Here is a 144,179-nt window from a genome sequence, read left to right on the forward strand (position 1 = left end):
CTTCTTGTTCCTAATGAATTCTTGGATTGTTTTCTCAAGGTCTGTGAAGTTTGCTGCTGGAATTTCAATTGGGATTGCATTGAATCTATATAGCAGTTTTGGAAGTATGGCCCTTTTCACTGTGTTGGTTTTTCCTACCCAGAAGCAAGGGATGTCTTTCCTTTTTTTTTTTTTTGGTACTGGGGATTGAACTCAGGACCTTGCACTTGTGAGGCAGCCGCTGGAACTACTGAGCTAAATCCCTGGCCCATGTCTTTCCATTTTCTGGTATCATCTTCGATTTCTTTTTTCAGAGTGCTATAGTTTTCAGAGTAGAGGTCTTTGATTTCTTTTGTTAGGCTGATTCCTAGGTATTTCAATTCTACCTCACCCCAGAAAGAATGGCTACTATTGAAGGACCCTAGTTAACAAAACAGACTCCATATTGCTGCTAGACGACCCACCTGCCTGCCCTTTAGATGAACTTAGAAGGAGGAAGCTTAGAAACCTCCTCCCCTTAGAAAGTCTCTTAGAAACAACAGTTAATCAACTATTGTTTTACAAATGTTCTAACGGCAGGATATTCCGCTTCTGTACCTTTTGCTTGCTTTGCTAGTTCTATCCCATAGAGGGCCCTAGAAAGTGTTGGCCTCAAAGGTGTATAAAACATGTTTGTCTCCCCTCAGTTGGGGCTCGAGTCCGATGCTCTGCTCGGGTCCCGGCCGGTAATAAACTCCTGTGTGGATTTAATATCGGTCTCTGGTTGGTTCTTTCTCGCTGGGTGTAAAACTATAATGAAATCCACCAATAACAAATGCTGGTGGGGGTGTGGGGAGAAAGGAACCCTTCTCCATTGTTGGTGGGAGTGCAGACTGGTGGAAACACTGTGGAAATCAGTATGGAGATACCTCAAAGAACTAGGGTTGGAAGTCCCACTTGACCTGCTATTCCCCTGCTGAGTATCTTCCCAAAAGAAATAAAATAATCATATCACAGTGATATATATGCACCCAGGTTCATAGCAGCACAGTTTGTAATAGCTAAAACTTGGAAACAGCCCAACTGCCCATCAATTGGAAACTGGATAAAGAAAATGTGGGGGTTATTTTTGTAAAATGGAGTGTTTCTCAGCCACAAAGAATGAGAAATTAGAGACATTTATAGCTAAATGGATGCACATTGAAGAGATACTCTTAAGTGAAATAAATAGGACACACTTGTGTAAATAATAGTTTCTCTGGTGTGAGAAAAAGTGTAAATAAGGATCAAAATGTATAATCAATAATGTGAAATAGGAAGAAAGGGGGCAAAGGGAAAGGGGAAGTGGGAGGGGTAGGGGAAAGGAAAGAAGGGAATGAGAAAATGAAAAAATGGAAACAAAGTCTTTGTAAATAGGGAGGGATGGAGGGGTTGAAGGGAGGGCAGGGGAATGGGGTAAAAAATACGAACCAAGACAGATTATGTAAAGGTACAAATTTCCAGTGATGAATGTCATTATATTGTATACCTAAAATGCACCAATAAAATTAATTTTTTTTAAAAGTGAACTGATTTTAAATTAAACAGAAAATTTCTTTGTAGAAATTTGGTCCTGAGGTCTTACGATCTTGAGGACCATAAAAGTCAGACATAATAACAACATCAAACTTAAGCCCTAGGTCCTGACACAGTCATTTGTAAAGGGCTTCTCTGAAGTGGCTTTTTTTTTTTTTTTTTTGGTACTGGGGATGAACTCAGGACCTTGTGCTTACAAGGTAGGTGCAGCATCACTGAGCTACATCCCCGGCCCTGTAGTGGCTTTAATCAATAAAGAGCAACATTTCCTTACCCGGGTTTGGTGGTACACATCAATAACTCTAGGAGGCTGGGACAGGAGAATCACAAGTTCAAGCCCAGCCTGGGCAACTTAGTGACTTAGCAAGACACTGTCTTCAAATAAAACAGAGATAGGGATGTAGCTCAGTGTGAAGGTCCTGGGTTCAATCCTCACTGCTGGAGAGAGAAGGGCAAAGAATGAACGAATTCCTTCAGAAGACATAACGAGACAAAAAAAGTTCAGCCTTCCTGACATTATAGAGCCTAATTCTACAATTGGAGAAAGGATAGAGAGTCCATGAGAAGCCAACTTTTAGGCAATCGGAGCACCGTCCCTCCAGAGATTCTGGAAAGAGACAACAGGATATCTAGACAGGAAGTAAAGGTTTAACTTTCACTGCTCACTTAGAGACAAGCTGAGATGAATTATGGAATAGGAAGGCTGTTTTCAGGGTCTTGAAACTTATGTTTCCTTCTTTCTAACAAAACAAAATAGTGAGATGCTTGGGTGTGACGCTGAGTGCTGAATTTCGAGATGGAACAATTACCTCTGCCACTTCTTAACCATATATCATCATCCATGAAGTTTCCTGATTTCCTCACTATGTTACTTATGAAGTTACAATCCAAGAAAGGATATAAAACTCACTTTTTCTGACCTTTAACCAGCGATATCCTAGACCAGTGATGGCAAACCTTTTAGAGACAAGTACCCAAACTGCAACCCCAAACCCACTTATTTATCACAAAGTGCCAAGACTACAACTAAACCTGAATATTGAGGTTTTAGTTTAGAAAAAACAACTGTTTTCCAATGCTTAGGTGCGGGGGCGACTGCATGCCCACTGCAGCACATGTGCCACAGGTTCACCACCACTGTCCTAGACTCTGAAGTCCAAGCGATCCAATCTACTCTTGCACTCGTTATTGAGTATGAAACAATGCTTGTGTGTATGACTGAAACAGATATGTTTTTCAACTGAGCTAGGCAGCCACTACATAGCAATGCAAGAAAATGTGAAAAGCAAACCATATGCTCCATAATAGAATTTTCAAAATTCAGACCTCACAGAAGATATACAATGGATCCTGGACTTACGAACTCAATTCATTCACGAGGACTGGTTGTAACTCAAGTTGGTCAACTGAAGAAAGACTCAAGCTCCTCTACACAGCCTTCAAAGTCTCTCTCCTGTACACAGGCAGATCTCAGTGTCCTTACAGAGACACTGGCCCAGGATTTCCCAATTAACCCCACACAGGAAAGGATGTTGTAATGTTCCTTCCAGAACTCTTTAAGGGTTAAATCTGTATCTGAGACTATCTAGAAGCACAAGCAGCCAGCATTCGAGTCATAACTCAAGACTTTGTTCATGAGTTAAAACTAAAATTCCAATTATAACCCAAGTCGTTTGTATGTCGGGCCAATCATAACTCGAGGGTCCACTTTATTTAGGGTGCAGTGCGCAGGGCTGAGCTCCAAGTCAGAAAGCAGTCCCTTTCGTCTCCAGAGGCCTCTCCATCTCAGCTAGCTACCAATTCTCCTCCTTTAGTTGTCAGCAAAGTTTAAGGTTTTCCACCCTTGTTATTCACATAAACATAGTCAAAGACTTGAATAGATCACTCATGATATCTAAAGGTCTATTATACCTCAAAAGAAGGAATCTCTATAAAATTTTAGAAAGATTACAAAGTCTTGGGATCTTGGAAGGTGGACCCTGGGATGAGTATGTGGGGTGTGTCTGTGTTTTCATCATCCCTCTCATATTATGCCTTGTGGGTAACGACATGACTTTACTAGTCATAAGACGGCCCTTGAGGAGTTGGTTTAGTTGGAGAATCTTCAAAGCAATGAAGATCTTCACTAGGCAGCTATTTATTTTTCCTTGTGCTCATATCAAGTTTTCCTAGATTATGAATTGTTCCCACAAAGCCTAACACAGTGCTGTACCTATATTTACGTAATTAATTAAAATTCATCATCTTGTGCTTGACCATAAGGTTTTCAACCAATTCAGCAAAGCAATTTTTCTTCTCACTAATGACTGGAAGCATGAGGCATTCTGGATGAAACTCTCAGCTTCTACAGAGCTCCCCCAGGTTTTCTGAAAGGGTCATTTTCCAAAATAGTAGTTGCCTTAGTCACTTTCTCGTCACTGTAACACAACACCCAACACCCACAACTTAAAGAAGAGAGGTTCATTTGGGCTCATGTTTTCAGAGGTCTCAGTCCATGCATGGTCAGCAAGCTCTTAAGGTAGAAATGGCATGGAGGAAGAGCCTGGCAGGGAAAGGCTGCTCACATTACGGCGGCCAGGAAGAAGCAAGCAAGGCGAGCGACCAGGGAGGGTAATATCACCTTGCCATTCACGTCTCAGTGACCCACCTGCAACCAGGCCCCACCTCCTCACAGCAAGTCAGCTATGAACGCCTCATCAGGAGATGAATCTGCTGATCAATATGGTATGCTCACGATCTAGTCACCTTCCAACCACATGATTCTTTTGGGGGGACACCCCAGGTCTAAACCATAACAGTAGTATTAGTAGTAGCTCAAGCACTGCCTTGACTGCCCTGGGATTCTGGTCCCCTAGAATGTGAAGCCATCCTCAATGCCCAAAGACAGTGGTTACACCACATGGATTCAGTGAGACTTTGGACTTACAAGGAGCTGCACGTAAATCCCCACTGTCATATATGTTATATGACCTTGGTCAAGTTATCTACCTTTGCTTAAATATCAGTTCTTTTATCTATAAAATAGAAGTAAAATTTACTCATTTTTAGGTCCACACTAAGCTTTTCCTTGCTTACCAGACACAATGTTCATGTTATTAGAATGTGCTAGAGCCATTATGGACTACATCTCAATGAAGCATGTATCCAGGAACTTAGAAAAGAAAGCAACATTAGACCAATGTAGGAAATTCAGCAATTACAACCTCCAAAGAGCAACTCTTACAAAGGGACATATACAAGTGGAAACGATGGTCAGGAATTCATGCTTTAATTCTCTCTAGGCTCAGCTCTGAACTGTTTGGCTCAGAAAACTACAAACTTCAAATGGCCTCAAGTTAATGTCAACTAGAAAAAGTGGTGCTCGTGCTAGGACCAAAACTTGACAGTACATCTGGTCAGGAAGGACAATTTATCTCTACACAGAAGAGACAGCCACCTGGCTCTCCAAGGCAAACCCAAACAGGCCTAGACATGTTTCCTTGACCTAGGCTTGGAAATGGGAATCATGGCTTGAAGGATTCCAGTCTCTCAGTCTTTGTATGCACTGTAGCTGCCAAAGGTACACTTTCCAGAGTCAAGTTGGATGATCCCACAAGAGAGACAAGAAGCCCAGACCCTCATCCAACTCCAAATTGGTGTTCCTCAGATGGAGGTGTCATCTTGAGATCACAGTAGTGGTGGGGATCAGTACTAGCTGCTTTTGTGGCCAACTTTCTTCCCTGGACAGAAGAGAGCCAAAGGGATTATATGTGTGCTGGAAGGCAGAACAACCACCCTCTCAGTTATGTAATTACATTGCCAAACGCTTTGTACTTTAAGAATCTGATCACATGGGGTAGGGAATGTAGCTCTTGTAGCATGCAGGAGGCCCTGCACTTCAAAATAATCCCCAGAACTGCAAAAAAATATATATTTTTTAATTCCCAAATCTCATCTTCCTTCCCACTATCTTCACCTTAAATAATAAAGCAATCTAAAGAACTGCCCAAGCTTCTGATATCACATCCTAAGAGTTTCTGAGCCCAAACTAGAAAGAATAAAAGCTGTGCACTATTGCAGTCATTTCTGAACTGCCTGTGTTTATCTGAGTAGGGTAATGTTTATGCAGATTTGCTTGCAACCTATCAGAAATGCTGGGGTGCGCTAAGCTCAGGGTTCCCCAGCAGGAGCACAAACCCACTCCATGCACAGTAACCTCATGGGCCACTTCACATCACTCTGGGACTTGGAAGAGCAAACAGAATTGTGCAGACATGAAGCTTAGGCTGCATCTTGTGCCACGATCAATAAAGTCCTCTGTCTCTGATTCAGGAATCTCAGGTCTCCTGACAGCTATGGCAGGCTAACAAGTTAACCTGCAAGTAGAGCACACTCTCAAACCCTTTGCAGTTCTTGACACGCTGCCTTCTCATTTATCATTTCTTCTGGAAAACATGAAGATGACTGAACAAAAATCTGGAATATTGTCAGTTTCAGAAAATACAAACTCCAGGGCCAGGGATTTAGCTCAGTGGTTTTGCCGCCTGCTGCGCAAGTGCAAGGACCCAAGTTCAATCCCCGGTACCAAAAAAAAAAACAAAATACAAACTCCAAAACGATTGTGTAGATAGACTAAGAAAGCAAGCATGGGGGACCAGGGATTTAGCTCAGTGGTTCTGCTGCCTGCCTTGCAAGCACAAGGTCCCAAGTTCGATCTCCAGTACCAAAAAAACAAACAAAAAAAGCAAGCATGGAAATTGAGGGAAACAGAGTGGTAAGTAGTGTATATTGGGGTTCACTGCCCAGATTCTTACTTCAACACTAAGGCAGGCATTCTCCAAGCTGCCACGTATCAGGGTGCTGTAACTTACAGCCGCATCACAACCCAGAAACTGTCCTCAGTAGAGGGAATCTTCCTCACCCAGAGTGATGTCCCCTCCCAGGGGACATTTGGGGGTGGAAGGCTAAAACCTAAGCTTATTCCTCAAGTCAGCCCAGCCCAGACTCAGGTTCTCAATGGCATCAAGCAGGTCCCTATGAACTATTTGAACTCCTTCTGCTCTATCCTGTTTCCTTCACTTTAGTGAAGGTGATATTTATAAGACCATCATCCAGTAAACCTGACGCATGGACATCTGAGTCTCAGAGGCTGTTCTCAGGAACCTAACCTGAGATGGGAGAGGTATCTGCTTCTACGCATCTGTCGGATTCTCACAACTTTCCTCCTCACTTCACTCTCACATTTGCTCAAATTTCAGACTAACCCACTCATAATCAAACACTGTTAAAATTTTTTAATCAAGTTCATCAGAGGATGTACAAATAGTTACTTAAGATCAGGGTGTTGAAAGGTTTCTTGGGTGGAGATGGAACTCCACAGGATATGAAACTCCCAGCAGATCAAGTAAAGATTTTCTGTGAGATTTTCTTTCCTGAACTCTGTACAGTTTCCAAAAAAGTGGTCTGTTCCTAAGAGAACAAAAGAAAACCTGCTGGTGCGTCTGCAAACAAGGAAGAAAGCTATTAAGCAACAATCTGAACAGCATAGCCAGAATAAACAGCCACTGTAGTTAGGACTTTGGTTGATTTTTGTTTTCTAGTTATTAAAGAGTATTTGGGGGGGTAATGCAGAGTTTCTTTTCCTAAAAGATCTGAATGCTGAGAATCTGACTGATTAACCTAAAATCATCAATTACAAGAGTATTTTTTAAAACTCCAAAACATAGGTTTTTGGCTGGATGTGGTGGCACATGCCTGTGTGCCTATAATCCCAGCACTCAGGAGGCTGAGGCAGGACAATCACTGTGAGTTCAAGGCCAGCCTGGGCTACATAGTGAGCTCAAGGACAGCCTGAACTGCAAAGCGAGACCCTGTCTCAAAAAAAAAAAAAAAAAAAAAAGTCTTTTAAAACTTCAGAGTATTCTTGAAACTCCCAGAAACTCTATTCAAGGGCATTCTGCAATGAGTATAAAAAACAGGTCTTTGTCAATGTTCATTTACTGAAGAATTTTGCTTTATTAAATCAGGAATTGAGTTTCTATCTTTTTACTAACAGCTAACAGAGCCAGGGAATCAAAAGGCACTAGGGTAATTACTTTCCCTAAAAATCAAAAGTAAAAGCACCCAGTCTTCAACCTCAGAGCAAGAAAATCTGCTTATTATCAAAGGCAAAGGTTCACCCAAAGGTAAACCAGAGTCAACTGCCAGAATTTTTAGGCAATAGAAAGAACAAATGCATAAGTTGCTGACTTTGTTACAGTGTAGTGTTTATAGACCATTTAATGCAGTGTTTCCTTGCCAATTAAAAGCATAGGATTTACCTTTCAGTTTTACTATCTTTGCCTGACTCATACTAGTAATATGAGCCAAAGGGATTAAGCAAACGGCTGGATACATACATCTGCAAAACTATCTCTACTGGAAACTACCTTCAGGGTGAAAGGAAATGATATAGGGCCCTGAAATAGGGATTGGTTGGATTTCCTTTAGATATAATTGGTACAACTAGAAATGGATTCGGATTTATAATGCCAAAATCTGATTATCTGGCCATTGTAGAGATTCTATGAGCTACCTAATAGTCTTTAATAAAGCTTGCTGTTATAACTAGCAAAAGAGGACTCAAACACAACAGTAAGCCACAAGTAACTGATGGCAAAGATTCTGGAGTCAATAAGCCCAAAGAGAAACTGGAATCTCTGGCGGGTTTTAAAACTCAGTTGCCATTACGAGATTGGTAGTCCGTTGTACACAGGGCAAATGTTACTTGAATGACCACCTGTAGGAACATGAAACGAAGCACCTGCTCTTGACAAGACCGAGTTTCCTCTGGCTCTAAACAGGAAAGCTTCAAGGGAGAAAATGCCAAGTTCAATATTCAAATTCTTGGCACACGGCACAATCACAGAATAAAGCGTTACTATGACTAGCCATTAAAAGGTCTCCTACATCTTGCAGTTGCTCTGCCATGATCACAGAAGGGCAGGCACAGAACATGATCCGGTTTTGCTCAACTGGAATGTGGGCTGACTTCACAGCTCTGTTAAGCACAAGTTCGGACACTGATTGAGAAAAAGGGGAGAGTCGATTGGTACCACCGAACACTTAAAAACAGCAGGCCTCCCTTACCGATGAAATAGTTCCCTCTTCCATTAGTTTGCTCCTGACCTCATACAAGAGCCTCCCTCCTGCAACCTCCTATGTTCTGGGAATGGAGCCCAGGGCTCTGGGCAAGTTAGGCAAGTGCTACCAGCCCCACGCAAAAGCCCTTCTGTGAGTGCTGCACCTGAGGTAGGTGCTTCTCAAGCAGCCCCCCCACTCCTGTTTCTATGTCTAGCAGAGACGTAGTGTCCTTTGATGTACATTGCAAAGTCAAACCACAGGATGTACACGAGATTACAAGGACTAACTTATATTACCAGAAACTTGGAGAATAACTGCAAAAATGGATTTTGAGGATACTAGATTAGAGGGGAACATAGTTTTAGGCTGACTAAACTTACAAAATGAAAGCACATATCGAAAATTCTGGATCCAATATTCCAGTTCTAGGTAACCCGGGTTGCTTCCAAATGATTTTGCTCTTGTTTAACTGACTCAGATCTGGACTCTGATGGCTATGCTGACTGAGGGTGAGATTCCAGATGGTGTCACGTGGTGGGAAATACGCAATGATCTAAGAAGAAAGAATAACAGACCCCAATTAGCACAGACAACTTATTTATCAGTCCCCAACTGCGCCTCCCAAAGTCTAAGATGTTCACCAAGGCAATGAAAAAGACATAAACGCTGAGGAAAGTACCCGTTTCCAGGAAAAACACCACCATGGTTGAACTCTGTGGGTCAACACAAGGTGGAAAAAGCTACCCTTGCAAATGGGTTCCATTATTTCAATAAAGATGATGGGGCCCTTGGAACGTGGTGGCCAGTGTAAGTAAGCCAATTAAATTATTAAATGTTGGGGGGCCAGGGATTTAGCTCAATGGTGCCACAACTTCTGGGGATTTAGCTCAGTGTTTCCGCCGCCTGCCTCGCAAGCAAAAGGTCCCCAGTTCGATCCCTGGTACCAAAAAATAAAAAATAAAAAATAAACAAGGTCCTAAGTTTGATCCCCAGTATGGGAAAATAAATAAATTATTAAAGATAAAGTTTTAAATTCTATCAAAAACAATCATATAAAGAATATGTAAAACAGAAAACTGCCAGCCAGGGTGTACATGCCTGTAATCCCAGCACTTAGAAGGCTGAGGCAGGAGGATCGCTGCAAGTTTGAGGCCAGCCTGGGCTACACAGTGAGACCTTGTCTCAAAAAACCAAAAATAAATAAATAAAAAGAAAGAAAAGAAAGCTGTTTCTTGCAAGTATTTTTTAAAAATAAACCTCTTGACAAACTGGATAGTGGGGAGCAAAAATATACAACCTTATGATTTAAAAACTGGTGACAGGGCAGGGGATCTAGCTCAGTGGTGCTGCCACCTGCCTCACAAGTGCAAGGTCCCAAGTTTGATCCCCGGTATCAAAAAATTAAAAAGTGGGGCCAGGAATTTAGCCCAGTGGTTCCGTCGCCTGCCTCACAAACGCAAGGACCCAAGTTCAATCCCCGGTACCAAAAAAAAAAAAAGTAAAAAATAAATAAAAACTGGTGACAGGGCCAGGGATGTAGCTCAGTGGTTCCGCCACCTGCCTTGCAAGCCGAAGGTCCCGAGTTCTATCCCCAGTACCAAAAAAAAAACTGGTGATAAGCAATGATGGTGGTGGTGGTAGTGGTGATGATGATGATGATTTGCAGGACTGGAGATTAAAAACAGAGCCTTTGTACTGAGCTACATCCCCCGCCCTCACCCCTTTCTTTTTGACAGGGTCTGGCTAACTGCCCTGGCTAGGCTAGAACTTGAAATCCTCCTGTCTCAGCCTCCCAGAGTGCTGGGATTATAGGAATACACCACTACACCAGGTTGAAATTTATTTTTAATTGTTGGTAAATCATTGATGTTTAAAGTAAAAAGTATCCATGTAAATCTATGGAAACTAGACTTGCTCTGTGTGTCTCCTCCTGTCCTGAGGTGAAGCCCCACTCTGGAAACACCATCTCCTGACTCTTCCCCATCATGCCAGAGTCGCAGGAGCTCAGGCGCCCACTGCCTGACCAGACCCATGTAGCTCGGATTGCTCCTTCTATTTCTGGACTCCAAGGATGACTCGAACAATTGGTGTTGCTCAGGCGTGGGATCTGGCTCCGAACACATGTCCCAGGAGCCTGGTGATGCAACCGGAAGTGCAGGGCATGAACTTCCAGAGGGGCAAACACTGACCAGTGGGACAAATGTGAGTCCATCTCCTTCCTCCCTCCAGCACTATTTTCTGTAGGTGCAGCCTATCCAGTGATGTCCCGTCTCAATGAGCGTCACGCTCTGCCAGGCTTGGTGGAGCATGCCTATGATCCCAGCACTCTGGGAGGCTGAGGCAGGAGGATCAAGAGGTCCAGGCCAGCTTGTGTGATCTACTGAGTGAGTGAATGAGTGAGTGACAGCCTGTCTCAAAAAATGAGGGGGCTGGATGCTCAGTGCAAATCCCCTGGGTTCAATTTCTAGTACTACAAAAAATAAAATAAAATAGCATCACACTCCACACTTCCTGAGACAGTGGCCAGCCTGATACTGTGCCAACTGGCATTTGTCTTCCATCCTCCCAGTCTCCTTCCCATCTCCCTCTCTCTGCTGTGTCAGTCAGCTTTTCACCACTGTGACAGGATACCTCAGAGCAAAGGTCTGCTCTGGCTCAGGGTTTCTGCTCCTGGTACCTTGGCTCCACTGTTCTAGGCCTGAGGTGAGGCAGAAACACAACTGGAGGTGCAGCAAAGGAAAGCTGCTCACTTCTTGGCCACCAGGAAGCACAGAGAGATGGAAAGGGCCAGTGAGGAAGGGGTGGGGACAAAATATACCCCGCAAGCTGGGCATGCAAGGTAATTCCAGCCTGTGGGAGGCTGAGACAGGACGACTGCTGTGAGTTCAAGGCCAGCCTGAACTACACTGTGAGACCCTGTGTCAAGAATAGACAGACAGACAGACAGATAGATAGATAGATAGATAGATAGATAGATAGACAGATAGACAGATAGATATCCTGCGAAGCCACACCCCCAGTGACCTGCTTCATCTAATTAGGTCCCATATTCTAATGCATCCACTGAGCTAGGAACTCAAGGATGGATTAATCCACTTGATGAAGTCAGAGCCCTCGTGATCCAATCACTTCCCAAAAGCCCATCAGCTCTGCACACTGCAGCACTGGGGACCAAGCCCCCAGCTCATGATCCTTGGGCAACATATTACATCCAAACCATAAGACTCAGCCTCCCCGACTTTCACCTCCCAATGGAGCATCACCACGCATCACAGTCACTTCCCTCGTCCCTGTGTCACCATAGCCAGCACACACAAATTAAAGAATGAGAGGTTCCTTTCGGCTCACAGCTTTAGAAGTTTCAGTTTATGGCTGGCTGGCTCAAAAAAATCAGCTCACCGCATGGTGTCCAGGAAGCAGAGAAAGAAGGGAGGAGCCAAAAGGAAAATGTCCCTTCCAGGTCACATCCTGAGTAACCAGACCCCCTCTCCTAACAGCAAGTCAGCCCCATAACCCAGTCACCTTCCAAACACGTGAGGTTTGGGGGCTGTTTTAGATGCAAATCATCACACCACTCAGGCCTCTTTTTCCAAGGAACCCAAGCTAAGAGAGTAATGAATTTGAAAATTCAGAGAAAATGACTGGTTTCCTACCAAAATAAGAGCAACTATACTTAACCAAATAGGAGGTAGAAAACCTGAACATATTAATAATTACAGAAGATGCTAGAAATCAAAGTCCATGCAGGTAAGTTTAGATGGCTGACCCACTGATTTAACTGCTGTGTGGTGGTGTTGATTGCATGGGCATGGGAACAGCAGAATCTCCACAGAACAAAAACCCAACAATCTATCATGACCTGTCAGGTGAAAATATTCACCAACCACTGACGCTGTGTTTTGCCCCTTATTCTCAGTGTAACAAATCATTACAGACACAGGCTCTGGAAAGAGATGGACACAAATCCCCATCCTTTCTCCTGAGTACTCGGGAAAGCTTAACTCTTCTGACTTAAGTTTTCCTCATCATAAAATGAGAGAAACAGTACCTACCTTGTAGGATTACTGTGCTAATTAAAAGTGATAATTCTTGTAAGATGCTTAGCACAGTGGCTAGCAGATACTAAGTGTTGTGTTCAAGGTATGTTGGCTGTTTTTACCTGCCCCAAACATGATCATTTCATATACTTCTACAGACAGGTTTCCGAATTAATTTTTAATTCTATTTAGTTAACCCATTTTAAATGGGAGGTTTTTTTGTACATTTTGAAGAGCTGTATGATAAGAAACACCCAGTTGATTTCTTGAAAAAGCTAGGGCTCCATGACCATCTTTAGCCATGAATTAAAAGCAATGAATGCTGACAAGAGAAGGGATCACTGTGCTACTCAGCTTTCTGTTGCTGTGACAAAATACCTGACATAAACAAAGGAATAAAAGCTTATCTTGGCTCACGGTTTCAGAGGTTTCGGTCCATGGTCTGCAGTCTCCATTGCATTGGGCCTGTAGTGAGGCAGAAATATAACAGCAAAAAGACATGGTGGAGGAAAGCTGATCATTTCATGGAAACCAGGAAAGAGAGAGAAAAAGCCAGAGAAAGAGGCCAGGTATCATGCATCATCACCAAGCTTGTGCCCCATGATCCACACCTTTCAATCAGGCCCACCTCCTGCTTCCATCACCTCCCAATAATGCCATCAATTGCTCTCATGAATGGATTAATTCACTGATGAGGTTGGAGCTCTCCTGATCTGTCTCTGGAGACACCCCACAGACACACTCAGAAATGTGCTTTACTAATTTCCTGGGCATTTCTCAATCCAATCAAAGTGACAGCCAAGATTAACCATCACAATCACCACAGTGAGCCCATGACATATACACATTCAACAGCTATTAAATGTTGAAATGTTTAGTCCTTAGAAAGATACTCTGCTTAGTGTTTTAAATTAATTAAATTTCTAATAGTTACAACTACCCTGAAAAGTAGGCATGGCCAGCAACTGTTAGGTGTACCATGGCAACATAGTACTGAGATGCCACCCCAACTTTCGGATCCACCACTGTGATGAGTCCACAGCCATCAATGTTGAGGTGAGGCTCACCACCAGGCAGAAAGATTACAACCTCCTGCAGGTTCAGATGAACATTAGCATCTTAGCAATAAACTATTTTTTCATTATGGTATGTACATTATTAAGCAAATGCTATTGCAGAACTAATACACTAAGTTATATGACTCAATTAATATCAATACTTAACTTTATTGCAGTGGTCTGGAACTGAACCAGCAATACGTCCAAGGTATGCCTATCTACCCAAAGGAAATGAAATCAATGTGCTCAAGAGATTCCCACACTGCCATGTTTATCTTGGCATTATTCATAATGGTCAAGTTTTGGAATCAACTTAAGTGTCCAGCACTGGATGATTCGGGTGAAGAAAATGTGGGATATATAGCCACCCTCTGTACCTGTGCAGTCTGCATCTGTAGATTAAATCTGCCTCAAATGGAAAATACAGTGAACCCTCGAGTTACAATCAGCCTGACATACAAACAACTTGGGTTAGGGCCAGGGGTTTGGCTCATTGCTTCTGCAGCCTGCCTTGTAAGCACAGGGTCCTGAGTTCGATCCCCAGTACCAAAAATAAAAATAAAAAAACAAACAACTTGGGTTATAACCAGAATTTTAGTTTTAACTTATGACCAAAGTCTTGAGTTATGACCCAAATCCCGGTTGCTTGTGCTTCCAGATGGTCTCAGATACAGATTTAACCCTTAAAGAGTTCTAGAAGGAACATTACAATGTCCTTTCCTGGGTGGGGTTAACTGAGAAATCCTGGGCCAGTGTCTCTCTAAAGACATTGAGATCTGCCTGTGTAGAGGAGAGAAACTTTGAAGGCTAAGGACCCTGAGCCTTCATTGACCAACTTGAGTTACAGCCAGCCTGTAAACAAACTGAATTCATAAGGCAAGGATCCACTGTTATTATTACAATGGGTGCTCATGGGTAAGAGAGAACAGAAGTAGAATGTGGAAAGAAAAAAATACAAACAGGAAAGAAAGGTAAGGAGTAACAGGTAAGTTTCAACCATGTTAAGCGCCTCAACTGAAATAGATGTGACTTTTCTTGACGATTATACCCAGCTGAAAAGATTATCTAAAGAAAACGGCTGCCATCCTCACCTCTTCTCTCATCCTTTTTACTTTTCATATACATTTGTTCAGATTATTAAACTTCTTAAACGTGTCTAACTTCTCAGATTTTACTCTTTCAAATAACTAGCATTTATACTAGAATCAGAAAAAATATTGTTTTTGACAAAATTTGATGACTGCTTACCTTTATGGATGTTTTCTCCCAAGGCCTCCATTTGTTTTTACTTGCACCATGTGCTAACTGACTTTGCTACATTTTCCATGATTCTGAGCCATCTGAGCCATCTCCTGGCTTTAGTCCTTTGAAGGAAAGAAAACGCTGAGTCCCCACCCAGGAGCACTTCTTGCCATCACTTTTCATGTCAGGAATGATTAGGAAGGACACACATCCAGGTGTCTGTCAGGCAGTGGATGGAGAGCACCAGATCAGCCCCGGAATACTGGCTCTGTCCTCGATGGGACCTTACTGACTAGGTGACTTCAGGCAGACCACTCAAACTCTCTGAGCTTCATTTTCTTATCAAAAAATGGAGGGAAGGCCAGAGATTTAGCTCAGTGGCATCGCACCCACCTTCCAAGAGCAAGGTCCTGAGTTCGATCCCTGGTACTGAAAAAAAAAAAAAGCAGGGGGTGGGGGATGGCAAAAATCACAAATCTGTGGTAAGGAACAAATAAAACAATGAGGCTTCATGTCCTCCTGGATATTCTTTCCTGTTGATTGCAGATATTAAAAATATTCCTGAGAGGGGCTGGGGATTTAGCTCAGTGGTAAGGTCCTGAGTTCGATCCCAGGTCCCCCCCCACAAAAAAACCCCTAAAAATCCTTAGCCTCAAAAAGTATGGTGAAGGGATTTAGAAACAATAAATATTTATTTCTCACAGTTCCAGAGGCCAGGAAGTCCAAGATCACGTTGCCAGAAGATTCCATGTGTGCTAAGGTTCACTTCCTGATTCACTGACTACATCTCACTGTGCCTTCATATGGCTGAAGGTACAGGAGCTCTTTAGGGTCTCATTTATAAAGTCATTGATTTCATTCACGAGACTGCCTTCATGACTTAGTCTCCACTCAAAGCCCTACCCCTAACACCATCATAATGAAGGTCAAATTTCAACATATGAATACTGGGGTCCCCTAAACATTTAGTCTGTAGCAGTTCACCCCCAGGCCCCAAAATCCATGTTCTTCTGACACACAGCATATATTTATTATATCCCAACAGCCCCAAAGTCTTAACTAATTCCAGCTTCAGCTCTAAAGTTTAAAAGCTTCTGCTGGGCATAAAGCTCAGTAGTAGCATGCTTGTCTGGTACTCACAAGGTCCTGGGTTTAAATTCCCCTGGACCAAAAATAAAATGGAACAAATAAACTCGGTGTTCTTAAAATCCAAAGTCTCATCTAAATATCCTCTAAAATTGGATATGGTGAGACTCAGGGTATGATTCATCCTGAGGCACATTCCTCTTCACCTATGAATCTGTCAACCCATATAAATTATGTGTTTACAACCATGGGAAAGACATAAGATAGACACTCCCGTTCTAAAAAGAAGAAATCAGAGAGAAGAAAGAAAATAGGAGTGCCAAGTCCCAGGTAAATGCAAAACCCAACCCAACCTGGTAAATGATGTTAAACCTTAAGGCTCAGGGTTAATCTTCAGTCGAGACTGTGACCTCCAGTCCCCCTCGGTCAGAGATCCTATCTTTTGGACATACTGAATGAATCCTGCCTTCATCGCTGCCCCTGCACACTTTCCAGGCAGGCTCTGGGCCCAGAGCTCCAGGAAGCTCCACCCCGCAGCACATCTCCGCCCCTGCCCCGCAGCTCTTGGGGCTGGGGTGCCAAGCCCATGCCATTACTGGGAGGCCCATCCTTTGAAGTCTCGGTAGGGGCAGCCTTATCCCCACAGCTCTGCTGGAAACACCCCATGCCACACCAGGACCTACAGGAGCTTCCCTTGGGATGCCAAAGAGTCCAGAGCTTAAGTGTGAGGAGACAGCAGACACCAGCAGCCCCTACTCTGAACCATTCTTCCCCCTGGTCCCCTCCTACCATGCATTTTGTGCCTACAGTGAGTGGTAAAGACAACACTGAAGATCTCTGCATTGCCATCCATGGTCTTTCTTCTGTGGTCTCAGTGAAAAGCTCCTAGCTTCTGTTGAGATGGCTGCCCATTTGGCCATACCCTAGTGTTCTCTCCCGAACAGGATTTCTTATTCCTTTCAATACAATAGTTTGAAATTTTTTATGTCTTTAAGTTCTGTATCCTTGTTGATTAACAATTCTATCTTTAAGTTATTTCTCTCTTTTTGCAAAAGGATGCCACTTCTTCAGCACTCGCTTAGAAATTTCTTCAGCCAATATACAAGCCAGTATCTTCAGCCAATAACTTGTGAACTTGTTTGAAAGTTCTACCTACCTACCAAAAAATACTAGGTCATGAACGCAAATTCAGCCAAATTCTGTGCCACTTTATAAGAAACATCACCTTTCCTCTACTCTCCCTTAATACAGCCTCTTTTCTGAGATCTCATCAGAATGGCCCTTACTATCCATATTCCTTTTGATATGTCTGAAAGTAAGTTTCTCAATCATTCTTTTGTTTAATGAGCCCTCACTAGAATTGCCTTTATAAGGCTCTCTGTGGTAATGTAGGCTTTTTCTAGCATGCACCTCAAAACTCTTCCAGGAGGGCCAGGGATTTAGCTCAGTGGTTTTGCTGCCTGCCCTGCAGCACCAGGACCCGAGTTCGATCCCTGGTACACACACAAAAAAAAACTCTTCCAGCCTCTGCCTATCACCTAGTTCCAAAGTGGTTCCACATTTAGTTACTTGTTATAGAAGCACTTCCTCTTCTTGGTACTGTTAGATTTCCCTCACCTTAAAATGGCTGCTACATAAAATGGCAGCCTTCTCCTTCCCATAATACCCTGCTTCCCATTTAAAAATATGGCTTCATCCGCCAAAAGACAACCTTCTTCCCAACATGGCCCTCTTCCCACCTAGCAACTAGTGATGTCACAGGCTCCTCCAATCCCAAGCCACTACATCACCCAACCCCACCCCAGCTCCTACAAGCCCCACCCCAGCTCCTATAAGAAGCACTCCCCCTCCTGGTGATATTGCTTCTGTCTCTCCTTTGTTCAGAGACAGCCCGGCAGATCGTCCCTGCAATAAAGGCTTGTTGTAGTTCTGGTCTGGTCTTGGTTTTCAGCTCTTTTACCTGACAGGTACCAATTTCTGTCTTAGACCATTTAGACTGCCCTAACAAAGTACCACAAACTTGGTTAATGATAAAAAAAATTATTATTCACAGTTCTGGAAACTAGAAAATCCACATTCAAAGCATTCAATGTCTTGCAAGGGCTTGGTTCATAGAAGGCCACCTTCATGCTGTGCCCTCACATGACAGACATGACAAGGGTTATCTCTGGATTCTATAAGGGCACGAATCCCTTTCAGGAAAATCCACCTCAGGAGCTAATCACCCCCCGACCCTAAATTTCTACCTCTTAATATCAGATTGAGGATTAGGTTTCAATATAGGAATTTTGTAGAAACATTAATATTCACTCTGATTGCAATCCATAACTGTTGACATATAATCTCATACATATAGACTTTGTCTATATGTTTCATATTAAACCACCTCACAATTATTGGTTAATATTAATAGCTTTAATCTTTTCAAATTACTTCATTGCACCAATCCTTCCATTAGAATGAAACATGCCCAAAGGCTCTAATTCTGAACATGTGTACTTGGAAATCAGTGTCTGGTTCAGACCAAAGAAACTGAGTCACAAAAACAGATGACAAGATTCCATATGTTCTTCATAAACATAGTCTGCTATTAATGTTTTCTTAATATTCTAGAAGGGCATTTCTAATGTGGTTTGCACAATTCAGGAAGTAAATCAAATATTGAAGACAGAAAAGAAGAAAATATGAGAAATACTAATACCTTTTACCTCATTCTTTTGGAATTTTCATTTTTGTAGGTAGCACTAATAAAGTAATATACTAGTATGTATATTAAAAATGTTAGAAATAGTTTTTTCCTAAGTCATAAGCTTTTGCTTCTTTATCCATAAAACAAAGGTATCATAATAAGTACAACCAATTTATAAGGGTAAAAGAATTTCAAATATAGAAAAAGCAATTGCGTTCACTGGGCAGTAAATATTCTTCAAATCTGAAGTCATGATTTTCTTGATTAACAACAGATAAAAATATTTTCTACCAAGAGTACTCATGAAGACAAAATGGTCACGTTTTCTCATGTCACTTTTTTTTTTGGTACCGGGGATCAAACTCAGGACCTTGTGTTTGCAAGGCAGGCATGGTGCCACTGAGCTAAATCCTCGGCCCAATAGTCACATCTTCTAACCTACAAGTCAGAGTAGTGCTTGTAAAACTCTGGAGTCTAACACTTTGGGGTTTTTGTAAGGAAGAGAATGTGCTTCTTAGAGATAAATAAAATCACCTGACTAACAGATCCAAGACTGCATAACTAAGAAACGGTTACACCTTAAGCCCTCATCTTCTCATTCCCAAACCTGTTCTTGCTATTACTGCTACTGCTGCTGCTGTTAATTTTTGTTATAACTGTATCTTTCTGGATCTGGAAGCTTGCATTATAGTTCTGCTTTCACCATTTTCTTGATGAATGGCCTCTAAAGATCCTTTTAATTTTCTCTTTGACCTCAGTTTCCTCATCTTACAAAGAGGAGATGGTAATCTCTACCATGCCTACTCAAAGGGTTTTCAAGATACCATGATAAAATAAGTTCTCATAGTCTGTTTGGGCTGCTATAATAAAATACCCTAAACCAGGTACAGTAACTTATTACCAACAAAAGTTTATCTTTTGGGGCTGAGGACATGGCTCAGTGATAGAGTGCTTGCCTAATACATGCAAGGCTGTGAACATGATGCACAGCACAAAAGAAAACAAATTTCTCCCTCACAGTTCTGAGAGCTGGGAAGTTAAGTCCCGGATTAAGGCACCAGCAGATGGAGTGACAGGTGAGAGTCTGCGGCTGGTTCATAGATGATGCCTTCTGTCTCCCCACATGGTGGACAAGTAGGAGTCTCGCCCAGACCACTTTTACAAAGACACAAGTCTCAACCAAGACCTAATCAATTCCCAAAGCCACCTCCTGATACTATCACCATGGGGGTTAGATTTCAACATATGAAGTGGAGGGACTAAAGCATTAGGATCATAACACATGTCATATATCTTACAAGTCATAAAGCACTTACAAAAATGGAGCAGTGTTTTTATGTGTGTACAGTCAGAGATGTTGCTTCGGGGAAGGACAGATCCAACATAGTCCTGGATATTTCCCATTTACATGTGGAAACCACCGGATCCTCCACTCTACTGATTTTTGTTTTTGTTTTTTGTTTGTTTGTTTTTGGTACCTAGGATCGAACTCAGGACCTTGTGCTTGTGTCGCAGGCTCTGGAACCACTGAGCTAAATCCCCGGCCCGACTCTACTGATTTTTGACAGTATTTAATGGGGAAAGCAGTGGAACCAGCACTTTTGCTGACTGCAAGCTGCAGGAGAATGAGTCTCTCTTCAAATTAGGTTTACAATTAATCAGAGCAAAGAATTTAAGAAGTGCTAAGGAGTTATTGTCCATGTAGAGTTACAGATGGCAAATTATTGTATGCCTCAAAACTGGGGGGAAATAGGGACAAATATGTTCAGTTCTGATATTCTTGGAGATGCAATGACACATCATTTTAAAAGAAAATTGATGTTTCCTTTCCAAAATGGTCATTTTCTGAAAAGAAATATGGGGCCGTGTTCTTTCTAGCCAAACTCAGAAACCAGTTCATTCTTTTCTGTGGGAAGTTGGCATAACAAAAGAATATTAAGAGGTACGGCTGTCCTTAGAATCACTTCCATTCTGGAATACAGAGATGGATGGAAATTTTATTTTAATAACCATGTAGCGAATATTTAATACTTCACATTTTCCCTAGCCATGTTTGCAACTAATGGTTTGCTACATAGAAGAGTGAGAAAATATGACCAATAATGCTGACAGTCAAAAAAAAGGAAAACGTTATCCATTATTCTTCTCTCCCTAACTTTTTACTGCTCATCTAGATTGGTCTCTAAGGGTTAAGAGCCAGGGAATTAATTAGAAATGTCTGCCCTGGTAGAAAGTTGGTGTTATTGCTGTGGTTAGTGATTTCTTTTCTTTTTTTAACACAAGTTTTAAAAGCAAAATTATCACCAAGTACCAAAATGCTCTCTCGGTAGCTCCTTTTTCATTTTTCTTATAAATTACCTGCAATTTCTGAGAATTTGGGACATTTTTCCACTATGCTGAGTAGGTGAATGATCCAAAGGTGTTCTTAGTGTTTCTGAAAGTCCTGCCAAGTCATTCCTCCCAAACCTGAGACCACACACTAAGACAAATTATTAAGATTTCTTCATTCTAAGATGAAGACAAATGATGAATAAGTCAAGTAAAATAAGATGAGGAAACCTGGTTCAGGCCAGTTCCTTGTCTAAAACGCTTTCTGACTGCAATCACTAGAAACTTGTTTAATGTTCCCTAGACAGTGACCTGGCCTTTCTTGTGAGAAGAAAATCATTTCTGACTGGCAGCTATAGGGAAAAGCATATGCAGGCCAAGAAATCAATGAGGATAAAGAGAAAAATCGATGCCAATGGACACAGTGACACAGGAAACCAACTGAATTCAACCCTTAATGAAGTCTTTCCCAAAAAAGCTCACCATTAGACTCAGTTTCTTTAGGATCAATATGAATGACACAAATTAGGCATCCGATAAAAATTGAAGTAGTAGGATGAAGTTTAGCCAGTTTGAAGGACTATCTAAGGGTTATCTAGCAACTTAATTTTCTTTCTTGTTTTTTTTTTGCAACTTAATTTTCAATTCTTGTCTTGAAGGCTAGAGAAAGCTGTCGTATTCCTAAAGACTAGCATAAATGACAAGCACAGACTGTAATTGGCAATGCCCAATGAGAAGGACATCAATTTACATGGCTTTGACTGACTCACAGCAAAGTAACCTGAGCATCTAAAATTTAAATTTGGCTGGAAGTGTTGCTCAGTGGTGAAATGCTTGCTTGGCATGTGTGAGACCTTAGGTTCCACTCCTAGGATCACAAAAACAATGAACAAAAAAGAAAATTTCAATGGTGTGAAATATCTCAAACATAAGAAATGCAGTATTTATGTGCCTGAAAAAAACACTATTTTCAGACCTCTAAGTTACGGAAACAAACCTGGAAAAAATGTAAAGTAACAAATTATACGCTTTATTTGCTCACCATCAGCAAATGAAGCAGAGAACCAGATAGTTAAATGCACACAATATTTTTATGATAAGTCGGAATGAAATTACACAGTAATTTGTGTTTGTTTTTCTTTTTCAAAACAAGCTCACACCCCATTTCCAAAGTCTGTTATTCCGTCACATGTGTGCTGCTAATAACTCTAAGTGTGCATTCCAGGTGATAAACTATTATCTTCTCCCTTCTTCATACCCAGTACTTTCCATTCAAGTCATTACAAAAAATACATGAGGGAAGACAGAACTCCAAACCAGTGCTATCCTAAGAGGACCATACACGGGATGAATGAAGCCAGGATAACATTGCTCACTTGAACAGTAGTGGGGAGAGTTTTTACCCGTAACAAAATATATCCAGTGAACTGGTCAGGGTGGTGCACACCTGTAATCCCAACACTCCGGGAGCGGAGGCAGCAGGATCACAAGTTTAAGCCCAGCCAGGGCAACTCAGCAAGACCTTGTCTCAAAATAAAAATAAAAAAGGCTGGGAACGCAGCTCAGTGTGAAGGTCCTGGGCTTAATGACCAGCACCACAAAAAGATGAAGAAAGGGGGGGAGGGAGAAAGGAAGTAGGAAGAAGAGAGGAAAGGAGGGGGACAGGAGGAGGAGGAAAAGAAGGAAACAAAAAAGAAAAGAAAAAAATTGGGGGAAAGAAAAAAGAAATGTATCCAGTCTCCCCTGGTAAGTTTACCACGTGTTTTTAAGAGCAACTACTGAAGGGCCAGGGATGTAGCTCAGTGGCACTGTGCCTGCCTGGCAAGCTCAAGGTCCGGGGTTTGATCCCCAGCACCAGAAAAAAAAAAAAAAAGATCAACTACTAAAATCTTCATACCCCTGGATGTTTTTATTTCTACTCTATCCCTCCACACAGACCTACCAGATAACCTTCTTTCCCCGTCTCGGCCCCACCACATTCACATCTTCTTGAGCGATCAATTGCTATCATGTCGTTTGGTTTATAAGGCGGTAATTAATTCAGCCAAGAAAATAAAATTGAGGCTAGAACTAACAGTGACTGGAAATCCTTATATCCACGAGTGTTCTGAGGTCGTTACATGGTTTAATTCATGCAGTCCTCATTGCATATCCAAGTTAGACAGTCTCATTCACTTTTTTTTTATAAATGACGTTAATAAGTCATGGAGACGTTAGGCAGCCAGCTCAAGAACACACAGCTAGGGCCGGGGATTTAGCTCAGTGGTTTCGCCGCATGCTGCGCAAGCGCAAGGACCCGAGTTCGATCCCCAGTACCAAAACAAAAGAACACACAGCTAGAACTTGGGGCAACTGAAATTCGAACCCAGGCAGTCTGGTTCCAGAATCCATACCCTTAACTCCTGTTCTAGGTGTGTCCCCCAAAGGAAGCAAACAAAACTTGTGAGATGACAAATGGTCTCTTAAAAATCCCTTACCTATTTTACACTGATTCTTCTGGGTCTCCATGTGCTGAGAAGACACACAAATAGGCGAGGTGAGCACAAGGCCTTCAGCGTGCGAACAGTCGGGAAGAAAGCGCCCCAGAACGAGCCGGTGAGTTTCGGGGCCCTGCTCACAGTGGTCTCTCTCAGCCAGCAGGCCTCACTTCCGGTTGCTCTCCTGCTCTGGACACAGGTTTCCAGCGGGCGACTTCCGGTCGCTTTTTTTTTTTTTTCATTAAAAAACCATTTCTAGTTATTTCATGTCAGCCAGAAATCACAAAAATTAGGCAGAAAAAAGCCAAGGGACAAATACAAACAACACAGCGTTTCCCCAAAAGTTCCCTCCCACCGGGCCTCGGCTCAGCTTTCCTCGCCCAGCGACCCGCGCTCCCCCCAGGACGGCTGAGCGATCGGTGCGGGGCTGGCTCGTCCTCCGCCCTCTCCTTGGGGCCTGCTCCCCGCCGGCTGCTCCTCAGCCTTCTCCGCCTCAGCCTTGCCCTTCTCTGTTCCACTTCTGTTTGCATTCTTGGTCGGCTCTATCTCGCAGACTTCGCTACACTCTCTACGCCGCACGCTCTACACTCCTGCCGCCTGCTCCATCACCTCCTTGTCCGCTTGGTAGCGGCGACTATTCTTCGACGTGACCACCACACCTGTGTTCTTCTGCAGGATCGGAGAGGTCACCTGCAGGGTGCCCAGCTCCTCCGTGGCGTTCAGGCACCTTCACCTCCGAGGTGTCAACCTTCAGGGCCAACTTGGTTTGGCTGCACAGCCCCTCCTTGACTCCACTCTCTTCTGCCCCCAGCGGCGATGGCTTTTCTGACTTTTGCCCATTTCTCCACTTTTTTATGATAGTCATTACACTTATATACGGACCCCCAGATCCAGTATTAATCCATCTTGCCCACTATTTTTATATATATTCTTTTGTGACTTACTTTGCCCATTCAATAGCTTGGAAATCCATCCATGCCGGTGGACGCAGAGGTAGTTCACTTGTTTTTACTGTGGTCTAGAAGTACATTATTTGGCAATTCTACAAATTATCCATTCTTCCATTCATGAGACTGATCCGAATTTTTTTGTTAAGTTGTTTTAATTTCTTTCTCTCTCTCTCTCTCTCTCTCTCTCTCTCTCTCTCTCTCTCTCTCTCTCTCTCTCTCTCTCTCTCTCTCTGGGTTGAGTTTTGTTTTGTTTGTGCTGGGGATTGAATCCAGGGCATCCCCAGCCCTTTTTTATTCTTTAAGTCTTGCTAAATTGCTGAGCTTGAAGTTGTGATCATTCTGCCTTAGCCTCCCAGAATGCTGGGATTACAGACATGTCCCACCATGTCCAAATATCTCTCTGGTTTTGGGGGCGCTTTGGGTTTTGTTTGGGTTTTTTTACTACTACAACACTTGACATAATCATAATATCCATGTTCAAGAACCACGTTCAAGGGATTTAGCTCAGTGACACCACACCTGCCTTGCAGGCACAAGGCCCTGAGTTCCATCCCTGGTACAAAAAAAAAAAAAAAAAAAGGCTAAAAAAAAAATCCACATGCAAGAATAACTATTATTTTCTGGGGGCATAATTTGAGTCACTTTTGTATTTTTTTAAATTTAAATATAAGCTCAATCCATCCAGGATTTTCTTCTTGGATCCTTTCCAAAATGAAAATGTAGCCCAAGCAGCCTTATAAGAAGCAATAATTTTGTGCGGCAAAAATGTTCTGGGACCACTATCACATTCTGCCTTCCCTAGCATCCTATAGGACATTTCTTTTCTTTGTTTCAAATGTTTGTTTGGCTTTCTTTTTGGGTTTTGGAAGTTTACTTTGGCAGCAGCCTTTGAGATGTTATAGTTCTCTCCTTGCCTTTTCTGCACCTCTCTGTGGGGCAAAAGAGCTCACAGATGCCTTCCCACTATTCTGGGGCCCTGCAACAACTGGACTGAACCTCAGGCTCGCTCTGCCTTTCTCACAATAGCAAGGAATTTTCTCGCAAGCCTTTACATCTCCTCTGCTGCATCTACAAGAAAAGCCAAGAATCTCCCTGGCTGCATGGGGCACTGGGAAAATGAATGGTAGAATGATCAACTATGTTTCTGTGACATTTCAGTCTATCTTGTTGGTCTGAGTTAATCAGCTTCATTCCTAGGATACCTCAGAAAGTGCAGGACTCTTGCTGTCTCCTTTAGTGGAATAAACCAGGGAGATAATCCCAAGTCTCAGTTTTGATACCTTAGAGAAATACTGTCCAAATGGTAACTATTAGCCACATGCAGAGATTTAAGTTGTAAATAATTAAAACTAAATCAAATGTGAAATGTAGTTCCTCAGTTACAGTAGCCACATTTCAAGAACTCAGTGACCACGTGTGTTAGTGGCACCCTTATGGGGCCACAGATCCGGAACATTCCCAGCATCACAGCACTGAGAGAGCAAAGTTGGACTCTAAAGAAAAACAAGATGGCCCCAGACGGAGTCCCTGGATTACAGATATTGGCATCCAAATTCATAACTGGAGTACCTGGGTTTCATTTCATAGCCAGGAGAATAAAGACCAGAGAGGCTCATGCCCAGGTAGAGGGCTGTGGACTCACGTGTAAGTTACTGGGTATTGTAGGGAGCTGAGGGTCTTCAGATTTCCTGTATTCAGCTCCTGACCTCTAGTAACTCAGGTGATAAGGGGAGCAGCACAGAGAGCTCAGTGCTCCAGATAACTAACTGCAGCATAGCTAGCTAGCCTTGAGAATGTCCCACTTTCTACATTCGCAACGTAATACCAAGAGCTTGTTCTTCCTGAAATCACCTCTGAACACTTCCCCCTGAAACTGTATAAAATAAACATGCTGACTGGGCAGAGGGCTACGTCCCACCTGGCCCCAGCTTTCTCTTTGTGTGTGTGTTCCCTTATCTCCCATCGCCCCCCACTCAGGTCTCAGGTTCACCGCGCTGGTCACAGCAGGGTATAACTCAGGTACAACTCAGGATTAGGCTGCTCTGAGCTATGAAAGAGCAAGACTATCATTATTTTCCACCCTGACTGCGTCCCAAAACTGTTGATAGCTGTTACAAAATGAAAGAAGGAAATTTTAGAATATAGCCTTTAATGATACAGCATAGGCCTATTTCACCAAGTTGCAGTGATATCAGTCGAAACTTTTCATCTGTTATGTTTTAAATGTTTATATTCATTTTACATGTCATTGTCTGCATTTTGATATACACACTTGTCAGTCATTATACATCAATATATATGAAACACAATTCTAAAATCCTTCTTCCCTCTATGTTGCCTCTTCTTAAATAATTTTCTTTAAAAAACAAACAAACAAAACTTTGTGTCATTCCTGGTCCTTCAGTTCAGTCTTACACTCTCTTCCCAAGCATGAGCCTGTTGGCCTTCGGGGGTCCTCCTGGGTATACAGGGAGCTGGAGGATAGCTGGGATACTTCAGAGTATCCCAGGGAGCTGGATACTTCAGCCGGGGAAGTACTGGTGGGGCCTGCAGAAGTGGAGGACGGGAGAACCCATGGGATTTCTCTTCCACCTTCACTGCCTTCAGCAACATCCCCAGCAATGGCGCTGCCTCTCTGCAGCACCAGCTCCTACCACCCAGGCCTGCTGTGGCTTCTGGGCCCCAGTGACAGTAACTCGTCCTTCTGTCACTCCCACCTAGGAGTGATATTTACTTCCTGCCATTGCCACCATCTGGGTTGGCTCCCCACCTCTCATTTGACTTCCCAGGAAATCCATCACCCGTGTGACCCACAGCTGGTGAAACTTCCTCTGTTCTAACCATTCAGAGCAGTGCCCGGCCCAGTAGGATCTGATACAAAACCTGTCCGAACTCACACAGGGAAGCCCGAAAGCACTTTCCCAGCTTTTGCAATGTGTTCCCATCCCTCCCAGGAGTTTATAGTCTATTTGAATAGGCCAAGTTTATAAAATTAAATCTTTCCCCTAAACCACATGAACATCTGTAAGCTTGTGCTGTATTCTGCTGTGATTTGCAAACAAAACTGCCATCTTCAAATACAAGATCCGCAGAAACCCAGTGCTGCCAGGCTGCCATGTTTACCGGTTCAGGCCATGCCTGGCACGGTGGTCCTGCAGTGCAGGACGTGACTCCAATGTGGCCCTGGAGAGCCCTGGCCCAGGACCCCACTGGCCCACTGCTGCAGCAAGGATGCCTTTTCCTGACTGGCCTTTGCAGAAGGGCCACGTTTTGCAATTTCTCTCTAGAGGGCATTTCTCTTCCTAATGCCCACAAAGGTAACTTTGTGCCTGAGGTGCTTCTGTGTGTTCCACTTTCCTATCCAGATACACATGATATGATAGCTCTGAAATCATCTAATTGTGTGAACTTCTGACAGTAGGACTCCAAGTCCAAGATCTTACATGAAGAGGGCTCCTCAATCTTCTACAAGTCCGTAGCATCCTTGCCGTTATAGATCATAACACATTTTATTCTATGGCTTTGTCTGCACCATAGACTGTGAGCTCCCCCAAGGCAAGGGCTGTGTCTTTTTCAGCTTTGGAGCTGCAGAATGTGACAAAATTCCTGGCATATAGTAGGTGCCCAATATATGTTCACCAAATGACTGAAAGATGCTTTATAACCCACACAGTACTTTTCCCTGTATGGTCAGTTTCTACTCAGAGCAGCCTTGTGAGTAACCCAGTGGATTTTGCAGCACTTAGAGAAGTCAAGACTGCACTCATGGTGAGTGGCACAGGAAGGCCTTCAACTTGGGTCTCTATATTCCTAGACCAAAGGCCTGTCATGGCTCTCCAAGTACTCCCCTTGGCCTTTATTTATACTACTTTCTGCAAAACTTCTAATAAATTAGAAAATAATCTGGGTAGATAAATTACAAACAACTTTTGCCTCTGGGAAAACAGATTAGAAAAAGTCCAGCACCCTTCCTCCTGGCTCAGTGGCCCCAGCGGGTGATTCCCGGCCAGGCCTACAGTCCAACTGACTGGGCCAGTCTGTACATGAGGTGCCTGGATTCCTCCTAATTTTGTTTGAAAAGTGTTCCTATGAATCCTAATACATATTTAGAGTAAATGCTTTTCTTGGTTCTGTGTCTTAGTTTTTCAGTAACGTATCTAAAGTCAAAGGATTATTAAGTAAGCTTTTGGTGGCAATATTTTTAGCCATTATCAAGCAAAACAGCTACTTTATGACTCTTCCTATCACTGCACCTCTGAAAGCTGAAATAGCATTGTGCCACTTTGGAACAGAGCCACAATCTCTTTCCCAGAAACCTTATGTCTTCCTTGAGAAGGTGAAGTTCCCAGCTCAGGAAATGAGGCTTTGCTTCTGCTGTTTGGTTCAGTGTGGTTTTGAAAAGTTCACCTCTAACTGTTCCTAACAGAGTGAAATGTAATGCCGTTATCGTCTACTGGCTGTCAGTTTCTGTGATTTTCTTCCCTCACTTTTAATTGTCTTCTTTTCAACTACAGGACAGACATACCAGACTTGTCCACTTAGCAAGCAAATCTCATTCATAGTCCACACTGCATGCTTTCAGCCAGGTCTGCTCTGTTCTTGTCTCAGGACCATTTTGCAGATGTCAGAAACTGGCATTCCAGGTTCATGAAAATGGTGGCACCTCTCTTGTTAATAAACACACACACTCACACACAAAGCAATTCTCTCGAGTTTTTGTTACTTTCTTTGGCCTTCTCATGAACTTCAAAAGGGAATCGTAACTTCTTTCCCTGTTTTACATTTTCTCTTCTCCTTTACAATATCAGCTGGGGTCTTTTTCTTTACATCTTTATAGGGGATGGTTATAGACACTTCTGGAATTTATAAAAAATAATTTCCTTTGCATTAATAAAAAAAACCCTGTTGCTTGCCAACTCATTAGAAACAAAAGGTATGATTCTAATTCCATTTTTCTCTCTTCTCTTTCCAATCTTTACCTCATGGTCCTTTTATCTCACCTTTTCAATATCTAAGTGTCAAAATCAATTTTTTTCCTCCATGCCATACCACTGTTTAACCTTTGTACACAATGGGAATTCAATAATATCAAACATGTTCATGGCATACTCAGCCCTCTCTTTCTACTTGCTGCTAGTCACTAACACTTGCTGAACAATGCTTTCCTTTCTCCATTTAGACTGGTCCTGGAGAATTACACAACACTAACACTTTTATCCATTCAAAGACATAACTTCAACATTGATCTAATCAGATCTGATTTTTGTTTTATTTTGTGCTGTGTTGTGGTATTGAGAATTGAATGCAGGGCCTTCTCAATGAGTTATATCTCTGCTCCTTTTTAATTTTGTTTTTGTTTTTGTTTTGAGACAAGGTCTAGCTAAGTCACTACGTTGCCCAGGCTGGGCTTGAACTTGAAATCCTCCTGCTTCAGTGACTTAGAGTTTTGGAATTACAGGCGCATGCCACTATGCCCAGTAGATCTGTAACATTTTAAAAATCACTCTGGCAATAAACATAGGATAAAATAGCAGTTGTGGAGACCAACTAGAAGGTAACAATAGCAGTCAACAGAAAATGTAATCAGGGTCTGATGAGACAAAGGCAATCTAGGAAAGCAGATGGAATTAAGAGAACCTAAGCCAGTGATGGCGAACCTTTTAGAGCTTTCAATGATAGCAAACAGCCTGCTGTGGCACACATGCCATAGGTTTGCCACCACTACCAATGCAATAGAAATGGCAAAACTCAGTGGTTGAAATGGATGGACTGAGGGAGAAGAAGCTATATGGAGTAACCCCCACATTGTGCTTTGGTGGCTGGACAATGTTGTCCTTTATGAGATAGGATGACAAGTTTGGATGAAAACATGATTCAGTTTGGTAAACAGCCTTCATGTAGAAAACAGCACCGAGCTCCTGGTTTCTTGATGCAATTCAAAGTGTTTTAAGGGTGCAATGAGATTTAGGGAAATGGACTTGTTAATTTTCTGGGTTTGCTTGTGATACTCACATGAGACAACCAAAGAGTAATGATTTGCAGACAGAAATACAAGTCTGGAGGCCAGGGCAGGATCTCATTGGTACAGCACAACCTTAGCATGTCTGAGGATATACATTGGATTCCCAACATTGAAAAGATCTTGCATATAAACATAGATTTATGTATATTAGATCTTTTGTGCCTGTCTTCTACTGTTGCTCAACTCCAAATTCACAATTCTGTACTGTTCTCTGACAGGTTGGGAAAAGGGCCCTGCAACTATACTTTCCAGACTCTTTTGACAGCTGGCTTCCTGTGAAATTTAGTGTCACAAGAGAAGGCAGAAGGCAGCTGAGGAGACCAACAACCTTCTTCCTCCTTCTTCCCTTTTGCCTAATGTTCCTTTCAGTGGCCCTCAGCCCAGGTGCTACAGCCGGCTCTTGCTGGGGCATTTCTGGCCCCATAACCAGCCTCATCTCCGATCTCAGAGATGCCAGCTACAGCCAGCTGTAATCACTCCTCAGAAGCCTAAGCCCCAGCCCATCTCCTACTCTGAGTTTCTAGTTTTTGACAACCCCAAAATCTCTTTGGTTTGACAATCACTTTTGTTTTCTTAGGACCAGGGTTTGCCTCAGTTTTCTCAGAGGTTAACTCCAGATCAGATCAGCACCCTCCTTTCCTTCTATCTTCCAACACCTGTGCAAATAATTCCTTGTATTAAATTCCCTCTGTGTAAAATAGTCACGCTGTTTTTGTGACTAGACAATGGCTCCTGTATTCTAGGAATAGGACAATGGATAACAACCCTCCCTGCTCCTAAGGCATGCACTATTATGAGATGAAAAGAAGCAAATTAAGGTACTAGTATCTCTTCAAAATCAGGAACTATGCATCTTTTTTCCTCTCCCACTAAGACTACAGTAAGATGACAGTATGGGAATTAAAAGACATAAATGCTGGGCCGGGGATTTAACTCAGTGTTTCCGCCCCCTGTCTCGGAAGTACAAGGTTCCGAGTTCGATCCCCGGTACCAAAAAAAAAAAAAAGACATAAACGCTAAATTACAGAATGAGAGAGGAAAACAGCGGAAAATTTCAACAGATTTCTGGGAGTTAGAAGGTAAAAGACATATACCTGATGACATGGGGCAGAGGAAACTGAGGCAGGAGGACAGGTGAGGCTTGGCAAACTGGCAGGGCAATGGAGCATGTCCTGTCAGTTATGGACACCTGTCCATCATAGCTGGGATCCAGGTACAGAGCATCTTCAGACCAGCATGGTATTGTCCAGAACTGTGTTAGAAGGAGGATATAAAAGATGGCAGCCATTGGCCTCATAACCAGTCATCTTGCTCTTGTGGTGGCCTGCTCTGCATGCAGGATGCATTTCCTCTTTTCTTTCCTTTACTTAGTCTTCAGAGCACTTCTTTTTCACTGTCTCTTCTTCTTTTAAGCTTTAACATTCTTTGGCTGTCCTGACCAGTTTTTTGAACAGGAAAACGAGAGTCTGGAAAGGACTGCTGAGCACCCCAGCATTAGGTAACAAAACAACAGCATGGACTAGACCTAGGGAGGGCTACAGATAAGGACAGAGACAGGCTTTCCAGCAGAGCCCCAGAAAGCCTACAACTTCTGAAACACCAATTACCATGGAGGGCACGAATGAGCGGCCAGGCTTCTATGGTTTGAACGTGATCCCGAAGTTCCTGTGTTGGAATCTTATTCCCCAAACAGTACCAAGACATGGGGCCTTCAAGAGGGGACTAGTTGTGAGAGCCCTGCCCTCAAGAATGGATCAAGGCCATTATCCTGGCAGTGGGCTCCTGAGGAAAAGATGAGTTTGGGCCTCTTCCTCCTTGGGCCATATGATGCCTTCTGCCATGTCACAACCCAGTGGTATGAAGATCATCACTGGAAGAGCTAAATGTGGAGCCTTTTGAAAGGAATTTAAAGCTGTGATGGGATATTTTAGCAAGCACACCCTGTCTGTCTGGTTCTCAGTGGAGCAAGACAAGCACAGTGAACAGAGAGCCAGCAACAAATCCCTCTCCAAGCCAGTCTTTTGTGGGAAAACTCAAAAGAAGCATGATACCCCAGAATTTATAGAGGAACTGAGTCTGGGCCACCAAGACCAAGCGGAGAGTTGATGTGGGCACTGCCCTCTCTGTAAGACTGACTAGCTGCATTCTCCCAAGGCCAGTGACTAGAATCACTTCCCACTCTGGCTATGAGGTCAGGTGAGGTCCACAGGAGAAGCTGGAGAAGGCCCAGCAACTCCATGCAAGCTGGGGGTTGCAGGCAGTCAAGGAACAAGGCAGCAAACGAGAAGTTTCAAGCCAATTGGATTTCACAGACACCTTTGAAATAATGACTTTAGGATCCACCAAGGTGGATCCTGGGCCAATCTGGTAGTGAGTTTGCATACCACTTGGGAGCCCATCCCCAGTCTGTCTCCATTTTGGAAAGAGATGATCCCAGAAGCTTTCCATCTTTCACCACCCTCCTACAGCCACCAGGTCACTTCTGCACACATCCAAAGACAGATTCCCAAAGGGAAGAAAACCAGAGAGGCACTAGCTGAGGCCTTGAAGGCAGACAGGCTTGCCAGGGAGGCAGCAAGGATGAGTAGCCAGGAGAAAAGCAATGAAAACAAGATCGGGAACTGCTGAGGAATCTGAGATGTGAGGCCCCTGGAGAGAGGTTCACCATGAAAGATGTTTCAGATTTCCCTGTGTTTTTAATACCAATCTGGCCCTTACCAATGATCTTGTAATAGCCAAACTGTTCTTTATTAAACTTTTTGTGATAAAAATAAAAAAGAATCTGTGATGGTTTTTGATATTTTACTTGATCAGCTTGAAAGAGGTGTAGATTAGTAAAAACGCTTCTGGGTATGTCTGATGGATCATGGCAGCATGACCTTGGGAACTATGTAAGGTCCCAGGTCCTCTGCTCTCCGGGTTCTCCCCTTCTTTCAGCTTTCCAGATCCCATGAGTTGAGCTGCTTTGCCCCGCCATGTCCTTCCGCCATGATGTTTCTGCCTTGAAGCCAGCCTACCATGGACTGAAACCTCTGAAACTGTGAGCCCTATAAACATTTCCTCCTTTAAGTTGTGTGGTGTCAGGAGTTTTGTCCTGGCAATGGAAAACTAACCAACACACAATTCTCTCCTATACTTTAAATGATTTCTAGAGCTCTTAAAATACCTAATACAATGTAAATGTCATGTAAATGATTCTTCAATATGTTTGGCATTTAAAAAAATTTTTTTTTTGAGATAGGGTCTCACTATGTAGTTCAGGCAGACCTTGAACTCACTATGTATCCCAGGCTGGCTTCAAACGTGCAGTGATCTTCCTGCCTCAGCCTCCCAAGTGCTGGGATTATAGGTGTGCATCACCATGCCTGGCTTTGAGTCTTATACAGTATTGTTGAGAGAATGAAGTCTATATAGGTTCAATACGTTTTTATTTTTTTAGTGTTTTCTATTTACAGATGGTTGAATCATGGATTTGGAATCCACAGACACAGAGGGCCATTGTTGAATTTCAATTTTTTAAAATTATTTATGGAGATTTGTGGGACCATGGAGGAGGATCACATTACACACGATTGTTAAATTCACCTTTTCCTAAATATAACTTTAAAATAATTTATTAAACTATTACATACACCTTTTTTTCCAGTGCTGGGGATGGAACCAGGGCCTGGTGCATGCTAGGAAAGTGCTCTAGCAGAGCTGCATCCCTCGCTCTTGCATTTAATTTTTTAAAAATCACAAACTACAAGAGGCTGGGGGTATTGCTTAGGGTAAAGTATCTGCCTAGCATGCATAAGGTCCTGGGTTTGCTTCCCAGCACTGCAGAAAATAAACAACCAAACAAGTATCACAAACTCAAACTACAGAAGACAACTGCCATTCTCCTCTTGCTTTCCACTTTTGCTTCATTCTCCAGGGTCAATCTCTGTCAGTGTTTTTATTTTTCTACTGATTATCTATTTTTTCTTCAGGTAGGTTTTGATTTTGGTTGGAGACAGGGTTTTGCTGTGTTGCTAAGGCTGGCCTTGATCTCCTGGGCTCAAATGATCCTCCTGCCTCTGCCTCCTGAGTAGCAGGGATGACAGACTTGACATCCAGCCCAGTCTTCTGGTAGTTTTTACTTTAAATCCCTGGGTTAGAATTTCTCTACTACTTTTAAGTCTCTTCTATGTTCTTCATTTTTCTCTCTGGCCTCACCCAGCAGACTGCTGTCCACCCTTATTCTCAGAGACCCACTGCAGCAAGGCCCCTCTAGGCTCTGAGTCCTGTACCACCTCAGCTCTGGAGCGCAGCACCAGCCCTGAGGACACTTAGCAAGCAAGGCCTGACCCCTCCATAAGCACTTTACACCTGCTGCTTGTAAAAGGAAACTTCTCTTTATTCTACACAAGTCCAGTACAGAGTAAAATGATCAGTAAGAGGAGCACATTCAATGCTCGGGGGGGAAAAGAAACGTCAAGAAAGAATGGTTAACTCTAAGGAAATCAGGAAAGACTTTCCAAAAGGAAGAAATCGCTTGATACACGGAAAAGACTTTTCAGATAGAGAAAAAGCCCTGGGGACGGTAAAATCAGTGTCTTACAGGAAACTATTTGGGGATAGAAAGTTCAAGAGGGGAGAATGTGACATCTGAGGCTTAATGAGCTTGTAAGAGTCAGCCGCTCCTTCTGTACAAGGCTAAGCAGCTGGATGCAGCCCAGAGTCCAATAGTTGAAATCTTAAATGCTTGTAAATATCAAACAGATTATACAAATAAGGAAAATGAGATCACATGAATGTGAAAGATAGGAGATACAGGGTACTGTGAGAAACTAGCGAAACCATGCCCTTCCAAATGGAATAATTTAATTATTCTTATGCAAAAATATAAGTCTACTCTTACCAGAGCTCCCAGTTTTGTTTTGTTTTATTTTTAACAGCTACAGAATATTCATATTCAGGTTTTTCTGTTAAATTCTAGTTTTTAAATACCTGGCAACTAGGTTCACAGTCCACAGCAATATATATAAAATATATATATAATGATTTTTAATTATTATATAATTATAGCACAATTATATATATATATATATATATATATATATATATATATATATATATGCTGGTCTCCATTGACAGACCACAAGTTTTCACCCCTTCTTGAAACAGTAGGGAGTAATCTTTATAATAATGGAAGACAGAGTGGCAGAGTGGAGCCACGGTCAGAGCTGCAGTTTGAAAGATCTCTCTGGTGGCAGGATGTGGGGTGGACTGCTTAGGAAAAGGGGAGACTGGATGTAGAGAGATAAGTTAGAAGGCTTTTGCAATCAATCATTGGTAGTAGACACACTGAAAGTCCCAACCAATGCAGGACGCTTGCATAATCAATCATTATTTTTCAGTGCAAAGGTCTTGAACATTTCTCACCATCCCAAAACAACACCATAAACACCCTTATTTCTGTAGATCTTGGGTGTTTCCAGCTTTCAGAGATAGAATAAATTTATCTCTATTACATTTCACAACTTGCTTTTTCCCCCTCATTAATGTACCTATCAGTAGCAATAAAAGGGGAGATTGTATAACTGGCTTTGTAAAGGCAGCTTGATGGGCCTCTACCCTCTCCTTCTGGGCTGTATCAGTTGTAGAAGTAATCAGAGATATTTTCTGGGAATGGCTCCCACGTGTCCACATTTCCCAATGTATAATAAACAGCACAGGCCATGAAAACAGAGTGCTTTCAGCAGAGCATTCCAACCAGGAAAATTGCCTACACATGAGCCTTATGTACAGTCTTTAATCCATTAATTTGGGGGGGGGGGGGTTACCGGTGATCTAACTCGGGTCCTTGCGCTTGCGCAGCAGGCGGCGAAACCACTGAGCTAAATCCCCGGCCCTATCCATTAATTTTTTAAAAGGAGAAAAATTGGGGAAGAAATGAGTGTGGTTACCCATTTGTTTCTCTATAACACCCAATACTCCATTTCTGTGTATATATTCAGTCATGCGTTGCTCATACGCAGGGATACTTCCTGAGAAACGCATCATTAGGCGATTCCCTTCTTGTGAGAACATCACAGAATGTACTTGTGCAAATCTAGACGATATAGGGCAGTTACTTAGCATCCCCCAATGCAATCAGGACACATGGTAAACATAGATGGATGGGGCTGACTGCAGCGTAACATGGCACACCGTTTCTCCTAAGTAGGGGTTAATGCTAACATGATAAAAAGTGTAGTAAATATGTATATAAACCAGTAACATAGTCACTTATTCTCACCATCAAATATTACATGCTGTCCACAACTGCATGTCCTATACTTTTATATGACCAGCAGAGCAGTAGTTTTGTTTACATCGGCATCACCACGTACACATTAGTAATGCATCACACTATGACACTGGATGGTTCAGCGTCACTGGGTGACAGGAGTTTTTCACCTCCATTATGCAATGTTATGGGACCATCACTGCCTGTCATTGACGAAAATATTGTTACACAATGTGTGCCCATGTATGTACATGTATAAAAATATATTTTAAAAATTATTCCAGTGAAAGACAGTGCCATTAATTCCCCTTGTTATGGTTTACATCTAGATGACCCCTCAAGGGCCCATGCAGTCAAAGGTGGGGCTTGTGGGAAGTCATTGGATTACAAGGGCCACAGCTGACTTGCTGTTAGGAGGAGGAGATGGAAGTGGTCACTGGGTCATGACCTGGAAGGGCATCTCTCCCTCCCTGGCTCTTCACTCCTCTTTCTGCTTCTCACCCACTATGAGGTGAGCAACTTTCCTATATCAGACCCTTCCACCACACCTTCCTGGCTTGGAGCCTCCCAACTATGAACTAAAACCATGAGTCAAATAAACCTCTCCTTCTTTAAGTTGTGGGTGCTGGGTATTGTCTCAGCAAGGAGAAAATGACTAAGATCCCAACACACTCATCCCATCATTCTTGCCACTTTCTGAAGCAGTTCTGGAAGTCCTCTTTCATGATTGTCTTTACAAGGTGTGAGCACAAATATGGTGAATGTGGCTGCCAAGTGTCATCCAACAGAAAAGTGGGCTCATAAAAATATTACAGTGTGTAATATCCACCTATTCACTGGATCTGGCACTGTGCAATTTCTGGCTCTCCCCCAAAGTCAGAATGACCATAAAAGGTAAATATTTGAAATCAATTCAGGATATTGAGATAGCCGCAACAGCACAACTAAAGATGCTCATAAAAGAAGACTTCCAGAACTGCTTCAGAATGTGGCAAGAATGATGGGATCAGTGCATCTGAAGCAAGTGGGAGTGTTTTGAGGGAGATTAATGGCAATGCATCTTTTACTGACACAAAAATGTTAAATATAAACCTTAACTGTAGTTTTTGATCATACCTCATATATTTCTATCATGAAATGACTGCACGTAGACAATAGATGTGGAGAAAAGTTTAGCCACATTTAGTACATTTTTAACATTTTTCTGAAGCAAGTCTGTGCAAGATAAACCAAATACTATCTTCATCTTGTGTTCTAACTGGTTAAAGCAGTGAGAAATACTGTCCTCTCATTGCACAGACAGAACCTGCAAGGGGCCAGCCCAGCTTAGCCCTGTCCCACTGCTGAGGAACTCAGGTATGCCCGGGCATCCAGTCTCACTTGTGCCTGGAATGAAAAGGAAATGAGAGGCTCCATCACTGTCACACTGAGCCAGAGAGGCTTTGAAGACAGTCCAGGCTCCTGGGATATTATCAGCAGTCGCTGGCTGGACAGGTGAGGGAAGGAGTTGAGCTCCATCCCCATGAGGCAGGACAGCTCTGGTCCACTTTCCCACCAAGTCCTGGGCTCTGCCCGAACTGTTTCCAAGCTTCCTCTCTTTCCCTGAAGATCTGGATGGCTCTGACCCAGCACCAGAGACCCTACTCTCATTGCTCTAAAATTTCCTTTCTCCACAGGGATACAAATCAACACTCCCACCTAGCATGTGTTTTGGGTTCCTACTTCTATCTGTGGTGCCTCAGCTTGAGGAGGGTAGAGTTCCTGTCTCTGAGAACAAACTAGAGGGAAAAGGAAATTCCTATGAACCCTTCTGGAATTCTGACAAGAGATGTGTTCCAGATAACAATCACTAGCTTCCCAGGCAAGTTCAAAAAAACCTATTTGATCCATAGCATTCTTAGAACATTCCAGAAATTTCTACATAGCCATCTGCTCTGTTGTTGTTTTATTCCCAGCTTTTCTCTCCTTTCTTATCTGACTAGGATGGATATAAGCCTACTCTTTCACATTCTCTAATCCTCTCCACTCGAAATTTACAAAGTCTCTTAGGTACAATTCCCCAGATATGAAAAATCTGTTGGGCGCAACTGGTGAGTGTCACAACTCCCGCCCTGCCTGCCTTGCCTCGGACAATGACAGGGTGTGGGTATGTTCCACAGCCCCTTCTTCTCCTTCTGGGCTCATGAGCAAAGTATAGAAAAGCCTGAGGCCTCTGATACCTACCAGAGATGGACCCATTTATATATGAAAATTTTATATGGCATGTCAATTGGTTAATGAGAAAAGAATAAATTCTTTATTAGGGAGGGACACAGAACCCCAAATAGTCACAATCAGGAAAGAACCTCTCTGATTTTGACAAATCATAGTCAAAACCCTGCAAGTCCAACACAAGGACTGAATCTTAAAAGTTGTTAGAGAAAAGAAGCAAATCACTCATAACAGTAAACTCACTAGAATTACAGCAAACTTCTCAATACAAACCTCAAAGATCAGAAGTACTTGAAGTAACGTGTTTTAAGCCCTAAAAGAAAATAACTTCCAACCCAGAATGATATATCCTGCAAAACTTTCTTCCAGAATTGAAAAGAGAAATGAGGTATTTCTATAACAAAGAGCACCTTAAAAAATTCATAACAGGGCTGGGGATTTAGCTCAGTGGTTCCAGTGCCTGCTTTGCAAGTGCAAGGACTCGAGTTTGATCCCTGGTACAAAAAAAAAGAAAAATTCACAACCACCAAACCAGTGTTCCAAAAAAATTCTCAACGATACCCAAAAAGTTTACAATGAAGCTAAGAGTGCCAAAAGATCTAATAGAACAGATACACCCAGCAAGGTAACAGTGAAGTAGAAGGGGATGCAGGGATCAGCAATAGGAAAATAATGTAATGACAGCTGGGGATTTAGCTCAGTGGTTTCACTGCCTGCTGCACAAGCGCAAGGACCTGAGTTCGATCACCAGTACCAAATCATCATCATCATCATCATCATCATCATCATCATCATCATCATCATCATCATAATGTAATGACAGGAATAAGTAACTTTTAGCAGTAACAGTGTGGTCTCAATTCTCCAATCAAAAGACACAAATTGGAAGAATGGATCAAGAAGCAAAATCCAACAGTATGCTATATACAAGAAACACATTGAACCCCAAAAGAAATTCATAGACTAAAACTCAAAGGATGCACCAAGTGTGGTGGCAAATTTGTAATTCTAGCACTTGAGAAGCTGAAGCAGAAGGATCACTGTGAGTTCGAGGCCAGCCTGGACTACATAGTGAGTTCAAGGTGAGGCTGAGCTATATAGCAAGATCCTGTCTCAAAAAAAAAAAAAAAAAGGAATAAAAATCAAAAACAATCTGGCAAAGAGTTGGAGACCTTACACCATTGGATTTCAGGCTTAAAGTTACCACAGACAACACAGTGAAGCACTAAAAATAAGCATTGCATGCAGATCAATGGGATGCAATAGCCAATTCAGAAAGAGCCACAAAAAGCCAGGGATGGTGTTGCATACCTGTAATCCCAGCTATTAGGGAGGCTGAGGCAGGAGGATCAAAAGTAAGAGCTGAGCCTGGGCAACTTAGCAAAACCCTGTCTCAAAATACAGCAGAAAGGGCTGAGGAGGTAGCTCAGTGGTAGAGCACTCATCTAGCACGTGCAAGGCGTTCAATCCTCAGCAGTGCCCAAAAAAGGACAAATCAAAGACCCACTTTTACACATTAAACTGATTTTTTTTACAAAGGTGTTAGAGCAGTTCCTTGGGGAAAGGACGGGCTTCTCGACAAGTGCTGACGGAACTGGAGAAACAGAACAAACCCTACTCCTCACCTCATACCATACCTAAATGTAAAAGCCAAAACTTCGAAAGACAACATAGAACAATTTTTTTTTGGTACTGGGGATCAAACTCAGGACCTTGCATTTACAAGGCAGGTGCGGTGCCACTGAGCTAAATACCCGCCCCATAGAACAAAATTTAATGACACTAAGGTGGACAAAAATTTTTTAAACAAGACCCAAAAAATACAAACCATTATGAAAAAGCTAGTAAATTGGACTTCAAATGAATCAAACATTTCTGTTCAAGATACGGTAAAGAAAATGAGAAGGAAAACCACAATATGTGTATTGGAACAAAAACAGCAACAGTTTACTATATACAGAATATATAGTAAACTCCTACAATTTTTTTAAAAGTTAATTTTAAAATGGGGAAAAGATTTGAATATAATCTTCTAATGGCCAAGAAGCACATGAAAAGATGTTCACCATCACTAGTCACTGGGGAAATACAAAATAACATCAGAATGCAGTAATAGGACACATAGGTTCGGAGGGTTAAAATAGAAATTCAGGGCCGGGGATTTATCTCAGTGGTTCCACCGCCTGCCAGGCAAGTGCAGGGATCCGAGTTTGATCCCCAGTACAAAAAAAAAAAAAAAAAAAAAAAAGAAATTCAAACAATATTAAGTGTTGAGAAAGAGATGGGACAAATGGAACACTTGCATACTGATAGCAGAGATGGTGCAAGCACTTTGGAAAACTTTGGCATTTCTTTTTTTTTTTTTTTGGTACCGGGTATTGAACTCAGGTCCTTGCGCTTGCACAGCAGGTGGCGAAACCACTAAGCTAAATCCCTGGGCCAATTTGGCATTTCTTATAAAACCAAACATACTTATACTTACCATATGAGCCAGGAATTTCATAGCTAGGCATTTCTCCTCAAGCAACAAAAACATTCAGCCACACAAATGTTCACGGCAACTTTATTTGTAACAGCTGGGAACAACCAAATGTCCACTTAATGCACTTCGAGACAGTAGCATATGTGCAGAAATAAAAAGGGATGGACTCCTGATAAATACAATACAGGTGAATATCGAAACATGCTGAAGAGAAGAAGCCTAACACAAAAGAGTACACCCAACATGACTCAGGTGACAGAGAAGTCTAGACATGAGTTTCGCTCAATCCACGGTGACAGGAGAGGAGTGAGAGCCTGGGGCTGCAGCGAGGGACAGACCGGAATGTGACACAAGAGAACACTTTGAGATGATGGAAATGTCTTCACGGGTCCTAGATCTTGGTTTCCAAATACTCTTCTTCCTTAAAAAGAAATTAAGACTCCTTGGAAACACAGTCAAGGAAAGAACAAAATGAACAGGGAACGTATAATGTGAGAGTGGAACAACTTGTGCCAGAAAGGAAGTGTTCAGAAAACAAAGAGGGACGAGTGGAGAAGAGAAGGCCGAGAGCGGGGGTGCAGCTCCATGGCAGAATGCTCCCCTCGCGTGCACAAGGCCCTGGGTTCCATCCCAGCAGTTGGAGGCAAAGGGCAGAGGGAAGATGGGAAGATGTCAACATAGCACTACTGAAAGATAGAAATAGAAAACTAGCATGTTATACTCACCAAGTAAGAACGGATTCAAGCTGTAATTATCAACAGATGCTATAACCACTGCAAGACTGATAAAAAAAACAAGATACAGGGAAATATGAGAGGGAATAGCTTACCAAACGATCAAATTTAACATCAACAATAATTATTTGTCAAAAATAAGAGCCAAATGTGGTGGTGTAGGCCTGTAATCTCAGCACTGTGGGAGGCTGAGACAGGATAATAATCGCAAGTCTGAACTCAGCCTGGGAAACTTAGTGGCTTAGCCAAACCTTGTCTCAAAAAAAAAAAAATTAAAGGGCTGTGTATGCAGCTTGGTGCAAAGGCCCTAGGTTTAATCCCCAGTGCCAGGATTAGTCAATCCATTAATGAATTAAAATGAGAAAGGGCTGGGGATGTAGCCCAGTGTGAAGGCCCAGGAAAGAAAGGAAAGAAGGGAAGGAGAGAGGGAGGGAAGGAGGAAGAGAGGGACTGCCTGAAGGAAGGAAGGAAAGAAAGGGGTGAGGGAGAGGAAGGGAGAGAGACAGATAGACAGACTGAAACTGGAGACAACAGCATATTTTTGGTTTGTTTTTTTGTTTTATGTTACTGGGGATCGAACTTGGGACCTTTCCCTTTTGAAGCAGGCAGCGGAACCATTGAGCTAAATCCCCGGCCTAACAACAGCATATTCTGATACTAGATGAAGGACTTTCTATACATCTACACAGAGACTGGCAATTGCTTTTTTCTTTTTTTAATCTATTTTTTTCTGTTTTGAAATTCTTTTTACTTTTTTTTGGCAATTGCTTCTTTAAAAATTATTTTAGGAAGATTTTTATATACCTAAAAACAATTTAGTGAAGATTTGCTAAAATGTAAACATTAGCCAGGTGCGGTGATACATGTCTGTAATCCCAGAACTACGGAGGCTGAGGCAGGAGGATTGCCACGAGTTTGAGGCCAGCCTGAGGCTACACAGTGACCTTAAGGACAGCCTGAACTACAGAGCAAGATCTTGTCTCTCTCTCTATATATATATATATATAATAAAAAATATATATGCACATATATATAATATATATGCACACACACATAATATATATATATGCACGCACACACACACACACACACACACACACACACACATGATGGTAGGGCCAGGGATTTAGCTTGGTGGTGCCATCACCTGCCTCACAAGTGTAAGGTCCCATGTGTGATCTCCAGTACCAAAAAAAAAAGAATGGGAAGAAGGTCCCCAGAGGCTGGGCGCCTTGGCCTGAAGTGAGCACGCTCACTGGCTCAGCATCTGCGGCTGCCCCTGCGCCCTCCTCCAAGGCCTCCTTGGCTGCAGAGTTTGCCCTCACTTTCAAGTGGGGCATCTGCGATCTGCTGACTCCTACCCTTGTTCTTAGTGACTCTGAAATGCACATGAAAGGGCTGAGCCACACTCTGGCCACTCAGTCACTCAACTTCCTTTCATGCAAAGATCACATCCTCAGTTGCCACCTCCCTCTTCTCAGGGTCACAAGCTGGATCCTTGTGCTAGCAACGAATGTGTCACAGCAAAGCCTCCCTTCCTAGCACCTGCCAGCTCCTGCCCTTCCACTTCTCCTCCTCTAGGAACAGTGAGTCCACCACTCCCTACAGTCGCTTGCTTTTTCCGATTCACTACAACCCCACTTCTCTCCACCCCAACTGGGATCCACACACCACAAATTTTCCTACACCCTCTTTCTCTCCATTTCCACCTGCCTAAGAACATCCCAGCTCCAGTGAAATCCAATTCTCCACCTACTCCATGCTACACCCACGTCGCTCACGGTGACTGGGAAAAAAGTACAAAATAGCATCTACTCTCATTTTAAATTTATGACAACCAAGCTTGGGTTTTTCCAGTGCTATCTGAAATATTTACATTACCTTTCCTGACTGCGCTCTTCTAGCTAATTATTTTTCATGTCTCCTCTCTCCCTGAGACAGAGAAGACTGCAATATATCCAAGCGCTCACTTTCTGGCACTCAGATGTTTAATAGGCGTCTAAAACTTTCTCTACCAAAGCTCATTCTTGTGCTGTCTTCTCCAACAGTAAATGCTTCACCCTTCACTCAGCTGCTCCGGCCAGAGGGAGACACACACATCACCCCTAGCACATGGACTCTGTATCGTCCCTTCTCGCCAATCCCGTTACTCTCCCACCGTATGAAACCCAAAATAGCTTTTCCTGCCTCCACGTGGGCAGAGTGCATTTTCTGTTCCCCAGAAAATCCCCTGTAATCCTTTTTTAAATGAATCGTTCATTTGCAGGAAAATGGATGGACACAATATTAAGCAAAATAAACCCGAAACAGAAAGATGAGTATCACATGTTTTCTGTCACACATGGAAATTTGAAGGACAAAAAAGTGACCTGAAAGTAAAAGGACTATCAAGAGACTGAGAAAGGGGCCGGGGGATTTAGCTCAGTGGTTCCACCGCTTGCCTCGCAAGCTGAGGACCAGGGTTCGATCCCCGGTACCAAAAAAAAAAAAAAAGAGACTGAGAAAGGGGTCGGGCGAGGGGAAAAGGGACAGGAAAGGGTAAAAGGACAGATATGATCAATACATGATAAAGACAGACATAAAATGTCAGTGAAGCTCATTAAGTACACTTGTTGTAAGTATAATAAAAAATACAATAAACCCTACCATCATTTCACTCACCTGTTCAGTCCTGCAGTGACTCTGATCGTGCTTAGAAGGAAACTCAACCAACATGTTTCCCAACGCCCACGCCAGCAGGAAGCCAACATGCCAGCCCTGGCCCCCGGCCACTTCCTGTAACAGTTTCACTAGAAGCCAGCTGACCATTTGGTCTGCACACCTGCGGCTGTCGCCCTACTGTGAGGGCAATCAGTGATGGTGACAGAAGTTGCAGCGCCCTGCCCTCCGCCACGTGCCCAGCCACAGGGCCACCTCTGATCTGGCCACAGCCTTCACACTCTTGTTCCTCCCTGGGCCTTGCTCAGGACACCACTCTTGGAGGAGGAGACGAGGGCCCTGACTGCTGACTGACCAGCCAGCCCTTTCACCAGAGCCCTGTCACTGACTTCATGTATTTACTGGTTTGTATCTTGTCCCTCACATCCCCCTAGAAGTTTGATAGCAATGGGGCCTTCTGTTCACTGCTTTCTCCAGCACACTGCACAAATCAAGTCAACAAGCATGAATGGACTTTCATGATCTTCATTCTTATGGGCTGTTAGTTCACCAGCAAATTCGTACGTGAACACTCCCCGTACAGTGTATAATGGTTCAACTTACACATTTAGTGGAAACCTTACTGCAGATGCACCATTCTGACCTTTTCCTGGGCCTGCAACATGCAGTGCAATACTTTGGCAACATGGAGCAGTTAGAGCACCAGGCATGGTGAGGAGGCAACACCACAGCTCAAGGTTGCTATGTTACAGCATTTGGTAGTCAGGCAGGTGCATCAAATGCAACTATTCCACCTGTGATGCTTTCCTTTTACGGTGGGCTTACCAGGGGCAAGCCCATCTTAAGCCAAGGAGCATCAGCATCGAACTGAAATTCACGTGTTGATCCCAAAGGGCAGGGCCAACACCTGGGCAGGGGTCCTAGCAAAGGGAAGAGTGCCAGTGTGGGGCTGACGCTGCTACCACAACAGGTCCAGAAGGCAAGACTTCTGCCCACGCATGTTCGGAAGCCACGACAGCCACCGGACTGTCCAGAAGGCAGGGCACTGAGCCTAAGTGGGCTACTCTCGAGACAGGTCCAATGCAGGTGGCCTGCCGGGCCTTGGACTTAACCTGTCAGCCCTTTCTTCTTTGCTACTGCTTTCCTAGCCGGCAGAGGTCTGTCCCTGTATTTTTAGAGCACATAACTTGTTGGACTTCACAGGTTCATAGCTGGGGACCTGCTGGCCTCAGGATGACTTAGCCAGAGGGCACTCCGAATTTTAGACGTGAGCATTAATGCTGGACAAGGTGAGATGGGGGCTTTGGCGGCTAATGACTTTGCACAAGAGGAACACATGAGTTAGGAGAGGGCAAGGTGCAGAGTATTACAGACTGAAGCTTCTGCCCACCCAAACTCATGTTGAATCTCTAACGCACAAGGTGAGGACGTGGGGCGAGCCCTGTGGAGGTGACTGCAGATGAGGGGAAGCCATCGTGAACGGGATTTGTGGCAACTGCTGAACACGTAGGCCTGTCCCACTGTGAGGACGGAGGCCTGCAGTCTGTACCTACAAGGGGCCCCCAGACTGGTGGTGCAGGTGCTGAGCTCACGGTTCTGCCCGCAGAACCTGAGAACTGAGTCTCTGCTACAGGTAAGCCATCTCGTCTCTTACTTTGTGACAGCCTGAACTGTTATTCTTCCATTTTCTTGGTTCCTTCACTATGTTGTTGCTTTTATTTTCAGAGAGTCTAGCAAAGTGGTCCGGGCCAGCCTTTAACTCACTATGTAGTCCAACACGGCCTCAAACTCATGACCCTCCCCTGCCTCAGCCTCCTGAGTGCTGGGATTACAGGTGTGCACCACACCTGGCAAATTTCCCATCCCACCCCCCCATATTTTGAATACAGTAGCATAGAGGAGGGAAAAAGTCCTTAAATGACAAGAACAGAAACACTAATTCTGCATGAGAACAATTAATCTGGTGCAAATTACATACGTAGCGAAACACATCACTGGCCCTTGTATACGCTTAGCTCTCCTTTACACTAACAAAGCTACAGCAACGCACAGTAGCAGCTGACTACTGACTTCTAGTTTCCAGCCCAGCACATGAGGAGCTTGGAAGTCAATCTTCAGTCCTCCCAACAAGTGAAATGATGAACTGAATCAACTTTTCTCAGAACTCCCAGAGAATTCAGGTCCCAAAGCAACATCTTCCCCCCAAACTGGACCTGGGCCAACATGAGAATCACCTTACCATGCAGAAACCTCCACAGAACTGCTGCCTGGGCAGGAAACTGTAACTGTGCATCACTGGCAAACGGCAGGCTCAGTGTGTACCAGTCTCAGTTACAAATGCAACCAGAGCCAGGCATGGTGGCACACTGCCTGCAATACCAGCTCTCAGACAGCTGAGGCAGGATTTCAGTGAATTTGAGACCAGCCTGGGCTTCATTTCCCACACATGAAGAGTCCTCCATCCTAAGCCACACAAATACCTTAAACACCAATGTTATGAAACTTAGCAGATTTTTAAAACTGCCTAAAATGTCTTTAATGCTGCCTAATCACACCCAGAACGTGAAGTTGTCTTTAAGTTAGTAAATCTGTAAAGACCAATCTGAAGTCAGATGAGTTTGAATTACTTTTCCTGTTTCCCAATACTTACCTTCAACTACAAACAGGAAAAAAGCAGAAATAAAAATCATTTATGCTGAAAGAAACCAGGCGTGTAATACATACTGCATGATTCCACTTACATCCAAGGCGAGGCGGTGTGACAGCCTGTATGATGTGGAGCAGCACAGTGACTACCAGTGTGCACCAGGGCTCAGCTGTGAAGCAGACACAGGCGGGGATGGGGACTGCGGCCCATTTCACAGGCACACGCCAAGGTGGACTCACGGGCCCATAGGGGGCTTTTTACTACTCGATACAGAGTGGGCCTGAGAGTCTTCAGGGCCAAACCATACGCAGAATACGAAGGGACTGTAAATGGAGACACAAAGATTACTGTGCCCGTTGTCCTAGCACTCACGAGTATGAGGCAGGGAGGTCACTTGGGCCTCCAGGAAGAAAAAAGAAAAGGCTCCCCACCAATAGGCATGCAAATACACATAAATTCGTGAAACAAACATAGAAAATCATGGCAATTTCATAAGCTGGTAAGATTTAGAAAACCTTCACATTTTCTTTGGCAGAAGCACAGAAACACTGCAGAGGAAAGAAAGATCCTGGCGAAGGAGGGCAGTGTTCTCTAAAAACTTGACAAAATATTCAAATCAAGAAACCAAATACTGTAGAACTCATTCAAAATGGTGTTGTTACAGGTCTCATTCCTTCCTAAGTATAACTGGGGTTTATTCTTTAAAAAGACCTTTGCCACTTAGGAGGCTGAAGCAGGAGAATCATTGAGCTCAAGGCCAGCGTGGACTACATAGCAAGACCTGTCTCACCAAAAAAAAAAAAAAAAAAAGGCTCTGCCAAAACCAAGCATTTGTAATGAAATTAAATAAGCCAGATTAATTACAATGGAGTACATAAAAATATAACATCAGTAATCCTTTTGTTGAGAGTATTTACACAGACTGACAGATAACTGGCTTTGGAAGGGTCATGTGAAGAGGCATGTGACATTTATCATACAGTGTGACTTAAACCAGACTACCTCAACCTTACCTAGCTCTACTCCAGAAATTCCCCAAATCAGCTCGCCCTAAGGAGGACTTGCCTCTCATCCTAAATGAGCAAGTGCTTCAGAGACTACAGCGCTCTGTGCTCTGCATGGCGATCATGATGGGGCCAGCAGGGCTTTCGAGTGGCACTGCGGTACACTCGTCTCCTCTCTCGCAGGGTCAGCAGCAGTATGGTGTAGTGTGAAGAACGCTGACCTGGAAAAAGCATCTGGGTTACAATTCCTGCTCTAAGTCGCTCACAATCCTTTTTAATTTTCAGATTAATAGGTCCAAATGTGACATGCAAATCTGATTCAGGAAATAAATCAGGCTAGATATTTAAAATTTTAACAGTGAAAAGTAAGAATACAAACTTCATTCCTATATTTTGAGGCTACTTAAACCATTCAAAAATGACAAAATAGGGGCTTGGGATGTAGCTCAGTGGCACTGCGCCTGCCTCGCAAGCACAAGGTCTTGAATTTGATCCCTGGTACCAAAAAACCCAAAAATGACAAAATATAATTTTTTAATCTACAAAATTTATTAAAGCTATAGTGTTAGAATTTCAAAATGCCATCCATATACCAGATCACAGATTCTTTGACAATTAAAAATATGAATGCAGGAAATTTCTTAAAATACTTATCCTTTTATGAAATATTTTTTGCATTTTTTAAAATAGAAAACTTTTAAATTAGAAACCCCAAAATATACTTCCCTCAACAAAAAGTCTAAAAAAGGTATATGACTTAACTCTTTTTTATAAAACTCCTTTTTTATAAGTATCTCCTTGTAGGTCCACAACCTCAGCCGTGATAAATGTTATCAGGTTTTGCATGAAGACTCTACATCAACTAAAAATCTGTTTGCTTTTAGGAGGCTTACATATGGAGTACTTAGAATACTTCAACCTTATTTACCTGTTTTTATATTTTATTTTAAAAACCTAACACTTTTGTTCGGCGTGTATTTTTTAAAAATTGAGGAGCAAACAACAGAACATGCTTTAAACAACTATGGCAAATTCTGTATTTTTAAGAGTAAATGCATATTTAAAACATTTTATTAGTTTATGAAAGAGAAAAAAATCTTACAGCCTAAGGTATACTGACATGATTATTAATATTTCCAATGAATAAAACAAATTTGAAATTATATATAATTATTAGTTTCCTTTCATCTGAAATTCAGAAGTAATGTGTGGCCACTTTAGGGAAAATTTATGTACTGAAAAGTTTATTAGAAAAATAAACAACTTTAAATTTTACAATATTTTCTACTTCAAGATTCTTTTAAATAAAGCAGATGTGCCTTGTGGTTTCAACATAATCTGATATACAGAATCTCATTTACTTCTATTTTGTAAAACAAAATACAAAAATACAAATGATAAAAGGATGGATTATTAATGATTAACAGATCCAATGTTAAAAATTCCCCCAAAACATCATTTGTTGCAGGTACCTAATATGGCAACATTGACTGTAAAATATATTAAACAGCTTTCACTCAGATTGAATGCACTGTCTCATTACCAAAATCAACACTATTATATTAAAATCTAAGATGTATAGTGTAAGTGTATTCTTCCAAGTGTATTTATCACCTGACAAGGATCAGCCAACTTTTCTCAACAGATCGGACAGTAAGTACTTCAGGTGTGCAGGACCCAAGGTCTGTCTCGCTGCTCACCTCCTGGATGCGGGTGCAGGGAGAGGCAGGCACAGACACCGTGTGATGAGTGGCTAGCGTGTGGGCTGCTGGGTGCCCGATGCTAGACTTACACATGGATCCTGAGTAAGAGATTATTTCACGTGTCATATTACAAACGTCACATCTGGGACCAGAAAGAACAATGTAGGTGGGTAGCAAGACACTACAGATGAGGAGATGTCAATAAATGAACATTGCAGATTACAATGTTCACACTTATTCTGCAGTCATAATTGAATGTGTGTGTGTATATACGTATATACACAAGTTAGAAAACTAGCTCATTTTAACTCTATTATTTTTGGTGTGGGAACAGTATCAAAGCAAAGTCAGAGGAGCAGTGCGAGGGTCAGGGGCGACTGAATACTCAGAGGGTAATCAATGGGCATGAAATGTGGCTCTGACTTCTAGGCGTGTCTACACAATGAAAACACTAATTTACTCACTGCGCCCCTAAAGAAGAGGCTGGAGGTGTATATTCAAGTATCATTTTTAAATTTAATTGAACTGTTACAATGTGAAGCTAAATGTGATTTGCTTTGTTTTATTAGAAAAAATACTCAAGCAAAGTCTACAATCATCGGTCAATTAAGAATGACTTACAAGAACATGAAACAATAAAATAAAAATACAGGTACAAACTATGTATCTGAAACACTTCTATTTGGCAATTTTATAACAAATCAAAATTTAAAAAGAACAAAGGCGATTGCAGATTACTTGGCAGATACAGAATAAAGCAATTGATGAAGTGCTTAAGCAAAGAAAAAAATAGTAAGAAAGCACGCTGCTTTTATTTTCTTTTAAAAAATAAAATCACATTTGCTACAGATCATATGGATAATACCCTTATTAAACAACCATTCCAGAATGCCTTATAGTAGCAATGCTTTTATTTGCACTTCACTAAATTTTATATGACTCATTTCGTGTATATAGCTCTTTACCCCACTGTTAACGAATAAAGTCTCCCATAGTTTTTATTACTTTGTACTTTTTAAAGCAAATGAGAAACGATTTACGCATCATGGAATCTTTCCCATTTTGGAACCAAAGTTTAATTCTATATTTTTGTCTATTTAAAAAAATTTAGTGTAAAAACTGCTGGTTTTATATCACTGTAGTTAAGTGAAAACTCCTCAATCAGGAGCATTTTGTGCAGTTTGACTGCATATAACCACATACTTTACAATACGTCCCTCCAACATTAAGGAAAAAATTAACTTCACGGTCACTGTCAGAAATGAGTGCCATAATTCCATTATGGGTACAGGTCCTCCCTCAAAGACTTTCTGGAAGGATGTTCAATATGTTTTGTCCTTATAGATATTAACAGTAGTACATAGTCCCTTAGGTCTGCAAAAGACATTTATTGTTAAAGAAGGTGCTTTATTAACAATTCCTCTGGCAGCACTAGTGAATTACAATATCCTTCAATATTATTTCTACCATAATATATACATTTAACTTTCATGCCTCTAGAAAAACATCTACAGTACATTTCATAATATAAAAATATATTACAAATCTGCTGAATTATTTACAAGCAATGTTTTATTATCTCTATGGAACATTTGTTTGATACAATACTAACAAGTTACACAAATTTCCATTTCTGTAAGTTAAAAAAAATTCCATATGGCTTCTTGCTTACCAAGCAAGAAAGTGATTTTATTTTCCTTTTCAAAACCAACTTTGGTGCATAAAGGATTCAGTTTGAAGATACTTTAAAAAAAATACAATTTTCTTACATTAAGAAAAAACAATTCAAAAACCAAATGCTTTCCTCAGAAAAAGATTAGAGTCATATAGGTTAAATGAAAATACAAAGATTATTCAAATTTGAAAGAGGTTTTTCAAAAACCGTTAACAAATGAGTTCTGTAGGCAAATATTAACATACTGTACTCCATGAGAAAGCCCTAGTCCTGAAAAGGGAGCCACCAGACACTGCAACACTCTTTAACAGAGGCTTTCAGCCCTAATTCGATAGACGAATTTTTAGTTGATTGCAAATGCCGTTCACTGTTTGCTTAAATACAAATTGAACACTTTTCTTATCAGAGTTCTGCAAAAGAACACAAATGGCAACCAATCACATCTATTTATCATGGCTGAAAAGTTAATTATCTCTTCAGAATTTTCACTAAATATTGCTATGACTTCCAATCAATAGACACTGTCAAGACAAATATCCTTACAGTGCATTTGGTATTTGTAAGGGCATACACATTGTGATTGCTGTTCTTTCCAATGAAACTACTGTAATCACTACAGGGAAGAAAAAAGCAGCTTAAAGCAGCAAGCATGCAAAGCCTCTGAGAAGCTGTTCCTATGTTGCCGGAAGAGTGTCGGCTCAGTCTCCCACAGTACCACTCCATGACATGTGGATATGCAGTAATATATTAATATATTCCACGGAGAGCCTACTCCATTCACAGAATGTTTACACTAAGCATAAATATTACTCTAAATACTGGATTAGAAAAAAAAGAGGAAGGGGTTGACTCTAATGTGCAATTTTTCCTAAACCCATTGTCAGTGACTAAGACTGCAGGTGTCCCCGCTTGTTTGCTTTTTATGTATTTATTTATTTTTTACCTCTTCAACCTCTTCTGCGGCATTGTTCTAGAAAAAGAGAAAAGGGAATTTTCTTTTATTTAACTGAATCAATCATAATGAGCATTTCAAAAGAAAGACATTAAAAATACTAAGATACAGGGCATGTGACAGCTACAAATCATCACTACAAGTCATTTCCACACGGTGCTGCTCCCTAAGTCCCACCTATCAGGGAGGCTGAAGCAGGATGATCACTTGAGCCCAGGGGTTCAAAGCCACCCTGAGCAACACAGCTATACCCTGTCTCAAAAAACATTTTAAAGTGGCAAAAAGAAATGTGCAGTTATTCCCACAACATCTGCATATAATGAGTAATAATTAGTTATGTAACAAGGGCTTTGTAATCTTGTCTTATGTAGCTTGCTAATGTGTTCCAAGAAAGAATTTCACATCTAAAACACACATTTTAACCAACTACTACTTTAAAACTGATGTTCATATCCCAAATAAATACGTTCTTTTTAGTCTTACTTTGAAGTTAAATATATTTTTGGAAAGTCTGCCAGTTTCATTCACATTTATGAATGTGAATTCATTTCTCCTAAAAAATAAGTCAGAGTAACTTTTTCCCATTTTCTTAATTTCACAGATTTCCTAGTCCAGATCCAGAAATTCAGGCAACAATGCCGCACCTCAGCAAATGAAGGGCCCCCATGACTCTAGAGACTCTGACTTCCAGAATAGAAGCACAAAAGTTTAGACTTCAAACTAAATGGGGGGGGGGGGGAGTTAGGAAATTACATCCACAGACGCACCTAACGTCTTAAGTGCCTTCATTTCCCAACAATGAGATCAGTAACTGTAGAATAAAATTCCTCGAGAACATCCAGTATCATTCATATTTGCTTCCGAACATCCATTCTAAGCCTAAGCAGTACTTTGTTCAATCACTTTCACTGAAATACCTAAATGGCTTTTTACACAGTACAAGGGCAATAGAAACAAGCTGCTGTGGTGAGACAGGAAATGAGGAGGGAGAAGCGGGCGCCCACGAAGCCGCAGCTGCCCCTTCTTGGCTCCCGGAGCCGCTGGGGTCCCGGAGGCGGACCCAATTTTCCAGTGTGCTGATTTAACCTCCCCTCAAGAGGAAACAAGTCCTAATTTTTTCTTCATAAAGGGGGGTGAATTGTGACTTTCCCATATTCCAAGCAGTGAATGCCCCTCAATCCTTTCCTTGATAATCTAGCTCATCCTACAAAGAACAAATTTCATTGCATTTAGCACTTGACCAAAGGATGCCTAAAGAAATTTTTGAAAATTCAAAGTCCTGCTGTCGCCACACAGCAAGGCCCATTATGTAAGAACTGCATTCTGAAGCGGCTGAGGGGTGCACACTTGTACTCTCAGCACTCTGGGAAGCTGAGACAGGAGGTCACCAAGTTCACGCCGAGCCGGGACAACTTACCAAGACTCTGTCTCAAAATAAAAATTTAAAAACAGGGCTGGGGACATAGCTCAGGATGGATGCCCTGGGTTCAATCCCACTACCGCTACCCCTACTACATACATATATACATAAATATTCATTCTCAGAAGAATATCTCAAAACTATAGGAATCGTGTTACACTGAGCAACATTCAAAACAAATGAGTCATGGAATGAATAAAATCTTCAAGGTACTTGATTACTACAAAATTACTACAAAATTAGCTAACTTTATGAAAGTTAAAACATCCCTAAATTAGCTGGGTGTGATGGCAATCCTAGCATTCAGGAGGCTGAAGCAGGAGGATCACTGCCTGAACTACATATGTTGAAAATCAAAAATGGAACAGTAACAACAAACTCAATTATCTGTTATCTTATTCCCAATTCAACCTATTCCTATGTAAAACAAGTTATAATTTCATTTAAAATATTTAAAGCTGTTTCACTGGCCTTTAAAAACTAGTTTTAAGCATTTTCAGCAGTCTTTTAATCACACTGGTGTCTGTCACATGGATAGAGGCAGTGTAGTGTGGCCACGCACTGTCCATACAGCTTTGGGCAGCTGACACCACTTAATCTCTCGCCTGAGCTTTCCCATCAGTGCAGTGGAGACAGCCGGCCCTCGGTGCCTGAGGGCCGCTGAGTGAGAGCTGTGCTGGCTCGTCTCCTCCCCTCCCCTCCCCTCCCCTCCCCTCTCCCTGCGTGCTCAGGCACACAACGCACTGACAGGGAGTCCTGAACACCAGGCCACCTTTCGATCAACTCAACCCAACACTGTAATGGCTCTTGGGAAAAGTTTGGGGAAAGTGTAGGTTTTTAAAAAGGCAACTAGTTAATAGTATTTAGGACACATGTGGTAAATTCCCAGGTCCCCAAGAATAGTAAGACACAAAGAATTACATACTTAATCATAAGGCACTTAATTTCAGATAAATCTGGAATTAGCCAGGCATAGCAGCTTTATCAAAATACTGTCTTTCTGAATTTTATGATTTATACCTCTATGTGACAGAATTTCCATATAAAAAAGAACAAGAAAGTAAGGTATGCGCAGTACCAACATTCAACAGGGGCTGACTATTCCACATTTAAGACTCTAAAGTTCAAAATGCTCTGAACTCCGAAGCTTTTTGAACAATTACAGATTTTTGTATTAGGGCTGTTCTACTGGGTAATGTCTGTGCAAATACCCCAAAATTTTTTAAAACCGGAAACATTTCTGGTCCTAAGTACTTTAGCTAAAGAACACTAAAACTGTACTCAAAAATAAGTCCTAACGTATCCAAAACTTAGGAAGACTAAAGATTAAAATTCAAGACGTAAAGGATAAAGTCAAGAAATAAATTACCTGTATATGTTTGGGTCCAAAAGCAAGGCAGTATCTTTGGGTAGCTTTGATAAATGAACTACTTTAGTTTTTAATTGATGTCGTTCACTCTCATTCACCCATACATCTGGCAGACTATGAATTTAAAAAAAAAAAAGACAATTTAAAAAACATGAATTTTAGATTTATCTTTCATCTGCTTTCACACTCCCCTAGTCTGCTAAAGGCTGGCTACTAGCAAGTTTCTCAGAGGCCATCAACTCAGCAGCAGAACATGGACTCTCACAGAAGAAATGGCACCAGGGTGTGGTGGAGTGCAGCCACAATCCCAGCACACTGGGAGGCTGAGGAAGGAAGAAACTTTGAGCCCAGCCTGGGCCCCTTGGGAACTTAGCAAGACTCTGTCTCAAAACAAAAAAGGTTTGAAAAAGCATTTTGATATTTAAATTACTCAATTTCCAAAATACTAGGGATATACAGACACTTGATTTTGACACTTTTTAAAATTTAGAACTAATGTTTATAACATTAATACAAAGAGATCGTAAGTATCAGTATGAAGCAAATGAAAATTCATCAGAGAAAAGGAGGACCAGCCCCTCCCCCCAAAAAACTCAACTGTTCACCAAAGAAAGAATAGTTTAGCTGGGCAAGGTGGTGCAACTGTAATCCCAGGGTCCGGGGGGCTGAGGCAGGAAGATACTGAGGTCAACCTGGGCTACACAGTGAGTTCAAGGTCAGCTTGAACTGTGTAGTGAGACTGTCTCAAAAAAAAACAAAAATAAAAAAAGTTTAAAGATTTATCTTACTTGGGCCTGGAATTTAGCTCAGTAGTTCAAGTGCCTGCCTCGCAAGTGCAAGGTCCCGAGTTCGATAGCCGGGACCAAAAAAAATTTTTTTTGTCTTACTTGTAATTAAAGAACTTAAAATGTTGACAGGAAATGATAAGAGGCAATACTGAGTGAGAGGTATAGCTCAGTGGCAGAGCACGTGGTTAGCAAATGCAAGGTTCTGGCTTCAATGCCCAGCGTCCCCAAAACAGGAGCCAGTACTGATAGTAAGCTAGGAAGGTAAGTTCTCTAATGGAGTAAATGGGTCTATAAACTGGTACCAACCTTCAGGGAGGCACTACTTATCACACCTTGTATCTTGTACAGTATGTGTAATGTGAGATTTTCATATCATTTTTTTAAAGTAAAGACAAAAGGTTAACTTCAATTTTTAGTAAAAAGAAGTCAGAATAAAAGATTAGCATGTCCACAAAACCCATCTAGGATGTGAGAGGTGGTGTGACTTGTAGATGTGTGTGGAGTGTGCTAACACAAGGGGAGTGCTGTGGAAAATATGTTCCTACAGCCACAGAATTCCACAAAGTCACAGATTTCCCTAGTTTATTAATGTGCACTGTTAATTCCTAAATCTATTTTAAGAACTAGTCATCCATACCACACTCAGTAACAACGCCTTAGAAGTGAGTTGAGAAAACAGTACGGGGGGTGGGGGGAGCCATATGCTGTTTATTTTTGAAGTACACACAATAAAACCTCACTCATGTATACTCATTTTTGGTGCGTATCTGTTTGGCATAAAATCTTTAATACATTTTATTATCTTTTGTAACAAAATCTTAAAAAGGTAAAAGGAAAATTAAGCATGAAATATCTGAATTGAGGAAGATTCAAGTAAAGAATTTTCTAGAAGGGTACTGAAACACAAAAATGCTATGGCTGCTAGAAATCTAGGCAATGCCTCTTCTATAAAACACCATTCCCTGTATGCTTGAAGACATCTACTTGTCTAAATAAAAAAAATCTCTTAAAGTCACAGCTAAGGCTGCCTACCTATGACCTAGAGGTCGTTAAAAATCCTAAAAATAGCTGGATGGGGTAGCATTCTGCATTCAGGAGGCTGAGGCAGGAGGATTGCAGGCTGGAGGACAGCCTGGGCTACATAGGGAGTATGAGGCCATCCTTCACTACACAGCAAGAAAGGACCCGCCTCCCGCAAAAAAAAATTCCTAAAAAGCAGCACACCCTAAAAAGATTTAAAAATCTCACAGCAGGATATGGTGCCACATGCCTACAATTCCAATTATTCTTGAAATTGTGGTGGGATGATTTCAAGTTCCAGGGCACCCAAAGCCACTTAGCCAGATGCTGCCTCAAAATTTTTTAAAAGGACTAGGGGTATAGCTCATTGGTAGATCATCTGCCTAACATAAGGCCAGACATTCAAGTCCCAGGATCCAAAAAGAAAAAAGTCGAGCGCCGGGGATTTAGCTCAGTGGTTCTGGTGGCTGTCTTGCAAGCACAAGGTCCTGAGTTCAATCCCCAGTACCAAAAGAGAAAAAAGTCACAGCTATTTTTATTAAAAACAACAAAGAGGTTTGAAGTTTATAACTTGAAGCAGGTACTCTTGCTGCTTTCAGCTTCTCTTTAATCCTGACAACCTCAAAACACTGTATACTTCACTTTATCTAAATCTTTTAAATTTAATTTTTGTCCTCAACCTTTAATAAATAAAACATAGGTCTATTAGGCACAGTATTTCAAATACTTACATGTCTTCAGGCATCCAATGAAGTAAAAGTTTTATCTTTCCAGAATCCTCTTTTCTCTTAGCTATTACCTAGTTAAGGACAAAGAAATACAAAAATAACTCGTAAGACATCACTTTCACGTATTGTTAAAAAGCACCATTGCCCTTAAGTATCCACACCCTAGATGTGACATTACCACAGCATTAATAACCTTTTCCTGCTTTGTAACAGGTAAACTTCATCTTTCCCACAGGATTAAAACCTACTACACATAGGAATCTTATCCTCTAGACTTTTGTATGGTGCCACCTAAAGAAGTTTTTAGTAAAAAATGAATTCATTCAACTTTTGGAAATCTAAAGAAATAAATGTGAATTCAGGAAAAGCTTTATGCTCCAAAGACATTCATATTACCTCAGAAGTGAAAACTTTAAAAAAAAAAAAAAAAAGTGAAAGCTTCTGGCCCTTCTAGCAGTTTCATACTTTCGCTACCTAGTATTATTTCCACCCCAAGCTGCCAAAAGCCTAGTTCAGATCTCCAACTTCAGACTTCCTCGGGCCCCAAAGCTACTCTCTAATCAGTACCCAGAGCTCTTGTTCCAAAGCACAGTCAATAAATAGTATTGCTTCCCTAGGGAGCCTTCCATGGGCCCTGAGCGCTCAGGATAAGGTCACTCTTAGTAGGTGGACATGTGCTTGAGTACCGGGCCTGCCTCCCACTCCGTGCGCCTCAGAACTCCTTCAGCCGCTTTGAGGACAGCTTCCCAAACCACGAGACAGAAAACGAGACCTCATCTGACTTCCAATGTACCGGAAGCAGCTCAGCCTACTTTCTGTGCACCAGCAGCAGAGTGCAATACTGAGGAAACGTCTGCCACAAACCAGGCACCATTCTAGGTCTGGGGCTCATGACAGTGAATCAAATAATTTCATCCATAATAAACTAGAGAGGATTTTATGAAAACAACTTCATAGTTTTTCAAAGACCTGCTGAAGTTTCTAAAAACTAAGTGTGTGCTGTAGAACTATAGGAAGAGATTAAGTGAATTGCTAAATACCTGCTTACATATTCAGTTAAAATGCTATACATGTATACATACGTACACACATATATGCTTTCCTTTTGGTTTGGTTTTTGAGACAGCTTCTCCCTAAGCTGCCTTGGAACCCCTGGGTTTGGGTGGTCCTCCTGCTCACCTCCAGAGCAGCTGGGATTCCAAGCGAGCACCACCAGGATCGGGCCATGCTTCATTTGATCACTCTCTTAATAGGAAATTAACAGAAACAACTATAGGTCTCAGGTAAGCCAAATAAAATTTATACCTAAGTTTTACTCCCATCTGAAATGTGCAGTCTGCCTACACTCAAACACATTCATATATGTATAATCATATATAAAGTCATATATATTATATGCCTCCTTTCTAAGTATTATCACTTCTTTGTCTTCTAACTCCAGTCAAGGATTAAGGGCCCTTAGCATGTGCCACCAAAATGCTGAGCGCGTACTCTACACCAGTGTGTATTATACTATCAGTGCTCTATGTGCCTATCCTCCTCATGGAATGCACAAGACTTATTTTTATTTTTTGAGTGCTGGGGATTGAACCTGGGGGTTCATACAGGATAGGCAAGGACCCTTCCACTGAGCTAGAACCCCAGCCTTGATTGGAGTATTTTTAAAGAACAAACAAACAGTAAAGAAAAAATTATGCTAGGAAAGTAAGTCTCTAATTTCAACTAAAACATTTATCATTTGCTTGAAGTTTTGTTGTGGTACTTGGATGACTTTATTTCAAATGAAAGACAAGCCGATAAGTCTTTAGGGTTAACATGTTCACAGCAGGGCTATAATTCATGTCCCACTACTGGTTCTGAACCACCAGCGATACATGCATGACTGTCCCAGCAGGTGGTAAAAGACAGTCCCAGCACGTGGTACAAGCTGGCAGGAATGTGTTAATCTTGAGGAATCTACCTAATTTAAGTGGTGAATAAAACAGAACAAAAAAGACCTGAGGTATAATAAAGGCCAGGTATGGTGGTGCATGCCTGTAAAGCCAGCACTTGGGAAGCTGAGGCAGGAGGGTCACGGTGAATTTGAGGCCAGCCTGGGCTACATAGTGAGTTCAAGGCCAACCTGGACTACACAGCTAGACCCTGACTCAAAGAACCAAAAAAAAAAAAAAGTATAATAAAAACAATACACTGCTGGGGGTGTGGTTAAAAGTGGTAGAGTGCTTGTCTAGCATGCATGTGGCCCTGGGTTTGATGACCACACTCCTCTCCAAAAAATGATAGATGTCATAAATTATCAGATTCTGAAAATTAAAGTGATACCCTTACAGTTTCCATAGGACAAAATCCACATGTTATGTTTTAGTAATCTCAGTATTTTTTACTAAGTGTAAGTTATAAACACCCCCCCCCCAAATTAGCTCATCCTAAAAACCTATTAGAACTGGGTAAAAATAGATCCAAAAACAAAAATTGACCACTTTCCCTATTATTTAAAAATAAAAGCTGTAAATATTCTAATTCTAGACATGACAGTAAAATTAATAAAAAGCTCAAGGATAGATCTGAAGGTGCTAAAACAAGATATCACTGCAATGAATGCAGACAGAAAAAACAATGCAAGCCAACTGAGCACAGTAAGCCAACTAAGTAGTAGCTAAGGTTCTGCTGACCTCTTCTGGAGAAGGCTGGAAAGAATTTCAATTTAAAAAATAAGACAAATTAAAATTATGCAAATTACACAACTGGGGGCATGGGGGGGGTGTTATCAGTATAGTAATTTTTCTTCAAAAATTAACTTTGGTAACAAGGAAACTCAACTTTCATTTCCGACAATGAACAGAAGGGATTCTGGCCAAGCATGGTGGCTGACACACCTGTAATAATGGCTACCCTTTATCTAAAGGAAAAAAAAAAAGCAAATTTGAAGCCAGCGTGGGCATCTTAATGAGATCTTGTCTTAAAATCTTAAAAAAAAAAAAAAAAAAAAAATGTGTTGGGCCAGGGATGCAGCTCAGCAGCACAGCTCCTGCCTTGTAAGCACAAGGTCCTGAGTTTGATCCCGGTACCAAAAAAAATTCATAATAAAAATAAATGTCTTTTAAAGGTCTGGACTGTGGTTCGGTACTCCCCAGGTTGAATGCTCAGTCCTACTCCCCTAAAAAATAGGTAAGTTTAACATACACAGCTTCCACCAAACCTTCCTGGTTGAATCTTCAGAGAACTTGCTCCCCTGGTGTTTTTAATGCACCCAGGAAGACCTTAGCTCATTGTGAATTACTCTTCATTCTTCTTTGCCTATAAAGTTATCCCCAGATGACACGACTCTGTGATTCCTCAGCCTGGGCATCCTGCTTCTTCACCATCACCTAGGGTTCACATCACTCATCGCTCAGCTTTGAAACTTACAACTTAACTAAGTACATTCCTAAGTCCTCCCACGCTTTCAACAGTTAGAAAATTCATCTTCATAGATTATTTTGACCCCAAGCAATTTTCTAGTTTTCCTCCTAGATTCCTAATATTACCACCACTGTCTTCAGTGCCTTCACTTTTCTTGGAAATAGTTTTTAAGGGGGAGCAGGAGACACCTCTATTTCTCCCATGACAAACCTAAAGATTTCATCAAAAGGACTACTGTAGGGACCAGGGATTTAGCACAGGGACCCGAGTTCAATCCCCAGTACCAAAAAAAAAGGACTACTGTGGTGGAAACATAAGCAAATTAGTACTTTTTTCTTTTTACTTACTTTCTGTTTTTTTTCCCTTTCTTTTGAAGCCCTGGGGATCAACCACAAGGTGTCATGCTCCCTAGGCACACAGTCTACCGCTGGGCTACATCCCCCAGCCCCTGCTTCACTTTTTAATCACAACTTCTCTGATCATTCTTGGAAACTAAGCAAGATTGGGCCTGGTGCATAATTGGATGGGAGAGATACATGTTCATTACCAGACCACCATTTCATCAGATCTGTTGTCCGTTAAATCATTCAATGATTGATGAGCACCAAACCTCATTCCTTACCCCTTTCCCTTTTCTACTACACTTAGTTTCTAGGTGACAGAATCCAGCCTGACACCTAGAAAAACTCCCGTGCTTGGATCTCTGAGCCTTGACTGGCACACCCACCTGTCTGCAAGACATGGCTGTGAGTGAAGCCCTACAGCCCTGACATGTAATCAGATGACACCTTGATTCCCTCTTCATCCTCCCTCCACCTGCGCAAAATGGCAGTGCCATCACTATAGCCAGCTGTCCTGGCCCCACAGCCTCGGCGGCATCGCTCCTTCTCATTCCCAAACCTGATACCTGTAACTCCTGTCAGGACTGACTTCAAGACATCCAGGTCTTGCCCTGAGCATCTCCACTGGGCCAATCCTGCGTCATTCTCACCCCAGTGACTGAGAAGATGAATCCTCCTTTCCCCACCCGTGACCTCCTATGACCTGTTCTCAACGCAGAACCCAAGTGAACACTTTTCCCCTCTGAGAGGGGAAAAACATCAGGAGTTTCTCTAGGGCAGGAGGCAGAGGCAGGGAAGAACTGCAAAGCTACACCAGAAAACTTTTGAGTGATGAGAATTTTCAATATCTTAACAATCAAGGCCTGGGGCTTTAGCTCAGTGGTTCCGGCGCCGGCCTCACAAGCACAAGGTCCCGAGTTCGATCCCCCGCATGACAAAAGAGAAAAAAAAAAGTGAACAATTGAAGTGGTTCCACAGATGAGTGCAACTATCAAAATTCAGAGTTGTAAACTTTAACTGGGCGCAGTTAAATATAAACTACACCTCGGTAAGTAGTCTTTAAAACCCTAAGTAGAGGATGCCTACAATGCTGCCTCAATGCTTCTGTCCCACACAGAGCAGAACCCCTGCTCTGTGTACGCTGAAGGGTCCCTTACTTACCTCGCCTCCTACTCTCCTTCTCTCCAGCTACACAACTACTCCTCGCTGTTTTTTCAAATGTACCTGGCATATTTCCACCCCAAGGTATTGTTTTTTTAATTTTCCCCTTTGGCTAAAACATTCATCTCCTTAAAAATTCAATGGTTCATGCCCTCACTTCTTTTAGGTTTCTACAATTTTACTAACTTATCTTGTTTATCACACATCTCTTCCACTAGAGTGCAGCCATAATTTTCTTGGGGGGAAGGCACAACAAAGAGGGAGGGGGGTTTTATTCACCTATTTTGTTCCCTGATACATATCACTAGCGCAGTAACTGATTCACACCAAGTCCACAGTATTTAAGTGAATGAACAAACTAGCCCAAATGTCACACTCTGGTCTTCATGATTACATTTTATTGAAAAAAAATTTTTTTTTTCAAAGAAAGATTTCTGAGAGCTGGGAATGCAGCTCAGTGGTAGACCGCTTGCACAGCTATGGGCAAAGTCCTGCATTCAATTCCTGGCACAACAACAACAAAAAGCAAAAACAGTATTTGATTTACTACACCATAAATCTATGCTCACAAACTTCAAAAAAGAACTTCAGGGCTGGGGATAGCTCAGTGGTTTCCGCTGCCTGCTGCGAAAGCGCCAAGGACCCAAGTTCAATCCCCAGTACCAAAAAAAACAAAAACAAAAAACAAAACAAAACAGAACTTCAACTATCACTGCTGGGCAAGCCTCTGATCTTGCCATCCCAACAAAAATCCCAGAATCATTAACTCTTGTCTCCACTCTAATATTTCTCCTCCAACTCTCTCATCCCACTTAGCACACTGTATTTTCTATATTCTCTGGAAAAAAATATTATATATAGTATATCAATTTCAAATTCAAACTCATACATTCCTCATGTCTTACAACCTAAGAGACAAGCTTCCTTTTCCTCTGTACCCAATCTCCCTTTCTGTCTTTTGTTCCATGTCTTCAATTCTTCTGCTCTCATATCCTTACCTCATTTCAAACATCCATAATTCTACCCCTATTTAAAAACTTGCCCAGAGTTTACTGATACCTAGATATTGCTTGATTTTCTACCTTCCTTTTAATACTACACATTTTATTATAAATAACACAAGGGTCCTCACCCTTGAATCCATGAATGGGGCTAGAATAGAAGCCCACAGCCCTATGAAATGATAATATACAACCATACTGTATCATATTAGAAAAAGCATACAGTATTTCTAGTCTCTAGTTTCGTCATCTGAAAAATTTAAATAGGGAGCAACAGTGATTGTGTGGCAACTAAAAACACCCGGAATTTATACGACACTCCATAGCTTCCCCTTAGGTCAAGCTTGCCTCTATTTACATTTAATTCGTAAATATAATCCACTCTTGGTTATCTTCTCAGCTTACTCAATCTGAATGGATCTCAGTAAAGTACATCTCCTAGAGTCCACTCTAATCTAGACTAAGGTTGTATCACATAAAAATGAAATACTAAAAGATCTTTTCTTATCAAGCAGCTAAGTAATATTTGCATTCTTACAGTAATAATCCACAAAAACACACTACTGGAACATTTCCTTTGGTCTTTTTACTGTTTTATCTTTACTTTTTTAATTTTGTTTTTAGAAACGGGGTCTTGCTTATATAGTCCTGGCTGGCCTTGAACTCATTGAGTATGTAGTGGTGGCCTTGCTAGCTCACTGCAATCCTTCCTTGGTGGCTCCAGTGCTGAGATCACAGCTTTTTCAAAAAGAGCAGAAGGTAGATGGCACACATGGAGCTAAAGTAAGCATGACAGATGCTTACTTTACTGATAACTCGAAAGGAGCAGGGAGAACAATGAAGGTGAATGTTATGGCTTCTATGTTCAGAGGCAGAGCTTCCAGAGTTGTTTGACTTGACAAAGCTTTAACTTCACTGGTGGATTATCCATGGATGAGATTGTAAGCTGGTGGTATTCCTGGGAGCTGATGGAAACAGGAGGTAGGGCCTTATCAAAGGAGTGGGCTCCGGAGGCAAGACTGTGGGAGTATCAGCTGGTCCCTGGTTCCTTCCTATCTGTTCTTTCAACCTCTGCTCCACCATCCCTTTGACCCATGCTGCTCTGCTCCACCTCAGAGCCACTGCAATGAGACCAGCGAGCGGGGCCTGAGGCCTCCAAACTCCATCTTTCCTGATCTGAGCTGTTTATGAAAGGGCCTTTGTAACACTGACAAGCCAACATAGTGAGTGCATACGTTAAAGTAAGGCAGCAGAATTAACAGAAAAGCCAAAAAATTGGGAAATACATACAGAGGGAAAGTAAAAATGTAAAACAATGTCATTATTATATAAGATGGAAAAATTGAATTTAACAAGCTATCATATCATCAATGACTATATTTTTCTCATGATTTTGACTGAAATATAAAATACACAAGTAACCCAAATTTCATATTCTTTTCAGGAATTCAAACTGCCAAGAGGCCTGGTCTGTAATTTACCTTTACTAATTTACACAATGTAAAAATGACTAAATAGCCAGGCATAGTGGTACATGCCTATAATTCCAGCACTTGGGAGGCTGAGGCAAGAGGCTAGCCCAGCCTACGTAGTGAGTGCAAGGTCAATCTGAACGACATAGTAAGAATCTGTCCCAAAAAAACAAAAAGTGTAAAATAAATAAAAAAGACTAGATAACAAAATGGCTGGCAAGGGACATGAAAAAAAGCTACTAACTGCTAGTTAACCAAAAACATAAAGTGTACTTACTGCATTTTCCAATTTGGTATTTTTATCTTTCTATGATTGAAACACTAATTCACTTAGCAAATACACTGCACTGTGTGCTAGCCACAATTCTAGGCACCTGGGATATACCAGAGGAACAAAACTGACTTAGAACCTACTTCCTCATGAAGTTTTAATGTGGTACCCAGCATTATTTTTATTTAACATGAGCTAGATGTGTGTAGCATGAGCTAATGTGAGAAATAAGGTACATGCAAATACACAGGGTGTAAACAACCTAGAAGGAGTCCAATGTTCTAATTCTACAAATAAAACCAGAGATCAGAAAAGACATCTACTTTACTTCAGGAAAAAGACCCATCTAATGCTAGCAGCACTGTGTGGTTTATCACCCTAATACTCCTGAATAGCTCAACAGGGGCTAAAATATTCAATTTAATCATAAATACAGAATTATAGGGAGCCAGGTGTGGTGGCACCCGCCTATAATCCCAGCATTCCAGAGGCTGAGGCAGGAGGATCACCATGAGTTCAAGGCCACCCTGGACTACAAAGTACGTTCAAGGCCAGCGTGAACTGAGCAGCAAGACCCAGTGTCTCAAAAAACCAGAACACGCAGAATTACAGAACTATCTGCTTCATAACTAGCAATACATGTAATATACTGGATGCACACTTCCAAACATGCCATCTGCCACACAAATATGTGCTTTCCTAAGGTTAAAACCATCCCCATCACTGCCGCCTGCCTGGCAAGCACAAGGACCTGAGTTCAATCCCCGGTACCAATAAAAAACAAAAACAAAAACCATCCCCATCAAAAGGTTTTGTGAATTTTTAAGAATGTTTTCTTAGAGTGAATAATTTAGAAATGATAGTGAAAGTCAAAATACATCTTTTTCCAAATCTGGATATATAATTTGAAAGAAAAAAAGAATACTTACAGTACTATGAAAAACAACACTGTGTCCCTTCCCTAAACTTTCTATATGCGCCGAAAGGTTAAAGCATATGGCTCGATGTCTTATCGCATCCAGTGTCTGCGCATCGAAGAAGTCATGTGGTCGTGCTGAAAGTCAACACAGAAAAGGTCAAGAATATTTAGAAAAGCAACCAAATAGTCTTGTTTCCCACAAAGACAAGTACAAGAAACACTGTAACTAAAATTGTAAACAAGTAATTAACAAGCACCTAGCTAGTTCAATGCAAAATATTTTACTTTCAAAATGAGGACTCTGGATGGGAAGTGTAATTCCAGCTCCCTGGACGCACGTTGCTGCTTCCCTACCGTGCCAGGGGCCAGCCTCAAACCTCACCACCCTGTGCAGCAGCTGCTGTCTTCGCACAGAATTTCATCATCTCTCCTCAGTACCAGTTCTGCATTTTCAACATTTCCATCTACCCACAACACTGGAGTCAAACTCACCATAGACAAAAATAAGCAATAGGTCTTACAAACATTCTATTTTAATATGGAATCAAAAAGTTTCCAGGGCCAGGGATTTAGCTCAGTGGTTCTGGCACCTGCCTAGCAAGTGCAAGGTCCCGAGTTTGATCCCCGGTACCCAAAAAAAAAAAAAAAAAGTTTCCAAATGTGACAGCCTGAGAATCTTAATGAGGTTTTTGACAAGTATTTTCTTGATTGAAAACAATTATTCTAACAATTTAAGAAACCTGTAAATACTTTCCTTCCCCCTCGAGATGGGTTCTGACCGTGGGCACCAGAGTCATGAGCGGGCACCCACCCTAACTAGGTGTGCTTCAGGAAGACTAAGCCCATCCCCATCAATGCCCCCAGATGCCGGGGGCTGAAACCAGAGCTTTCCCACTCCACTATATCCCAACCCATTTTTGTTGTTGTTGCTTGTTTTATTGGGTTGTCTGTTTGTTCTGAGACAGGGCCTCACTAAGTCACTAAACTGCCTAACTGAGCTCGAACTCCTGCCTTAGTCTCCCACGGTGCTAGGGTAACAGCCCTAGCCTACATTAGACTGTTTACTTGTAAAATGGAAACAAACAGCTATAGATAAAATAAAACTGCTTGTGAAAATGCCCTGTAAATCACAAACCAGTTTACAGCAGTGAACGCAATACTTTTAAAATAAACTTTCACATTCAGTAGGAAACACAGTGTGATCACAAAGTTAGGCAACGAAGTTTTCTACAAATTTCTATCTTCATCCCACTAAATATTGTTATCAATTGTGCTATTCTTACCCTTGAGCCTAATGTTCTAATTTTACAAAATTTAAGAAAAAAAAACAGTTGGGGGCCGGGGCTCAGTGGTTTCACCACCTGCCTTGCAAGCGCAAGGACCCGAGTTCAATCCCCGGTAGCAAAAAAAAAAAACAAAAAAACAGTTGGTTATTTTACATTTGTGGGACTATTACATGAATTTTTCAAGATGACAACTGCAAATTCAATTTTACAACAACAAAATGAGCTTTATTTTTGAGTTGTATATTCTCAATTACGTGTATGCTGGTTTACTGCACGATGGTTATTCACAGAGTTGTCAGGACATCTATACAACATACCAAGCTTTCATGGGGGTCAACGTTATTAGCTAGCACATTCAAAAGAAAACACAGGCCGGGGATTTAGCTCAGTGGTTCTGTCGTCGCTTGCCTTGCAAGCGCAAGGACCCAAGTTCGATCCCTGGTACCAAAAAACAAAAAACAAAAAAAAGAAAACACCAAGATGGCTCTTTGTCACTGGATTTTTCCTTAAGACAAATAAGCAAAACACTATCCAGTAAGGAACCAGCACAACCCGCAAGACTTAAGAATGCAATTACAATAGGAAATCAGAAAGAAAAATGTAGGGCTGGGGATTTAGCTCAGTTGGCACTGGGCCTGCCTCGCAAGCACAAGGTCCTAGGTTCAACCCCCGTACTGGAAAAAGAAAGTTGTATTTGAAATTTGGAGGGAGGAACTGATAATTCTGCCCAATGCTGAGAAACAAATTTCTCTTCTGTGGCTACAGGGAAAAATGTAGTTTCTCCACATTTTCCAAATATATCCTTTTTCCTAAGAAAACTGTGCACTTAGGGCCAGGGATTTAGCTCAGTGGCGCTGTGCCTGCCTTGTAAGAGCAAGGTCCTGAGTTCAATCCATGGAACCAAAGAAAAGCGGGTAGGGGGGTGGGGATACCCACTTAGAGAAAATAATTTACCCCTCTAGATCATTCATATCAATCATCCCTCACTGAGACTGAAGCACTGAAGTCACCATTTAAATTAATAATAAGGAAAAGAGTCTGCAAGGTGCACACACTTATAATCTTATAATCCCAGAACTCTGGGAGGCTGAGGCCCAAGGATCTCAAGTTGGACCCCAGCCTGGGCAGCGTAGCAAGATCAGACTCAAAATTAAAAAGGAATAGGGGGAGAAGTAGCTGTGCAAAGGTCCTGGGTTCAATTCCCAGTACCATGACCAAAAGAAAATCATCAAACCTCAGAGTCTATGCATCCAGACTTAGCCGGGTAATTAATCTCCACTGTTAGAAGGGTGTGTGTGTGTGTGTGTGTGTGTGTGTGTGTGCATGTGTACACATCTTGGTGGCACAGTACATATTCAACATGCTCAGTGCCCTAAATTCGATCCCCAGTGTGCATACACACAAAAATCAAACTAGAACAGCAGTCACCAAAGCAGGCATGTAGTGTGATCCACAAGGGTAAAAGAAGCCAGGCATGGGGTGGATGCCTGTAATTCCTGCACTCGGGAGACTGAGACAGGAGGATGGCTCTGAGGCCAGCCTGGGCTACACAGTGAGATCCTGTCTCAAAAAAATAAATAAATAAATAATAAAAGAAAACACCCCCCCCGCCCCGCTTTTTTTCCCATATTGGGGATCAAACTCAGACTTTACACTTGCAAGGGAGGTGCGGTGCCACTGAGCTAAATCTCCAGCCCCAACATTTGTTTTTCATTTCAACCTTTTTCATCTATTTTTTGGAGTTACTTTATAATATGTGTTAATATCACCTGTGTACAATGTATATATTACATGTTAAGACTGTGTGTCCCAGGGTTTTATAAATGATAAAATACGTAACCAAAAACCTCTGCAAATCACAAAAGACTTTTCCTGTAGTTAGGTATAAAAATAGTGAAAGTTACATAAAAGAATATTCTAAGGAAATGCATTAAGTATTTTCAACTCATGGCTAAATACTTATGAATCACTAAGTAAAAAGCATTACTGTACTATTCTTTCCAGTTTTAAGTATATTTTTTTTAAATAAGCTCCCAGGTGTGGTGGCACATGCCTATAACCGTAGTTATGTAGGAGGCTAAAAGGATGCTAGTTCAATGGCAGCTTGGGCAATATAGCAAGACCCCATATCAAAAATATATATATACGGGCCACAGATTTAGCTCAGTGGTTCTGCTGCCTGCCTTCCAAGTGCAAGGTCCCAAGGTTGATCCCCGGCACCAAAAAAAAAAAAAAAAAATATATATATATATATATATATATATACACACACACACACACACATACATACACACACACATATACACATACGCACACATATATACACACACATAAAATAATTTTCTAAAATGTTATCAAACTAGTTATGCTGTAATTCTATTTATAATGTATTTTCCCCTAATTAAATACAAATGACCTTCTTGAATTACTAAGATAGTAGAAAATGATTTTTTCCCCAGCACTGGTGACTGAACATAGTGCTGAACTACACCCCCAGCCCTTTACATTTTCTGTTTGAGACAAGGTCACACTAGTTGCCCGAGATGGCCTCAAGCTTGCTGTTCTCATGTCCTGGTCCCCAAAGCAGCTGGGATCACAGGAGGGTGCCACCATACCTAGCAAGGGATGTTTAGTACCCTGCAACAGTTTTAAAAGGTAAGTGAACATGAAATCATGTGCTTTATGCAGCTATAAGACCAATTCAAATCACAGTACTGTCTACTGTGGTTCCCCAAAGTGAAAGGCTTAATAAAACTGCTCAAAGTTCAGGAAGTAATCTACTCTCCAACTAAACAGTTGACCAAAAGGGTTTTTTCACCCACATCTCCCTCTTCCCTCACTCCCCCTACCCTGCCTGTCTCACTGCTGTAGCTAATTCTGGGGAAAACACCACAGCTGACAGCAACATATACTTATGTAAGCTCGTACTCCACTTCTAAGCAAGAACTGGGTGTTTAACCAAGTCTATCTTCTCTTTACAAGAACAGAGTAGCAAATTGTGTCAGCACTGGCGAGTGAATCTGAACAAGTAAGTTAAATATTGCGTGTACACTGAGACCAAAACAACAATGTGGTTAGATGACACGGCTGAAAAAGCTGCCCTTAGTTTTAAGTACCATAATACATATTTGGCAACTTTTCTATGAGCAACTACAAGCTACTCAAATTAACACTCAAGTAAAATCACCTGCATGTTTTGTTTTTTGGGGTTTTTTTTTGTTGTTGTTGTTGTTGTTGTTTCTTTTTTCTGGTACCAGGGATCAAACTCAGGACCTAGGGGCTGGGGATTTAGCTCAGTGGTTCTGGCGTCTGCTTTGCAAGCGCAAGGTCCTGAGTTCGATCCCCAGTACCCCCCCCGCTCCCCCCCCAAAAAAACTCAGGACCTTGAGCTTGTCAGGCAGGCTCGGTGCCACTGAGCTACATCCCTGCCCGTTATTTGTTTTTATAAATGAGGTCAAAAGGGAAACAGATTCTAAATCTGATTCAATAGCCAACTGTGTGATGAGAAGTAAACACATTTTTATGTCCACAATAAGAAATGTGGCATTTAAAAAAAGTTTTTCACTTGCAGTTTGTTCCTTTGTCCACAGCAGCTGTGTAGTATCTAAAACATTAATGAGACCTGCTTTGAACTTGATTAGTGCCCAGATTCTCATCTACACTCCAATCAAATCCCAAGAGAGAGGTAAGGTGCTGCTGTGGCTTGTATCTAGATGTCCCCCCAAAGCCTCATGCTGTCATAGATGGGGCTTTTCAGAGGTGGCTAGATCTAGAATGCGTGCTGCTGGAATCAAGGATGTGATGCTGGAGCCAGATGTGGTCGTGCACAAATATCATCCCAGCACTCAGGAGGCTGAGGCAGGAAGATTACCATGAGTTTGAGGCCAATTTGGGCTGGTGAGTTTAAGTCCACCCTGAACTACACAGCAAGACCCTGTCTCAAAAAACAAAAACAAAAACACACAGGTTTGATGCTGGGATTGATTCATGGTGCAATGTTAGGATTAAGGCTCCTCCACCCTCGGTGTAAGTGCTACCCACCCTAAGGGTGGATAACCTGGATAGAATGTAAAGCCAGTTATTAAAAAAAGGGTTGCTGCTTGTGACTTTTAGCTTGCTGCTTGGCTTCTTCATTACTTTGCTGCTTTGCTGCCTTCTGCCCACCATGGACTGTTTCTCCTCTGCAATGCCACCCTGCCTTGGAGCCAGACAACCATGAACTGAAACCTCTACAAACTGTGAGCTAAATAAACCTTTCCTCCCCTACCTTTGGGTGCCAGGTATTTTGTGGGGTTTTTTTCCTACTTTTTTTTTTGGTGCCAGGGATCAAACTCAGGACCTTGCTCTTAGGAGGAGGCTCAGTGCCACTGAGCCAAATCCCTGGCCCCCATATTTACATTTCTTTACTGAGGATATACAGTATTAGTAGATGACACAAAGAACCAGGTATAATGCTAGGCTTTGAGGTTTAAAAGTTAATTCCTGCTTCCAATATTCCAAGCCATACTGTCTAGTTATTCTGTCCTAAACATCAAGGATGTATCTCATAACCTAGTAAATAGGCACACAACCACAGTATGTATGCGTTACAAGACACTGTGGCTGACTCCTAGGCTCCATTAAAATCCTTTTACCTACTTCTATATTACATTTTAGAGTCAATCAGTTACTCAACTTTCACTTGAAATTTACCCTTAACATGCTCAGATTTTCTAAAATATCCCTAAAAACACTGAATTGCTAAGTTTTAATTTTCTTAGTTTAGAACAGAATCAAAGTAGCTCCCAAAATCTAATTCTACAATATATAAGATCACATATACTCCCTTTGGCTGCTACACACATTTCAACGAATTCCCACAGTGTCAGGTATCCTGATTACTTTGAATGGAAACAGATAAGCCAAGGTGAAAAACAGTAAAAATTAGATTTGCCTGAAAGGCAAAGATATAACAACCTTCTAATACATTCAAATTTTCCAAATGCAACACTTACGTAATGAACGTCGTCTTTTGTTCTTTAACTTCCTCCTCTTGTTCATTCCAGCTTTAGAAGGAGATTCTTCTTTGGCCTTTGGCTGGCTTGAAACCTTTGAGGAGTTCTGCTGACTGAAGTGCGTGGGTACGTGGCGAGCTAGCCCTCCCTGAGATGCAAAGCTGGCGTTGCAGCCACCAACGACACACTACATGACAGTAAGAGAGAAAACGTAAAAAGATGTCAGGGATTCTACGAAGTGCTGAGGGACTTCTTTCAGAAAAGCAGCTCACTTTATAAATAAATCAAGTTGTCCAAAGTTACATGTTTGCCAGTAGTACAGCTAGAAAATAAAACTCAAGTTTCATTACTCATCAGTTTACTACTTTTCCACTATATGAAAGGACAAAAATAGTGGGATTTTCTTCCCAGACAGATCTGGTTTTAAATTAAGCACTTTTGTAATCAGAGCACTACACTGTTTTGATATCCTATCACTTGGCTTCCTACATCTTTTAAATATTTTTACCTTAAGAAATATATATTGCTACTTCAAAACCTTCAGCATCCTCCCTACTGTTATACACTGTTTTAACAGGTAGGAGAGAAATCAGTATTAAATTTTAAGGAATTTTCTTATAAACTTATTAAACTATTACAGTAGATGGGCTCAGTATTGGTTGCATGCGTGGCACTGGTGACTGAACTGCCCAGGGCCTCTTCACACTCAGAGTGCATCCCTAGCCCTTTTTATTTTGTATTTGTAGACAGGGGCTTGCTAAACTGCACAGGTGGGACTGGAACTTATGATCACTCTGCTTCAACCTCCAGGACGCTGGAGTTACGGATGTGCACACCACACTCAGGCTCACCGTTGGGTTTTCCACAGCCCTCTATATATTCCATTAAATACTGTCTCATTAACCTTCAGTACTTCCAAGATTGAAAAACTCAAAAGGTCAGTTAAGGCTAGTGGTGCACACCTATTATAAGCCTGGGTACCCTGGAGACCAAGGAAGGAGGATCACAAGTTCAAGCTCGGCCTGGGTAGTTTCAGTGAGGCCCTGTATCAAAGTAAGGAAATAAAAGGGACAGGGACGTAGCTCAGATAGGCAAGAGGCCCTAGGTTCAATCCCCACTACCACACACAAAGGGACGCCCAGGGGTGGGGGTGTGTTTAACTCAAGTAATCTGGCAGATCCACTATTCCAACACTGAATGCAGAACATTCAGGTATCATCTAAATAATAATATACAAACCAGCACTGTCCAGTACCTGATTTCTAGTCAGTTTTGTACATCTTCTCTAACAAACGATTCTCCATACTCAAAACATCTTCCAAAATGATCCCCAAGCAGCAAAGTCCACAGGTATTGACCTTTCTATTAGTAAGTTAGTTTCTGACTTGAAAACCAAACTCCGTGAATGTAAAGTGTCATATTCAATACCAAACATATCTGGCACATGATTCCCAGGTACCTCAACCTGTACTACCACATTTCTTTTCTTTTTTTTTGGTACCGGGGATTGAACTTGGGTCTTTGCACTTGCACAGGTAGCAAAACCACTGAGCTAAATCCCCGACCCTGTACTACCATATTTCTATAAAGGGAAATGAACATGGGGCCTCTGCAGAGCTCCACCCCTGACCTTCTCTATGTTTTATTTTGAGGCAGTGCCTCACTAAGTTGCTAAACTTTGATGGCTGGGCTTGAACTTGAGATACTGCTGCCTCAGTCTCCCGAAGTGCTGGGTTCCAGGCGGGCATGACTGTGCCAGCTAAAACAATGCCTTCTAAGGCTGCCCTCTTCTGTAGATTACCACAATGCCACAGAACTATACTTTCTGCTACAGAAGCCTCTAGGCAAATACCGCTGTGTTAAGCACTTTATGGCCAGTATAACTCATAAACTGAATTTCAAAATTTTATTTCATTTAATCTGTTGTACTACTTAATGAGGTCAAATTTATATAACATTCAATTTTAAAGTGTATCATTTTGCAACAGACTTGTAACAACATAATGCCAAGAACACCAAGCCTGTAGGACTCTGACTAACCAATCTCTAGGCTGACTTACAGGCATAGTAGTCAAGACAGTGCAGTGCCAGCAAAAGGACAGACACAGGCTAACAGAACAGAGTGCAGAGGTCGGGAATGCATCACACAAATGTAACTGGCTGGGGCTTTTTGTTGCTGTTTGTTTGTCTGCAGTACTGGGGATTAAATCAGGGAGCACTGAGGCTATATCCCCAGTCCCTTTTATTTTTCTAAATTTTGAAACGGGGTCTTCTTATATTGCCCTGGCTGACCTCAAGCTTGCAATCTTCTTGAGCAGCCTTCCAGGTAGCTGGACTACAGGTGGATGCCATGATACTTAGAAAATTACTTGGTTCTTGGCAAAGCCAAAAGCAATTACTATAAGGGATAGTCTTTTTCAATGATCTTGGACACTGAAACAAGGTTTCACTTAGATGCTCAGGACTGGCTTCTAATTTGTGATCTTCTTGCCTCAGCCTCCCAAGTAGCTAGAATTATAGGTAGGTGTGATTTTGGTTTTTATTAGTTATCTGGGGTTAAGCTTTATCATACCTGAGTGGACCTGTTAACTCTAGCAGGGTTAGAAAAATTTTACTTAAGAAAATGAGGGCCGGGAATTTAGTTCAGTGGTTCTGCCACCTGCCTCACAAGCTCAACGTCCCAAGTTCAATCCCCAGTACCAAAAAAAGAAAATGAAAATCAGTAACATGTATAGCATGTCTGGGCTGGCAGTGTAACTCAGTGGTAAAGTGCTTGCCTGGATTTTATCACCAGCCCTGAAAAAAAATGATCCAAATAAAAATACAAGACCAGGGCGAGGGATTTAGCTCAGTGGCACTGCGCCTGCCTCACAAGTGCAAGGTCTCAAGTTCGATCCCCAGTACCAAAAAAACCCAAAAAACACACAAGACTATATGAACCCATTTTATAGATGGATGTATAGAAGAAAGAGGCAGACAAGCTGGCTATGCAAATTTCTTTCTTAAATCTAAGAAAGTCTGACTGGTTGGTGTGGTGGTTCACACCTATGATTCTGGCACTCAGGAGGCTGAGGCAGGGGGATTGGGAATTCAAGTCCATCTTGGGCTACATAGTGGGTTCAAGGGCAATCTGGACTACATAAGACCTTATATCTCAATAAACAGTAATAGCTGGGCGTGGTGGCACACGCCTGTAATCTCAGCACGTGGAAAGCTGAGGCAGGAATGTTTCCAGTTTGAGGCCAGTATGGGCTACACAGTGAGTTCAAAGCCAGCCTGGACTTCTTATAAAGACCCTGTCTCATCTCCCATCCCTCAAATATACAGCAATAAACCCCCAAAAAAGTTTTTTAAATATTCACTTTGTAACTATAGTAACAGTAATAGTTTTGCCTTTTCCTGAGATGCTAGGAACTAAGCCCAGGGCCTCACTCCTGCTAGGCAAGTACTTACTCTACCACTGTGCTGCAACCCAGCCCTCACCAGAGTAATCTACTGAGGCAAGAATTAGCACTGGGTACTAACAAGAGTTCTGACGGGACCTATAGTTATATAAATCCAAACTACACCTCCAAAAACTATGGATGGCAAAGAACAGCTTTATAGTGGAAAATCCGCAATCCGCCTTAACCATGTGATGCTAGGTAATTCCATCTATGAACAAACTGTCACCAAGCAACTTGATGTGACACAAAACTCACAACTCTGAACCTGGTGTAGCAGTGCACACTTGTGATCCCAGTATCTGAGAGGCTGAGCCAAGAGGACTTTGAGTGAGGTCAGCCCTGGCTATGCAGTGAGGTCAAGGCCAGTCTGAACTGCATAGCTAGAGCCTGTCTCAAAAGGGAGGGAAGGAGGGAGGGAGGGAAAGAGAGGGAGGGAAAGAGAGAGGGAAAGAGAGGGAGGGAAGGAGAGGGAGGGAGGGCACAAGTAGAACCTAAACAGACTCACTGTGGAAACACCCTACACTGGGTGACATAATATGTACAAACAAATGCTTTATACTTTTCAAAACCAGAGGTGCTATGAACAAGGAAAGATGGGGCAAACGGAAGGCACTGTGAAAACTAAATGTGGAGCTTGGGGCACACCTTGCCTAGCAGGGCGAGGTCTGCAGTTCAACCCCAGATTTGACTGGAATGGATGACACTAGGGAGACAAAAACTACTACCAAGGACATTAGTGGAACAATCAGTGATACCTGAGTAACAAACGATCAATGTCTAGATTTTGATAACCGTACTAAGATTACTAAGATTACAGAAATGCATCCTTGATCATAGAAAATAAACATATACTGGGTTGGGGATTTAGCTCAGTGGTGTGACGCCTGCCTCACAGGCGCAAGGTCCTGAGTTTGACCTGTGGTACCAAACACACACACACACACACACACACACACACATTGAAGCATGGAGGCTAAAGAAGCATGATACTGCTACTTTCAAAGGGTTCCCTCAAAAAAAAGCAGGAGTGTGGACTGGGGATTTAGCTCAGTGGTTCCAGTGTCCGCCTCGAAAGCACAAGGTCCCGAGTTCGATCTCCGGTACAAAAACAAAAGGTGTGTAGCCAGGCGTGGTGGCGCACACCTGCAATTTCAGCACTCAGGTGGCTGGAGGATCACAAGTTCGAGGCCAGCCTGAACGACATAGTGAGACTTTATCTCAAAAAACAAAACAAAACAGTGTAGAGGAAAAAAGGGTGGAAAGACAAGAAGACACAGAGAAATGGAAGTGAGCGTATCAGTGCTAGGTATACAGATAAAGCAAATGGGGCAAAATGCTTAGCTGGTAAATCTGGGTTCTGAGTACAGATGAGTTCTGTATAAAGTATGTGAGAGACCCTGGCCTGGTGGTGCACACCTGTAACGTCAGCACTCAGGAGGCTGGGGCAGGAAGACCGCTGAAAGTTCAAGACCCACTCAAAGTAGACAGGTAGGCCCTGTCTCAAAAATAATAATAGGGCCGGCGATTTAGCTCAGTGGCACCATACCTGCCTCGCAAGTGCAAGGTCCTGAGTTCAATCCCTGGTACCAAAAAGGAAAGAAAAAAGAAAGAAATGAACAAACTAGACAACACATACGTGCAAAATGACTCCATATATTTCTTTAAAGTACACAGATTCATGTTAATAAGTTAAATATACAATATAATGAAGAATAAACAGCTTTCTATAGATAACAGATTATAGTTATTTTTCTTATGTTTTAATAACTGTTTGTAATAAGCAAGTATTACTTTTACAACAGAGCTATTTCCATCCAGCAAGAGACAATGGAAGCTAAGGAAAGGTTAGCCAGCCAGACTCTGAGGCCACCACAGCAAGCCAACACCTCCCGGTCCCCTTCTGCATCTCTCTGCAGGCTTTACTCTAAAGAACTGATTTGACATGTTTTCAGTAAAGACCATACACATTTTTAAGAATTCCTCAGCAAGATTTCATCAGTTATCACACACAAAGCACTCAACAGCACAGCAACTGCGCCATTTCCTAAGATATGAGGAAGACTGCTCTCCTTAGGGAAAGCTTGAGGTATATCATAAACTTAACAGAAAAGGAAAAAAAAACACAAGAAAAACTTCTCAGAAGAATCACACTGACAGCCTAAGAGACATAAGAACAGACAGTAAATCAAGGACAAAATAAAATACACTTATTGCACAGGAAGTGTTCTGCAGTATATGTTACTGAGATGCACGATACAGTAAGTGGGCAAGGACACAGGCCCAGATACAATATCTCTTCTGAAATCCTGAACCTGTCATTGGTTAACAATGACCATTAAAAAAAATTAATCTTTTCCCATCTTAGTTTCCTCATCAGTGAGGAGCATCACTCAAGCCCTGGCTGCCAGCATCATAACGAATTTTGGTCCCATTTCATTTGACTCACTGCCCAACAAACATTACAATGGTCACTGTGAGAAACTGCTTCAACCAACTACTTTTACATTTAATTTCTGGACGGCCCAATCTCCCTAATCAGAAAATACTGGATCTTAGTTGGACCTGGTGGTGGACAACTCTATCTCAGCTACTTGTAGGCTGAGGTAGGACTTCAAGTTGGAGGCTAGATTAGGCAACTCAGCCAGACCCTGTCTCAAAATAAAAAAGGGTTCGGGTGTAGCTCTGTGGCAGAGCACTTATCTAGCATACGAGGCCCAAGGTTCAATCCCCAGTACCACAAAAACAAAAATTTAAAATTGCCACCATAAAGTATCACATATAAAAAACTATATTCTATTCCCTAATGTACTCTTTTTTACTTTTCTTTTCTCTCTTAAAAGCACATGTACTTTCTGTAGTTAAACAAGTGATGGTTGCACAACCTTGTAAATATAGTAAAAGCCACTGAATTACACAATGACAACGTTAAATTTCATCATGTGTGTGTGCATGTGCCTATATAACCCTTCATGAGGCAAAAGACTCCATTAGAAAAGCAAAAAGGGAAAAGGGATAACCAAAGACAGCTTAGGAGGTATTTGGAATACTTGTATCTGACACAGGAGTTACACTTAAAACATATGAACAATTTCTATGACTAATTTTTTAAAAATCCAACTAAAAAATAGGCAGATTTGAATAGGCCCTCCCTTTCTCTAGAGTATTTAGATAACCACAGCACAAAAATGCACTCAACTGAGGCAGGAGGATCCCTGCAACCTGGGCTACATAGTGAATTCAAGGCTAGCCTAGACTACACAGCAAGAACCTGCCTCAAAAAAACCTCAGAAAAGAAAAACAAGTACCCAATATTACTCACCAGGAAATAAAAATCATATCCACAGTGAGACACCACTACTCTTCAGCCATGATGGCCAAAATTAAAAGGGCTGGTAATACCATGTGTTATAGAGCCAAGAAGGACAAACATATGAGGGCAATCAGAACACACTGACGAATGTCCACTTTGACTAATAGCAGCCAAAGACTGGAAGCAATGCAAACTATCAACAAGAAGACAGATAAACTGTGGCTTGTCTTTACCACGAAATACTAATCAGCAAAGTATAAAGTGACTGTACACAGACCAATTTGAATTAATCTAATAACTTACTGAGTAAAAAAAAAAACCTGACAGTTTACACAACCAAGGCAGAATGACAGAAATCAGAGTAAGATATGGGAGAACGGATGGAGGGCAGTAAAGAGATATTAGAAAAATCTTGTTTTATTGAAAATATTCTTGGCTGGGGATTTACCTGAGTGGCACCATGTCTGCCTTGCAAGCGCAAGGTCCTGCATTCAATACCCGATACCAAAAAAAATAATAATAAAATAAAATTCTTTATTTCAATATTCATATAACACAAATCATTAAATTGCTAAATATATGTGTACCTTTTAGTACACTTTATGTTGTGTCCAAAATAAAGAGCCAATTCAAACATCACCTCATTACTTCCATGTACATCTTCCACTGACTGTTTACTAAACCCCAGTAATATGTACAATATATACTAATCAAGTAAAATATTAAAACAATAACAATTTCTGACTCACACTAATCCATTCCCCTTACAACTTTTTTTGGTTATTTGTTTATTGGTTTTATTTTTGTTTGTTTTAAGTACTGCAGAACCCAGGACCTTCACATGAGCTAACCCGCCAGCCATTTAAGTGTTTTTGTTTTGAGACAAGATTCTGCAAAGTTGCTAAGTTACTCAGGCTGGGCTTGGACTCAGCATACCCATCCCTCAGCCTCCCCATGCTGCAGTTGCAGGTGTGCACCACCATGCCTGGCTTTAGAATCCTTTTTGGAGCCAGGTGCAGTGGCACACATCTGTAATCAGACATTCAGGAGGCTGAGGCAAGACAATTTTAAGTTCAGGTCAGTTTGGGCATTTAGTCAAACCCTGTCTCAAAATTTTAAAAGGGCTAGAGACACAGCTCAGTGGTTAGAGGCCCTGTGCAAGACCTGGTTCAATTCCTGGCATTACAAAAAAATTAAAAGAAAAAAGGAGGGAAAAAAAAGTTGGGGGTGGAGGGGGTCTCACTATGTAGTCAGGCTGACCTCGAACTTGCAGTGATCCCCCTGCCTCAGCCTCCTGAGTGCTGTGATTAGCACCACCTTTGGCACATTTTTTCCTGAAAGACAGACTCTTGCTAGGCAAAGTGACACATTCCTGTAATCCTAGCACTCTAGGCAACTAATGACACCTTCTCTCAAAAGAAAAAGGGCATAAAGACCTTGGGTTTTATCCCCAGTACCAGAAAAAAGATAGCTTCTTTCCTTCTCCATGGGAATTTTGTACTGCTTCTAAGAGGAGTTAGTTGGTGGTGGTGGTGGTGGGGGTTCATTTGTACAGGGTTTGAACTAGCAGTAGAATGGCTGCCTTACAAATAATACATGGAAATACACAAGAAAGTAAATTATCCTTTTATGTGAACAAAAACAGTACACTCACTGAGCACAGCACACAGCACCCTATCAGGTAAGCAGCATCACCAGTTATGTGTCTTGCTTGCTTCTGCAGTGCTGGGTGGAAACCCGGGGTCTCACAGGTGCCACATAGGCACTCTACCACTGAGCTGCACCCTCAGCCCTTCAGCTCCCCAAGGGAGGAAGCTGAAGAAGTAATTCCTACCAGGCATGGTGCACACCTGTAATCCAGCCCAACTCTTGGGAGGCTGAGGCAGGAGGATCATGGCAAGTTCAGCCCAGCCTGGGCTACATAGTGAACGGGCAGAGTCAACTCCTGAACTATACAGCCAAAACCTGTCTCCAAACACAAAAACTAAAACTACAGAAAAAGTATTTCCTACCCAAGCATGGTGCCCCATGTCTGCAACCCCAGCAGGGAGGCTGAAACAGGGTGATTAGCAGCTCAAGCCCAGCCTGAGCAGCTCAGTGAGACCATCTCTAAATAAAACTTTGTTTAAAGGGGGTGGGAGGTAGGGTGGGAATGTAGCTCAGTGTGAAGCCCTGGGTGGAGACTGAGGCAGGAGGACCAGAAACTGGATGCAGTTTGGGCTACGTAGCAAGTTCAAGGCTGGCATGGACTACCTAGCAAGACTCTCAAAAACACCAACCAAACAAAATAAAACAGCAAGGTATCCAGTCCTACAATGTAAGATGTTAACAATGGAAGGAGCCTGGTACAGGTGTACCAGGGAAACTGCTACCTCTGAGAGGTATCTGTGTATTTAACACTACTCTTGGGAGTGCTGGCATGTGTCTACAATCCCCACATTTGGGAGACTGCAGCAGAACTAAATATGCAAGCCAGTCTAGGCAACACACCAATACCTCGTCTGCAAAAAGAAAGGTGGAGGGGGGCAGGGATTTAGCTCAGTGGTTTTGCCACCTGCTGCGCAAGTGCAAGGACCCGAGTTTGATCCCCGGTACAAAAAAAGAAAGGAGGGGAGCACCCTAAAAAATGTATTTTGTAAAAAAGCAACGTACATGGGCCAGGGGTTTAGCTCAGTGGTTCGGGCGCCTGCTTCGCAAGCGCAAGGACCCAAGTTCAATCCCCGGTACCAAAAAAAAGAGAAAGCAACGCACATGTATCTGTTGCAATTTCATAAAGAAAGACTAGTGAGGCTCATGACAGTGGTAACATGGGGAGCAGAGGAGGGCACAGCAGGAGAAAGGGAGAGGTCTCTGAACAAAAAGAAAGCATTGGCCCCCAGGGGCCTGCAGGCAGCCTCAATGCCACACCTGGGGGTGAACTGCTTTTGTAATTTTCTTAACTTGCTCATGGTTGCCTTTCCAAAAACACTGAGCGAGTTCCAAAAGCAACTCCAAGAATTACCTCATTCACTGATGAAACCCAAGGGAAGTTTCTGGCACAGCATCTACATTCCAGTAGATGTTATGGCTTTAACAACTATTAAACTTTAAACACCAACTTTTAATTTGTGTACATGCTTTCCATAATTAGAAACCAAAGTATTTTAATTTTTAATGAAGATAAATGGAAAAAACAATTTTTACAGAAACTTGCTCTTTATAAAGATTCCCAGAACACATCTATTTCACAAAGTGACTTACAGCCAAGCTCTGCAGTACGGCCTCTAAACTAAGTGAAATCAAATCTCTTCATGTTCTATAATTTCTTAATTTCGTATAATGGTGTGATTTGCTAATAATGCTGAAACATGACAGTGAGAAAACATAATCAGGCTACCACACATATCAACAACAGCAAAGGGACAGTCAGTCGTGGCTTAAAGTCTGCCCACTACTGATTTTTAAGACCCTCACTTAACAGCCCATCTTTTTCTGTTCAAGCTGAAAAAAAAAATGGATTAAATTCTCTCCATCTGCTTTTGAAATCCAAGCATCTGCACAGAATTGTTAAAACAAATAGTTATTTAGAAAGGCAAAAGGACACCCACTAAAGCACACACATACCTTGAAAGGTTTGTCTCCGCTGTGTGTCAGCATGTGCCTCTGTAACCAGCTCTGACTGGTCGAAGGAGTGTTGTACACTTTACATCCTTTCCACAAGCAAACAAACACCTGCGAAGAGAAGAGCCATCACTTCCGTCACTCATCTCAGAGTTCAGTTCCTGGTAGTTCAAATACATGTGCTCTAAGTCTCGAACGGACAAAGCGCCATTTAATGTACATGTGGATCAATCAAAACATGTTAATATATTCAACTTTCTGAAGCTTCTTGTATGAGGCACGTTTTTTCTTTCTTTTCTTTCTTCTTTCTCCTTCTTTTGGGTCTCACTGTGTACTTCAGTCCAGGCTTGAACTCACTGTGTAGCCCAGGCTGGCCTCAAACTCGCACCAATCCGCCTACCTCAGCCTCCCGAGTGCTGGGATTGAAAGTGTGCATCACCATGCCTCACAGTATAAGTTTGGAAAGAACCAACACTAACACCCTACTCTATTTCCTATTAGTGAGATCATCATTTCCGAATTGATGACACTGCCCTCAAACTTAACACTGAACACTGCTTCCCAACCATTGCAACCATAACCTTGAAAGACACACTTTCAGGCTGTTTGCTCCTACGGTAAGAACAACTACAGAGAGCCATACTAGTATGAATACCACAGAGTACTGCACAGAGCCCACCAAAGGTACACTGGGAACAGAGGACATAGACCTCGGGGCTGCAATGGAGCTCACAGTGCTTACCTACCACTTCAGAGGCCCTGAGTTCAAACCCCAGCACCACCAAAAAGAAAAAAAAAGTACTTTAAAACATTCCAGTCTGAAATAAAAAATTTTAAGACCAGGGGGGAAAGATCCTGAATGGCTGAGGTCAATTTTTACCTGAAAATAAAAATATTCTGTCAAACAGGTCTAGGCAAGACCACTATTGCCATTTGACATGACTGTTTAGCTGACATTATTGCTATATTTAAAACTAAATCTGGGAAAGAAACAAAGCATTATACGCTAATGTAGATTAATTCAATAGTCTGATAATCACATGCTGATAACGAGTACCACACCTACCAATTTCTTGACTCAAAAATACTAGATTCAGTCAATCTTAAATTTTCAATCCAAGTAATAAATACAAAGTAGGAGTTGGTTTAAAATTCACAAGTCATCCACATAAAGGGAAGAAATGCCTTAAAACAAATACTTGGAGACATGATTTTTGCAACAATGAAGAATTCTACTATTCTAACTTTTAAGTGATCCCTGCTCTCATTACTTTCAAGCAAAAAAACAAAAGGTAGAGCCCTCAAAGGCCAAGGTAGGGAGCTGAGCTTGAGTACAGTGAAACACTGCCAAAAGAAAGAAAAGAGAGGAGAGGAGGGAAAGGAGGGAGGGAAAATTAACATTTTCAATGTTCTCTATTAAAAAACTTGGCTAACTTAGCAGAGCACTTGTCAGCAGGCAGTAGGCCCTGGGTTCAATCCGCAGCACTGGGAGAAAAGAGAAGAGCAGGGAAGAAAGAGCAGGGCGGGAGGACATGGCATTGGCCCGGCACACACAAAGTCCTGGGTTTGATGCTCAGCACAGAAACAACAAAACAACAACAAAAACACACCTATAATCCCAGCACTCAGGAGGCTGCCAGAGGATTCTGAGTAGGAGGCCAGCTTGGGCTACGAGCGAGTTCAAAGCCAGCCTTATGAAACCGTGTCTCCAAAAAATAAAAAAACCATTCTTATCATAATAAAATATTGCTCTGAAAGCTTTTATACCAAAAGGGAGGGGGAAAGGGGGAATTGTGAAAAATAGGCAGGACAATCACGTACAGGTGCAAATTCCCTATGGTGAGTGCTATCATTATGTATGTCTAAAATGTACCAATAAATGTTTTGCTTCCAAAAAATGAAATATAAGGGCCGGGGATTTAGCTCAGTGGTTCTGCCACCTGCCCTGCAAGCGCAAGGACCTGAGTTCGATCCCCGGTACCAAAAAAAAAGAAATACAATACAAAATTTAAAATAAAATATAAACAAATTCATATTGTGTTAGGCTATACCAGGCAGGTAATCAAAAGTCAAAATGACCAGGCTAGCCATGTAGTTCAGTGACAGAGCACTGCTTAGCATGTACAAAGCTCTGCAGGAGTCTGCTCCTAAATTTAGTTTTACGTACTACCATTCTCCAATTCAACCTACAAACTGTGTGTGTGCGTACATACGTACATATATACATACAAACATGCATTTTGTAAAATATAAAGAGTCCACATTCAGGTCTTCAAATAACACTCTATCATCCCACTCCACTAAACATCTCTTGCCTTTGCCGCCAACAAATGTCAAAGAATACATACAAAAGTAAACTTAAAATACACAAAACCTACAATAAGAAACCATTTCTTTCTCACAACTGTTGGGTTTGTTTTTATTGGGGTTGTCTGTCTGCTTTCAGGGAGGCATGTTTTGTCTGTTTTTAGACTCGGCATATACCAGGTATGGTGGTGCACATCTGTAATCCTAGCACCTGGGAGGCTGAGGCAGGAGGATCACAAATTCAAGGCAAGCCTGGGCTTCAGACTAAGTATAAGACCAGCCTGATAGTGAGAACCTGCCTCAAGAAAAGAAATAAAAAAGTGACTGACAGCATTTTCAATGCATTGATGCTAACTTGCAAAGGCTTTCAAACAGGGAATCGAATGTCAGCCATCATTAATACAAATACATGTACATCTTCCCCCACAGAGGTATCAAAGCTATCAAATGACTGCTTTTAACTGTTTGAGAATAATGTGGCAGACTTTGTCATATATCAAACAGGAGTGAAAACTGGAATCCACACTAAAAATTAAACCATTTAAGATGGGCATGATGGCGCATACCTGTAATCCCAGCACTTGGGAGGCTGAGGCAGGAGGAATCACCATGAGTTCAAGGCCAGCCTGGGCTACATAGTTAAGTTCAAAGGTGGCCTGAAGTACATAGCGAGACCTTGTCTCCAAGAGAAACAAACAAAACCATTTAAGCATCAAATTATAAAATGCACTTCATAAAAGTCTATGAGCCTCTCAACAATTAAAGAATGAGCTGAGGCTGGGCATGATGGTGCAGCCCTGTAATCCTAGCACTCAGGAGGCAGAGAGGCAGGAGGATCATTGCAAGTTCCAGCCCAGCCTGGGCTATATAGTGAGTTCAAGACCCACCCACCCTACCCCCCAGTCAAGATGAGGCAGGAGGATCACAAGTTCCAGCCTGTCCAGGGCATTTTAGTCATTTTCCAAGATCCTGTCTCAAAAAGAAGAAAAGAGGAAAAAGGAAAAAAGAAAAAGGCTGAAGATGTAGCTCACTGTAAAGGCTTTTTGTCAGTTCAATAGGACAAGAAGTGATTTGCGGGGTTAGTCTTTTTTATTTCTCCTTCCTCTTATTTCTTTGTTTTTTGAGGGTCTCCCTATGTAGTCCATGGAGGCTTCCAACTAAAAATCTTCCTGCCTCATCCTCCCAAATATTGGGATTACAGGCATGTGCCACCACATCTGGCTTGGCAATTGTTTTTAATGTGAGAAATAACACAGAAAGAACAAGATACTAATGGACCTTATATTGAACCACAAAAGTCCTTTAAATTCCCACACACAAGCTTAAAGATCTATGATTTCTCTTTAAGTAATTTAAAGAGCAAAACAGAAGTTAGACAATAGAAAAGAGGGAGATGGATCTTTTACAAATGTAAAGGGGACCAAGAAATGGAGAGAGGGAAGGGGGAAAGGAGAAGAGGTTAAAAAAACAAAACAAAAAACCCAAAACTACATTCCTGCCAACCTGAACCACCAGTGGTATATATATGACCGTTCCATCAGGCGACTTTTCATTAATTTTATTAGTAAAAAGACCAACTAAAGTGATTAGATCCAGTACCACCAGTGGTGCAAGATGCCAGATGGACAGCCATGCGTGGACAGCAGTGTTCAGCCAGCGGGAACATTAACACTTTCAAATCATAGCCAATGGGCAGTGAGATATGAGTCACAGCCCAGCGTGAACGTGCTACAATGTGTTATGTTCCAACTCCCCACGATAAATGTCACTGCAAACAGGTACTAATAAAAAAAGTTTAAATGTTACAAAAAGATGGAGTTCCCTACATACCATGACTTAGATATATGTTAAGAAAACACTATGATTTGATACTGGACTCCTAACACAGCTGAGTCTAGATTTGGGAGCCCGGCAATACACAGAAGTACAGAAGCAAGAACACGATTCTATTACACTTAGCACCAGATGCTGATTTCTGTGTTATTTTGGTGTTCATAGGGACTGAACTCAGGGTCTCCAGCACACCAGGCAAGCTCTCTGCCACTGAGTTACATCACCCAGCATTTTTATTTTCAGAGAGGTGCTTGCTAGGCTGGCCAGGCTAGTAGCAAATGTGCAATCCTCCTGCCTGCCCCCTCCCTGTATCTAGGATTACAAGTGCACCCCACCATGCCCAGGTGCTGCTCACTCATTCGTGCACTCAGTACCAGGGATCGGACCCAGGGCTCTCATGCTGAGCCACACCTTCAGTGCCCTCCTCCTGAGACAGCGTGTCAGAAAGGCACACAGATGTCCAGTCTGGGCAGAAACGCATGATCACCCTGCTTCGGCTTGCACATGCTTCTTCATTGTAGAAAACAGTCTCATAAAAATGTTTAAAGTACATGCATAAGTTGATGCTTAAATGGTTAATTTTTAATGTAGACTCCAGTATCCACCCACCTTTGATATATGACAAAGTCAGGAAAATCAAAACTGCACTTGACTTCAGCCTCCAAATATAATACAAGTCCACCTGGACACAACAACGTAAATAGGTACTGGGCGGGGGTCTGAAACCATAGAATGATGGTTTTGCTTTTCTCAGGGTGAGGATTACATGGAGAGATAAACAAATACAGTATTTAGATCTTGCTAACCTACTCTCCAATAAAGTTGTCACCTTTTAATAAACAGAAACAAAATCTTCTAGAGTTACCAATTTTTTCATCTGTTTTCTGTACTTAGGATAGAAAGAACAAAAAAAAAAAATCTTAAAAATAAGTAGATATGCCGGGTGTGGTGGCACATGCCTGTAATCCCAGCACTTGGGAGGCTGAGGCAGGAGGATCACTGTAAGTTCAAGGCCAGCCTAGGCTACATAGTGGACCCTGTCTCAAAAACCAAAATAAGTCAGGGATTTAGCTCAGTGGTTCTGCTGCTTGCCTTGCAAGTGCAAGGACATGAATTTGAGCCCTGGTACCAAAATAATAATAATAATGATGATGATGATGATGATGATGATGATGATGATAGTAGTAATAATTGGACCTTCAAGTTTGGGTGTTTACTTACATGAGATAAGTAAAATAATCTTATTTCACAGAGAGATGAAGTAGAATAGTGGTTACCAGGGCAGATAGAAGACAATGAATTTAATAGGTACAGACTGCAGCTTGATGATTAAAAAGCTCTGCCCATGATTGCACAATAATTTGTATGTTCTTAGCCCGATGTGGTATAATCCCAGCATTCTGGAAGGCTAAGGCAATAAGACCACAAGTTTACTTAGAGAGACCTCATCTCAAAACTAAAAGTTTTTTGGGCTGCAGATGTAGCTTAGTGGTAAAATACTTGCCTAGTATGTACAACACCCTACGTTCAAGCCCTAGCACTGCAAAAAAACAAACAAACAAAACCCCAAAAAACAAAAAACCCACTAAAAATGATAAAAAGAAGCCAGGCATAGTGGCTCACACTTATAATCCCAACACTCAGGTTTAGGCAGGGGATCGCCTTATGAGTTCAAGGCCAGCCTGAACTACTGTACATGTGAGACCTGGTCTCAAAAAACAAAAACTAAATATAGCCCATCTACCAGAGACTGGTACATAGAAAAAAAACTGGTGTGCATTTTCGACATTTCTTTGAGCCTTATATTAATACAGTAGTTTAGCAATTACCATCCTCTAAAAGATCGGGACTCCTTTCTTTTTCTTTTCTTTTTTTTTCTGGTACTGGGGATCAAACTCAGGACCTTGAGCTTGAGGCAGGTGGTGGAACCAACTGAGCTAAATCCCTGGCCCTGGACTCCTTTCTTTGACCAAAACGCATCTCTCTTAAAATTAGCTAGGGAGTTTTTTGAGGTTTTTTTTTTGAGTTTTGTTTTTTGAGGCAAGGTCTCCCTTTGTAATTCAGGCTGGCCCTGAACTCACTATATAGCCCAGGCTGGCCTCGGACTTGTAGCAATCCTCCTGCCTCCTGCACCACCATGCCCCGCTGGGAATCTTTTTTTTTTTGAGATGGGGTCTCACTATGCAGTACAGGCTGGCCTTGAAATATGTAGCTCAGGCTGGCCTCAAACTGGTGGCAATACTTCTGCCTCAGGCATTCCAGAGTGCTGGGATTACAGGCATTCGCAGCCACACCTAGCTAGCTAGAGAGTCTTCTCATTTGTACTAAGGTAATATTTTTTTAATAAAGGTCTCAAGAAATGACATTGGATTTTCATTTCACTGAGATCCTATTTATGAGCCAGGCAGAGTGACCCACGCTTGTAATCCCAGCTACTCTAGAGGCTGAGGCAAGAGGATTCCAAGTTCGAGGCCAGACTGGACAACTTAGTCGGACCTTGTCTCAAGATAAAACGAGGGTACAGCTCAGTGTTCCCTGGATTCAATCTCCAACACATCCCCCAATGTGTATACTCACACACACACATATTAAACTTAAGACAAATACCAGGATTTCATGACTGGCCCTGTAACATCACTAAGGTCTGTGTAACTGCAGTAGTTACATGGTAAATCTAACTGAGAAAACACCATGTAACTGCATTTTTTCCTACAAATCTGCAAACACTAAAAACATTCTCCTAAAGCTCTGTGCCAACTCAATTTGTAGGAGCCAAGACTTAGAAATGTGAAACTCTCCCATACCTACTAAGAGACACCCAGTGAGCTTTCTACATAACTCATGATCTGATATTTAGTAATTAAACCAAGTGACAAGAAAGTTGCTATGTCAAGTGAAAAAAACCCATATGTCATGGCTCAAAAGTGGTATATGCTAAGAGACATCGAGCCCTGGCTCACAACCCAGACCTGCAATAGCCAGAAAACCAACTTGGTTCTTATGAAGCAGCCTGCGGGTGAGGGGCAATGAGCTGGGTTTTATGGTGAAAAACAGACTGAGATGAACACAGTTCCTTGACTGGTTAGCCGTGCAGGGTGGTGCACGCCTGTTAATCCCAGCACTGAGGAGGATGAGGCAAGAGACCACCAGCCTGAGCTACACAGTGAGTTCAAGGCCAGCCTGAACTACCTAGTGAGACCCTGTCTCCAAAAAAAATTTTTTTGACTGGTTACTCAAGCATACAACTCATTAAGAACATAAACATTTACTTCTCAAGTCTGAGTAAGCAAGGCAGCTGATATATTGCCATATATTGCAACAGGGATGAATATTTCCTAAGAGAAATTTTATAGGTGAGACCACTGATTAAAAGGTTCAGAACGGTCACTTACATAGTTATATGTTTTTTGCTTTATTTCATGGTGCTGGGGCTCGAAGCCAGGGCCCTCACACATTCTATAGCCCCAGTCCCAGTTTCATGTTTAAAAAAAGTTCAATACTATAATCTAAAATATCAATACAACTTTGGAAGCAGTTCAGTTATCCACTCAGTTAAACTGTGATGATTTTAACCATTTTAGCAGCAGTGTACCTCAACAGGGATGCAGGCTGATGACACATCGCCTAACACAGTAACAACATCTGCAAACTGTATTAAGTGGTAACTATTCAAGACAAACCCACATGAAGTTGAGAATAACTATAAATTAGTACCTTGGTGCATTACACTTTGACTCACCTAATTTGCTGAGCTCTTTATTCACTACCTATTATGTAAAATTACATGAACTAACAAACTTAAATGTATTCCTTTAAGGGTACAGGTCAATACTGACAAATCAGAACTTTTTATCTATATAAGCTCTGACAAGACCTGGGAAAGATGATCAATTCTCTCTCACAAACAGTGAGTTCAGGCTGTCATTTAATAGGATTGTATATACTAACCCTGTACCAGTAGTCTCTAGCTGATTTCATGATCTGGGATAATCCAAGTCTCTCTGATAAGGTAAATCCAGGACAAGCCTTAATGCCGTATGTTTTCAATTCAAACCATTACAACCTTGAAATATACTGTATGCATTTATATTTTAAAAACCTAATTTCTTCAAAATAACATATCTAAAAGCAAACAAAAATCCAATATAACACATCCTATTTTCACTTAATTCTATCAAATAGGTACAGAATAAATTAAAAGGAAAAAAATCATTTGAAAAACCTACGTAAGCCAATGTAAAAATAATTCCAAATTACTTTCAGAGGGGGGAAAGGCCTAACTAGCAATTAGAAATAAATTAATGAAAACAGGGAATGAAAAAAAGAAATGACAAAACCAACCCCTCCTCGCTGACCATCTACATGTATGGAACGGATGTGATCTGCCAGATCTGGGCTAGAGTTGAAGCAAGCCTGGCACTGGTCCCAACAACAATTATAGGCAATATTTTTGCTTGAAGAAGTAGTGCTTCCTTGTCCATTCATCATGGCTGGAGTTGAACGCCCACTGGAAATTGTGCTGTCTACATCCATTATAGTACTGCTTATGCTACAAAAGAAGAAAAAAGGCTGTGTTATTCCTAGAAATTCACTAACATGAATATGATCTAAGAAATATTTAGTTAAGATTACCATGACATCCTGCTCTATACAAATAAAGCATACTAACCATATACTCTATTAGAAAACAGCAATACTGCAAAACTTTGAAATTATTTAGTTGACAATAAAGTGCAAACCAAGGCAGAAACACAATTGTACCTGGAAACCAGATATGGGATAATTTAAGCAACTTCTGGCAGATAAAACTGCCATAGTACAACCTACAGAAAACAAACCCCACATGTCCCTCCCCACAGTTTATCACACCTAATCTCATGGTTGTAAGAAGCACAGGAAGGTAATACTTCCAGATATAAATAATTCAGAATCAAAGCATTATCGTCACAGTTCTGCAAATCACTTATTGACCTCAAATCTTTTCTTCTATTAATCTGAGGATAGAATTGCTCTTTCATCTTATCTCTTTCCATCTCAAAAAAGTCAAAAAATTTTGCACTACTTTCCCTTCTGCACAAAAAGCCACAGATTGGAGGTACAGCTCAGTACTAGTGTTACCTAGTATGTGCAAGGGCCCATGGGCTCAATACCCCAGTACTGTAAGTCTCTGATTTTACCAAAATCCAAGTGAGCTTTTCTGGCCTTGTTTCCTCGCTGTACTGGGACTGGCAGGGTGTTGCTAAATTCCCCAGGCTGCCCTTGAACATAAAATCTTCCATGTCATTATACTGTATTCCTAAAATGTACCAATAAAATTAATTTTTTTAAAAAATCTCCCTGCCTCAAGTAGCTGGGATTACAGGCATGTATCACTATACCCAGGGTTTTTTTGGTTTTTTGGTTTTGTTTTTATGGGGGGGGGGGGGTCAGGAGTACTTGGAATTGAACCCAATTGTGCTCAACCACTGAACTATTTGACCTGTCCATTTCTATTATTATTGAGACAAGGTCTCACTAAACTGCCCAAATGGGACTCGAATTTACAATCCTCCTGCCTCAGCCTCCCTAAATGTTGGGATTATAGGTGTGCACCAGCAAACAGTGGGGGGGGGGGGGGGCGCGTCTCTCCATGTGGCCCAAGAAAGCCTCAATCAAAATTTTTAATCTCAGCCAGGGGTTTAGCTCAATGGTGCTGCCTCCTGCCTTGCAAACCCAAGGTCCTGAGTTCGATCCCTGGTACAAAAAAAAAAAATTTTTTTAAATCTCTATTCAACAAAAAGACTGTTAAAAATGGCATTCTCTAAGTATTACATATTAATGATTCTTTTACTTGTTAAGAAATTACATACTAATAGTGATCAAAATACTCAAAATTTCACATCTTTGGTACCATAATTTTGTCTTTTTTTAAAGCATGTTTTTCAGTATCTTCCCAACAGATGAAGTACACGAAAGCAGCCTCAATGTCACAAAGGTCAAAGACAATGTTTTCCGACTAAGTCCACTGAAGCTATGCATCTATTTGGAATTAAAATATCAGTAGCTGGCCAGGGATTTAGCTCAGTGATTCTGCCGCCTGCCTCGCAAGCGCAAGAACCCGAGTTCGATCCCCAGTACCAAATATATACATACATACATACATATATATATATATATGTATGTGTATGTGTGTGTGTGTGTGTATATATATATATATATATATATATATATATCTATCAGTAGTTGGGCATGAGATTTAGCTCCGTGGTGCCACCACCTGACTCACAAGAGCAAGGCCCTGAGTTCGATCTCCAGTACCAAAAGAAAATGTGTGTATGCGTGTGTGTGTTTGTGTTGTGTATCAGTAGTTAAACCATACATAGTTGCATACACCTGTAGTCCCAGTTGCTCCAGAGGCTGAGGCAGGAGAATTTTAAGTTTGAGGCCAGTCTGGGTAATTTGTACCCTGCCTCAATATAAAAATAAAAAAGGTGCAAAGAAAAGAGAGGGCCGGGGATTTAACTCAATGGTTCCGCTACCTGCCTCACAAGCAGAAGGTCCCCAGTTCGATCCCCGGTACCAAAAAAAAAAAAAAGAGAGAGAGAGAGAAAGAAGAAAAACAAAAACCAAAGGTGGGGGGGGATCAGTAGTTATATTAAAAAAAGTTTGTCACCCGGGCTGGCCTCTATTGCCTACGCTCAAGTGATCTATTCTCCCACCTCAGCCTCCTGAGTGCTGGGACAGCACATGGCACAGCACCCAGCTTTATGTTAACTTCTAAGGGGTACATCTATGCCCCAACTTTTTACTTTAGAAAATTTCAAAGACACAGTGTGCATGTAAATCTTAATGTTCTGCCCTATTTGCTACATGCAATCTGTTGTTCTGAATCATCTGAAAGTTGCACACATCATAATACTCTGGCCACAATTATTTCAACACATACTCTGTAGAAACAAGGACATTCACCTATATACCAATGAAATCCCATTTGTTCACACCTGAGAAAATTACAACATAAATTTTGTTAGCTTATTAAGTTTTATGATGATTTGGATCTAATGCCAAGTGGACCTACTTTTTAAAGTTAGCAAAAACTGTTTTAGGGGCCAGGAATTTAGCTCAGAGGTTCCACCGCCTGCCTCACAAGCTAAGGACCTGAGTTCGATCCCCGATACCAAAAAAAAAAAAAAACTCTCCTGCCTTTGCCAGGGATTTAGCTCAGTGGTTCTGGCGCCTGCCTCGCAAGCACAAGGTCCCAAGTTCGATCCCCGGTACCAAAAAAAAAAAAAACTGTTTTAGTTAGGTGCTTCAGATATGAAAAAATGTCTTAAGTTTCCCTTAATAGGACAATCTAATACAGTTCTTAAATTCATGTGGCTAACTATGTGATCAATATAGATTCTAAATTTCAACTCCTAAAACTTCACTCTGAAAGTGTAATCGCTACAAAAGCCTCAAATGTGAATCTGCTCTGCAATATATGAATATTCATACATTGTTGCTGCACAAATAAATTGGAGGATTTTTTTAATGAGGAAATACAAATTTTTATTTAATCCCTAGAAATCTCAAGTTTCATGAGGCCCTGAACTCAAACTGCTGCCTCTCCCTATCACCTGGCTTTATGTAAGTTAAAACACATACAGTAGGGCCAGGAATTTAGCTCAGTGGTTGCACTGCCTGCCTTGCAAATGGATGGACCCGAGTTCAATCCCCGATACCAAAAAAACCTCACATACAGTAGTTACAGAAGCCATACTAATTTCACTCCAAAGGCAAACATTAATCTTTTCGAGTGAAAAAACAATCATGCCCAAATTATAAGCAACCTCAGGAAAAGCAATAAGCCTCAACCAATGAAATGTTGTGGAAGACTCTCCAAACTCCAGTTTCCAGTGTAGCTGGATAATGCAGGCACGCATAAAAGTGTAAGGAAGTAATCTTCCAATCTGCACACTGCTACACTCTAGAGTAGGAAACATTTTTTACCATGTCTACCATTTTAACCAGATATCCACACTGCTTTTATTGAACAGTCCAAAATTAGTTGAAAACAAAACCAGTCTTCTTAAAACTTGGACAAAGTAAAGATCAAGCGAGACTCACACACCAGAGAAACAACCATCAATACAGAATCTATCCACATGGTGTTTAACATTCTTGTACTGACAAAGAAGAGGAACCTTACCAGAGTCCAAATAACTGTGACTACGAAGCACTGCTTCGTCACTCTATGTGTGGCCATGCCCGTGAAAGCACGCTCATCAAGGGAGCACAGCGTAAGTGTTAAGTCACACCAGGGACTAAGCTTAAGATTAGGAGCAGTGGTGAGGAGCAGGTCCCGCACTGCAGAACACCCCAGACACCCCACACATGTCTGGGACCCGACAGCCTCCTCTAGCCTTGGGGGCTAACTCAAATCCTGCTTCAGGGCCCCTCCAACTTTTACAAGGAGCTGATCCTGAATCTCTAGGGTCCCTTTAGCCCCAGACCATGATGCAACAGTGGTTCTTTCCATGCCTTAGACTAATGAAGGCAACCACCCTGATGCAATCGAGGGGACAGGAGACAAACACAGGTAACTTTTATTTTCCTTCTTTCTCCTCTTCTGAAGTAGGGTCTCGCTATGCACTCTCTCTGTAGCCCAGTGTGGCCTCAAGCTTGTAGTCCTCCCCCACCGAAGCCTCCTGAGTCTTGTGACACCAGCTCTGGGGCATCCTAGGCCACTTCTGGTTCTGACAAGACCATGAGCTAGATGCGGATTTCAAAATGACATCCTCATTTAATCAACATGATGAGCACAGAGACAATCCACCCAGCCTTACAATGCTTCTAGGACCATTTCGCTCAGCTAATTCTTTTCAGTGAACACTTAGCTGATTCCATGAAACGTGAGCATCTAAGCAGCCTGGTACTGAACAAAGCACTCATACTACACAGCAAGTTTTTATAAACTTAAGGCAGTTTCTCTTGTATTTTATGGTGTGTATCCACTTGGGATCTTTTTAAGTGCAGACTGAATCAGCAGGTTTGGGTGGGCCCTGGGCGTGCGAATGTTAACAAGCACCCAGTTGTTGAGGACACTGCTGTCACATTTTGATTAGCAATGATGTAAGTGGCCATGTCCAACTCACAGAAAGCCCTGGACGGCTAAAAAATGTACAGAACCACAAAATTAGAAACTCTGGACATTATTATCCTATTTTCAGCAATCTCTCTCATAGCTCCACTGCTGCAGGAAGCAGAACACTGGGGGGAGGGGGTCAGTGTGCAGTGCTGCCTCTGCTGCCCACCTGCCCCACCAGTCAGTCCAGGCCAAAGCCCTGCAGGCCAGGCATGGTGGCCCCGCCTGTACTCCGGAGGCTGAGGCACAGGGTTAGAGAAATCAAGGCAGGCTTGCACCGTACAGCAAGGGGGGTGGGGTGGGGGTGGCTGCAGAGTATGTCAGATTTTGTAACTTGTCAAGTAAAACCCAGTGAGTACCAATTATGATTTTCAACTTAGCTAAATCTGTGTGTACCTGTGGAGACAGAATTTTATTAACTGTTCACTCAATACAGTCAGGCAAGCCAAAAGGTTGAACACTCATGACCTAAGATCTCTTTCCTTAGAATTATCAGCCAATAGAAACTGACCACACAGGGCTGGGGATTTAGCTCAGTGGTTCCGATGTCTGCCTCGCAATCACAAGGACCTGAGTTCAACCCCCGGTACCAAAAAAAAAAAAACTGACCACACTAAGAAACTTACCCTAGTATGGGCTGGGGATTTAGCTCAGTGGCACCGAATCTGACTTGCAAGTGCAAGGTCCTTAGCTCAATCCCCATACCAAAAAAAAAAAAAAAGCCAACTTAACATTGCCTTTTGCCATGGGCCTTGTTAGGAAGCTATCTGGCACACAGAATACTACTCGAACTACATGATTTCATAAAAATGGATTTTTGGAGAGCCACAGGCCCACTCATGATGTCCAAGAACAGCATCATCTTTGACAACTCTAGTTCCTTCTAGGCAAGCACCTGCCTGGTGGCCATGAGTGTGTGGTTAGAGTCGCCAGCACTGAGAAAACAAACATCAGCTGCTGAATGATGAGGTACAGGACAGAGGAGGCAACACACACTCAGGTGATGATGTCGCCACAGGGCAAGACCATGTGATCAGAGGTAAGTCGGCAAAGTTCACTGACTGATCTTAGACTGCCTGTAACAACCCCTGAGAAACTACAGTACTTGGGGGGGCTACTTGTGGGGCTGGGAACACAGCTCAGATGTACAGCACAGGCTTTTAGCCTGCAAAGTCCTGGGTTTAATACGCAGCATCCCCCCCACCAATGTAATGAGCTGGGTGTGGTGGTCCACACCTATGATCCTAGCCCTCTGGGAGGCCCTCTGGGAGGCTGAGGCACGACAGCAATCTGAGCCCAGCCTGGTCAATTCAGCAGCAAGACCCTGTCTCCAAAGGGAGGCAGGGGTGTTACCGGGCATGTGGTGCATGCCTGTAATCCTAGTGCTCAGGAGGCTGAAGAAGTAAGATGCCACAAGTTTGAGGCCATCCTGGGACACATAGCGAGTTTAAGGCCAGCCTGAACTACACAGCGAGACCCTGTCTCAAAAAACCAAAGTGGGGGGGAGGGGCGGGGCTGGGATTTAGCTCAGTGGTTTCGCTGCCTGTTGCGCAAACACAAGGACCAGAGTTCGATCCCCAGTACCAAAAACAAAAAACCAAAGGGTTTGGGAAGGGGAGGCCTAAAGCAGTAGGTTTAATGTGAAGGCCCTGGGTTCAAGCCCTAATAGCAAGAGGGGAGGAGGAGCGTGCTACTAAAATACTCCTCCCCTGAACTGGGCATGCTGGTATATGCCTAAAATACCAGCATTTAGGAGGCTGAGGCAGGGGAAACTGAGGCAGGAAGATTGAGAGTTCAGTCCAGCTGGGACCACATAGCAAGTCTACAGAGTAAGACCCTTCCTCAACCAATAAAACAACCCTAGGTCTGGGTGTGGTGGCACCGCCTACAATCCCAGAGATCCCAGCACTCCGGAGGCTGAGGCAGGAGGACTACTACACCTTCAAAGCCAGCCTGGGCTGCATAGTGAATTCAAGGCCAGCCTGGACTGCATAGTGAGACCCTATCTCAAAAAACCAAAACTCAACCATTTCTCTTTCCACTAAACATTTATGAAGCCAGATATTTTTCCTTTTTTGATTTTGTAGTTCTAGAGAGTGAACCCAGGGCCTGAAACTGAGATATAACCCTAGACCTTTTATTTTTTATTCTAAGACAGGGATAGGAAAAATTGCCCAGGCTGGCCTCCAACTTGCAATCTTCCCACCTCAGCTTCCCAAGGTGGAAGCTTTCTTTATATAGTTCAGTCAAAAAAATTCATTTCGGACTGGGGATTTAGCTCAGTGGTTCCGGCACCTGCCACACAAGCGCAAGGTCCCAAGTTCAATCCCTGGTACCAAAAAAAAAAAAAGATTCATTTCAACAGACTGAACACAGCAGATATGAGAATCTGCCTATTAAACCAGATATTAAGGACATCAAATGCAAAGCAATGCTTTCTTTGATGTTTTACATTGGAAGTTACTTTTCATTAAAAACATATTACTAGGGCTGGGGATTTAGCTCAGTGGCACCGCTCCTGCCTCACGAGTGCAAGGTCGTGAGTGCAAGGTCGTGAGTTCGATCCCAGGTACCAAAAAAACAAAAAACCCACACATATTACTAGCCAGGCGTGGTGGTGCATGCCTATAATCCAGCACTCTGAGTGGCTAAGGCAGGGAGGTGGCAAGTTCAAGCCCACCCTGTGCAACTTAAAAGAGACACCACCTCAAAATTTTAAAAAATGAAAAATGGGCCAGAGGTGCTCACTTTGACAGCACACATACCACAAAAATGGGCTGGGGATATAGTTTAGTGCAAAGGCCCTGGGTTTGATCCCTACTACCACACACGCAAAAAGAGCCTATATGCAATTTTTTAAAGCTTATCTGTCAAAATTATAAACAACCTCAGAGCTATATATAGGGCTCCTAATTTAACAAGGTAAATTACTATTTGGCTAACAGGTGATGTTCCACTCATCTGTAATAAAACTGCCACTCATTACTAAAATAGTACCTTGTACTTCTCCCATGCTCAAAATTAAAGAAAAACTCAGAATAATTCACAGCATTTGAGATTCCCTTATACCTTGGTAAAGGAAGTTGTTTACCTGATATTACACAATTTTAAGAGTGAACACTCTACATGAATTATCCACCCCCATTCTTCATCTGTTTGTTAGAATAGATTATAATTATGTGCCCTGCTACTTATTGAGTCTCAAATGGATTAAGAGCTAACCTGAACAGTTGAAAGAAATGGATACAAGAAAACAACAAAGTCTGCCTACTCCTCACATACAAATTTCTCTTAATAAGAAGAGAAAAACGGGGGCCAGGGATGTAGCTCAGCAGCACTGGGCCTGCCTACCTGGCAAGCACAAGGTCCTGATTTCAACCCCTGGTACCAAAAGGGGCGGGGGGAGGGGACATAACATACTATAATTTACATTATAAAAAGCCACTGCAAATGTGACTTTCTACTTTTCATCATCGCTAACACTTGCTGAGCGTCTGCATACACTCGATGTATGTCCACATACAATACTGTCTGTCCTGCATTGCTCTAAGTGCTTGTGTCAAGTCATGTTTTCAAAAGATGCCCATACCAGCCTATCCGATCCCATCCCTCTTCTTACAATGTGGTGTCAACAGATGGTGTCTACATTACCATTCCTTGAATCTGAGCGGGCTTGAGATTATTTTTTGGGTTTTTGTTTTTGTGTTTGTGTTTTGAGACTGGGTCTCTATACAGTTTAGGCTGGGCTCGAACTCATGGTGTAGCCCTAGCTGGCCTTGAACTTGTGGTGATCCTCCTGCCTCAGGCTCTCAAATGCTGGGATTATAGGCCTGCGCCACCACTCCCAGCTCAGGCCTGAGTTTACTGCAAAACTGGTAATGTCAGATATAGTGGCACAGGCCTGTGATCCCAGTACTGTGGAGGCTGAGGCAGGAGGATCACCGGGGAGCCCAGCCTGGGCTACATACTGAGTTCAAGGCCAGCCTGTGCTATACAAAGTGAGACCCTGTCTCAAAAAACAAAAAAAGTGGTAATGCCAGATTTCCCAGGTCATTAACGGCAACAGTTTTAGAAAGGCTTTCTCCTGAGCTACCAAGTAAATAACACAGTTCCCCTGAATCCACCATGTTGAAGAGAACCTGTGAGGATCAGAGTTAGAGAAGTGCCAGAGAGGTGCCCACTGTTCCCGTCCACAGCTGCCCAGTCTTCCTAGCCCAGGCACCAGGCATGTGGCATGAGGCTGTCAGTGAGCTTTCTGACAATTCCAGTGCCCTGCACATCACCACTCTGCAAGTGCCGAGCTCTGCCCAGACTGCAGTCCCATCAGCAAGAGAAATCTGCTCTAACTACTGAACGCCGAGGTCAGCTGTCTTCCCTGATAGTGTGACAGCACGGTAGAGTATTAACTCCCTTCATGTTCAATCCTAAGTGCTGTTAAGTGTGCACACAAAGTTGAGACACAGAAACCATGTGATGTGCCCTAAATCAAACAAGTACGAAGCAATAACACCAAGAACTTAACTGCCACACTGCTACATATTCGAAGGAAAAACCTAACATTACTGATTTAGGAACCAATGTGAAATAAATACAGCCTATAATATACAACAAAATGACTGATGCTCTGTTTCAACTAGTGTGATACAACACAAAGGTTCCTCTGGGGCTAGGCATGGAGATGCTCGCCTGCAACGGGGCTACACAGTGAGTTCAAGGCCAGCCTGCACGGTACAAAGTGAGACCCTGTCTCAAAAAAACAGCACCAGGGATTTAGCTCAGTGGTTCCAGTGCCTGCCTCGCAAGCACAAGGTCTCGAGTTTGATCCCCAGTACCAAAAAAAAACCACCACATTTCAAAAAAAGCAAAAAGTTCCTTTGGTCTTGTACATACATCCTTAGCGCACACGCACACACACACAAATATTTAACAACTATATATAATTTGACTCATTTGGACAGAGAATTACCAATACGATAACCATTAAATTTAGTTCCTACAAGTTAATTACGTTCATAAAAAATTAAATCAAAGTCAGAAAGAGAGAACAACACTGTTCTCAGGTAGATTTTGTCCCAAATTGATAACTTACAATGCCAAAACAAATACCAGCCTCACGATGTAAACATAAACTCCAACTGGAGGCAGTCCTATAATCCTGCTGCTTGTGAGGCTGAGGCGGAAGAATCGCAAGTCCAGGGCCAGCCTGGGCAATGCAGCAAGACCCTGTCTCAAAATAAAAACTAAAAGGACTGGGCTGTAACTAACTCCACATGCCAGGGATGGAAGGAGGGATGGGAAGAAAGAGAGAGTCAACTCCAATGTTTGTTCCAGGCACTGAGGTGTAAGCACTTTCCTTTTTATTGATCAAGACGGAGAGTTAGTAAGAACTGGTCTTGAACAGCATTGAAGACGTTTAGGCCACATGAGATTTCTGTAAAGCCATGTGGACTTGCTTTGTTAACTGCTGTGGCACTGTAAGATTTTAGGTTCCTAAACTCAGAAGCAAGAAGAAAAGAACAGGTGCCTATTTCACTGTGTGTTATAAATAAGTCAAATAACCCCAAGGCCTCCTACTCACCTAAAGTAGAGGAATTCTGCTCCTTTATAATCTGATTAATCTGTATGGTGAATCAAATCTAAGACTCTTTTAGAGCAAACCCCTAAACCTAGCTAGCAGCCTGTACATAGTGAATAGTCCTGTCTCTTGCTTTCTGCAATACCAGGGATCAAACCCAGATTGGGCTCAAACTTGCAATCCTCCTGCCTCAGCCTCCCAGAGTGCTGGGATTACAGGCATGCACCATCACACTCAGGTGCTCATAATTTTTTGTTTGAACTCTGGTCCTTGCACTTGCACAGCAGGAGGTAAAACCACTGAGCTAAATCCCCGGCCCAGGTGCTCATAATTTTTAGTTAATTTAAGTAAGATTGTTAAGGTAGATGAAATATACGGCTCTGTCACATTAAGACAATCATAAAAAATTAATTAGAAGCACACCAGAAATCATTAGCCAAAAACAAGATATTATTACCACTATTACTATAATTTATAAGCTCCACATTATAAGCTATACATTATCACTGTAATTTTAAAAACAAAAATGGTTTTTCTAACCAAGAAAAATACTCTATATCCCCATAATTATTTTATAGGTAAAGAGGGAAGATCTTTCTCCCCAAGACCCAGCATCACTCACTAAATTGGCCAATGGGGAGTTTCTGCAACAATGATGAAACTTGGGCTGTGGAAAACACGCAGGCTGTGTGCTTTTCTCTCCACTGCACACCACCCAGGTTTTCTTCCCTCTGCTTCCCATCTCAGTTCTATAGCTCTTTTTAAGATTACTCCACCTACATTTTTCATATAGTTTAATATATCAGCAATTACATTCAACAAGACTGTAACGGTAGAAATATCCTTCTTCAATTACACAATAAAGAGTGATCTTTTACTTTAAAAGATCTCAAGAAAAAAATGTGTATACCAAAGGGGTCATATTTTTTAAAAATCTGGTAGAAAGCCAGGTGTAGTGACACACACCTATAACTGCAGTCCAAGAAACACCCAGCACCACAAAAAATAAAACCTGCTATGCAAGACAACACCCATTTTAAAACGGAGTAATCACGTTTCCTTGAAGGTTTTTGTGGGGTTCTCTGGTGAGACAGGGTCTCACTGTCTAGTCTAGGCTCCAGCCTTGAACTCACCGTGTAGTTCAGGCTGGCCTTGAATAGGCAGTGATCTTCCTGCCTCGGCCTCCTGAGTGCTGAGATTACAGGTGTGCACCACACACCAGGCTGCCTGAAGGTTTTTAAGTCAGTGTTAAATTATAAAAATGATTTTTCTTGGCCAGGCAGAGTAGCACACACCTGTTACTCCAGCTACGCCAGAGCCTGAGGCAAGAGGATGGCTAATTCAAGGCTAGACTGAAAATTTTAACCACTTACCAGTCCAATTACTTAAATACAGGATTATCAAAAACTGCTTATTTTTTCATTAATTTTTATAATACAAGAAATGTAAAAAAGACAATTTTATCAAATTTATTCAATACAAGAATCGACTCAAACAATGCTCAGGATAGTCACTGTCGTAGTAAAGCTGTCGAAAGTAGTTAGTAAAACCTTATCTTACTGGTGAGGAGGGGTAAGCTCAGGGGCAGAGCACGTGCCAGGTTTCTGTAAGGCCCTGGATTCCATGCCCACAACTACGAGAATAAGTGACTTTATCCGATGATTTCAGAATGTATGTTTCTGACAAGAATAAGGACAGCAGTACTCAATATTTCAAAAGACATCAAGTGACTAATTTCCAAGATGAATTTAGAACATTACTTTATAAAAAGTAATGACAGAAATTTTATAAATTACCAGTTAACTAGTAAATGCTTTTGCTGAAAAACACCAAGAGCCTTCCAAGAGCTCAATGTTTTCTCTAACTCATAACACTTCTAGGAACATAGAAATGAAAATCAAAAAACAAGTCAGGAACTTAAAAAAGTACTGAAATTAAGGATGAAAAATGGCAACAAGTCTTTTCTGCGTGCTGGTAAGGCACACCTATAATCGAGCTACTTGGTAGGTTTGGGCAGGAGGATCACAAATTCAAGGTCAACCCCAGTATTTTAGCAAAACCCTGATCTACATAGAAATAGACATAGTCTAGTGCAGTGGCACATGGCTGTAATCTCAGCACTCTGGGGGGCCAGCCTGAGCTACATACACAGTGGAAGGGGGCGGGGCGGGGCAGAGGGTGTGGCTCAAAGTGAAGGTCCTGGAGCTCATCCCAGGCATCACAGAGAAAAAAAGAGAAGCAACCTAGCGAGGGACAAATCTATAAACAAGAGACAATGTACACAGAGTACTACCCAGAATCAACCAAGAAATTCTGACATATGCTACAACAGACAGAGCAGATAGAACACAAGTGAAAATCATCCAGTCTCAAAAAGACAAATACTTTACAGCTCCACTTCCATGAGGCACTTAATAGTAGGCAGTTCTCTTTTTGCCTCACGTGGCCACACTAGTAACAGTGACAAAGAAAACATATGCACCAGGTACTTCCATCTCCAATTCACCTCAACCAATGACGAAGTTCTAAACATTAACACCTCTCACTGTGAGTGAGATGTGTAGGTGAGAAGACCTGGGCGGGTGTTGGGGCACCCGCCTGTAGTTCCAACTCCTCAGAAGGGGGCGGGGGTGGCTTGAGCACAAGAGATTGGGCCAGCCTGAGCAATACAGCAAGATCCCTAAACATGCAACACCTCTCAAACATAAAAAAGCCAGGTGTGAAGGCCAGGGATTTAGCTCAGTGGTTTCGCCGCCTGCTGCGCAAGGACCCAAGTTCGGTCCCCGGTACCCAAAAAAAAGAATGTAAACACCAAAAAAAGGGCCGGGGATTTAGCTCAGTGGTTCCACTGCCTGCCTTGCAAGCACAAAGTCCCGAGTTCGATCCCCAGTACCAAAAAAAAAAAAAAAAAAAAGCCAGGTGTGGTGGCACACACCCGTGATCATAGCTCAGGCTGAGGCAGGACAATCCCAAGTCTAGGCCAGCTGGGGCAACTTGTTGAGACCCTGTCTCAGAAGTAAGTGAAAAGGGCTGGAGATGTAGTTTAATGCTTCCTGGACTCAATCCCCAGTACAGCCATTTAAAAAAGAAGAAATAAAACCTCATCTTTTTTTTTGGTACTGGGAATCAAACTCAGGACTTTGCACATGCAAGGCAGGAGGTGGGACCACTGAGCCAAATCCCCAGCCCCAAACCTCACCTTTAATACACCAGGTGGCCGGATTCTGTGGCACACTCCTATAATCTCATTACTCAGGAGGCTAAGGCAGGAGGATAGCCATAAACTCCAGGCCAGCCTGAACTAGTCTCAAAGAAAAAAAATTACACCAGGCCAAGGGAATAGCTCAGTAGTAAAGCACTTGCATGAATGCACGAGGCCCTGAGTTCAAACACAATAATCATCATCATCATCATCAAGCTGGGCATGGTGGTGCACACCTGTAATCCCAGCACTCTGGAGGCTGAGGCAGGAGGATAGCCAGGAGTCTGAGGCCGACCTGGACTACATAGTGAGTTCAAGGCCAGTCTGAACTGCATAGTGAGACCCTGTCTCGAAAAGCAAACAAAAATAACAATAACAATATCAATAGTAACAGTAATCATAATTACAGGCTTGCAGACAAGCACAAACAGATAATACAACACCATAAATGTGAAACAGTAACAGGTGACTTTTGAACCCAGAAGAACCTCCCTAAAATAATCTTGAGATCCTAGATCTAGCAAAGCTGCACCTGGCAACATCCGGAGTTTGTGAGAAGGGGGAATATACAGCATTATTTATTAGTTTGAGCTGCATTTAGAGTACTTGCCGAGTCTGCAGCAGAACCCTCACACCTGAGCTCTAAATTACTCTCTACTGGAGTGTCAACACCTCCATCTATGAGAATCCCCCTGAGGTTCAGGAATGAAGCAGCTGGAAAAGCCCAGTCTCCCACATCCGCCCAAGCTCTCACTGGAGGTTCTTCCCACCACTGTGAGAGAAAAGGGAGAATGACCGAACTCAGCAGTGCCCAGGCCCTTCACAGATGCCATCTCACCTCATCCAGAACTAAAATACTGCTGGCATTCTACAGATAAGGAAGCAACTCCTGAGAAGTTAAATTACATTCACTTCCAATTTAAAGTTTCATGCTATCAGTGCTCAATGCTTATTTAAATTTAGTTATTATTTTAGTGATGGGTGGGTCTAGAAATATTGGTAAACTATATGAAATCCTCAAGAAAAACTTTTCCTTCAGAAACAGTAACTGATTTTCTTAAGGGGCACCAAGAAAATTAGATTTACTTTCCTTTGATCTGGTTCCCAATCATTACTTTTCCTCCCATCCTCTAACTGCCCCAAATCACTTAGGTTCCTAACTGTACTGTGTTAGCCAACTGGTCTCCGAATTCCAACTTTCTCACATATCAGTCTTCCCATAATACTTGTTTCATCATTCATGCAAAGTATGTTTAAGAATACAGCTGGGTGTAGTGGCACAGGCCTGTAATCCCAGACCTTGGGAGGCTGAGGCTGAGGCTGAGGCAGGAGGATTGGGAGGATCGTGATGGGGCCAGCCTAGGCTACACAGTGAGTTCAAGGGCAGCCTGGACCACATAGCGAGACCCTGTCTCAAAAGAAACAAAACAAGGGTCGGGCATTTAGCTCAGTGGTTCTGGCACCTCCCTCAAAAGCGCAAGGTCCCAAGTTTGATCCCTGGCACCAAAAAAAGAAAACAAAACAAAACAGTGGCAGAGTATTCACTGTTAACTGGTTCCAAGAGTACAGCAAGTTGAGTACCAAACTAACTGTTCTGACTGGAAAGGGGAGTGAGTCAGGAGGTAATCCACACCAACAAGTTCTAGCATGTGCATTGGGAACCAAGCAATGAACAAAACTTTCCCATCAAAATGCATCACGTATCAAATTCGAGATCCTTCAAAGCAATAGAGCAAATATGACTGTGTGTCACGTACTGTGCTAAAATACAGCACCAACCAAGACAGAGCACAGCTGGGTATGTTAGTGGACACTTGTAATCCCAGCACTATGGGATTTTCAGAGGAGGAGGGTCACAGATTGGAACCCAGTTTGGCAATTTAGCAAATTCCTATTTCAAAGTAAAACATGAAAAGGGGTGTGGATGCAGCTCAGAGCAAAAGCCCTAGTCTCAATTCCCAGTACCACTTGAAAAAAAAAAAAAAAAAAGCAGCCAGGCGTGGCAGCACACACCTGTAATCTATAATTCCAGCACTTAAGAAGCTGAGCCAGGAAGATCAGGAGTTCCAGGCCAACCTGGGCTACAGAGTGAGTTCTAGGAGCTTAACCTACAGTACAGAGTGAAACCCTGACTCAAAAAAAAAAACAGGGCCAGGGATTTAGCTCAGTGGTTTCACCACCTGCTGCACAAGTGAAAGGACCCGAGTTCGATCCCTGGTACCAAAAAGAAAAAGAAAAAAAAAAAAAAAAAAAAGCCAGGGCCGGGGATTTAGCTCAGTCATGATGCACCTGCCTTGCAAGTGAAAGGTCCTGAGTTCAATGCCCGGTACCAGAAAAAAAAAAACACAAAAAACAAGTCTGGGGTGGTTGCACAGGCTTGTTAATCTCAGCACTTGGGGGGCTGAGGCAGGAGTATCATCATGAGTTTAACGCTGGCCTGGGCTACAAAATGGGACCCTCTCTCCAAACAACAACAACACAAACAAGAAAATGTGACTCACAGCCCCATACTAAGAAAATAGGAGCACAATGGTGCTGACATAAAAGGCACACTTTAGTCATTCACTCTCATTTCCCAGGTCTAACCTCCGATCTAGGCAGGAGGTCTTCTTGTACATGAGACTCATTTATTCCTGTATATTTCAATTAGGTTTCCTTAAAGCCTCTCTTCAATAGTCCTGGAACCCTAAAACACAGCCTCTTCCCGTCAATCTTTAGTCACTAACTGTAAGATTCTCTAGTTCTATTTTTTGTTTGTTTGTTTGGGGTTTTTTTGTTTGAGACAGGGTCTCAGTTATGTAGTTCAAACTGGCCTCAATCTGGCAGGGATCCTCCTGCCTTGGCCTCCTGGGATCACAGGCCTGCGCCATCACACCCAGCCTCATTACTGAACAGGACACAATGCTAAACATCAGTAACTAAACAATAAATGACAAGCACCCAAGCATCATATGATCACCTATTCACACCCAAAACAGCCCACTGAGTGTTAAGGCCAACATAATATTAACTTCTACAAATGCAACTTCTCTGAAGTCACCAAAATGAACTCAGATGAGGGTGGAGCTCAGTGGTAAACAGTTTATTCAGCTAACAGCACACACATACACACACACAAAATCAATTCAATATGGTTAAGTCACTGCAAATCAATTACAAGAAAACATACTCCTGGGCCGGGAGGTAGCTCAGTGCCCACAAGTGCAAGGCCCTGAGTTCGACCCCGGTACCAGGAAAAAAACAAAGAAGAAAAAAGAAAACACACCCCGAAGTTTCTGCTAACAATGAATAACTAGCTTTACCTACGTATTTAGAATGACTAGAACTGAAACCCAGCACTCTGTGGGGCTGAGGCAGAAGGAAGAGTTCAAGCCTAGACTGGAAAACTTACCAAGATAGCCAGGGTACAATGCAGCCTTCTAACACATGCACAGCAGGTCCATAATTCACAGGTCTCACTGCTGGGCAGCATGAACCTCAGTGGGATGTGCATGACGGTCCCACTGGGCAGCTTTTTATTTATTAGTAAAAACATTAGTAAAAGTGATCAGATCTGTTTCTATCACCAGTGGTACAAGGGCCAGGGATTTAGCTCAGTGGTTCTGCTGGCTGCCTTGTAAGCGCAAGGACCTGAGTTCGATCCCCAGCACCAAAAAACCAGTGGCATGGGCCACTCACCCAATGGGACAGTCAAGCATGGACCACCTCAGCCTCCCAAGTGTTCAAACTGGCAGGAACAGGCTAAGTTGGCCAAGAACATGTGTTAAAGAAAACTGGTTCAAGTGCACAGGTTTTTTGAGACAGGGTCTCACTTTGTAGTTCAGGCTGACTTTGAACTCACTAGGTAGCCCAGACTCATGGTGATCCTCCTGCCTCAGATTCCAGACTTTCAGTGATGGTACGAGGCTGTAATTCCAGTAAGTTGAGGCTGGAGGATCCCAAGTTTGAGCTCAGCCTGGGCAAGTTAGTGACTTAGGGACAGACTTTTCTTTTGTACTGGGGATTGAACTCAGGACCCTGCACTTGTGAGGCAGGCACTGTGCCGCTGAGCCAGGCCACTCTTTTTTTTTTTTTTTTTTAATCTTTTTTTGGTTTTTTTGAGACAGGGTCTTGAGCTCACTGTGTAGCCTAAGCTGGGCTTGAGCTTGCACCGGTCCTCTGCGTCAGCCTTCCAAGTGCTGGGATTACAGGGATGTGTCACCATGCCCAGTGTGAAACCCTTTTTTAAAATTTAAGAAAAAAAAAATGACTACAGTTGTAGCTCAGTGTGAAGACCTTGGGTTCAATCCCTCCTACCACTCCCCACTCCCTATAAAAGCCAGGAGGCACTCTACTGCTGAGCTGTAACTCGACTCTTTAAAGTCTGCTGCAGCTGGGCATGGTGGTGAATCTTCAGTTCAGTCCCCAGTGCTGGGGAAACAATTCGGTCCATGCCTCATCCATGGACACATGGTGGTACATGCCTGGAGGCCCAGCACAGTAACGGCCATCCCCAGTCTGTGCAGGCTGGGGCCTACAGCACTCAGGTCAAGGCCTTATGTTATTCCCGCCTGTACCCAGCACCTACAGTAGTACTACCTAGCACAGTGAAGAGCCATTCTCTCTACGCCTGAAAAATAAATGCCCCCCACATACTGACATAGACACTTGATGAACTGTGCAAAAACACTTCACTCCCAATCCATAACAATCTTATAGGATAAGAACCATTACTGTCCTCCGTACACAAGAAATCTAAAGCAGTAAGATATTAAGGAAGTCCTATTTTGGCATCTCAAATTATTGCTAATACATACTTAAGGTCTCATGATACCCAATGCTGTATTAAGTACTATGAAGAGCTAAATGAGCAAAACTGATCTGACCTCAAAAATGCCATTCTGGGGCCAGGGATTTAGCTCAGTGGTTCCAGCACCTGCCTTGTAAGCGCAAGGTCCCAAGTTTGATCCCCAGTACCCATAAAAAAAGAAAGATAAAGCAAGCATTCAAGTAACATGGATTCTTGAGCCAGGCGTGGTGACGCACACCTGTAATCCCAGCACTTGGGAAGCTGAGGCAGAAGGATCACCAGGAGTTTGAGGCCACCTTGAACTACATAGTAAGACCCTGTCTCAAAAAAAGAAAAAGGAAAAAAAAAAAGGGCCAGGGATGTAGCTCTGCAGCATGGCAGCTGCCTGGCAAGTGTGAGGTCCTGAGTTCAATGCCTGGTACCAAAAATAAATAAATAAATAAAAGATTCTTTATAACAGTTCACAGGATTTTTTAGCAAAAATTATTTCATTTGGACCCTCCTGGTAATACCACACCCTGTTTTGCAGCTGAGGACCTAAGGCCAAGACATTTCTCAAAATCATGATATGGGTCTCAGTACTAGTGTAAGAATTGTCCTTATTCCACATTACAAGTTCTTTATACTCCAACAGTCTACACATCCCTCCACCTATATAAAAAAGCCAAAAGGGGAATACAAATATGGGAATTAAAGGGACAAAAAAAGCCACGTTTAAAGAAGGCCAGGAAAACATCCACTGTGGCATTGGGGCGGGTTGAAAAGGTTTGTCAATCAAAAAATCTGAAGCAAGGGCTGGGGATTTAGCTCAGTGGTTTTGCTGCCTGCTGCCCAAGTGCAAGGACCCAAGTTAGATCCCCGGTACCAAAAAAAACAACAAAAAAAAACAAAACTGAAGCAATTAAATGTATCAGAAACTATAAAGAGAAAAATCAGGAAACCCTTGTCTGCTAGCCAAAGGTATGAAGAAACAAGGAGGTCTATCTGGGTCAGAAAAGAGCAGCGCAGCTTCTTCCTGCTTTCTCAGTCAGCGGCTGAAGAGGGGCGATCTATGGTGAGGACACGGGACACCTCATGCAGATGGGAGCCGCCCTGAAGGGCCTTCCTGTCCCACTACAGTTCCACCAACACCTTCAATGCAACCTCTCCCCAGAGCCTGAGCCTTTCTGTTGCTAAATTTTGGGGAAATCTGTTATCCAGCAATAAATAACCAAAGTAACCGGCAAGGTATGAAGTTTTCTGCTCAAAGGAATGAAGTCCAGTGATACCATGCAGGGTAGACGAAGTGGGAAGCACTCTCCCCTCCCGTCACACACACAGAAAAAGTCCTGCACGTAGTATCACAGTATCTGGCAACCTAGCTTACATACAGGATTCCCTACCTGACCCAACAATACAGTCTTTTTTTTTTTTTTTTTTTTTTTCTTGGTACCGGGGATCAAACTTGGGACCTTGTACTTGTGAGGCAGGTGGAGGAACCACTGAGGTAAATCCACGGCCCCAAAACACAGTCTTGATGTGTCTTAAAAGTAAAATGGCTCCTTACATCTCCATATAAGCACAACCCGTAGATTTTTTTTAATGTCCTTGTTTCATTATTAGCACAAAGCCAAACTTCTTCAAGAGTTACAAATATGTAAATATGTTACCAATGAATACTGAGACCTATTAGCTCTTTTCCCTAAATTTGATCAAAAGCAGAGTAGCAAGAAAAGGATTCTGGACAGACTACAGGTAGCTGCTATAGAGCCCAAAGGGGTACCTAGTAAGAGCTCTAGCACCATGCAGGAGTATTACTATACACAAAAGCACTGTACTGCCTCAATCATATAATCCTCAGCAAATCTCCGTAATGATCCCAACATGTAGCATCATAGTTTAAAAGTTTAGGGCTGGGGATTTAGCTCAGTGGTTTCACCGCCTGCTGTGAAAGTGCAAGGACCCGAGTTCAATCCCCGGTACCAAAAAATAAATAAAAGTTTAGGCTCAGCGTCTGCCTCGAAAACACAAAGCCCAGAGTTTGATACCTGGTACAAAAAAAAAAGTTCAGGCTCTGTACTGTACTAGAAAAAGACCTTCCTACTCACACTACTGGGACAGTGAGCTATAAGCCAGTTTTCCTAATGTCAAAGCAAGTTATACCTCAGAAGCTGCAACTGACAGGGCTGGATTTCAAACTGACCCACAAAATGGTAAAGGCCTCAGCCCCTGCTGACCATTAACTCCCATGCTGTCTGCCTTTCCTACCAACCCCAATGCTTACTTGGGCACTTTTTACTTGACCCCTGGATTTACCCAGAAAGTCTGGTGAAAGTGGCTGAAAGGGATTCTAGCTTTTTCAAAGTAAATCATGGCTTATAATCTAGCTAGAGGGGAAGGGGGGGACCTAATATAAAAATAAAGACAACCACAAAAATAAGAGGCTACTGCCAACACACCTATACCCATAAGAAGTCAAGGGTAGTACTTTACTTCGCAATCTAATTCAATAGCTTGTAATACTTTGTAAACTAAAATTATTGGGTTTTGTTGTGTGCTTGTTTTCGGTTTTTTGAGACAGGGTCTTGCTATGCAGTTCAGGCTGGCCTCATGGAAATCCTCCTGCCTCAGGCTCCTGAGGACTAGGATTACAGGTGTGCGCCACCACACCCAGGTGAAAATTTTCCAGCACTGATATGTGTGTGTGTGTGTGTGTGTGTGTGTGTGTGTGTGTATCAGTGGCACTTGATTACTACTGGGATGACATTTATTCAATAGTTCTTAAACTATTCTTATACTTTTTTATGATACTGTATTAGACAATGGAAATTAAGATGAAATGATGTATAAAAAATAAAAATTTTTTAAAAGTTCACCTCAAATTAATGTAAAACATAGTAATCTTATTAAAAGTACTTAAGTTTAAGTTCAAAGTAAAAGACAAGCTAGGGTTTTATTGTGGTTTTTTTTGTACCCGGGTTCGAACTTGGAACCTTCTGCTTTGCAAGGCAGGCAGTGGGACCACTGAGCTAAATCCCTGGCCCAGGACAAGCTAGTTTTGAGGTACTGTACAGCTAAATATTCCCCCCAAAAATATTCTAACTTAGCTGGCCATGGTGGCACACACCTGTTATGCCAGCACTCAGGAGGCTGAGGCAAGAGGATCATCACAAGTTTGAGGCCAGCCTAAGCTACTCAGTGAGGTCGAGGCCAGCCTGAACTATAGTGAGACCCAGTCTCAGAAAACAAACAAAAATTTCTATTTATATTTATATATATTCTATCTTCACTATGAAAGTAAAAGTACAATTATATATCGATGTTAAAATTTTCTAAATTTCTCCAATTGTCAAGAAAAGTGATTGTCTACATTTATCAAAATAAACAGGCTTACACACTTACACTGGGTTTTTTTTTTTTTTGCTTTTTGGTCTCCCTGTATAGCCCAAGCTAGTGTCGAACTCTTGGCAAACCCTCTACCTCAGTCTCCCCACTGTGGGGATTACAGGTGTGCACCACCATGCCCGGCTTAACACAGTTCTGAGTAACCTTCTCCATCTGAAAATAATCAATGTTTTTTGTACTCAGTAAGTGTCATTTAATCATTTGAAAAGTTTAGTCACTTTTCACCACCCAAAACATCTTTTTAAATTGACATCTCAGACTTCTAAATCTTATGTCTTGCCAGTCATGGTGGCACAAGCCTATAATCCCAGTGCTCAGGAGTTCAAGGCCAGCCTGGGCTACATAGTGAGTTCAAAGCCACCCTGAACTATGTAGAGAGACCTTGTGTCAAAAAATGAAAAAAGTAAAAATAAAAAATAAAAGACTTCCTACCATGAACTCAAGACTATGAAATCCAGACTGGTGTAATCTAAAAGATAATTTAAGAATGATGGATCCTTTCCCAATATAAAATAGCCCTAAGCCAGGTGGAGGCCTATAATGCCAGGTACTTGGGAGGTGACAGAATCACAAGCTGAAGGACAGCTTGGGCAACTTAGGCCCTGTCTCAAATGAAGGGCTGAGAGTGTAGATGCCCTGAGTTCAGAAAGCCCCAACACCATAAAAAAATAAAACAACTCTCAAAAGAATAAAAATGTCAATGTCGACAAGGAGGTATTTTAGATTGTCAAGACCACAAGCTGATTTCATTCATGGTTTCTCATATGAATGACATCTCTAGTATCCTGAAATGGTAAAAATATTGTAATTTTTATGGTCTCTAATGTTTCAAGCACAGAAGTATACTCAGATATTAAGTTTAAGCTTTATTTGGACTTGTGACACCAGCATCTTACTCCTTTCTCTGAGAAATGATATTATTCAAATGACTATCTAACGTATGTCAAATGAAACCAAAACTCCACTTGCTGAAATATTACTTAACCAGTAATTCTTTGTCTCCTAAAGGGATGTAACAAACAGACTTTAGTTTAAATGAAACTCTACATACCACTTGTTTTTTATGGCAAATTATTCTAACTTTCTGAAGTGGAAATACAGGACTTCAGAACCTTTGTTCAGAACCAGTTCTACCATTTTCATGCCATACTTAACAGTTTTGTTTGGTTTTTACGAGGTTTGAACCCAAGTCCTCCCACAATATAGGCAAGCACTCCACCACTGAGCTATATGCCTAACCCTTTTTCTTTTTTTGGTACCAGGGATTGAACTCTGGACCTTGCGCTTTCAAGGCAGATGGCGGAACCACTGAGCTAAATCCCCAGCCCCACCTTTTTCTTTTTTTTGAAATGGGGTTTTCTAAGTTGCCAGGCTGGCCTCGAACATGTGATCCTCCTATCTCACAGCCTCCCAAATAGCTGGGATTCCAGGCTTGCACCCAGCACCCGGCACCTGGCTCCTGGCTCCTGGCTCCTGGCTCCCAGCGGCACCCAGTTCCCAGCTCCCAGCTCCCAGCTCGGTACTGTTTTGAATAAACCACTCAACTTGCTTTTTCATCTGCTAAATGGAAGTCAAAATAATACCTACCTTGAAGCATAGTTTTGAGAATGAGATCGACACAGAACTGTGCTGGGCCAGGCAAGTGTGTATGTACACTAAACAAAAAACCTGGTGGACGGTAATTATGAAAAGTCAACTTTCAAGTATGTAGTGTCATCAATGCAGGATAGAGTAAAATGATATGTAACATATGCTTTATTGTGCAGTTCATATCAACTTTAAATTTTCTGAAAGGCATTCTCCTACTCATGCCTATACAGTTCAACAATAGTTTTAAGGTTTGAATAGTTCATTTTAACCCCGTTCAAGATACCTATTTTAACTAGGCATAAAAGTGTCAAAAAGAACGTTAGATTTTCAAAATAGGCCTTTAGGGACGGGAATTTAGCTCAGTGGTTTCACCGCCTGCTGCACAAGCTCAAGGACCCGAGTTCGATCCCCGGCACCAAACAAAACAAAACAAAATAGGCCTTTATACTCCTTGTAGCATTAACTATAAAGTGTTCATTCATATCAGTTAATCAAAATTCCTAGAACTTTAAAATCAAATCAAAATTGAAATCAAAACTTACATTGAAATCAACTGTTAAAAGTTCTACTGCTCATCGAAACATCGATGGTCAAATTAAAACCTAATATACTTAAAAAATATCCATCAGTAAATGGAAACAAAGTCTTTGCAAATAGGGAAGGGTGGTGGGGGTGAAGGGAGGGCAGGGGAAGGGGAAAAAAATAAGAATCAAGATACTCATGTAATGGTACAAGATCCTAATGATGAACGTAACTATTTTATACTGAAAATGTACCAATAAACTTAATGGGAAAAAAAAATATCCATGAGTGATTTTTAAATCTACATTAAAAACCAACTAGGGAAAAAAACCCAGCTAGAAATACGAAGTTTTTCGAAGAGATTAAAAGTAATATTAACTTAAATATATCACAAATATTATAATTTCTTAAGTGTCCTATTAAACACGGGGTGCATTTTCGTCAGTCTCACATTACTATAACAAGCTTTAGAAAACCACTAATTCCTTTAGAGGCCTCTCAGATAGATGACTTAAAGCATTATCAACTCAAACCATGACCCTCACGTTGAAATACAACTATGCAATAAAAGACTAAGCCACGTAACGTTTTACCTTCGTGACTGTATTTTACTTAAGGGTTCCAACTATTTCATTCTGCAGTTTTTTAAAAGACACCCATTCGCTATTCTTTTCCACGATTTTTTACGTGTTTTAAACTTTGTCCCAGATTTGATAACAAAACAAATAGGAAAAGATTAAAAATCGCGATGAAGACCGCATCACTGACTACAAATGAAGGTTTCTAGAAAGCAATGATGAAACACAGAACAACAGGCTTTTTTTTTAAGACGAGAAAAAGTGATAGTTTGGGGTCTCCTCCCTACACAAGGAAGTTGTGTTAAATCCGGGCGAGACCAGCCATATTGGAAAACACTTGTCAATGATAGTTCTGACAAGTGTCCGCGAACACGGCGGGAGGAACCTAACCTTATGCGCCGAGGTGTACACCAAAGCCGTCTCCGGCTGCGCCAGGGGGTCTGGGCCTGCGTGGGGACTGTCCCGAGCTGGAGCGAACTGTCCTCGGGTCCGAAAGGAGCGCAGAGCCGCGGAGCGAGGGAAGGGGGCGGGGAGAGCAGAGTTGGGGGAGAAGGACGGGAGTTAGAAGCCGCTGGCCGCGGAGAGAGGGGCGCGGCGGCCCGCCGAGACCTCCGAGTTGAGCCTGGGGGAGGGGCCGGGCACTCGGGGAGCAGGAGGGGGGGATCGCGGCGGAGCTCCCCGGGAGGACAGGAGGGACGCGCGGCGGGGCACTGACCTGTCCTCCGAGTCCATGCGGCTCAGGGGCTCCCCGTCCGACGACATCTCTAGGCTGCCGCGCCGGCCCCCGGAGGTCGCGCTGCTTCCGCCTCCCCCGGTCCCGTAGCCCTCGTCGCCGCCGCTGGAGACGACGCTGCTGCTGCTGCTGCCGCCGCCCTGGCCGCCCGGGCCGCCCCGCGGTCCCTTGGGCTCCTCCAGGCCCTCCTTGCCGTCCCCATCCCCGCTGCTGCTGCTGGCGGCGCCGGGGCTGAGCGAGCGCGTCTCGTCGCTGCTGCTCCCGCCGCTGCTGCCCACCAGGCTCTCGGCGCTACTCTCCTCGCCAGCGCCGCTGCTGCTGCTCTCGTCCTCCTCGTCGTCGTCGTCGTCCTCCTCCTCCTCGTCCTCGTCCTCCCCGGCCTGGCTGGCGCTCTCGGGGCTCGGCTCCGACATCGTCTCCGCCTCGCCGCCCCCCGCGCCGCCGCCCCCGCCGCCGTTCAGGAGCAGCGCCGCCACCGTCTCGGCCTCCGCCTCCTCTTCCTCCTCCTCCTCGTCCTCCTCCTCCTCCTCGGGGGGCTCGGCCCGGCCCCGCGCCGCCGGGCCCGGGCTGCCGGGGGGCAGAGGGCTCAGGCGGGAGAGCTCCTCCAGGTCGGCCATGTCGGTGATAGCGGCGGCCATTGCGGCGCCTCCTCCTCCTCCTCCTGCTCCCCGCCGCCGCCTCCCTCTCGACTCTGACTCCGCGCCCCCTCCCCAACGCCCCAAACTCGGCCGCCGCCGCCGCAGAGCAGGAGGAGGGCCCGCGGGCTGCGTCAGCCCGCACACGCGCTACGGAGCCCGCGCAGGGACAGCCGGCCGCGGCGCGCACTCACGAGGAGACGGCTGCGCGCCTGCGCGGTGACACGAGGCGGCGCCCCTCCTCCCGCGGCGGGCTCCGGGCCCCGCCCCCGCGCCCGCCCGCCCGCCCGCCCGCAGCGAGCGTGGAGTTTCCTGGGGGCTTCCCACGCCCGCTCCGGCCGCGACCGCGCTACGGAAAGCTGCGCGGCGGCCGGCGTTTCTGTCGCCCTCGCCCGGTAGTCCGCGTCCGTCCCCGGGGTGTCGGGGGAGTGGTCCTGTGTGCGGGCGCGGAGCCAGAAAGCGCCCAAGTTCTCGGCCTTGTGAGACCTTCGTCCACGAGGCTCGGGCTGGGAATAGGAAAAATAAAGCCTGGCGTGGTGGTGCATTCCTGTGATCCGAGCGCTCTTGGGGGCTGAGGCAGGACGATTGCAAGTTCAAGCCCAGCCCGGAGAATTGAGAGACTTAGCAAGAGTCTGTCTCTAAATAAATGAATCAATAAAATTCTAAAAAGAGGTGGGGCGGTAGCTCAGTGTGAAGACCCTCGGTTCAACCAATCCCCAGTACCAAAAACAAGTAATTTACCATGCAAGATACCAAGTCCGTGTGCGCAGCACGGCGGTACAAGTTTTAATCTATCCTGTTTTATTATCCCAAGGGATAGTGAGATTACAAACTGGGAGCAAACGTCTCTGGTTCAGCTCTTCTAACTTTTTAGTTCATGAGCGCCATAAAAAGTCGGTAAGGCTGTGTACACTCTTACACAGTTTAAAGTTACAACTGCGTTTTTCCAGTTTGTCACAGGTATTTCATCTGTTGCATTTCTTTAAGTGTAGCCAGTGGAGTTTAAATACCATAGGAATTAGCCAGGCATGGTGACAAAAGTCTGTGAGGTTAGACCCTAACCCAACAATACTCACTGGGGCCGGGGTGAGACAGGGTTTTGCTTTGTCGTTCAGGCTGGCCACAAATTTGCCAAGATCCTCCTGCCTCAGCTTCCCCCATGCTGAGACTACAGATATGTGGTACCACACCTGGCTTTCCAGTTTTTTAAAACACTTGGATAATTTCCACTTTTTCTTTAATCTTTTGGAACCTACATTTGGAATATAAATTTACATTCTATTTCCCTTACCAAATTTTATCCTAATAATTCATTTTATATTTGAACTTTTTTGTTGATCATTGTCTCACATTTCTCTGTAATAAAGATGAGTCTCTACATGCCTAGAACCCTGGAGGTTGAGGCAGGAAGGATGCAGATGCACGGCCAGCCTGCACAATGTACGGAGATGTTGTCTCAAAATGAAAAAACTTCTAGGGATGTAGCTCAGTGGGTCGAGTGCCCCTGGGCTCCATCACCAGTACTGCAAATATTAATAATTTTTAAAGTCTGGGGATGTAGCTCAGCACTTCAAGTTCAGTCCCCAGTACCACAAAAAAATAAGTGTGTACACATTTAAATTTGTGGGCGGTGGGGCTTAGCTCAGTGGTTCTGCTGCCTGCCTTGCAAGTGCAAGGCACCAGTTCGATTCCCGGTACCAAAATAAATAAATAAATTTGTGGATGGTTTTGAATGTTTCTCATGAAGCTAAATGTCTTAGAATTCTCATTTTTATCTGATCAAAATAGATGTATTTTGAATATTTGTAGATAAATAATGAACCCAAAAGTAAAATTTGATTGGAAATGAACTTTTCAGAGATGGAGTTGGATGGATTTTTTTCCCCACTAATTTATCAGTGGATGAGTATTACTGAATGTTAAAGAGTTCAGATCCATTCCATTCCCAGTCCACAAATACAAGCACTGAGAAAATGTGTTTTCAGAAATTAGCTGATGAGAATGAATAGTGTTCTGATACCTACTTCCTTGAGGGGCTTCCAAAGTATATGCCGAAAAATTACGAGAAGATCAATCAGAGAAAAAGCTCTATCTGACAACTCTAGGCAAGTGCTTCAAGCCTGCTATGGTGGCAGACTCCTGTAATCCCAGCACTCTGGAGGCTGAGGCAGAAGGATCACTGAGTTTGAGGCCAGCCTGGGCCACAGAGTGAGTTCAAAGCTAGCCTGAACTATACAGTGAGACCTTGTCTAAAAAAATTAAGTAAGTTCTTCAGCTCTCTTGGAAGCAGCCCATCAGTGAAAGGAAGTCAATCAGTGAAAGGAAGTCAGTTCTCCCTCACCATAGATTCTTTGGTGTCCTGGGAGGTTTTGCATGCAGAAGCGGGGAAAGTTGTGCCTGTGCTTTGTAAAGCAGAGGAGGAGCATCCAGGCTGAGAGAGGTGGGAGAGGACCCCCTCACCTCCCCACCGCAGGTGTGTGTTTGGGCAGCTGGATTGGAGGGAAGACTGCCCAAGGGGCCACCGCTGCTGACTGCTTCAGAACACACTCTGCTTGTGGGGTCGCTCGGTGGCACACTGACAGTTTGCCTGGCATCCACCAGGCGATGAGTTGGAACCCAAGCACCACCAAAAAAAAAAAAACAAAAAAAAACTGGCCAGGCATGATGTTGCACGCCTGTATTCCCAGTACTCAGGAGGCTGAGGCAGGAGGATCGAAGAGAGCTCCAGGTAAACCTGGGCTGCGTAGTGCCCTAGGCCAGTCTGAACTACGAAGCAAGACCCTGTGTCAAGAAAACAACAAAAAGTGAACAATATCTGTGCTCCCACACATCGCAGAAAGCTTCCTTCATCGAGAATACCCCAGTCCTGGCTTCTGCCTTGGTCGTTGGAACACCTGTTACAAGGAATGCTGCCTCGGGAAAACTTCAAAACTGAAACTAGTAAAGAGTGAGAGATGATGGGCCCGGGATTTAGCTCAGTGGTTCCGGTGCCTGCCTGGAAAGCACAAGGACCCCGAGTTCCATCCCTGGTACCAAAAAGAAAAGAGTGAGACGTGGTAATTCACAAAAACCTATGCACACACCTGCAATCCAAGGAATGCACCGCCAGCACTGCACCCTCAGAGCCAGCCCAAGCCCCATGAGGGGTGTGTGGGCGCCCTGTCCCGAGGCTGAGAGCCCGCCCTGGGCTCACTGGAGGCATGGACCTGGTGGGCGGGGGCCACCAGCTCAGCAGGGCGACCAGGGCTCATTTCTGCTGAGCTGACCAGCTGAAGGTGCAGGGTGGGGACAGACATGTGGTCCACACAATAACCCCTTCTGGGGCTAGATCCTGACACAGAGTGGGCAGAACTCTCTGGATAGGGCAGCTCTAGGAGAAGCAGTGCCGTCGGAGGGTGATCAGTCCTCCCACTGCCTAGAAAGGGGGACAGCGAGGGCTAAAGAAGAAAAGACAACAGAGACTTTCGTAATTTTAAAGTACATGAAGGCCAGGGAGGTCAGTGCCTCAGAGTGGACAAAGACAAAGACTCTCCACGCTGGCCGCTATTTATTGGGTGCACACAATAAGTTGAGGGAGCATCAGGTGACTTAGGGGCAGCGATAGCCCTGTGTCCACGCAGATCTTATGCTGATGAGGATCTTAGATCCCCAGGTTCTTATGTTGATGAGGGCTGCAAGGAAAGAGGTCTTACAGCAGAAGGCGGGAGGAGTTAATCTGAGAAGGAATTTGTCCCTCCCCAAATGAATTTTTGACTACTGGGTTCTCAAGGAACCAGGATGTCTTCAGCTGATGTAATCCTGCCCTGGAGTGTCACGGCACCAAGGGACCTTTCAGGTCTTAGCTGTGACCCGAGGCAAAAATGTAGTTATGTCTCAACAGGCCATAGCTGGCCAGTGGGCAGGAAAACCAGGCCTAATCATAATTTAATTGTGAAATCATTTTTTTTGGTACTGGGGATCGAACTCGGGACCTTGTGCTTTTGCGGCAGGTGCCGGAACCACTGAGCTAAATCCCCAGCCCGTGAAATGATTTTTCCCCAAAATTATGTAGAATTGCTCCTGACGAATATGTTTCTTAAAAAAGTTTAATTATGACACAGTAGTTAACCAGCAGAAGTCACAGCTAGAAAGCTAAGAAGAGGCACAGCTCAGCTGGGCGTGGTGCCCACACCCGTAATCCCAGCTCCCTTTGAGGCCCAGGCAAAGGGATCCAAAGTTTCCAAAATAAACAAGTGTTCAAAGAGCTGGGGATATAGTTTAGTGTGAAGGCTCTGGGTTCAATCCACAGTAGAAGGAAGGAGAAAAGAAAGAAAAGGAAAGGCCCGTGTGGTGGCACATGCCTATAATCTTAGCTATTTGGGAGTCTGAGGCAGGAGGGTCATCAGAAGTTCAAGGGCACCCTGGGCAATTTAGCAAGATCCTGTCTCAAAGTGTGTGTGTGTGTGGGGGGGTTGAGACAGGGTCTCACTATGTGTAGTTTAGGCTAGGCTTGAAGTCACTATGTAGCCCAGGCTGGCCCGGAACTTGAAGTGATCTTCCTGCCTCAGCCTACCAAGTGCTGGGATCACGGGTGTGCGCCACCACACCCGGCAACTCTGTCTCAAATTTAATAAAAATTTTTAAAAGGGCTGGGAATGTGTTTCAGGAAGCCTTGGGTTCAATCTTCAGTAGCAGGAAGGAAGAAGGGAAAGAAGGGAGAAAACGGGAATCTGAATAAAGAAGTGATAGGATTAGAAGCATGTGTCTCTCCACTGCAGGGGGGAATTGGTGGAAGGTGAGTGGGGCTCACACCCTGGGAAAGGGCAGGCACCAAAACCACAAATTCTCGAGATACTCTGCACCTAAAGACTCCAGTGAGCTACCTCGGAACTGACTTTCTGGAGAAAAATTGTGCGTTTTCCATCACAGGAGTTTGTGTAGTGAAAATACTGTGCAAGTAAGTGTGAGGACGGACAGGACGGCAAAGGCTGCGCACCCACGTGAGGCCCCAGGACCCTCCGAGGGCCAGCGCCTCCCCGCACCCCCTCTTGGTGTGGCCTCGGCCTGTGTGTTGGAGGTGGCAGCAGCCCAGGTGCGGGGTTGGACGGCTCTGCACCTGCAGGCTGCAGAACAACCATGACACACGGAGCCCCAAAGCAGCCTGCGGCTGCCCAAGTACTGAAGTTAGCTTAATTTGTTTTGAGACAGGGTCTCACTGTGCAGTCTAAACTGGCCTTGAACTCACTATGTAGCCCAGGCTGGCTCTGAACTCGAGTGATCCTCCTGCCTCAGCCTCCTCAGTTTGGGGATTACAGGTATGCACCGCTACACATGAGTAAAATTATCTTTTAGAACTTTTTGTTTGTTTTGTGGTACTGGGGATCCAAACCCAGGGGCTCAGGCATGCTAGGCAAACTACACTTTACAGTCTATCCCAGCCCTAGCCCTAGAGACTTCCATGACATGCATGAGGTTACTAATCCTATAATAAAAGCTATATCTTATGTCATCAGTTATTTATTATTCTAGTCATTCACTTTTATGGTATTTTACTTTTTTTTTCTTTTTCTGGTACTGATAATTGAACACTGAGCCTTTGCACTGAGCTCCAGCCCCAGCCTTATTTGATTTTATTTTTATCTGTTTATTGAGACAGGATCTCCCAAAGTCACTAAGTCATCTAGGCTGTTCTGGAACTTTCAATCCTCCTGCCTCAGCCTCTCAGAAAGCTGGGATTAGAGATGTGCACCACCACACCCTGCTACTATATTTTACAAAAGCATCAATCTACTGGAAATGGGAAGAAAGACAGGGCTGGGGGATGGGGCTCCAGGGGAGGGCGCTTCCCTCGGATTTTTAGAGGCCCGGGTTTGAGTCTCAGCACCAAAACAAACAAAAAAACAACAACAAAAAAATTGCTGGTCTTTCACAAATTGGGAACCAATGCTGTAGGACTCCTTCCTTCCGGCTTGGAGACTGTAATCCTACCCCTAATTACAAAGCCTGTGAAAACACACCATTGCCTGAGACTCCATTCAGACTCCTCAACCACAGCGCTAATGGGGCGCAATTAGCAACAATAGCTGGGGTTTCGCTCCTTAGCCTTCCCTGAGTCTGCAGCGCTGGGCCGGCACCAGCTTTGGGGATCGCGGTGGGGACCCCGAAGCCGCTGCTGCGCCCCGACACGGCTCTGTGACTCCCCAGACCCAGACTGGCTTTCGCTTCCACAGCCCAGGCCGCGGGCAAGTCTGAGTCACAGCTGCACGCCCCAGCGCAGCCCCGGCCAGGCCTCGTCTTCACCGGCTTAGCCTCTCCCAGACACGGGCTCTACTGTAGGGAGCAGCCTCAGCCTCCAGCAAGAGGCTCCCGGCCCTGCCACTCCAGCGCCCAGACACCACCAGCCGCCTGAACCCCAGCGACAGCCGGGGCCCCTGCCACGCTACAAGCGAGAGGCTTCTAAAAGGTCCCCAGCGGCTGCTGTGTTACTTCCACCGCGCACCTCGGTTTAAGGCTCGCTTCAGTTTCTGCCCTTTAATGCTGCCAAGGTGAGTCAGACATAACAGCACCGGAGTGACGTCCTGAGTGACGTGGAGGTGAAAGTAAATACGAATGAGAAGAGAGAAGCTGCGTATGGATAAGATGACAGGGTCTTCCAGCTGGAAGGAAGGAGTCCGACGATGCCAGCTTGCCCCAGCCAACCAAGACACAACCACATCACAATTACGGAGTGTTTATTTGGTTGGTTGGTTGGTTTTGGTTTTGTTTTTTTGAGACAGGGTCTCGCTATGTAGTCCAGTGTGGCCTTGAACTCACTATGTAGCCCAGGCTGGCCTCAAACTCCAGTGATCCTCCTGCCTCAGCCTCCCAAGTGCTGGGATCACAAGCATGCACTACCACACCTGACAGAACTACATTTCTTATTTGAACTACTAGGTTTTACACACACACACTTTTTTGTTTTTTTGAGACAGAGTCTTCCATGTAGTCCAGGCTGCCTTGCACTCACTATGTAGCCCAGACTAGCCTCAAACTGGTGGCAATCCTCCTGCCTCAGCCTCCTGAGTGAAAGGATCACAGGTGTGCCTCACCATCCCCAGCTCTACCCTCTTTTTTTTTTTGGTACCGGGGATCAAACTCAGTACCTTGCACTTGTGAGGCAGGTACTGTGCCACTGAGCTAAACCCCTGGGCCTCAAACCTCCTTTTTAAAAAGCAACAATTTAAACCCTATATTGTAAATTGACTTCAGCCAGTCTGGCTCTTCAGCAGCCGGGATTGAACTCAGGACCTTATGCTTGCAAGGCAGGCGTGTTGCCACTGAGCTAAATCCCCGGGCCAGCAGTCACTTTTAAAAATAAATATCAGTAGCAGTCAAGTGCAGTTTCCCAAGTCTGTAATCCCAGCATTCTGAGAGACTGAGGCAACAGAATCACAAATTTGAACCCAGGCTGGGCAATTTAGAATCTTACTGAGATCTTGTCCCAAAATAAAAAATTTTTAAAAGGGGTACTGTAAGAGAAAAAAAAAAAACACCATCTCTTGATTTGCAAATATGGAAATTAAAGGTGCCTTCCACACAACTTTGATATCATGTAGTAGACTAGAGTACATGCAAAATGTGGTCCAGATTCTTCCAAATGCATAAAATTTTATTAGCAAGGGGACAAGACAAAAAGAGCCAGACAACAGAGAAGTGCAATTGAGGGGCTGCAGGCAGGGCCAAGTGGAGCATTGGCCAGCCATCTCTTCTCGTCCCAGCTGAGCCTGCAGGAAGGGACCCTTGGCACAGGAGGGAACAACATAGGAGAACAACATAGGACCAAACAGAACCTAGACCTCAGAGGGGTACCAGGTGTGACTGAGATATGCACTGAATATCAAAATAAAACATTTCTTACAGTAGATACACTGCCACCAATCCCACTCAGAATGCTCCCCCTCGCTTGAACCATACTTGTCCCATCGTTCTCACCACTTCCTGAAGCAGTTCTGGAAGTGCTCTTTCGTGAGTGTCTTTATGAGGTATAATTAAAAATATGGTGAGTCCTGCTGCCGAGTGCCATCCAGGAGAAAGGAGACTCGTAAAAATACAGCACTGTGTCCGCATCCACCTCTTCACTGGATCTGGTACTGTGGGACTTGCGGCTCTTCCCTCAGAAATCAAAGACTATGAAACATAAAAGTTTTGGATCGATTTAGGACACTGAAGCAGTCAGGACAGTGCCATTAAAGACACGAAAGAGGACTTCCAGAACTGCTTCAGAAATTGGCAAGAAGAATGAGGTAAGTGTGTTCAAGGAAGAGGGAGTATTTTGAGGGGGACTAAAGGCAATGTTTTTTACTGTAATACATTTTCTTTTTTAAAAATTTTTTTTAAATTATTTTTTTTTTACCGTAATACATTTTCAATTTAAACATTGTATTTTTCACTCACCTAGTAGCTATGGACAAAGCCAATAAATGTCCCTGCTCTTGTGCAACTTCCACTCTGTTCTGCTTTTCTTACATCTCATTCACACAAGAACGGTAGGGTTGTGACATCTTCCCAGCCAGCATATATCTGGGCCACCATTCATTTCAGGGAAAAAAGCATTCCTATCATCCTTTATGCTAATTAATGAACCTTCTGAGGTTAATTTCAATGAAGATCCTTGAGAAGCTTAAGTAGCCACTTGGGGAGTGTGACTGCCTGATGAAGGCACTTCAGGATGCAGGTTCCTCACAGGGTGACTCTGATGATGACTGGCCTGCCCTCCGTGACATTTACATACAAGTGCATTCCACTGTGTGGAAGGAAGCATTTTAAAGAGCTTGGAAAGAGGCCTTTTAATAACCTGGTGGCAAGCGTAGTGTCCCACACCACTTTTTAAAATGCTTGCCCATACGCCAAGTAAGTTGCTGCTAGCTGAGTTCCTCTAGTATGCACCTGATGCCTGGGCACCTTCCTTACGCCCCAGGGCCTCCTGTGAGTGAGTGACTACAGGCACAACAGGCCTATAAAGGGCCCTGATGCACCTATGGCCTTCAGATGGTTTGTGTCCACCCTGCGTGGCAATGCCCACATTATTCTCGTCATCAGATTATGGGTTGACTGATTGAGTCATTGCAGTACTGGGGATAGAACCTAGCCTTTTTTTTTTTTTTTTTAGACAAGTTCTCAATAAGTCTCTCAATAAACCTTTCCTACTCTTAACCTCCATTGTCCTTTGAAATTCATTCTTCCCTTGAAGTCAGCACATACAACATCTAGCAGGTTGGGAGTTTTGTCTTTTTTTTTTTGGTACCGGGGATCGAACCTGAGACCTTGCACTTTCGAGGCAGGTGCCTGAACCACTGAGCTAAATCCCTGGCCCTGTTTTTTGCTTTTTAAAACAGGTTCTCCATATGTACTTTAGGGCTGGCCTTGAACTCACTATGTAGCCCAGGCTGGCCTCTCAAACTTGAGGCGATCCTCCTGCCTCAGCCTCCCCAGTGCTGGGACCACAGGCCTGTGCCATCACACCCAGACTTATATTTCTCATATCAAAATGAGGTGATGGTGTAAGGAGGACTATTGACTGAAGACGAAAGAATGCAAGTTGAGTAGAAAGGGAAATAAAAAGCCAGTCATCATGGTGCACACCTGTAATTCCAGCTACTTGGAAGATAGAAGCAGGAGGAGAACAAGTTCAAAGTCAGCCTGGGCAACTTAGTGAGCCTTGTCTTGAAATAAAATAAAAAGGAATGAGAATGTAGCTTGTGGGTAGAGGGCTGCTGGATTTTATCCCCAGCACTGAAAAAAGAAAGAAAACATCTTTTTCCATTCTAGGGGTCAAACTCAAGGCCTCATGCCTAGGTGAGAGCTTTACCCCTAACCTGTATCCCAATGGTAAACTAGGACTTTGTGAAATCGTTTGTAGTAGATAGCTTTATTTTCCATAGAGGTTCCGACCAGTTTATTTACACACCTGACAGGATTGGTATCTATAGATGATCCCACAGTGGGAACACCTGCTCACTCTAGCCCTAACTGCTACTTCACAGCGAAGACATTGTTCCATAGGGAAACTGAAACACGAACCTGCTTCGGCCCGAATATTTGTGTCCCCCCAAAATTCACATATTGAAATGCAATCCCCAGGTATTGGTGTTCAAGGCACGGTCTTTAGCAGGTAACTGGGTCACCAGGGAGGAGCTCCTGTGAATAGGATGAATGCCCTGATGTTGGAAAATTCCAAGAGACAGGAGAGACCGAAAGGGAGTCAGGAGGATTTATTTAAGGTGTGTGGCCAGCTCAGTGGACTCTTGTCCAAAATGGCTGAGCACTGAACAGAGAGAAGTTTCAGCTTTTACACATTTTGTCCAAGGGTGTGGTTTTCCTAGTGAGGTAGCAAGTGAGTTACTGGAACAGGACAAGGGCAGACAGCTCTGCAACTCTGCCTTGAAAGAAGACAGAGTCTTATGCATCCATCATGAGAACAGAGGGTCATAAACTTTGTGTACAGGACCCAGTTGTTACTGTTATCTGTACCACAACAAGGAGTTGCCCAAGGCTGGGAAGGGCTTGTTTTTCTTTCAGTCTTGCTTCACTTACAGAAAAGGCCCCAGGGAGCTTGTTTGTTTGTGTTTGTGACAGGGTCATGCAGTCAGGTTAGTCTTGAACTCACTACGTAGCCTAGGCTGGCCTCCAATTTGTTAATTCTCCTGCCTCAGCCTCCTGAGTGCTGGGATTACAGGCATGTACTGTACTGCCACAACCAGCAACTTCTAAAGACCACATAGCAACTAAGTCTTCAAGTATATTATGGTATTTGTTGGTATCTATTTTATGTCTAATATTTCAAAGAAGGAAAGTTGCTGGGTGGTGTGGTGCACACCTATGATCCCAGCACATGGGATGCTGAGGCAGGATCACTAGGAGTTTGAGTGTAGCGAGGGGTACATAGTGTGACCCTGTCTCAAAAAAACACAAAAACAGGGCCGAGGATTTAGCTCAGTGGTTCCACCACCTGCTGCACAAGCGCAAGGACCAAGTTCGATCCCCGGTACCAAAAAAACCCAAAACCAAACAAACAAAAACAAAAACATAAAGAAGACGGAAAGATGCCTGACCATGGTGTTTAGAAGAGCTGCCTAGTAGTTAAGTAATCAATTTCACTCCAGAGGAAGTAAGGAGCACTGCTATTTGGAAACCATACTAATTATGTATCTCAGGTTATTTATAATAGCAGAAAGTTCAAAGGTCTGGGGTTGTAACTCAGTGGTAGCACTCTCCTATCATCCCCGAGGAACCTGGTTCAATCCCCAATATCTAAAAAAAGTTCAAAAGTGAGAAGTAGAACTAATGAGGAAATATTGTATATCTCTTGTGTGCTAATTCGGTTCTTGAAAATGAACTTGAGTCAGAGGTGATGGCACCTGCCTGTGATCCCAACACTCGGGAAGCTGAGGCAGGACCATCACGGTGAGTTTGTAAGAGGCCAGCCTGGGCTGCATACTGAGTTCAAGGCCAGCCTGGATGACACAGCGGGACCTTGTCTCAAACAAAACCAAACCAGACAACTCTAACCGGAACCAGTTTGGGCAGGCTCAAATTTTAGGTTCTTTTGGGCAAGTATAAACAGCCAAAGAGCTTTCCTTTTTAGGAAAAGCCAAGAGTCCAGAGGGAGTTTGGAGTGGGGCCCAGCAGCCCCGTGTTCTTGGCCAAAGCCCGGGAGAGAGGAAGTCTGCGCGTCCTCGCTGAGGCTCACAGGCTCTGGGTGTGCACACTGTCCTCATCGTCCTCACGGAGGGAACGGGAACGGCTGGAATCATTCCGGAATAATTTTGTTTTTTATTTACTAGTGAGTGACGTGCGAGGAGGGGCTTTGGAACAGACACAAACTCCACAGTGCAAGCCAGGGACTTCAGGCTTCAGCTTCCGAGTCTGGCCGAGCTGCACCGCAGGCGGAGGATCTGCGGCTAATGGTGAGCGTTGTCCTAGGAGTCAGTGAGCTAACGGATGGAAAGCGCTGTCTCCCTGTAGCTCATTAAATACCAGTTTCCCGGAAGGGCTGAGTATAAATTTTAACCACCGTTTCTTCGGAGGTGGCCCAGCAGCGACGGGGGAGAGCTAGCATCTGCCGCTGGCCAGAGTCTTCGCTTGCACCTGGCACAGTGCAAGAACTTTATATGGATTAACTGATCTAATCCTCCCAGTCCTATGAGGGAAGAACTCATAAATTCTCCTTTTAGAGATGTAAAAAGGTGCTGGCTAGAAGTCCTGGGGCTCTCTGGCGCCGGATAGAAGGTCAGAACTGAAAGCGGAAGGGCAGATTCCCCCCTCTCCTTCTGGTCCCTCCATGCTCCTGTGGCAATCAGGGCTCCTGTGGCTTTGACCAAGAAGTTCCCACGCTACAGCCTCCCCCCGCATTTTTTTTTTTTTTTTTTGGTAGCTGGGATCGAACTTGGGACCTTGAGCTTTCGAGGCAGGCGCTAGAACCACTGAGCTAAACCCTGGCCTTGACTTTTTTTTTTTTTTTTTTTTGGTACCGGGAATCGAACTCATTGGAACCACTGAGCTAAATCCCCGGCCCTTTTAATTGACTTTTAATCCTTTGCTAATAGCATCATTTGTTCTTCCATTTATCCTGCAGTAAATGGGTACTTCACTTCCTGTCAACCACCCCACAAGCATCCGGAGAATTTAATCCATGGCTGTTATCATCAGTTTCTCTGGTTTTGATATGAAAATGAAGTTTAAGTAACAAAAGTCACAAAACAAAGTATTTACTTTAGCACTTGTAAAGCAAGATAAGCCTTCTGGCTTAGCGATCACAGACAGATCTCAAATTCTCCTTCCAGCTGTCTTCCACACTTTCCCAGAATTCTTCCCTGCCCCGGCACTGGGGATTAAACCTATGGCCTTTGCACTGAGCTACATCCTCAGTCTCCCCACCTTTAAAAAAAAATCATTAAGTTTATTGGTACATTTTGGGTATACATTATGATCACATTCATTATTGGGAATTTGTACGTGATATGTCTTGGTTCTTATTTACCCACCCCCCCTTTTTTGAGACAGGGTCTCCCTAAATGGCCCAGCTGGGCTCGAACTTGCAATCTTCCCGCCTCAGCCTCCCAGAGTGCTAGGATTGCAGGCGTCAGCCACCACGCCTAGCAAACCCCAGAATCCAGAATTCTTAGATACTTTGATCCTGGTTCTGGTGGTGATCTGGCATTTTTATTCTATCAAATATTTATTGAACATCTACTAAGTGTCAGGATTTGTAGAGTTCCTGGCAAAGACCACAGAAATCTCTCGGTCGGGGCAGGAGGGAGGTAAAGCCCATAGTACAGCAGAGAGCAGTTCGTAGGTGAGCGAGGGGGCCAGGCGAGAGGAGATGGTGGACGTGGCTTTCTCGGCTAACGCAAGCGTGTCCGAAGGACCAGGCACAAACACAGGGTCTGTCTCAAATAGTTGAATCCCTTCCATCGACGCCATCTGTCTGGCAGGAACTCTCGGCCCCTGGATTTCACTGGGAGGCCGAGCTCCCCGGGGTGGAGTTAGGGGCGGCTGCAGTTTCTGTGGTGGTCGCAGGGCGGCGCACGTAGGGGTGGGTGTGCGTGGGGGAATGCTGGCGCTGTTAAATCCGTTAAATCCGAGGGGGTCGGCCAAAGCGCGGAAATGAATTCACTTACACTTTCCATCAAGTGTTCCCTGAGAACGAAGGTTCAGCCTCGCAGGTTAGGCCAGGAGTTAGGACGCCGGCCCGTGTTAGGATCGGAGAGGGGCTGATCTCCGTTAGGATCTCTGCCGGTCCTGTTGCTGCTCGTCCGTTCCTCTTGCACATTTGTGACTAACACAGACACGCGCGCGCGCACGCACACACACACACGTGCATGCTACCGGCTGGAATCGAGTCCCTTTAGCAACCAGTGCGTCTGAGGCAAGTGTTTATTTTAGAAGATTAAATGAGACAATGATTCCGAAAGTTTGCTTTGAAAGAGAATGATTGTTCAGAAGAAAACGGGACCGCAGCCCAAAGGTAATGAGGTAAAACCCGAAATTTGATGCCTGCTAAACTGACTTTCTGCAACTCAATGATTTCTACGCAAAGCCCACAACAGGATAATGAAAAAAGCTGTCTCCTTAGCCTGGTCTGATTGACTAGGTCAAATGGTGTATAAATTAAATCCATCTGAAGAACCTGATCACCAAATGGGATTTTCATTTCCATACGACCCGGGTTGAAAACGAGAAGAGGGAGAGAGTAAAAATCATTTCTCCTCGAGCTGGCCAACCTGGCAGCCCATGTGGAAAGGAGCCAACTCTTGGTGCAGAACAAATCCCTTCAAAATGATTTCATAGTTTTCCTTCCTCTGCCTTTGGAATGTGGAAGCCATTTTCCAGTGAATTTTTCAAACAATACCTTTCTGAAGTTTTAACCCTTTGAGAGAAGACATCACTTTCCCTTGCTGTAGCTTTCCCAGGGTGTGGAGAATAGTGCAATGGAGATTTTTTTCAAAGCACAAATGTCGAAGGCAGAAAGTTGACTCAAACCTTATTAAATTAAGACCCAAGGGAAATAGCTATGCCTCATATAATGCAGAGTTCTATAACTGAACTAATATGATTCTGCAGCCACCTGCCAGGGTAATACTAATGCAAGTAGATTAAGTGATACAGGAAAAAAAAATTGCTTGGTATTGCAAAATTAAATAGACTAATTAGAAATCACAAGTGGAAAGTGAGGTGAGCATGGGGTGCTCGCCTGTGATCCCAGCTCTACAGCAAGAGGATCCGGCACTCAAGGCCAGCAAGAGAGTTCAGGGACTGCATAGCAAGACCCCATCTCAAAAAATAAACAAACAAACAAACAAAATCACTACTTGAGTCAGCCTGGTGGTGCATGCCTCTGATCCCAGGACTCAGGAGGCTGAGGCAGAAGCCTCCCTACAAGTTCAAGGCCAGCTGAGTTCAAGGTCACCCTGAACTGCGTAGGGAGACCCTGTCTGAAAACAAAACATTCTAGACAGAGGAGTTCGGCACAAATGTTACAGGCAGTCAGACAGGCTGGGCCCTGGAGAGAGTCAGGACAAAGGTGAAACACACAGCTGGGGCTGGAGACACACCAGTTGGAAACCTGGCCTCAAGATAGACAAGATGACCAGACCTGCATACTTCCTCAAAGAACAAACACTGGGCCTAATGAAGTCTAGATAGACATCAGCCTCCTTGGTGGGTGACCAGAGCCCTCTGGACCCACCACTTCCTAGGAGAATCTTTGTTCTTTCCCACCACGCTTGTTATGTGACTTGCTTCCCAATTGGACCACTGTTATCTAAGTGACTGTCCTTGTAGCCTTATTGGTTGATCATGGCTGTGGCCCACGTTGTACCCATGTGGGTTTCACCCTATAAACCTCCTCTGTAAAGTGGGGCCCCAGGCTACCCACTGGGGGTCCTCTCCTGCCCCTCAGGGCCTTTCCTAACAATAAATATCTTCCTACTCTTAACCTCCCCTGTTCCTGGAATCCATTCTTAGATTTTTAGAGAACAAGAGCTCAGCATATCAGACAGCTAACAGGTTGGGAGAAATAATATTTCCTATTTCATCTCTGGTATTATTTCCTGTATCAAAAACAAACTACTACTTGAAAACTGTTTTTTTTTTTCTTCTTCCCATTATTAGGGCCTCATAAATGCTACCAAGAAAGCTCTGTACTCCTTTAAAGACACAAACCTTTTTTTTTGGTATTGAGGATCGAACTCAGGACCTTGCATTTGCAAGGCAGGTGGTGGCACCACTGAGCTAAATCCCTGACCCTTGAAACAAGGTCTCACTAAAGGGCACAGGCTAGCCTTGAATTTGAAATCCTCCTGCCTCAGCCTTTCAAGTACAGGGGATTTACAAGTGTGTGCCACTGCACATGGAAAAAAAAACAATTAACTTGTTTTGTAGTCAAATCGATTTCCTTTGGGGTGTCTAAACTTGCCTTAAAGAGTTTCCCCCCAATTGTATGTGAAAAAAAGCTATGTGTGGCCAGGTGGTGGCTCACACCTATAATCCCAGCAACTGAGAGACTGAAGAAGGGATAGTAAGCTTGGACCACCCAGAGCATTTAGTGCCTCAAAATACAAAGTTAAAAAGAGCTGGGTGTGGTGGTATTAGAGAGCCCAGTTAGGTAAAATATTTCGGCAGTCAAACGGGCCTGGGCCCTGCAAGAAGCCAGTGCAGAAGATTAGAACACACCACAACTGTGGCTGAAGGCCAAGGCACATTCCTTGAGGGCCAGGCCTCAAGACACAGATGGGATGACTACACCTACATAACCTCCCCGGATAAACAGTAAAGATTCATATTCTAAACAGGCGTCAGTCACCATGGAGGGGGCATGGACCAATACCTCCTGACCCACCCCTTCCAGGAAAGGGCCTGTTCTTTCTATGCACACTTGCTATGTGACCTGCTTCCTCATTGGATCTATCTATCTATCTATCTATCTATCTATCTATCTATCTATCTATCTATTTTTTTTTTTTTTGAGACAAAGTTTCACTATGTACTTCAGGCTGGCCTTGAACTGACTGTGTAGCTCAGGGAGGTCTTGAATTTGTGGCAATTCTCCTGCCTCAGCCTCTCCAGTGCTGGGATTTACAGGCATGCACCACCATGCCCAGCGAGATCTTCTGTTCTCAACTGCAGTAAAATATTTGTGAAATTTTCCATTTCAACAATTTTATTTTATTTTTTGTACCTGGGATCGAACTTGGGTCCTTGTGCTTGTGGGGCAGGCGGCAGAACCACTGAGCTAAATCCCCGGCTCTCAATGATTTTATTTTAAAAATATTTATTTTTTCATCTTTTTTGAGACAGAGACTCACTATGTAGTCCAGGCTGGACTTGAATTCACTATGTAGCCCAGGCTGGCTTCAAACTCATGGTGGTCTTCCTGCCTCAGCCTCCCTAAAGCAGAATTTAAAAGAAAATCAGTTCCAGCTGAAAGCAGTCTAGCAGCTCCCCAGGTTCCAGCCTCCTCCACTTATAACTACTTGACTCCCCCTGGTACTGATAAGGTAAAGTCATATTTCTGTACATGAAGTTTTGTAGCCCCTGAGGAACCATATGCGGTGTAAACAGAGTTTATGACACTCCATTCCCATATGATTCATAATACACTGTCTTCTTACAAGGCTAAGTTACTAAACTGCCTGCCCTTGTCCTGTTCCTGTAAACCCACTGTGTCACTAGAAAATCCACCCCCTTCGATTAATTTTCCTTTGTTCAGTGGCTCAACCTTGGGACACAAGTCCGCTGAGCTAGTGTTCACCTTAATAAATCCTCCTGATCCCCATCTGGTCTCCCTTGTCCCTTGGAATTCTGCAATATCCTGAGTGCTGGGGTACAGGGGTGTGCTACTACTGCAGACAGATAAGTTAATCAGAAATTATTATAAGGCAGTTAGACAAACAAAGCTGAGCCCTCAGCAGAGAAAAACAGTTGAGGCAATTCACTGGTTAGTATTATAAAAAGAGAAACTATACACCCACGTACTTTCTCTAGAGATGAATAGCAGTATATTCTAAACAGTCATCAGTCACCTGGGTGGCGGACCAAGACCTTAACCCATCCCTTCCAGGAAAGGTCCCTGACCCATCCCCTCACCGAAAATCTGAAAATCCTTGTTCCTTCCTTGTATGCTTGCTGCAAGACTTGCTTCCCCATTGGATCCTCATTTAATCAATATTACCTAAGCAACTATACTTGTCATAATCTTATTGGCTGATCATAGTTTTGTCCCACCTCATGTTCACTTTGTGATTTCCCATTGGACCAATACTACCTAAGTGACTGGATTTGTAACCTTACTGGTTGACTGTAGTTTTGTCCCACTTTGTACCCACCTCACCTCATGGCTTTGTCCCATAAAACACCTCTGAGAAGCAGGGTGGGTGGGCAACCCAGGGTGGGTGGGCAACCCACTTTCAGGTCCCCCTTCTGTCTCTCTTAGAGGAAGCTGTCTTTCTCTCAATAAATTTTTCCTACTCTTAACCTCTGTTGTTCCTGTAATTCATTCTTTGATTTCAGAGAACACAAACGAGTATTTCAGGCATCTACAAGGTTTGGGAGTCATGTCTGTTCCTCCTATATCACGACCATGCCTAGCTCCCATTTTAATGATCATAAAGTAGCATTAGGTACATTCACAGCTGCCAGAATTTGGATAAAAACTGTCCCCAAGGCCAGGTGTGTTATGCAAGCCTGCAATCCAGAGGCAGGAGGATTGGAGTTGGAGGGTAGCTGGGCTACACAGCCTTTCCTATTTGGCCCCTTTCAACTGGCACAGTGGTTCAAGGCTCTTCTGTGCTCAGCTCAGTGTTTCTCATTCTCCACCACTGTCACTGCTGAGTGCTGTCCTGTCTCACAGCCCCACACAGCTGTGCATCCAGCATCACCCATGGGCGCCTTCAGGCTGCTGTGAATTCCATGTGGGACTCTCAGCTGGAGCCCCTGTTCTCAACTCTCCAGGTGTCTGCCTGGGGCAGAGTGACTGGGTGCTACTGAACTTGCTTCTGAGCCAGACTCTTCCCATGGTGGCTGCTTCAGTCCACATTCCAAGGACACAGCACGCAGCTTCCCAGTGCTTCACCTCCTGCTAGCTCTGTCTGGTTTTGAATCCTGGTTCATCAGGTGTGAAACCATGGCAAGTCCTCATCTGGAAAATGATGAAAACAGCCAGGCATGGTCGTGCGTGTCCAAAATTCCAGCACTTGGGAGGCCGGGACAGGAGGATCGTCATGAGTTCAAGGCCAGCCTGGGCTACATATGGAGACCCTGTCTCAAAAACCGAAAAAGGATGAAAATAATGATGCCTCCTTCCCAAGACAGTTGTGTAATGGTGCTGATGTACAGAAAAGGGAGTTATCTTTATTTTACAGGCTAGGGATGGAACCCAGGGCTCCGGCATGCTAGGCAAGCCCTCTGCCTGAGCTACATGCAGCCCAGCCCCAGAAAAGATAATGGCTTGTGTATGACTCAGTGTACAGGTGAGTGGTTTATAAGTTGGCTGTAATTAGGTAGGGTCAGATAAATAGAATTTATGTTTCTTTTTTTTGGTTTTGTTTTTTTGTTACCAGGGATTGAACTCGGGACCTTGTGCTTTTGAGGCAGATGGCAGAACCACTGAGCTAAATCCCAAGCGAGTTTATGTTTTGTTGAGACTTATGGGGCTCTTGTGAAAGACTTAGAAATAAGGCACTGATGTGGCAGGTAGAAAGCAGATGGAAAGTCAGAGTCACCCTGCAGTTGCTTAAGCAGCTGATGCCCTAGATATCCGCATCCTGCCTCTGCAGGGGGGAAAAAAAAGGACCTGGCTAGAAGGGGTGTGTTCATCAGTGTGTGCCTACTTTGGTGACTTTTGTTGTTGTTGTTTGGTTTTTCTGAAACCAGGGTGTCATTATATAGCCCAGGCTGGCCTTGAACTCACAGTGATCCTCCTGCCTCAGCCTCCCCAGTTCGGGGATTCCAGGCAGGCAGTGGTACTGCAGAATTCCAAGAGACAGAGGAGACCAAATGGGAGTCAGGAGGATTTATTTAAGGTGTGTGACAGGCTCAGTGGACTCTTGTCCAAAATGGCTGAGCACTGAACAGAGAGAAGTTTCAGCTTTTACACATTTTGTCCAAGGGGGTAATTTTCCTAGTGAGGTAGCAAGTGAGTTACTGGAACAGGACAAGGGCAGACAGCTCTGTAACTCTGCCTTGAAAGAAGACAGAGTCTTATGCACCCATCTTGAAAACAGAGGGTCATAAACTTTGTGTACAGGACCCAGTTGTTACTGTTATCTGCACCACAACAAGGAGTTCCAGCTACAGGGGAGAGGAGGGAAGTGGGGCGGGGGTGCCCAAGGCTGGGAAGGGCTTGTTTTTCTCAGTCCTGCTTCAGCACCTTGCCCGGCCCTTATTTTGGTGTTCATCTATCTCTCCACCTGTCTGCAGCATCTGTGTATCCCGGTGCACGGGTGTTCACGTGTTTTCTCTGATATTTTCATGCTCCAGCAGAGGAAATGTACCAAGGGGTCCCACTGGCCTAGCCTGGCACAGTTCTGCCCTCTTCCCGCCCTGCAGTGTGTTCTCATCCTTCTCTCCTTGATGCAGCGGGATCTTTCCCTGCTGTGAGGATACAGAAACTGTGGTTCCCTCCCAGAAAGGCAAAGCTGCTCATGCCAATCTCCTCTTCAAAACTCCCTGTACGATTTCAGGTTCCTTCCACCAAAACCTTATTAAGCCCTCCTCCTCCAGTTTTTAAAAAAGTTGTTTTTGTGGATACTGAGGATGGAACCCAAGGGAGCCACATCTCCAGCCCTTCCAAAATGTTTTTGAGACAAGGTCTTGCTAAGTCACTAAGCTGCACTAAGCCCAGCTGAGGCTGGGTTTGAACTTGGGAGTTCTCCTGCCTCAGCCTCCCAGAGTGCTGGGATTACAGGCCCGGGTTCTTCCTGCTGTTAGTTCAATCTCTTCACTCTTCAGACTTCTTTTCCAGTGTCCTCCTTGGGCAAGCTCCCCACTGTCCCTGGCATCCCCGGCCACTTTCCTGTGCCACCTCCACCCCACGGGACTCTGTTGTCATCACCCTCAGCCCGAAGCCCAGGCCTCATCTCTGCCTGCCTGGGCGGAGCCCCTCACTTAGCAGGTGTGTAGTACAAACTGCTGAGTGCCTGGGAAGCTGCCCTGGAAGCTGTGTTTGCTACTTAATTCTGCATCACGAAGCTGAGGGCTGGGGTGTGGCTGAGCGGAAAAGCACTTGCCTCCCAGGCCCGAGGCCCCATACCAGCCCAGGGCTGCAAAAAACAAAACACGGAGCAGGAGGAACATTAACTGTATCCAAGTGTTGTGGGACTCAGCTTTGGGTCTCACTGTGTGCCACGATGTCTCCAGACTCTGGATAGCCAGGTGCAGGCACAGGTGGGGCTCCTGGAAGGACCAAAGCACTACTTTGCCCCCCAGGGATTCTTTTGGCCTTTGCACCGGGACGGACCGTGGGAAGACAGCACTCAATTCAAAGGGAGATGAACCAGGGCTGGTAGCACATGCCTGTGATCCCAGCTACTGTGGAGGCTGAGGCAGGAGAATTGGAAGTTCAAGCCAGCTGGGACAATTTAGCAAGACCCTGTCTCAAGACAAGTAAGAGCCAGTGCGAGTGTGGTGGCACACACCCATAATCCCAGCATTTGGGAGGCTGAGGCAAGAGGACTGCCAGGAGTTTGAGGCCAGCCTGGACATAGAGATACTGTCTCACAAAACCTAATAAAAAGAAATAGCGATCTCATACAAGTTTCAGTAGGAAAGTAGCAGAGGCAAGGGAGGACAGCAGGGAGGAGCACTACGGGGAGGTGGTGGGTGGGTACCAAGTTGCAGTCAGACAGGAGCAAGATATTCTGCCTGCTGCAGCTCAGAGAGATGAATACAGTTGGTGAGACTGTGTTCTGTATTTTAATGTAGCTAGAAGTGAGGATTTAAAAGGTTCTCCCTCTAAAAACATGTTGAAAGTTCAAGGCTACAGATTTGCTGACTAACCTGATGTGATCATTAACTCACTATACTACGAATCAAAACTCATGATGCTGGGAGTGGTGCACACACCTGTAACCCCAGCATTTTGGGAAGATGTGACAGGACAGTCACAAATTCAAGCCCAGCGTGGGCAATTTCAGGACTTAGTGAGATCCTGTATCTGATCTTTATAATTTCCTCCCTTGTATAAGCTTTGGCCTTGACTTGCTCTTCTTTTTCCAGAAGTTTGAGGTTCAACATTAGGTTATTTGAGGTCTGTTTTTTCTGATATGGGTATTGACTGCTATGAATTTCCCTGGTAGGACTGCCTTCATTGTGTCCCATAAATTCCAGTATGTTGTATTGGCATATTGTTTAATTGTAGAAACTGTCTGATTTCTTCTTTAATTTTATCTTGGATCTACTGGTTGTTCAGGAGGGTGTTATTAAATTTCCACGTGTTTATGAAGTTTTTGTGATTTCTTTTGCCATTGATTTCTGATTTCATTGCACTATTGTCTGATAATATGCATGGGATAATTTCAGTTCCTTTGCATTTACTTAAGCATGTTCTATGAGTAACTGTGTGGTCTGTTTTGGAGAACGACCCATGCGCTGTCTAAAAATGTACAAACAGGGCTGGGGATGTAGCTCAGTGTAAAGGCCCTGGTGCGGGGTGGCTGGGTGGGGAGAATTAAACGGTCGAAAAGAACTCTCCCCTCCCCCAGCCTGGCTGAGTGCAGTCTTGGGCCTGGGGTTGGGGGTGACTCCCTGACACCTAGAGGCTCTGTCCCGCAGCATGGAGCTCTCAAAGGAAGTGTAGACAGTCTGGGAACAGATAAGTTGTAAAAATGGATCTCAACACAGTCTTCTTTGGGGCTCAGAGATCTTCGCAGCTGCTAGGTGAACTCTAACTTCCAGGTCAGAAACTTTACATCCTTGGGCTCACCTGACCCCTGCTGGGTCTTGCTTTACCTCCTGCCCTAGTCCTTGTGCTTAGCCCCTTAGCTTGGTACCAGATTTCTCCTTTTCTACTTTTCCTTTTGCTATTTCCCCTCCATGTGCTGGGGTCAAACCCAGAGGCACTCTATCCATAAGCAACATTTCCAGCCTTTGATTTATGCAAAACATTTATTGGTACATTTTAGATATATATAACATTCATCATATGGAATTTATACCTGTACATGATGTATCTTGCTTTTTCCATTCCCCCCCTTCAACCCCTCTTCCCCCCCTTGTATACAAAAGCTTTGTGTCCATTTTTTCCCTTCCATTTTCTCTTTCGGTGTTGTTTTTTTGAGACAGGGTCTTGCTATGTAGCCCAGGCTGGCCTGGAACTCCTCCCTGTGATCCTCCTGCCTCAGCCTCCTGAGTGCTGGGATAACAGGCGTGCACCACTGTGGCCAGCTTCCAGTCCTTTTTATTTTTTATTTTGAGGCAGGATTTTACTAACTTGCTAAACTGCTCAGGCTGTACTCAAACTGGCAATCCTTTGGCCTTAGCCTCCCGAGTAGCTGGGATTACAGGCGTGTGCCACCATGCCAGGCTACTTTTCCGTATCTTTAATTTATGCAAGATGAGATAAACAGATGATAGTTTATATACTTTTATAACAAAGTATGCGTGTGACTTGCTTTCCTTTAGTTGTAGGACTGATTATTTGAGGACTCATTATTGGGTTTTTTTGGTTTGTTTGTTTTGTTTTTTTGAGACAGGGTCTCACTATGTAGTCCAGGCTGGACTTAAACTGTCATGATCCTCCTGCCTCAGCCTCCTGAGTGCTTGGGATTGATTACAGGTGTGTGCCGCCATACCCAGCCACAACTTTTGTATTACTGGGGATTGAACCTAGGACTTTCCCACTGAGCTACGTCTCCAGCTCTTTCTGTAATTTTTGATTTTGAGACAAGGTCTTGCTAAGTCACTAAATTGCTCAGACTGGAGGAAAGCTTTGTAATCCTCCTGCCTCAGCCTCCCAGAGTATTGGGATTACAGACAGGTGCCACCACGCCCAGCCACAAATAACCTTTTTTTTGTACCGGAGATGGAACTTGGTACCTTGCGCTTTTGAGGCAGGGGCTGAGCTAAATCCCCGGCCCCACAAATAACTTTTTACTTGGGATCCTGACCTATGAGTCTTCCTTTGGCTCTGCTCATCTGCCTTCCTTCAGAACCATTGTCTTCATGATTTTTTGAGAGGAGTCTGTCTTGAAATACTTACCTTCCGGCTTGATCAGCTGAGCTCGGGAAGGACAGCTCTGGAGATCGTGGATTTCTGTGGACCATGGTTCCCTGCCGACTGCAGCCTCCGCTCTTCACTACCGGGGGCGGGGACGCAGGATCTGTGGCTGCCACCGCAGCGGAAGCGGAAGCGGTTGGGAGGCAGATGCGCATGTGTGGATGGCACCTGCCCAGGGCCGCGTGGGTCCAGCGCGTGCTGCACCGGAACGCATGATCCCAGTTTAGGCCTCCAGGCGTCTGTGTCCTCCTCAGCCAACAGTGTCTCCAACCCCTAGTCTCACCCACAAAGCCCTTACCTCCTGGTCCTCCGTTGCTAGTCACCACTCACACACCCGCCTTAACCCCACCTTGCTCTTGGGTTTCCTCACTATGTAATCCGCTTCTCACTCTTATTTCCTAGGTGGGACTGAACTTGAGGTCTTCCTGCCTCAGCCGCCGGAGTGCTGGGGTTATAGCTGTGGACAACCGTGCCCAGTGTAACAGGTCTCTTCTTAAGTAATGTATTGCCCAGGGGTAGTCATTTTTGTGTATGTGTGTGGTGCCAGGGATTGAACTCAGGGTTTTCCACATGCTACGTAAGCACTCTACCACTGAGCTATACTTCCAGCCTCCTTTTTTTCCCAAAGGTGGGGTCTCATTGTTTCCCTGGGGGGTCTGAGACTCCTGGGCTCATGTGATTCTCCTGCCTCAGCTTCCTGAATACCTGGGACTACACTGCACTTGGTTTGGTTCAAAAATACTATTCTTGCCAGGTGTGGTGGCGCCTGTCTGTGATGCCTGTCTGTGATGCCAGAACTGGGGAGGCTGAGGCAGAGGCATCACTATGAGATTGAGGCCAGCCTGAACTATGGTGAGGACCCGTCTCAAAAAAGCAAAACCAGGGCAGGGGATTTAGCTCAGTGGTGCCGCCACCTGCCTCACAAGCGCAAGGTCTTGAGTTTGATCCCCGGTACAAAAACCCCAAAAAACAAAAAAAATTTTTAAAAAACTCCATAAAAGGTGGAAGAGAGGAGGAGCCCAGAGGGGGATACACCCCTCCAGGTCACACCCCCCAGTGTCCCGCCTCTCCCAAGGCCCCACCTACCAAGCACACAGAGCCATGCACTTACCAGTGGATGACTCTACCAAAAGCACAGTGACCCCATGATCCAGCCAGCTTCCAAACACACAAGAGTTTGGGGCCATCTGAGATCTAAATCATAACCATTTCCTCTGAATTCAGGAAGGAGACAAGGATGTCCTCCGTCAGCACTTCTAACATACAATAGTTCTTGAAATTGTAGCCAATGCAATTAGACAAGACGAGAAAATAAAAGGGATATAAGGAAATTATCCTTGTGTGGAGATGATATTATTATAGGCAGGGAAGTCAGACAGAAATTAATATACTGTCCGAGAGGGACTGGGCTCTCCAGGAAGTCAGTGAAAAAGAAAGATATCAGAACTGTGACTGAAGGTGCATCTGAAGCCCAGGCCTCAAGATGAAGTCACAATGGCTGGACTTACATCCTTCCCTAAGGGATAAGTAGAACTGTAATTAGTACCACCAGTCCATTAAATCCACAGATGAATCAGACACCCGGTGGGTGACCAGAACACCTGGATCCATCCCTTCCCAAAATGTTCCTGTTTTAGAAGTCATAGGCTGGGTGTGGTGGCACATGCCTATAATTGCAGCACTCAGGAGGCTGAGGCTGGAGGATTGCCACAAATTCAAGGCCATCCTGGGCTACATAGTAACTTCAAGACTAGCCTGAACTACAGAGCGAGATTTGTCTAAAAAAACAAAACAAAAAGGAAAGCAGTCATAGATAAGCCAAAATTAATGTCAGCTATATACCCCTGCTCTGTGCCCTACTTTCTTATTAGACCAATATTAGCTGTGGCTATACTTGTAATCTTACTCGTTGATTATAGCTTGACCCACATTGTGACTTTCCTGTATAAATTACCCCTGACAAAGGTCTGGCCACCCACTGGGAGGCCCCCCACCCCACCCCCCGTCTTTCAGGAGCTATCGCTCAATAAACTTTTCCCACTTTTTTTTTTTTGAGACAGGGTCTTGCTCTGTAGTTCAGGCTGACCTTGAAGTCACTGTGTAGCTCAGGGTGGCCTGGAACTCAGTGATCCTCCTGTCTCAGACTTTCCAGTGTTGGGATTACAGGCATGTACCACCATGCCCAGCTTGCATTTCCCACCCTTAACCCCTTTTTCTCTGGAATTCATTCTTCTGTTTTGGGGTACACAAACTCAGTGCATCTGACATCTAACAGGTTGGGAGTTATATTTCTCCTATGTCAATAGGATCCTATACTTGTAAGACCCTGTTATAGTTCAGACCTGAAATGTATCCCCAAAGCCTCAGTTCATTAGGAGTATGACTTGAAAGGGGGTATTCTTGTCCCCAACTCTTCCCTTCTCTCTGCTCCCTGGTTGCCACAGGTGAGCAGCATTCCTCTACCATGCTGTTTCTGCCTTACAGCCAACTGACTGTGGACTAAACCATGAGCCAAATTAAACCTCTCCTTGAGTTGTGGGTGTCAGGTATTTTATTCCAGTACTGGGAAAGCTAATAAAGAACATTGGTGCCAGGAAATGGGTGTTCCTGACCATTTAGTTTGGAAGCTTTCGCAACTGGTTTGCAGGAGGACTTTGAAAAGGTTTAGAAATGCACGTTAGAGATGCAATAGAATGCTATAAACAGTTTGGTAGGTTTTTTTTTTTTGGTATTGGGGATCAAACTTGGGTCCCTGCACTTGCGGGGCAAGTGGTAGGTTCTTGTTGGAGCTCAGATCAGAACGATATTAGGAATGCAGACAGTA

At 43.3% G+C, this 144,179-nt stretch overlaps 2 protein-coding genes and 2 long non-coding RNA genes across 7 annotated transcripts; 2 read left to right on the top strand and 2 right to left on the bottom strand.

Annotated features, from left to right (window-relative positions):
* Window positions 1-7,421: 7,421 nt before the first annotated feature.
* Window positions 7,422-17,851, bottom strand: LOC110349416 (uncharacterized). Its single transcript, XR_002395355.2, has 3 exons — window positions 14,978-17,851; window positions 13,089-13,136; window positions 7,422-9,187 (listed from the first exon to the last, which is right to left on the bottom strand). It is a non-coding gene; the product is annotated as an uncharacterized LOC110349416 (long non-coding RNA).
* A 14,280-nt stretch (window positions 17,852-32,131) lies between these two features.
* LOC147827492 (methyl-CpG-binding domain protein 3-like 5) lies at window positions 32,132-33,246 on the top strand. The gene is made up of 3 exons (XM_087214223.1): window positions 32,132-32,215; window positions 32,613-32,720; window positions 32,846-33,246. The coding sequence occupies exons 1-3, from the start codon at window positions 32,132-32,134 to the stop codon at window positions 33,149-33,151; spliced, it is 498 nt and encodes a 165-aa protein (XP_087070349.1). The 3' UTR covers window positions 33,152-33,246.
* An 8,288-nt stretch (window positions 33,247-41,534) lies between these two features.
* Window positions 41,535-117,781, bottom strand: Aebp2 (AE binding protein 2). Of its 4 annotated transcripts, XM_087214054.1 has the most exons (10): window positions 116,972-117,781; window positions 91,852-92,059; window positions 83,374-83,481; window positions 73,015-73,201; window positions 66,745-66,869; window positions 58,171-58,238; window positions 55,632-55,745; window positions 52,834-52,860; window positions 42,195-42,250; window positions 41,535-41,890 (listed from the first exon to the last, which is right to left on the bottom strand). In XM_087214054.1, the coding sequence occupies exons 1-10, from the start codon at window positions 117,625-117,627 to the stop codon at window positions 41,718-41,720; spliced, it is 1,722 nt and encodes a 573-aa protein (XP_087070180.1). In that variant the 5' UTR covers window positions 117,628-117,781; the 3' UTR covers window positions 41,535-41,717. The 4 variants fall into 4 exon arrangements, with proteins under 4 accessions (XP_087070180.1, XP_004845848.1, XP_004845850.1 ...); XM_004845791.3 differs by lacking the exons at window positions 41,535-41,890; window positions 42,195-42,250 and adding an exon at window positions 42,257-48,733 and having other exon boundaries at window positions 116,972-117,776; XM_004845793.3 differs by lacking the exons at window positions 41,535-41,890; window positions 42,195-42,250 and adding an exon at window positions 49,040-50,313 and having other exon boundaries at window positions 116,972-117,773.
* Window positions 117,782-129,234: 11,453 nt separating this feature from the next.
* LOC101706725 (uncharacterized) lies at window positions 129,235-138,987 on the top strand. The gene is made up of 3 exons (XR_205304.3): window positions 129,235-129,340; window positions 129,426-129,548; window positions 130,217-138,987. It is a non-coding gene; the product is annotated as an uncharacterized LOC101706725 (long non-coding RNA).
* Window positions 138,988-144,179: the final 5,192 nt, after the last annotated feature.

The sequence above is a fragment of the Heterocephalus glaber genome, unplaced genomic scaffold (assembly GCF_053883595.1).
Source record: "Heterocephalus glaber isolate CG9 unplaced genomic scaffold, H.glaber_assembly_v1.0 deba00001444, whole genome shotgun sequence".
Lineage (NCBI taxonomy): Eukaryota > Metazoa > Chordata > Mammalia > Rodentia > Bathyergidae > Heterocephalus > Heterocephalus glaber.

Excerpts from the sequence above, each read along its gene's own strand:
- LOC147827492 (XM_087214223.1), top strand. The coding sequence starts at position 32,132 with ATGGAGGGCACGAATGAGCGGCCAGGCTTCTATGGTTTGAACGTGATC. Across the intron at positions 32,216-32,612 it reads GGAATCTTATTCCCCAAACA|ACCAAGCGGAGAGTTGATGT; the intron begins GTACCAAGACAT and ends TGGGCCACCAAG. Across the intron at positions 32,721-32,845 it reads ACTCTGGCTATGAGGTCAGG|AATAATGACTTTAGGATCCA; the intron begins TGAGGTCCACAG and ends AGACACCTTTGA.
- Aebp2 (XM_087214054.1), bottom strand. The coding sequence starts at position 117,627 with ATGGCCGCCGCTATCACCGACATGGCCGACCTGGAGGAGCTCTCCCGC. Across the intron at positions 42,251-52,833 it reads CCGCAGAAGAGGTTGAAGAG|TCTTGCAGTGGTTATAGCAT; the intron begins GTAAAAAATAAA and ends TTTTTTTATCAG. Across the intron at positions 41,891-42,194 it reads CTTGAATCCGTTCTTACTTG|GAAGAAGAGTATTTGGAAAC; the intron begins GTGAGTATAACA and ends TTTCTTTTTAAG.